Source organism: Sinohyriopsis cumingii, chromosome 16, assembly GCF_028554795.1.
Source record: "Sinohyriopsis cumingii isolate HCF-2022 chromosome 16, ASM2855479v2, whole genome shotgun sequence".
Taxonomy (NCBI): Eukaryota; Metazoa; Mollusca; class Bivalvia; order Unionida; family Unionidae; genus Sinohyriopsis; species Sinohyriopsis cumingii.
In genome coordinates this window covers 35,407,618-35,535,505 of record NC_142976.1, presented here as the reverse complement: position 1 = coordinate 35,535,505, position 127,888 = coordinate 35,407,618, and the positions used below count along the sequence as shown (strand labels likewise).

The 127,888-nt window shown below is 38.5% G+C and overlaps 1 protein-coding gene across 4 annotated transcripts; it reads right to left on the bottom strand.

Annotated features, from left to right (window-relative positions):
- Window positions 1-38,622: 38,622 nt before the first annotated feature.
- Window positions 38,623-125,383, bottom strand: LOC149780200 (ammonium transporter Rh type A-like). Of its 4 annotated transcripts, none has more exons than XM_089936349.1 (11): window positions 125,227-125,383; window positions 97,488-97,828; window positions 87,089-87,278; window positions 82,936-83,086; window positions 80,552-80,696; window positions 78,457-78,620; window positions 75,139-75,276; window positions 74,302-74,435; window positions 67,127-67,311; window positions 65,446-65,584; window positions 38,623-38,821 (listed from the first exon to the last, which is right to left on the bottom strand). In XM_089936349.1, exons 2-11 carry the CDS (start codon window positions 97,633-97,635, stop codon window positions 38,788-38,790), a joined length of 1,428 nt encoding a protein of 475 aa, XP_089792475.1. In that variant the 5' UTR covers window positions 97,636-97,828; window positions 125,227-125,383; the 3' UTR covers window positions 38,623-38,787. The 4 variants fall into 4 exon arrangements, with proteins under 4 accessions (XP_089792475.1, XP_089792474.1, XP_089792476.1 ...); XM_089936348.1 differs by having other exon boundaries at window positions 125,168-125,377; XM_089936350.1 differs by lacking the exon at window positions 125,227-125,383 and adding an exon at window positions 125,072-125,094.
- Between the last annotated feature and the right edge of the window lie 2,505 nt (window positions 125,384-127,888).

The following is a 127,888-nucleotide window of genomic DNA, read 5'->3' as shown; positions in this document are numbered from 1 at the left end:
CACAAATAATTCAAACAGCGAAATGCAGATTGCACCAAAGCATGATGGACAGAAGGAACAAAAATAAAAGAAAATTATCGCAAATGGCAGCGTGTATCAGAGGTACAATGCAATGCCAGTGTTAACCAATAGGCACAGAGGTACAATGCAGTGTCAGTGTTAACCAATAAGCACAGAGGTATAATGCAATGCCAGTGTTAACCAATAGGTACAGAGGTACAATGCAATGCCAGTGTTAACCAATAAGCACAGAGGTACAATACAATGTCAGTGTTAACCAATAGGCACAGAGGTACAATGCAATGTCAGTGTTAACCAATAAGCACAGAGGTACAATGCAGTGTTAACCAATAAGCACAGAGGTACAATGCAATGCCACAGAGGTACAATGCAATGCCAGTGTTAACCAATAGGCACAGAGGTACAATGCAATGTCATTGTTAACCAATAAGCACAGAGGTAGACACTTAAACCTACTTTAGGCATGTATGCAGAGAATATTAAAATGTTCCATAGTCTGCGATCAGATTCATTTAAACGAATGATTTTGATTCAAGTAACGTACGACGCAGATTCAGTTGCGCCAGTTGGCATAGCCATTTCTTGTGTTTTGTACGCTCTGCATGTTAGTGCACAGCAAACATCGTCTGCTAATATAAGGGTAAATTTATAGAGTTAGCAATAAAGTCCGCGGTGAAGGCGTATGGAGTCAGGTTTTAAAGCAAAGTCTTTAGTTCGACTTCTTCCTAAGGGGATCTTTTTCTATTTAAACATGGAACATCAGTTGTCTCTAGTCAATTAGTTTTCAAGTATAACAGTTGGTTCAGATGAATAGCTTAAGTCGAATGGTTATGACAGAAAATCAGTGTCATTTGTATGGGTTGCCATCATTTCATATTACAGGGAATGTGAACTGCGGTGCACATTTTAATCTCAGGAGGATGGTTTCACTTTCGGCGCTTCAAGTCTTTAATTAGAGATAGGTGGTCCAATAAGTATTCAATTCATGTATGTAATAGGAACGATTCAGTGACATAAAAAAGAGAAGTGAAAACCCGCCCAATTGGGCGGGTTTTCACTTTGCTTTTTTCGTCACTGAATCATTTCAATACAAAACGTATTATGTTGTGTTATGTTTAGGACATTTATCATTATCTAATGTGGTTGCTTTGAAAAGTTACATGATTATCGGATGTATATATATATATATATATATATATATATATATATATATATATATATATATATATATATACATACATACATACATCGCGTGTGAACCTTAAATCAAGCCAGATACAATGACTGTCAATGTACAATGTCTTGACCAATATTGACGTTATTAATTTATGTGTGCTTTTGTCGTTCATGAAAATATTAATTGCATCCATAAACTGTAGCCTGATTTGAAAATCGTAAGTATAAATCCGATTGGACAGGCCTTCTGCAGTAACTAAGGCTATTTATATTGCTTGGCAGGTCTTCTGCAGTCATCAAGACTATTTATATTGCTTGGCAGGCCTTTTGCAGTAACCAAGGCTATTTATATTGCTTGGCAGGCCTTCTGCAATCACCAAGGCTATTTATATTGATTGGCAGGTCTTCTACAGTCACCAAGACTATTTCTATTGCTTGGCAGGCTTTCTGCATTCACCAAGGCTATTTATATTGCTTGGCAAGCCTTCTGCAGTAACCAAGGCTATTTCTGTTGCTTGGCAGGCCTTCTGCAGTCAAAAAGACTATTTATATTGCTTGGCAGGCATTCTGCAGTCACCAAGACTATTTATATTGCTTGGCAGGCCTTCTGCATTCACCGAGGTTATTTATATTGCTTAGCAGGCCTTCTGCAGTCACCAAGACTATTTATATTGCTTGGCAGGCCTTCTGCATTCACCAAGGCTATTTATATTGCTTGGCAAGCCGTCTGCAGTAACCAAGGCTATTTATGTTGCTTGGCAGGCCTTCTGCAGTCACCAAGACCATTTCTGTTGCTGGGCAGGCCTTCTGCATTCACCAAGTACATTTCTATTGATTGGCAGGCCTTCTGCAGTCATCAAGGCTGTTTCCATTGCCGAGTTGAAAAGCTCTATTGAATCAATTTGTGTATACATTGTTTCAGATCTTCCTTCAGGCGCTCATCCTTGGAACATAAATCGTAAAGTTCATGGCAAGATGTATTAGCTACTGTGTCAAGGACAATCACCCAGCTGATATAGTCATACTAGAGATGTATTAGCTACTGTGTCAAGGACAATCACCCAGCTGATATAGTCGTACTAGAGATGTATTAGCTACTGTGTCAAGGACTATCACCCAGCTGATACAGTCATACTAGAGATGTATTAGCTACTGTGTCAAGGACAATCACCCAACTGATATAGTCATACTAGAGAGCAATTCCATTTTACTTTTCTTGTCATTTACCGATTGTACAAATGATTCCAAATCATATATCAAAAAATATTTTGGACTTTATAACATTGGCTGCCATCTTCTATCAGATAAGAGGTCTTTTCACGTGTATTCTTAAACCGGAAATACTGTGGAAAAGAAACAATGGAAAATGATCTATTAGTATCTGTAAGTCTCGTTGTATCCTGAACTTCTGTCCATACATAAACAACTGTATGATTTTAATACCAATATTTTGTCCATTAATATTATTATTATTATTATTATTATTATTATTATTATTATTTTTATTATTATTGTTGTTGTTGTTTTTGTTTTTGTTTTTTTTATTATTATTATTATTATTGTTGTTGTTGTTGTTGTTGTTGCTAGTAGTAGTAGTAGTAATATTAGTAGTAGTATTTAACGAGGATAACACATCTGGTCATGAAAGACCCATCTGTCATGTGGTTCTCGAAGTGTGAAACAATTTATGTTATAAGCAAATGCATTTAGACACACTCAGGTATGCTCGCACACACACTCACAGATTTAAAATAGTTTAATGTATGTCACTACAGTGGTCAACATGTACATATATAAGCAATTAATATACTATACACATCTATACACATTTCAGCATGTCAGAAACCATAGATAGAATAAAACATACACTGATTATCTCTAAATTCTGTGAAGAGAGGCTTTAGCTTATCATTCCAGATGGTCAAGACAGAATTTCTTTAATCCAATTTTTAGGCGTAGCATGGGCATCTCAATTACGCATCCTCAAGGGTAAGAGGTTCCAGAAGATATGTGCTGATTCAGCAAAGCAGTTCTTAGAAAGGTTGGTTTTCGACATCAGAAATTTGGAGTTTCTTGTTAGTTGTTGATCGGATATTGCTCACAATATTGCATGATCTTAGTTCAGTTAAATTAGATACGTAATCTGGATAGAGATCGGATAGACACTTGCAGAGCATCATTTCTTTCAAATAAAGAATTCGTTTTTGTATGGGTGGAAACTGTAAACGTGAAAGCAGAACATTCGAGGGAGTTGTAATAAGAACGTTCATAATTATTCGCGCGGCTGTTTTCTGGGGTTTGTCAATCATGGATAAATTAGGAATAAGATATGTTTCCCAATATGGTACTGCCAAAGTCTATCAGTGGTAGCTTATTTCGAAAAATAAAGTTGACGTGACTGTGGAGGTAAAAATACCGATAGTAATTTTGAGCGAGTTATTCTTTCGTCGACCATTGCACATATGTGTATTCCAACTGAGATGTTGAACAATATAGAAAACAGTAATATTTTTAAGGTCTAAGCCATTTTCAGTTAAAAATTCATACATGCTAGTGGAAAGCTCTTCCCTTGTTCCGATTGTCATACATTTTGATATACACGCATAATTATGCATTATTATTTGAAGTCACTAAAATAATATATTGTTGAGGTCTATTTGAAGTTGTTTATTTTCCCAACGGAGTCATGAGATCTACCAGATGTATGCATTGTAGAATCGTCAGCAAAAAGATCAGTGTTAAAGTGCACTGGATTCAAAGCCAAGTCACTGATAAACAGTAAAACGGAAGGGGTCATACTATTATGCCTACAGATACACCATTTAAAACATGAGTTCAAATTAGAGGTACACCATTTAAAACACGAGTTCAAATTAGAGGTACACCATTTAAAACATGAGTTCAAATTAGAGGTATACCATTTAAAACATGAGTTCAAATTAGAGATACACCATTTAAAACATGAGTTCAAATTAGAGGTACACCATTTAAAACATGAGTTCAAATTAGAGGTACACCATTTAAAACATGAGTTCAAAGTAGAGGTACACCATTTAAAACATGAGTTGAAATGGGAGCACCAATACAAAAAATATGGAGTTTGTAAGTGAAATACGATGTGTACCAACTAACTGAGTTTGAGAAAAACTTGTAGCTGATTTCGTCAGTAAGTTTGCCCTATTCGATCACTAGTGTACACTCTCCTGTAAGTTTGCCCTATTCGATCACTAGTGTACACTCTTCTGTAAGTTTCATCAATGCAGTTTGACATGAATGTTTTTGTCGGAAACACGATTATATCTTTTAAGACATCTAAATAGATACTTGCTGACAAGTTCTGAATAATGTTTGAAAGTACAGATCTGGGTATATGATTATATGTTCATTATTTTCATTTCCCTTATGAATTGCGAATACTTTTGCTACTTGAATGGCTCCGCCATTAATTGAATTTGATACTACACTTAATTGCACCTTTGAATGACTCAGACTTTGTTAGAGCCAACATGTTCAGAATTTTGGGGGTGAGACCCATCTAGATTCCGCCGAGTTGTCAGTGTCTATTGTGCTAATAATGTCAATAGTACTAGTCGATTTAATTAGGGAGATAGTAAAACTAACATGATCCGGTTTCTTTCCTGGAGTCATTACGTTTGTCTATAATAGGCGGTGTCAAATTAGACCTATAAAGACTTTGTGCAAAATTAGTAAAAACTGGGGTTAAATTGGTTTGCACTAATGAGATCATCAGTGTAACTAATGCCTTTAACTATAATTTCAGATGGACTTAAAAGTACTCATGTTGTAAACTTCTTTCTCGCATGTGATTCCATCTGGATCTGTTATCAGAGTTTGAGGCAATGGCTGCTTTGGAAAAATATCGTTTATGTTTTACATTGAGGGATTTAACTTTGTTCCTGGGCCAGATCACTTCAAGTGTTCGGATGAGGATGGGGGTGTTTTCCAAACTTTCAAAAAGTCCCTGACGTCCTTCAAAACGACACCTAAGCAAAAATCTGTAATCATAATCCCAATCTGTTTTAAAGAACGCAAATGAGCTAGTATGCTAAGACAGTTCAGGGAGGAATTCATTTTCAACAGATTTGTTTTAAAAACAAAGCTTGGGTATTGCATCTAGGAGTGCAAATTGTATTTTATTTGCACCCTGTTGCTTACGATTTGCACATGTGGGATAGTGATCACTAATAGGGAAAAAGGTACTTTCATCTCGAGAGGTTGTCAGGTTGGGTAGTGTAAATGTGGTCTATCAGGGATAAGTATAGGCTGTTGCTCTTGATGGAACATTGATTATCTGTGTGAGGTTTTGCATCTGCACCATATGAAACCATTTTGTGCCTTTGGAGATGAATCAATATTGAAGTCTCCATGATATTTGTATAGTTAAAAGCTGTAGCGGCTGCCTCTAGCTCGCGTTCAAAATGATGAATCCCTGGTGTGGGTGGGTGTGTGTGTGTGTGTGTGTGTGTGTGTGTGAGAGAGAGAGAGAGAGAGAGAGAGAGAGAGAGAGAGGGTAAGCAGAGTATATGTAAATATATTTGCTATTGAGGATCTATATTCATTTGGAATTCAGTTCTTCTGTTGTATGCTACATCGTTTGAAACGTACCTGACTATCCCTTTTCCCGTGTTTTGGCGTGTATCTCGTATTTCTAAATAACAGTTGCTAATGGTGATAACACAGTCAGGTTCATTACAACCAAGAGACGTTTTCCAATTCCTACAAGGTTGGATTCATTTTGTACTGTAAATCTTATTTCATCTATTTTTGGTAACATGTGTCTTACTCTGAGGATGAATAGTTGCAAACCTTTCTTTTCAAGCCAAAGGATGTACATTATACACACACCCCCCCCCCCCCCCAGGTGGTGTTACTTTCATTTGCGAGCCAGAAATCTTGGCATGTACAGTAAGAATCAATTCTTTCGACGGAAACACACTCAGAATAAATATCACCGAGAATATGATACCTATATTTGACTGAAGTACATGTATTGTCATTGTTTTCAGATAGATGTACTTAATGTTTATAATTCCATATAAGTACATCACGTCCGTCATGTAAGTACTGTGGTTTTATCGAAGCGTCACTCTGAGCCGTATATTCCGATCGAGTCTAGCTAGATAACCATGATATGTTTCGTGCATTAGGAGGTTGCATTGCATTCCTGTGACTTTTCCGTTGCCTAGGTTGGTATTGCGTAGTTAGGTAATAATTGCCCACATTGGTAAATTTTGGTTTGAATTAGGAGTTAAATTGTGGATGCTTTTCAACAGGTCTGCTGTGCTTGGGTCTCTCAGGTGAATCATGCCAGAAGGAAATAAAGTGGATGGTAGCTGACTACGCTGGCAAATTGTGACTTGGTTTGATATGTTGGTTGATCGATCTGCCAACATTTGTCAATATGTCATCATTCCGTGTCATGTCCGCGTCCCGTCATGGAAAAAAGCCAGATACAACGAACGTATCTACCTGTATGAGTAACGGGTTTATTAAGGATTTTTATTTCATCTACACCTGAATTTAGTCTAATACTCAATCAATATAATTTTATCTTTCTTCGAAATAACTGCGTGGTATTTATTCATATAAAATGTGTTCAATTCTGTGTTGAGACTGTCCATGGTGGTACCAAGATATGTTTTCATATGTACATCACGTGAAAGTCCCCTGGTAAATAGGTGATCCCGTAATCAAGATCTTTCTTGGAGGGAGAGGAGTATGACTAAATTTTATTTTACCTGTCTGAGGCTGCTCGTAATTTTCTTTAGTGTGTTTCGATTTGTAAGTTTCTGCTTTACCCCTGTCTGTTTACATAATGGCCGTTTCGTGTTTCGACTTTTGGTGCTTCATATTAGCTTTAATCAATTCAATTACGTTTTGTGTTTTGTAATAAAGGCCGACCTACCTACCAACTTCACACCTTGAGCTTGAAAAAGAGCCAACCTTCCTTCAGACCTCACTTTCATAATAATCAGGTTGCCACCTATCAAAATTCCCTATTCCATGTACATTATCTGACAAGTCTGGTATACTTGTACACAATTGTACCATCTTGCTTTTAGGTAAAAAGAGTTTTTGTTACATATTCCTTAACCGTATATCTTTATCTGACCTTCAATGTGCATTCTAAATCATGAATTAGTATCGAACATTAAGGCTGAAACTTGAAGCTTATTCACTGATAACCGCGCTTGGAGATAGCTGCACCGAAATGAACTTGCATAAGCTCAGACGTGACTTAAATTATATTCAAAGGGATTGATAAAATATCCGTAAAGCGAGATATAGGTACGCAATTTGAAACATAGTTTAATCCCAGCCATGCGAAATATCTCTTTTGATATTGCAGAGTACTACGTGTCATCCGGACAGCATCATATCAAATTCCTTCTCTCTGTCTTAGAACCGGTTCGATCCAAAACACATATATATATTTTTGTGTATTGATGGTAATTTTCTGAGTAGAAAAGGTTCTTTACGTTAGCATCTGTGCTCCTGATAAACGTTTTTCTTTTCTTTTTGTGTGTGCTGGTGGGGTGGTGTAAGGAAGGGATCAATATTAATATTTTGGGCATTAAAATACTAGATTGATATAATCATATATCCACATTTTCTGGAAGTCTGGCCATTTACTCGCATTGGCATAAATGTAATATCTTGAGCGTTTTCAAATATCTTGCAAACAATGAAACGTGGATACATAGTGTGCAGCCGTTTTTACTTGCGTGATTTTAAGATGTGTCAACATGGCGGTCAAAACTACAAGTGCTTCCGTTGGCAGATAACCCTAAATAAGTACACAACAATGACTTATTCAGTTGTTGTTGTTAATCGGTAAGAAAATCATGAATATTTTTCTTTGATTTTTCCAGATGATTTACTAACGCGTGAAAAATTTACTTAAATTCACTAGAAAGTAGCAATAAAGTCTAAATATAAAATTAAATGTTTTACTGAGTTCAGGCTCTTGGTTTTGACGTGGAATAACAATAGAAAAATGTATGACTCGGCCGGTTCTGATGCGCTCACTTGCACTGAAATCTCCAGTTAGTGATCGGACCAATAATCCATTTCCCACCGAAATATCAGATAAAAAAATAATTAATGAATTAGATTGGCATAATACGGTACATGGTTCCGTTCACTAGAGTTAGATAACACTGGTCGAGCTGCGAAACATGGGGACTCCTTAGTCTGTACCTAATAATATAACCTCCTACTAGGAGTTCATATGTTGTATTGTCAATAAGAAATCAAATATCGGATATCAAAATAAAAGTAAAAATTTTGTTGTCAATTATAGAACATAGGTTGAAGTTGGTGAAATGTTTCATGGAACAAAAAGTTAAATAAATTTGCTAGTCAATGCTTGCATATCAAAATATTTAGTACTTTATTTTTGTGTCACTCCACCCCAATTCTGCTAGTAGATTGGTTCTCTGGCTGTAAAATAGAGGTCACATTCATTTAGTGTATTCATATGCAACTCTCTTTTATTTTTAAGCAGTGTCCAGATTACTGTCTAAAACAAATATTAGTGGAGCACTTTAACTTATGTGTCATGCAGTTGGTATCAAGACAAGTTTGGAATGACGAATGAAATACAATAAAAAGGCTGCTTTTCCCTACGACGTTTTGCCCAGGACACATTATAATACCAACACTGATGACCTTGGAATATTCTTTAACAATTTCTGAGTGAGTATACATGTGAAATAATCACAAAGGATAAAAACTGACGGGGTAAAATACAGTTGATCAAAAGCGTGTATGAAGTTTTTGAGAGAGAGGGAGATGCAAAGAGAAAAGTGACATGTATATTGTTTATATTATTTTTATATTTTAAAATTTTTGCTTTTATGGATTTATCGCCAAATGTCCTTCCACTAAACTTCATGAATTTATGCCTGTATTTATCAATAAATTACTGTACATGCATTCAAAATAATCCTGAAAACATTATATTAAAGTCCAAAAGAATGAAAAGTTCCTTATAAATTTCATAACCGGAAATATACTGGTCTGCCAAGAATCGTGACGTTGTTAAATTGGCATTGTCTAGAAATCCTTTGAATAATTCACAATAGTTCCAGAATAATGTTATAGTCCAAAAAGCACTTTCTGTTTCCACTGAATAATCCAAACTAATGTTTTTCCTCTCAAATAATATATAAATACAACGCAAAACACGTCAGCAGACCTGATGTTACAACAAGAATACATAAGAATATGAAAACTATTCAGTCCAAGTTACTTTATATAGAGATGAAAAGTTAAAACACACATATTGTCAGTACTACCTACGTAAGAAATCGCAAATTTCCAACTCACATGATTTACCCCATCCAATGGGAACTAACTAAATTCTTCTAAGATACCACATGACCGACCTGTCCAGTGGGAAAAGGCCTAATCTGGTCAACATATTTACTAATAATTGTATTATTAGTAACTGTTAACACATATGTAAGCGTCTATTCATAGATAGTATGCAATTTTACGCTCTTTAATATCATGAAATATACTCTATGCACTAACACTAGAAATAATTGCTGAAATTATTAGTCATGAATATAAATTACAAAAATTAGACAAAATCATGTACCAGAAGTTACAGAAAATATAGATATACATATAATAATAATAATAATAATAATAATAATAATAATAATTTTTAAAGAGAGTAACATAATTAGCAAAGAACTAATCGACCTTGAGGCCCTCATACAAAGGAATTTATTTATTTCTGCATCTCTGAAGCCACTGTATATATTGGGTTTGGAAGAAGGAAATATATTGGGTATTTCTAATCTCAACTGGAATACTATTTCAGAGCAAAGTTCCAGAGTACTGGAAACGTTTTAAATAATTCTTTATTTGGTTTGGGAATTTTATACTGTTTTGGTAGACATGGATCGCAGGTGGGGAGTATTGCTAGGTAGCCTATACTAGAATAGTGATTGTAAATATTCAGGGGCACTATTATTGATATTATGTACATTCATTTGGATTTTCTCAGACGGATTTGGTCTTTAATAGGTAATATTTTTAGTTCACCAGCTAAATTTTCCTTGCTTTCTTTCTGGATTGATATTAACCCGAATGCTCCTTTTTGAAGTTGTGCTATCTTTGCTATGTTTTTATCATTTGAATTACACCCTACTGTATTACAGTAGTATAAATCGGATTGTATGCAACCGTTATAAAAATGTTTTCTGTGCCTTTCAGGGAGAAAATGTCTTATCCTACTGAGAAGCCATAAACTTGAATTGACTTTTTTACTGATATGTTTGATATGTTCAATCCATGATAGGTTATTATCTACCAGAACACCAAGTAGTCTATCATGACAGACCATTTGCAAATTTTGATCCTTCCATGTCAGATAACACTATCAACTTTTGTCTTTTTTGTGGTAATGAGATAAGCAATATTTTAGTTTTACCAGTATTTAACACCATGCCATTGCATGTATACGAGTTGCCCATTTCTTATGGTATTCTGTAAAGAAATTTCGAGTTCATTCCTTGTGTTTCGGGTGTCTGACAATGTTGTGACATCTGCACAGAGATCTGTAGATGATACTGAGTCCCTTAGTAAAAGTGGTAGGTCATTAATAAATAAAACAAATAGCAATGGACCTAGAATTGAGCCTTGTGGTACTCCATATCTAATTGTTCCAGGTTCGGACAGAACATTATGTATGTAAACATGTTGTGTTCTCTCACTTAGGTATGAAGTAAACAATGTAACTGTGCTTTCATCACATTACTAGATTTTCAGTTTCTTCAAAAGGATTTCATGATCCACCATGTCAAAAGCTTTTCTGAAATCTATAAATACAGATCCTTTTATTCTACCTTGGTCAAGTTCTTGAAGCGATTTTTCAGTTAGGGAGATCAAGAGGAGGCTCACATGAATGTTTCTGTCTATATTTTGGGGACAGATGAGGTTACAATACTTAAATTGATTATGAATTTTATGCTATCTACAATAGCAGAGGCAGAAGATATAATGAGTCGTGGACCAATCTGATAAATTCCTGTAGCTTTCTTGGTATCAAGTTCACTGAGACATTTTTAACAACTCTTTTATACTGTGGGAGAGAAAAACATACCGCCTTAGAGATTTTGCTGCTGCAGAACATTTTCAGTTCATTAAATTTGTTTTCTGTCACTGATTCTTTTAATTTTGTGGTAATGTTGGTGAAAACAATCATTGAAAACATTTGTAACGTCACTGTCATCAGTGACTACCGTGTCATTTACCAGATGTGAGTGAATTTTATTTGTCTGATCTTTGTGTGTTCCTCCAGTGAGTTCATTGAAGACTTTCCAATGGAGTTTGTGTTGCTCTTTTTGTCTTTAAGCAATGATTGATAACAAGTTTTTTTATAGGTTTTTTAATCATACTTTTTATTTTATTTATGCATACTTTATATTGTACATGGTTTCCTATAGCATTGAATTGGTCTCGTGTTTGCATATCGTCTAGAATTTCAGTAGTAAGCCAATTAGGTTGGATTTCATTCGTTGCTCGATGTACTTTCAGTGGTGCATGCTTAGAGATGTACTTTCAGTGGTGCATGCTTAGAGATGTACTTTCAGTGGTGCATGCTTAGAGATGTACTTTCAGTGGTGCATGCTTAGAGATGTACTTTCAGTGGTGCATGCTTGGAGACTACATCCATTTATAAGTCAGTCCACCATCTTAGAGCTTTATCTGTGTCATCCAAATTTTGGATCATATTCCATGGAACTTTATATTGGTCACTGAGAAATTGTTCTTCATTACAATTTTTGAACGATATGTAAGTGATTGTTTTGTGTGTATTTTTCTCTTTTTTTCCTCTTGCATTTAATCTGTCTTGTCAAAAGAGTAGGATAGGGGTCACTACAACCAACATTTGGTACATTAACACAAGCGACAATGCCTGGTAGGTTGGTATAAATGTGATCAATAAGAGTGCTTGATTTGTTTGTTATCCTTGTGGACTCATTTACCAGCTGGACTAGGCCTAATCATTCAATAAATTCCATCCAGTTGTTCCTTATTTGAGTATTGAGAAAGTCCTTTTTTATATTGCCAATTATACATGCTTCTTTCTCCTGTGCGAGAACATTTTTTTTTCATTTGTTTTAAAAAGTTATCATCCCAAATTGCTTTGGAGGAAGGTGACCTATAAATGAAACCATCAAGGAATGATTTTGCATTATTTTGAGAAATGTCCCCCCAGATACTCTCAATTGCATGTGACTCCAAGTCAAGTCGCCTTTCTGCATTTACATTTTCCTTAATGAATACAACAATACTTCCCCTCCCCCCGCTGTCTCTCTGTCCGTGCGTAATGGTTTATTGTAGCCTTGACGGCGAAATATATCATCATTGTGGTTAGCATTTAATTTGGTTTCAGTGAGTCCTAAGACATGTATATTGTTTACCTTGGAAGACAACATAAACTTAATCTGGTCCATTTTTCCCACTATACCATATGCATTTAAGTGACATTTGTTAAAATCTTTTGTATTTAATTTCATATCAATTATATGTATGTCATCATGCAATTGGGTACTCACTGAGATTATCTCTATAATATTTTTATCATTCTGATATTCTATTTTCATATATATATATATATATATATATATATATATATATATATATATATTAGCGTCTTCAAAGTTACATCCATACCCTGAAAATCCGTTAACTTTTGCATTTGCAATAGTGTCCATTGAATAGTTAGAGTCAAGAGTCTAACTAGGCACATTTAGATTTATTATAAATGAAGCACTGGCATTCTCCTCTTTGCCAGCTTTCCAGTATGTACAATACATTGATTGACAGAGTCTTTGTTTGCGTCCAAATTTATGGCACCTGAAGCACTCAGTCTGTTTGCCATGATGGCATACCTGTGTCACATGCCCAGTTTCTCCACAGTAGAGACAGTACTTTTCATTATAGTGCCTGAAAATGAGGGCATACATGTTAATATTTCTCAGTTGTTGAGAGGTTTCTTTTCTACTTAAATGGATCTTGTCTCTGCGGTAGAGGGTTAGGTTGACATCCTGGTTCTGAAGAAAGAAGGATGTGTATTGTGGAATGTACTGTAGGTTGAAGTCTTCACATAAGTCACTTATCAGATTATTGATTTTTTTTCACCTGGTGTCCACACGAGGAGGTAGTCCTGATATCATTATATTACATGTATCTGGGCTGCTTTACTAAACAGCATAAATTAAAATTCAGAAACAATTCTGATTTGATTTAGTGACCTTCTATCACTGGCATCATTTCCACCTACTAAAATAATAATTTCGTTGTATTTGGTTAGGTCACTATTCATTATTCTGTCAGTGATGTTGTCAATTTTTGCACCTCTTAGAGTCTGTACATCTGTTTCAAGAAGTCTCCTAGGTATTATAGTTTTGAATACTGGGGTGCCAATTATTAGAGTCCTATCTTTTCTGGCTTGTGATTTCATGTGTTGGACTCTGGTTTGTGTTTCAGGCACATCTCTTGGAGGAAGGGGTCCTGAAATTGGTGTCTTGGTTGTGTAATCGAGCTGATGCTGACACATTTGTCTTAGTACTGAGAAATGCAGATGTTGGTGCAGGCAACAGACTTGTCTGAGCTGAGGACCCTGGGTGTACACTTATTGCTGTTGCAGGTGTGACACACGACTGAGAGGGGCTAATGTTGTTTGCAATGCAGAATTACTTTGGGTATCAGTTGTTACTTGCATGGACATTTTATATTTTCTTTTGGCTGGTATTGCTATTATCTGTGTCTGAGCATCTAACAGTGTTGCTATTTGGGAGCCTGTCTGAATTTCTATTTACATGAGGTTACTTGCTCATTAATCCTTCCCTGTGCTGACTTAATAGTATGTAACTGTAGTTTTAATTCTTCAGTTTGGGCCTCCATGTTCCTAGTTGTTTTTTGATGTACACACATGGAGGAATAATTATGGTTTAAGCCATTATTTTAATGGTCAGGATTTATGGAGCGTGTAATTGCCTGACACTCTGGAGGGGTGTTAATTTTATTGCCTGAGTCATCTAGGTTAAAGAATGTAGGAGCTGTTTCACGTTTGGTACTACATCTTGTTACTGGTGTAGATGTCAGCATATAACTGCCTTTAGCATGCGTATTCTCATCCTGTCTACATTTACAGATAATATTATCTAACCATGTGAAAGAGCCCCTTTATCTGTAGGACACATATTGTTTTATACAATGTAGCTGTCACAGTGTTTTTCTCTTGTGTTCTGTAGATAATACCATTTTGTACACTTGAACTGTATGATGTCATCCAAGGTTCTGAATCCAATATCTGTTTTACAAACTCAGACTTTTGTGGATCTGTATGCACAGTGATACTGTATTTATTATGTTTGACCTTCAGGAATTCCTGATAAATGTCAGCCATACTGGATAACTCCAAATCATCATCTGCACCATTGTTTTCATTTTCACTCTGAACATGACTTTCCTGCATGGGATTATCTGTGTGGCTCTGATCTTCAGGTATATCAGACATACTAAAGCCAGAGAACGATGCAGAAAAGGTTGAGCTAAGTGTGCTGAGTAAGGAACCTACAAGGCTGGTATTTAAATATTTTTCCATGATTCTGATATTTTCAGCTTGCTCATAACAGTGATAGAAAGTATGATGCAAAATCATTATATATGACTAGCACAAATCCATAACATTTTGAAAAGAAAACTTGCATGATGTGTTTGAGTTGGTATCATCTGAAGTTCAGATATGGTAGAGGTCGTTCAATTTCATATTAATCCACTTCGGTAGCCATCTTGGATAACCTAATATTCTTTCTTTTGAACAGGTTTCCGAATTCCCTTGAATAAATGAAAACGCGCACATTAAATTTCACTTACACTAACTTGATATTGTCATAAATCCACAGTATAAATTATGACAATAGGTATTAACATATTTAACACCAGTTTATACACCAAGTTCACTGAATATTGTGTGGAGTTGTGTTAGAACCATCCATACATGGCAGCCATCTTGTTCTCCCAACAACAGTATGAATCAGTTGATTCAAGGTCACAATTCTCTGTTCACACCTTCATATCTATTTAAGTCCATCTAATCTGTTATTTAAAGTCATCGTAAATCCCACTCGTTTACTGTCATTTTTCTGAAGACTTCATTTACCATCGTCAGTAAAATGAACCATTTACATCTGCTTTGGAGAATCAAACATTCTGACTTGAACAAAACTAAGTTTTCTAGTTGTGCAAGCATAGTCTCTTTTGATATGTGTCCTTCTGATTGATGAGAAATGTTTACATCACAGACAACTCAGAACTTACTGTTGCTGGTATCTTTCAACCAGACACAATCTGGTATAGAATGAGGAATGTGCGATTAAAAGTGTAACCCATATTGTATGCAATGAGGCATGTGAGATCAACAGTGTAACCCATGTTGTATGCAATGAGGCATGTGAGATTAACAGTGTAACCCATGTTGTATGCAATGAGGCATGTGAGATAACATTGTAACCCATGTTGTATGCAATGAGGCATGTGAAATTAACATTGTAACCCATGTTGTATGCAATGAGGCATGTGAGATTAACAGTGTAACCCATATTGTATGCAGTATTTTTATATGAATGACTATGGTGATCTTAGTATTTTTATATAAACGACTTTGGTTGATTGCAGTATTTTTTATATAAGTAACTTTGGGGGATCTCAGTATTTTTATCTAAATTACTGTTGGGGATTGTAATACTTTTTATATAAGTAACCGTGGGGGATCTCAATATTTTTATATAAACGACTTCGGGTATCTCGGTATTTTTATATAAGTGACAATGGGGGATCTCATTCTTTTTATGTAAATGACTATGGGGAATTGCAGTACTTTTATATAAATTACTATGGGAGATTGCAGTTCGGGGAATCTCTTTTTTTTATAAACCACTAAGGGGGATTGCAGTATTTTTATATATAAGTGACTATGGGGGACCACCATATTTTTATATAAGTCACTATGGAGAATTGAAGTATATTTATATAAATAACTATGGGGATCTCAGTATTTTTTTATATAAATGACTAGGGGGATCTCAATATTTCTATACAAATGACTATGGGGATCTCACTATGTTTATCTAAGTGACTCTGGGGAATAGTAGTATTTTTGTTTAATAGACTATGAAGTTCTCAGTAATTTTACATTAATGACTATGGGGTTCTCGGTATTTTTATATAAATGACTATGGTGGATCTCGGTATTTTTATATAAATGACAATGAGGGATCTCGGTATTTTTATATAAATGACAATGAGGGATCTCGGTATTTTTACATAAATGACAATGAGGGATCTCGGTATTTTTATATAAATGACTATGGCGGATCTCGGTATTTTTATATAAATGACTATGGTGGATCTCGGTATTTTTATATAAATGACAATGAGGGATCTCGGTATTTTTATATAAATGACAATGAGGGATCTCGGTATTTTTATATAAATGACTATGGCGGATCTCGGTATTTTTATATAAATGACTATGTGGATCTCGGTATTTTTATATAAATGACTATGGGGATCTCGGTATTTTTATATAAATGACTAGGGGATCTCAATATTTCTATACAAATGACTATAGGGGATCTCACTATTTTTATATAAGTGACTATGGGGAAGAGTAGAATTTTTGTTTAATAGACTATGAAGTTCTCAGTATTTTTATATAAATGAATATGGTGGATCTCGGTATTTTTTTATGAATGACTATGGAGATCTCAGTATTTTTATAAAAATAACTATGTGGGATCTCGGTATTTTTTTATAAATTGCTATGTGGATCTCAGTATTTTTATATAAATAACTATGGGGGATCTCGGTATTTTTATATAAATGACAATGAGGGATCTCGGTATTTTTATATAAATGACTTTGGGGATCTCAGTATTTTTATATAAATGAATATGGGGATCTGAATATTTTTATATAACTGACTATGGGGGATTTCAGTATTTTCATATAAATGACTATGGGGGATCTCAATATTTTTATATAACTGACTATGGGGAAATCTCATTATTTTTGTATATGTGATTATGGGGATCTCATCATCTGTATATAACTGACTATGGGGAACTCTGTATTTTTATATTAGTGACTATGGGGAATCTCATTATTTGTATATTCATTTTGCAATGAAAATTATAGATAGGTAAGTTATAAGGTAATATAATACCTATAAAATTAATATGAAGTTTCGATTTGAGATCATAACTAAAAGAAGTATTTGTACGTTTAGAGGACATAAATAGGTGACTCTTATGCTACCTAAAGAGTTGTATATTGCATAAAATTACCATTGTAGTGTTGAATACTATCTTGAATCACCTTTTGCATTGCATTTATCTTCTCCCTCTGTCATTGTTCGAAAATTGTCATTGGCAAGATTTTGTCAAGAGATAATAAGCGAATTATTATTTTTTTTTTTAAATTTCACTTGAAGGGTAAAGATATGGAACATGTCTATTTGGGTAAAGATATGGAACATGTCTATTTGTGAGAAACTTTCCGTCTGCATGAGTTTTACGCTTCTCTTATTTCTGAATTATACAGCGCCTAGGCTCTATATTCAATGTCCTTAATACGGCTAAAATAAGAATCTCGGTCTTTGTCACTCGATAGATGATAGATAGATAGATAGATTAAGTAGGTGTCATCGATACTAAAGTCATCCGTTCTTACCGTCAGTAGTATTACATTATCATTATTTCTTCCCAAGCATTATACATATTTCTAGAGAGTGTTGAAGACATTTTGTTCATGACGTGGATAACAGTTAAATATGTACCTTATTAATATTTTTAGCGGCTCCATCGACGATCGTAGCACACTTTCTGGTCAACTGTGGCTCTTTTCGTGTACGTTAACCTTGCATTTTACTTAACTTTACGGTAGTCACATGCATGCATACGTCTAAATTTTTTTGTAAGTTTGTGTTGTGGAGAGAGAGAGAGAGAGAGAGAGAGAGAGAGAGAGAGAGAGAGTGTGTTTAAAGACGGCCTAAAGAAATGAATCTACATTATGTAGAAACTAAAATTCATTTCAAACTTTATTCTTAGTATTGCAGTGAACGTCAAAAAAAATTCGGACGGTTGTAGATGACGCAAAAGATCCTTACAAATAGCATGCAAGTGACAAGGCATAAACTGTCTTCTTCAGCTGGTAATAAAATGTGCTTTCTTAGATCTGCAAATCCGAATTACATGAGACACGTCATAGGTTCTCAAACTTGATTTAATTTTATCTTTTTTTCTTAACTTTGCATCCAAGATAGTTTGCTGTCATCAATGATAATACTCACACTTGTTCGAGACAGCCAGAACAGAAATCCATCGTCTATGCTATTCATAATTAAATATGTAATTCTGAATCATTTTAGATCCTTTGATGAGGGCAAGAAAGAAAATGGAAGATGTGAGACATGTAAGCTAATTTGTAACAAGAAACGGTTAGTACTGAGATGTGAAAACTAAGTTAAGCATATTTATTCAAATTTGTTTATAAAGGCGAGATGACATTTAATTGTGAAGTACACAAAGTCTAATACAAAGATTATCCTGTATGATCTAGAAGCACTTACAAACGAATATGAAAGGACGTATGATTTAGTTTTAGCTTTGATTTTCGATATTATGTTATTGTTTTTCTAAGTCTGAAAGTTAAGATATTACAATGAGCAGCCAATCAAAGAAGACAACACAAATTCCCCCTTATATCTTATATCACGTATGTCTTATATCACTGAAATTACAATCGTCTGAGTGGGCGCATATTCTTGGATTTCATTTCGTATATTGATTTGATTAAACGTGATCTTTTTATGTGCTGCGAACAATGTGCTGAATATATATTTCGTTCTTCATCCTCTTTAAAATTTAGACACGGAATTGATCCGGAATGATACATTTCCTTGATTACAACCAGAATGGTTTTATATTTTCTGCCAAAGACTGGAGTTGCTCCTAAATTTCAAAGTAGTATGAGTCAGCTTCAAAACAAGTATTTGGTAACGGCTGATACTGACTTACAGTCGATATGATCATCGGAAAAGACACACACATTTGTGCAATTTATTTCTTTCAGCTGCAAAAGAACGTGTTGCCTACGGCTCTACAGAAACCCAGAGTCGATGTTGCCATGCACTCACTTTTATTACTGCAACATGAGTGCCCCTATCTTGCATGTCAATGTGGTGGCAAGAATATCTGATAAAGGGTTGATATGACAATGCCGTTTAAGATGGTCCCTGCATTGAATCCACAAAGCTTTACTAATTAATGTTCCATTCGAGATATTGTTTTAAATTTTTCCAATGGATTTTTCTGGTATTATGATCAATACACAAAAGCGACAAGCTCTCTTAAAGACTTTTCTATCCACACCTTGTTCCATATCATTGTACATGTACATGTTTGCACTACTTACATACACATTTACATCAGCGTTTGATATCTGATTCAATCGACAAGAACAAAGTTTAATGAATTAAGTATCGGTGATATTTTAATAACTTTTGATAGGGTATAGCGTTTAGATTTCTTAGCGAAATTAAGAAGTTATGGAATTCAAAGATACTTTGTGACGTAGTTAATAATTATGGAATTCAGACAGGTTTGTTGACTTGATTCAAAGTTATGGAATTCAGATAGGTTTGTTGACTTGATTCAAAGTTATGGAATTCAGACAGGTTTGTTGATTTGATTCAAAGTTATGGAATTCAGAGAGACTCTTTGACTTAGCTAAAAGACACATACCCAAAACAAATTCAGATTGTGGTCGTTGGCAACTAATATTTTGGTGTTGGACGTTATCTGTGCCTCAGGGCAGGGATCGGTTCTTAGTTCGTTCCTAATTCTTGTCTACGATATAGCTGATAATTAACAATCTGTAATATGTGCATTTTGAAGATGACCCTTGTCTTTGAAATAATTGTACTGACTTATTATTTATCCTGAGTGTTTTAAATTATGATCTTCAAACCTTTCCAAGATCTCAGAATATATCAATGGTAGGCGAGTACATTTTTAGGATCTGAGAAAAGCCTAATCAATGACTAGTAAAATTTAATCCATTTTAAACAACATGAATTATGCGTACAAACGTGGAGATGAACTATTCCCCTGACCTTGAATTCTGTGTTTGTGTGTGTATATGGGGGGGGGGGAGCGGCGAATTCAGTTTTGATTCGTCACACTGTCATCTGTCACTTACTTTAACTTCCAATATATATTGGTCTAATCTTATTGATATTATTGTCGAATCTGGAATCGCGTCAGGCACCTAAAAGCCTTCAATTGTATTTTCATAAAAACAAATTAACAAAATATTCTTAAATTACATTTGTTCCATACTAGAATATGGACGTGAAGTGAGATCAGTATGTACCTTTGCTGAAAAACTAGAATAATTACAACTTACATCTTTGCAAGCTGCATGTTACAATCCGCTACTCTCCTCAATCGCCTGTTGCTGCCTGTAGCTCGTTTTTCAAATTTACGCATAAACAAAATTATATAGAGTCAACAAAGACGAAGAATCTCCAACACACCAATAAAAATAGACCATTGGATCTATTGATAACTGACTAACCTTGAGATGACCTTTGATTGACGCATCCAAACAGCATAAAAGGTCATACTGAATACAATGGCGAGAAAATTGGTTAAGCAGGTTTTATGCATATTTATGAGAAGCAATGAAATTTCTCTACAGGTGGCAATGGTTGATACAGGAGGGTAGTGAATTAACACCTGCGGCGTGTGAGGATGGACAATTTGAGACAGATATACTTATGTAAAGGGTATACTAGTAGGGAAGTAATTTATTTTAAAACAGGTTTGCCTACTCTAATGAAACGAAGCGATAGCAATAATCCTTGTAACTTTAATCGACAAGGAACGCCCTGATTATTTAATTGGTTTAGTCCAACCTTTTACGCAATATACTACTAAATTCTGACAAACTCGTTCAGCTTCCTTTTTTCATTCTTTAAATTATTTTAACCCATCTATGATAAGCACAAGGAATGAGTTACCTTTACCGACAAGTAAGTGTCCGACTGTCACAACGTTCAAAGGAGTCATAACTAAACCTACTGTCTCAGCTCCATCCCACTTTAACTGCAGCAATAAGATAAATTCCGTCTCGTTAGCGCGTTTGAATCGTAAATGCAGTTTTCTCAAGTACCATCTCTTTCAAGCGAGCTTAATTCTTGATGCATCTTGCTCCGTCAACAAAGAGGATCATTCCTTTTGAGTGCAGACTGTATGATGAGCACACACACACACACACACACACACACACACACACACACATATATATATATATATATATATATATATATATATATATATATATATATATATATATATTATTTCAACAACTCTCTTCCGCATCAATCTTGTCAAAACCTTTTTTAATGACAGTCAGTACAATCCGGGTTTATACAAATAATTATTATATAACATTTTAGTACTGTTAACCAAAGTATTTCTTTTACATTCCTATTTACCTTGAAATTACAGAATATTTAATTTTGTTGTATAAAATTGACTATTTTAGTTGCTTTCTGAAATGTTTGCAAAGTTCGATTTAAAACTTGTATTTTTAAGAATGTTTTATCGTAATTCCTAGCACGGGAGAGAACTCATTAAGTTAAACTTTTTATTCCCCACAATACCTCCAGTGGTTTACTTCCAATGCTGTGGCCGAGTGGTCTAAAGCGCTCTCCGTTACGGATCACTGCCATCTCACCTCTGCCTGCGTGGGTTCGAGTCACGGATTCAGCCAATGTGGGTATGTGAGAAAGCTTGCCAGTAGCTTCTCGTGGAGCAGCAAAGAGACTGAGCCCACCAACTATTTCGTTCCAACAGAACCATCTATCGAAAACACTCTTGATAGAGGGTCTTATTTCACAAAACAAACCCTCTATTCAGAAAACTATGATAAATAACTCTTCTCTGCTGACCAAAGAAGTTATTTCAACAAAAATAACTAACTATAAAAAATACTTTCTTGACGATGCGACGGTCGACGAAACAATTGAGGGCTCAGTCTCTCTGCTGCTTCATGTAAATATTTTAGGATTTCTAGTTAAAAATTGTATCCAACCCAACTCGATACCGTGTCCGAGGATCATGTAAATTTATTGTTACAAATCCGTGTGGTTTTGCCTGAGCACGACTAAAGAAATTTCTGAATTTATTGATGTCCATGTCACCGCTACACCAAGTCCGATGAATATTTTGTAACGTATGTGCGTCAACGCCGTTAAATACCGCGAGAATGTTACAGTTATCTCTGATCACTTTCGGAATTTGTGTATACCGTTGAGTTACATAAATCACATCAACGTTTTTGTGCCTGCCACGTGAAAATATCCTGGCAGGGTTTGATTGTTTGTCCAACATGATATCATCGTACACGACTAAATTATTAATACTCCCATCAATATCATCGATACTCGGTGCTTCATTGATATCAGTTATAAAATCAATACCATCTTCGTGAAAATCACTTTGATTTTCCATTATCGATTTTGCACTTTCGTTAAAATCTTTTAGCACTTGATAACATCGCTGATCGTCCACAGACGGGGCTATCAAATATAATTTATCCCACTTCATCCACTTCATTATTAAATTAAGTAACAACTGTGTTTTACCCGACCCAGATGGACCTATAATAATCATTCGAATTGAATTTGATAGCACTGAGTTATGTTTGATTGGCTCTCGTCGCTTTGACGCAGAAAAGTCAGTGATCTCCATTAGATATATCATAAAATAAATATGAATTTATATTGTGTGAAATGTCGAGCACATACCCCAACTACGGATACAACAACAATTACAACAAAAAATAATCGACAAGCGCTTACAGGCAAGTGTGAACGATGTGGCACAAAAAATTTTAGATTTATTAAAAAAAAAAGGAGGTGATATCGCATCCAAGTTAACAGCGCTGCCAGGGGCTCCGTGGGCTAAATATCCAGGAGAAAAACATCTTCCAGGATATAATTACTGTGGTCCAGGAACCCGACTTGATATCAGACTTGATGCTCAGGATCAGCCAAAACCACGTGAGTATCCGATAAAAGCTATTGATAAGGCGTGTCATGCTCATGATGTAGCTTACCGAAGCAAGGATTTACAACAGCGCCATCTCGCGGACGTGAAATTAATTCATGCGTTAAATGCCATCCCTGATAAATCTTTCAAGGAGAGGCTAGCATCCTGGTTGATAAAAGCTGCAATGAAATCTAAACTTGTATTAGGCGCTAGTAATTAATTATAATGGAGTCAATTTATTATTCCCCAAGCGGATATTGGAGAGGTAACGCGGCAATCAGTAAACTCGCTGAAGCAGCAAAAGTTACAGCAGTTACTGCTAAAAATTGGTTATCCCGACAGGCAATATGGCAAATTTATTTACCGCGTCCTAAACAAATTCACTTCGCGCATTTCGATGTTAGTGTACCAAATGAGGTTCATCAAGCTGATATATTATTTCTGCCACATGATACTATCCGAAGACGTACATACAAGTACGCGTTAACCATAGTTGATGTTGCCAGTAGATACAAAGATGCTGAATCGTTAACAACTAAAACAGCATCTGAGGTTGCTTCTGCGTTTGAAAGAATTTATCGGCGAGGACCTCTACGATGGCCAAATTTATTACAAGTTGATCCTGGCAAAGAATTTCAGGGTGCAGTATCATCGTTGATGAAACAACATAACGTCACCATACGACGAGGACACACTGAAATTCACCGTGATCAGGCAATTGTTCAGCGATTCAATCGAACACTTGCTGAGCGGTTATTTGGATATCAATACGTGAAGGAATTTATTCAGGATACGAGATCGCGCGAATGGGTTGCAAGATTACCAGGTGTGATAACTGCGCTAAATAATGAAATAACTCGAACAACCAACATGAAACCTGCCATCGCGATCACGAAAAAAAATATACCACTACAACGAAAGAAAGAAAAACAGCAAATACTGGGTAATGTCACAGTTAGATATTTATATGAACCAGGTGAACTTGAAGGTGGTAAACGAAGAGCGACTGATCCCATTTGGAGTGTTACCACACATAAGATATCCACCGTGACAAGATCCACTGGCAGACCAGCAATCTACAGGTTGGATTCAACTGCTCCTCAACGTGGATTCACCCGTGAGCAACTTCAGGTAATTCCCGAGGACACACAATTGCCGCCAAAATCACTGAAGTGATTTCAATGACTTAACTAGCGCTGGCACCCCGACGTCGATTACACTCAAGACAGGTCAACATGACATTATCACGTGTATGACCGCGATTGTTATCTTTTCTGTCTACGGTAAATTGTCTTGAATTTTTATTCGAATACTGCCACAGCATTATACAATTACAGCTCGCACAGTGATTATTCTGTTGTTGTTTCAACGCGTTAATAAATTCAACATCAAGATCAAAATTGCGATTATTTTTTTTGTCACTCTTTTTGTAACCGGTGAGTTTTTTTTCTTATTACATCACCATCGCTGTTGTTTTCATTATTAATTTTATCAGCGTTTGAATCTTCCAAGACAATTCTTCGCAGTTGAGATATTCTTCTGACTCTGGACACAGCCAAGTAGACTAGTTCGACCATTCGATTCGATCATCAATGATCCAGACAGTTGTATCAGAGATAGTCAGTCCTTGAGAACAATGAATGGTCATAGCGTATCCTAGCGTCCACGGGGATTTATTCATCGCTAGTGCATCCTCGACAGCATCGATGTCAACTAACACAATATCATTCAATACTAAATTCTGTTTCTCTGTCTTTCCTGGAATATGAACATCTATATTTTGTAACCGTGTATCAGTTGGTCTATAACATAAAGGCGTTAGCAGCATTGGAAACTTTTCTTGTTGTAACTGAAATAGCTGTTGTTGAAGTGTGTCTCTGACTATCTTTCTACTTGCCACTATCAAATCGTCTGGTTTCCACACGCGTAAAAAGTCACTCATCGAAGTTTCAGGAATCATCTTGCGCATAATTTCACATTGAATTTTATTCGGTTGTAGCCTGATTAATGTTTTAAATTCTTTCAGCGTTGCATCAAGTGCTCGGTAATCATCAGACACTTCTTCGTAATAATCAACAAAATTCCTCAGCCAATCATGCGGAGATGCGCCGACAAACGGAGGTGGTTGACCGTGATCGCCGCACATAATCACTGCAGTATTTTTCGTTAACAGCCAATCAAGAAATGTTTTTAACGTTTCCAGCGGCACAGTACATATCTCATCCCAAATTATTATATCATTGATATATTTTGTTCCCATTCGATCTGACGTCCACACACCGCCGCTATATTTGAAAAAGCTGTGATAAGTACAAGAATTGACTCCTCGCTGTTTCATCTCTCTGGCAAGTCTGTGTGTAGGTGTTAGCACAATCATATCTGATTTTTCAAATAATTCAATCGCTCGAGTTGTTTTACCAGACCCTCCCGGCCCGTTCAAATAAACAGTTTTGTGTCTGGGGATTGGATCATGTACACATGGTGCGGAAGATATTTCTGGCATCTCGGATTTATAATAATCATCCTTAATTGCAACATCAGCGGATTCACAATACTCGTGTAACATCTCCTCTTTTATTCTCCACGAACTCCATTCATCTCCGCCGCAGAATTTCATTATATCGGTCAGTGATTCTGAATATTTTTTATCGGTATAAAATGAATCCGTGGCAACTCTAACTGCGGTGTCAGGAAATCGATTTACCATCGACAACAAATTTATAGAAACATAAGCCAGCATTGAAGATCTCAAATGTGTGTATTGAGGCGATTCTCCGTCGATATAACTTACAATTGTGCCCAACTTTTTCCCGTCGGACAAGAACACATCCTCCCTGTTACAAAATATATTTTTTGCAACCGCGTCGGCGATTATAAAATCCAATTCAGCTTCATCGATAATCAACCGCGAGTGATGCATTTTATGATCAAATGCTGCACCCTGAGTAAATTTACCGATTATTCTTCGTCCAAGATCTTTCGCTGTACTTTCACTGTTTTTGAGTTTAATCTTGAGAATTTCAGGAGCTCCTTCGCGGATAGCATCAAGAGGAGTTTCTGGACGTGCTTGTGTCCATTCTTCGATAACTTCTTCGAGGGTAACACGCTCCGGTGTTGGCAACCAAACTGAGGTCTGCGGTCGATATGATATGATTGCTTCACTGACAGTCAACGATACCAGTATGCCGCTGTCAAGCATATATCGCAATAACACTATTGGTACCCAGCGCTTTTCGACGAAGTGTCTGCCAAACCAAACAAAACAAATCTGATGAAGCCCCGCAGCAAATTCAAACGAAGTCACACGAGCAAATCCTGTCAAATCAGCGTCGGGTAAAACGCCGTTTACGGCGACTCGTGTCATCGAGTTCGTGGGGTGTCCAAACCGCGCAAAGTATTCGCGGCACTCGCCGTTCCCGAGAAAGCTTCCTGGGTAGCAAGCAATCATATCCAAGGAAATCATATCCCGGTAGTCATATCGGGTATTCCACAACCCGCCATGACCATACTCGACACAACTTAATTGTATATCCGAAAGAAACTGACTTCGGGTTGGTCTCCACGAATTTCTTTCTCTGGCGGCGTGAGCGGCAACACTTGGAACTGTAAAACAATTAATCAATAACTGCTCATCGCTAGCATTTCTCATATACGTTTTTGCGAGTTTTTTCATTTCCTGGTGGAACGATTCTGTTCTGTATAATTCTCCGTTGGGTCTCACAAATTGATCATAATCGCCATCTTCAGAGCTCCTAAATAACCACACTGACACAGGGTCGGTTTTACTCAGTGCGTAAATAACCTCGTATATGTTTCCAGAATAAAACTTGACAACACGGTCTCGTGGAAATATTGTAACTTCATCAGTCCACGCGTGCGAATTATGATCAATAATTTCAATCGATTTTCCTGACTTTTTATAATGCTTCGAACTGTATAATATTTCCCCGGTTAGTGTTTTTACTGTTATTGAGCATTTTAATTTACTTGATAACACAGCAATATCATTTATTGTTGCCCCGGTATCTTTAACCGACTCAGTCCACGCTGTTATTTTTTACGTCGCAGGTCGGTTAAACCATTTCCTCGTTTTGCGTTTTTAAAATGTTCCATTACTCGCTCGGCTACACAATTCAACACCGTCGAAGTTTTCATCGGGGTGAGTTTATCAATTTTTGTTTTTTTTACCGGATATATTCCATAAATGACTGCGGTTACAGGATACGATCGAGCGTAATATGGTATATCAATCCCGGTCAGCATTCCTGGTTTGGAATTGCTACTTAACAGAATTGTCTTTCCGTTAGCAAGAACAGGGTCAAGTTTGTCACGGATAATCCACTCATCGGAATCTATTTGCACAATAAATTTTATTCTGAAAAAATATTTCTTTTTACCCTGATGAAAATCAATATAATCAATAATTGTTTTTGCTCGGGCATCAGTCATTGTAGCATCGATGATGACCTCATCACCGAAGAAGAGTTCGTCAATGATATTGACTGAGTCAACGTCGCGGATAATTTTAAATGACGACCATACATGAGAGGCTCCGTCGTCGCGAAATTCTTTTTTACCCTCGTTGATAATATTAAACAGATCAGTTAGATGCCGTCGTCGTGGATCCGGGTTTAGCCTGTCAAGATCGAATCTCCCGGCGCCAACTGCGGATAATTTCGAAAACACTGTCATATTATATTTAAGACAAATATTTAAATAAGAAAATATTATATATACAATGAACAACTGTAAGTGGTTAAAAGTTGGATCCGTAACAGTCTGTGGTAAGTCCTGCAGAAAGGAATTCTGCGGTGAACACATACAGCGCATCAAACGAGGAAGCACAGGACCTATTCCCTGCCTGCGATGTGGCATTGGTGTCAGGGGTAAAACACAATTATGTGCGGGATGCGGGGGGAAACGATACCGGGAACTCAAGCGATATTACAATAAAAAAAAATAACGGAGACGCGCTAAAATCCGAAAGTGATTATATAACTAAGTTTTCAGACAAATTATAAATTAGACAAATATATTATTATATAAATGAATCAAGAATTTGTCCCACATCCCACAATCAAGAATTGCGAAGCATCACGTGAGGGAATAGTTAGAAATAGCAGGTTGAAAAAACCAGTTGGTGTTGTTAATAATACTGGTTATCTCCAATCTGTTGCTGGAAAGAAACATTATTATAACCACAAGTTCGTGTTCGAGTGTTTCTTTGGGATAATCAAAGACGGTCTTGTAATTGATCACATTGATGGAAATAAACTTAATAATAATTTATCTAATTTAAGAGCTGTGACGCAGAGTGAAAATTGTAGGGCTGGTAATACTGGTTGTTATAGTAAATACGCCAAGAAGGTTGTTTCCATAAACTTAAATACAAATGAAGAAATAATATTTCGCTCAATGACCTCAGCTGGCAAGTATTTTGGTATTTGTGTGGCTTCAGTACGAAAAGTCGCAGAAAAAATAAACAAATCCGCGTTGTCAAAAACATATAATAAGCAGAAAATTGTTTTTCATTATTGTTAGGCAATTTACTGTAATCCGAGAATTTTCCAAACGGAGATAACTCTGCAGTGACTGCGTGAAAAGTCAATGATATAATTATTTCCCCGTTGTTACCTTGACTTTGTCAAGGATGACAGCGCGCTATAACACTTTACAGATAACAGCAGACGGTTTTCTGCACAAGGAAGTAAATAACTTCCCTTTATTTCCCCTTGACGCTATCAAGGTGACAGCGTCAAGAATGACAAAGTCCTTGATGAAATCAAGGTAAACGTGTATTTATCTTTTTTTTTCACAGACAATATCACTATTTTATTACACTTGTTCGGGCTTATGGTTCATCTGTATTTTTCACACGATTATTATTTAAGAAAATACGTTTTAAACAAATCACGCTGAGCTATTTCTGAACTTTCAGGTAACAGTCAGTTTATATACAATATCGTCCTGATACCATATTGGGGTTTCGAAACCCAACGAAGTTGCACAACTTTCTCCGTTATCGCCCCGTTCCAGGGTGACCTTTTACCCCAAAACAGGGTTGATTTCAGGGGTGGGTGTGCAACTTGTTGGACGTAGAATATAACCCCGCATTGTGTTTGTACCGTCCTTAGGATAAGTTAGAATTAAGTTATATGTTTGTACCGTCCTAGTGATTGTAAATACAATCGCTGTAAAAATAAACAGTGAGCTCTACTGTCAAAATACGGCTAAAAGAACCGATCACGAGGATGCCGAGAAGCTATGGAAAAGCTCTGCAAGACTGAGATAAAAAAAATCTGAAAAATAAAAAAATTACCTAAACACAATCTCAAGTCTGAAAGGACCTCGTGGAGACCCATAAGCCAATCAGTGGCTACTGTTTATTTTTTTATTTTAAATATATAAAAATATATATAAATATGAATCGAGAAAATATCAATAATGTGATTGATGCTATTAAAAAATTAGAAAAACAAGGATTTAATATATTACTAAATGTTGAAACTATTCTGTCTGATTTTGAATCATTATATGAAGCTAAATGTGCAGGGCGTTATATTCTTCCTGCTCAATATCGATTCATAAAGATGATTCAAAATAATTTGTATAAATCACTGGCCAGCGTAGCGGAGACACAAATAAATGAATTTGTTCCACTGTCTCGTGCAATCGAAAAGATCAGGCTGGCACTGGCAGCTGAGTATGAAACAAAGAAGATAATTAATAATCGGGTCAGAAAATTGAAACATTGTATGTCTGCTGAAAATCCAGAGAATTTTGAAGTCAATGATAGCTTTGTCACGGATGACGAAGTCATTCACGAGGAAGTAAATACCTCACCTTGACTGCATTTTACTTGGAAGTGAAATCGAAAGTAAAAAAAAAAGTAATATTTTTTTTACCGTCCAAATTATGCAATTGTCCGATTTCGTTGATTTTTACTAGCAAATACCCCACAAAATTCACGACGCTGGTCAGTTTTGTTAAATTTTTCGTGGAAATACCCCACAAAATTCACGACGCTGGTGTTTTGTTAAATTTTTCGTGGAAATACCCCACAAAATTCACGACGCTGGTCTGTTGCAGAAGAAACAGTATAATAAATTTATTGCAACTGTCCTATTTCGTCTGATTTTCACAGCGAAATGGTCAGTAAGAAAATTAATATTATAGTAAAATTCTGCAACTGTCCGATTTCGTTGATTTTTATAGCAATTACCGTAAAAATATCAGCAAAATTGTCAGTGAAAAATCTTCGATTTTCAAAAAAATATATATAAAGTAAAATATTTTCAAAGGATGGAAATGTCAAAGACATTTTTAAAAATCCTAAAGGATTTTCACTGCAGTATTTTATCAAGATGATCCCGTGAAATGCACGAGTGAACAACATTGAAGATTTGGTCTGCGTCACAAGTAATCATAGTGATATTGTTTTCGCGGAATTGCTTCAGCTGAAAATCTGTCAGTAAAAAATCATCATTGCCGTACTTATCGATGTATATTTTAACATAACCCGGGAAATGATTTCCGTTAAATATTTTTCGGATGAATTCTTCAAGCGCGCTTTTGTTGTGTATTAAACATTTCACGTGCTGATACATTTGCTATGTTATTCGCGTTCATTTAATATAATTTATTACTACAGTGCTGTCGCTGATGGTGATGTCGCTAACAGTGCTATCATCGTCGTCGTTGTCACTGTCAATAAAATCACTGTCAGTGGAAATGTCGGAGACATTTTCATCTTCGTCATCACTGACAACAAAATCACTGTCGTCGGAAACATATTGTGTTTCCGTGGAAATGTCAGAGAGATTTTCGTCATCGTCATACTTCTGGTAATTCGAAGATTTTTTGGACATTATTATGATATGATATTATTAATTGAAAGTCCTTGAAAAAATCGAAGTATTTTCAGGATTTCACCAGCAAGTTTATGCTAACAGTCTCGCCACGATGGTCCAAAAGTCTACCCTGCTGGTCAGTGACTTTAAAATTTATCCTTGTCAGCGTCGGGTTATGACACCGCAGAAATACTGGATTGATTGGCTCTTGTACAATCAAAAATCCAGGTGGTTCTTTAGGGGTAAATGAATACAATATAAACCCTTGCTGGGCTTGATTTGATATTGTTGTGTCTATGTTGTAATTACCGTCGATTACGTCACATACAAGATTGACCGCGACGACATCAGTGATATTTACTACGCCTGGAGAAATATGTCTGCCATCACCGCTGGTGGAATTGTCAACGCTGAAGATAACGGGTTCTGGTAATATTCGCTTGTTGTACGCGGCAAGAATATCCGGGAAGTATTCATCGATGACATCAGTAACGTGTTTTCGTAAGATGACCGGGGAAACGTATCCTGGAAATTTATAATTTGCAAGTTCAGCTTCGTTGATTTTAAGTTTAACTAATGCTTCTCGGAGAGCACGTAGATTTTTTTCTTTTCTTATTTTTTCTGTAAGATATGTTAAATCAGGATGTATGGTTCCATGCCGATCAAAGAGCGACTTCAGTCTTGCTACCTCTTTTTCATCTTTTTCTATTTCCGGCTTTTTCGTACTTGATCGCATCGACCATGCTTTCAACTGCTCTGCTGTTCAAAGTGTTCATGTAATTTGCGATTTTATTTAATTTTTTTGATTTCGCTGATGATATCATCACGGGGGCCTGTTATATCGCTGATATGTGATTGAAAGCGCGAACGTAAAATCTTTAGTCGTTGATTGTGCAATTCACGATAATAATTAAATAGTTCAATAAGCTCCTCCCGGGAATAAAAAGTATATACACCGATCACACTGTATGTCACCTCCCAGCCGATTCTCCCACGGGTATAAGTAAATTCAAATGCTGGATTATAACCAGTTATATAAGTTATTGCCAGGATGATACGTTTATCTTCTTTTTCAACCTCCTCCGGGGAATAATGTTCTTTCCCTTCGTCAGTGATATAGTCGGACTTTTCGGGTGCAGGTGCAGGTGGTGGTATCGCTGTTGGTTTTTCTTCTGGCCATCCTAATACTGTTCTGATTGAACTGTTATAAATGTCTACGTGGTAACCCGGTGTTGAGATTTCGATGATCGTGGACAACGTTGGCTCGTGTGCGATTATATTGATCTTTGCTTCTTTGGCGGTGATACGCTTCATTTGACGCTGTATTTCTTTGTTGATTTCTTCTATCTGATAAGACCCTGTTGGTAAATGAATGACGTTCCAATCTGGTGTGCCGTCAGCACCAGGTTTATTCTGATACGAAAATACAAATGAATTATTTGGCGATTGTCCGTGAAATGATCTCGACCTGATATTGGGCCAACTGTGATATACTCGTAATTGTGCCAACGCTATTTCGGTAACTGGAATTGCAGTTGGAAAATTAATATCGAATTCTGGTTGCGTCGAAGATATTGTTATCATTGATGTTTTTACCGGAGTTGTATTTGCGGCTATCTCTTGAAGTATCTCCGTCTTTATTTATCTTCATCGTTTTCAAATTAAAATTCTTTGTGCGCTCGTAATCGTTGTATGCTGCTGAGATCAGTGTGAATTCGGAATCGGATATAACTGTATCGTCAAGGCTGGATGATATCAACGAGGACAATTTCGAGTAGGTGCTTGTGGCCGCGTTGTTTAACTTTTCATATTCGTGTAATTTTGTTAGCGCGCACGAGGATATTGTTTTTGCAATTATATTAGCAACTCCTGCAATCGTCGTTGATGCTGAAATTGTGATTGTAATCGCGATTACAGTTGTCACTGGTGTCAGCGCTGATAATAACACACCCGTGGATGCAACTACCGCGGGTACCGAATACACTATTGTGTCTAATACAGTTACACGCCGTTTGTAATTTTTTATCTTTGTTGCGCATTTGTCAATAGTGTTCTTTAACTCTGACTGCCATTCGCATACCTGATCGTATCTATATTGCTGAGCATCTAATGTTGTCGTTGATGCTGATTTCATTTTATTATTTTACGCGGTAACCAATTGAGGTGTTTCTGCGACGAATTCCAAACACCACCAATAGGATGTTGCGGTTAATTTCTTGTCTGCGGCTTCAAGTATAAACATTTCTTCGGTTTCCTTGTTTAGTATTACAGTTACAACACCGGAATAATTATCGGTGGAATGTCTCCAGGGATATGTTGTGAATATTTCAAATTTAGAGGCGGAAAACACTGACAGTCTATATACGCCAGTGGCTGTTGCTGTATATTTGAGTGAATTATTTTTTCGGGACCATGTTGCGAATCCCGATGATACCGTGAATACGATGTTGGTGATATGCCCGGGAGTAACTCCAGTGGGGACTTTAATCAAACTGGTTTTATTAACAATCTCAGGAATTCCCGCTACGATGTTTTGCTGTGTTTCTTTGATCGTGTTAATGTTATTTTCTATCAACGCGATTTGATCTGAAAAACTTCTTTCTGTTCTGACTACACCTAACCGGGTATTAATCTTATTGATATCGTTGGCGTTATTGGTAAGATTTGGTATGATTTCAGAAAGTTTCAGGTCGATGACCGCAGGAACCCCAAAGAACTTATCAATGGATTCATCAGCTTTTGCGAAGTTTCTTCGAAGTCTTGTATACGCGCCCACGTGAACATTATACTCTGCCCGCAACGTGGTTAGTTTACCGTCAATGACGTCTACATATTGTTTGTTTGCTGCGTCTTCGGGACCTTCCGGATCCGCTAAAACGGTTATTTTGTTACCGTTCATGCTAAGTTCACCTGTCATTGTATCACCGGTCTTCGCTACACGTCTTTCTGCAGCTTTCTGTGCATCATCTCGAAGCGCCGCGATTGATATCAGTGAATCTCTGATTCGGCCGCTGTCAGTGAATACAACAATGTTGTCCGTGGTAGCTCCAATAACCCTGCGAATTATGTCATTCCACTTAATATTACTGGTTTTTAGTTTGCCGTGCCTGTCCTGAAAAATAACAACCTCATCTGGGTCTATCCCGGTTAACGTTAAAAGATTATCAATTTCATCTTTGGTCGCATACTTTGATAAATCGATATCTTTTTTTTCTTCCTTGGTTCTGCTTGATCTTCCGTAAATATCTACCATTATTAGTTATGGGGTTGTTTAAATTTGGAAATCACATCTGTGGTGTATTCATGCACGACTTTGTGCGGAGGAGTTTTAGAGTGTTTTGTTATCGCGGAAAGAACGTTTAAAACCTCCTGACCACAAATGGGAGGATCAATCAGTGTTTGTGTTGGTAACGTTGACTGCCAAACTGGAATGTTGGAAAATCTTTGGACGTACCTGAAAAACTCAACTGGCGGTGCTAAACCGTACGAATCAAAATAGATAATTCCACGTGTATCTATCGCGTAAGCAACCCAGTGAGTTCCAGGACCTTCTTTGTTGTCGAGATTAATAATTCCGGTTTCTGTGCTATTCGGTCGTGCTGGTAATTCATCTCGCATAAATACACCTCTGAAATTCTTTATACGTAATTGCTTAACAGCATCAAGTAAATCAAAATTGCTCGCTGGAAGCGTTTTTAAAACCGTTTTGGATACCATGACGCCGGAGTTCCTGGGAGTCTGAGACCGCGGCCTGTTTTTTTATATCCTGATCCTGATTTTTTCAACATTGCTGCTGCCATGATCGGAGTTATTCGAGCATGGAGACTACTAAGAGCTTGCTTTGCTATTGCTGGTGCCGCTTCATACAACAGTCTCATTTGAGGAGGCATTTCTGCTGCCGAAGAATACTGTTTCATACCCGGGATAAGAAAACCTCCACGTTTAGTATATGCTTTTCCGACCGCTTTCTTAAGTGTCATTCCTGCTGCGGTTCCAACTGCGCCTAACGCTGCTGCTTTTGCTACTGCTGGTGCTGCTGCGGCGATTATTCCTGGTATTACTGCGAGAAGTGGAAATATTCCACCGGATTTAATCATCTCACGGACAGCTGTGGCAGTAAAATCAAGTCTGATTCCTTTTCCTGATGCTCTGGCTTTGTTAATTTGATTAAGCTGTGTTTGAGTAACCGATAACTTATTTTGACCACCACTAAGTTGTCCGTGTTTAAGTGTTATTGACGTTCCTGACGCTGATGCTTGCTTTGATTTTAATTTGTTGATCTGACCAGGGGACAGAGCGACATTAGCGTGATGACATGACATTTTATTTATCAGTGATTGATCTAATTGACATGTTTTGAAAACCTACAGGTTTTGTACTGGAGCATCAACGAGTATCATTCGGCCGCCAGCACCTTCAAGTAACATTGCTTTATCGGAAAGTATAACCGCGACGGCTCTGTAATTAGGTATATCTATTATATTTCTGTTTACGATAGCCCTGAAGTGAATATCAACGACAGACTGTCTGGTTAAATCAAAATGCTCCAGCGAGAAGTAATAGATTGGATAATGAGATATAAAATCCAATTGTGATATTTGCAAACCAGTGTCGATATTTAAATCACTCGCTAGATATTTCGTCAATCGTTGATATGCACGTGCAACATGGTTGTTATCAAAATTTAGCATTATGTTCTCGGATGGTTCTTGATGTCCGTTTATTTTCAGAGAAACGTCAGTGACACCAAGTTGATCAAATATCATATGTGAATGTGTTTGATCGTTTAATCGTGCAACACTCTGAAAAACAATGAAAATATGTCGCGGCGCGGCAACCCCTTGCTGTGTTGCTATATTCTACGTGAATAAACCATTGATGGTACTTTGAATGCTATCTGTGGTTGTTGTAAGCCACGATAGCAGCGTTTTACCACCTTGATCCATAAAAGAAAGCAGTCGCTGTTCTTCGGCAATTGCAGGAGTCATTACCGGCATCCACAGTGATAGTTTTGTTATGTTTACCTTACCAGCGTCACCAGCACCAGCACCAGCTTCTCGCCATAGCGCATCATTGTCGTCGGCTTTTCTAACAAGCACGACTGTATGTTTTGCTCCGAAAATTACCTTTCTGACATCTCTGCAAAATCCAAAGATATGTGACAGCGGAATGGAACATGAAAATCTTCTACGATTACCTTTTAACATTTGTTTACGCATTGCAAAACCTAAATTGTAATTTGCATTTAAACCTATTACTGCAGGTGTTTCCGCAGCACCAGCTGCGTTTCTCACATTACCTATAGTTACAGAATTTGGTTCAGGATGATCAGAATTATCCTTGGCAAACATCATTGATGGACCTGCTGATCTTGTATAATCATCAGAATATCTTGCCAGACTAATTATTGTTGCAGCAACATCGACATCCTTCTGAACTGATTCAATATTTTTTCCATCAATCATGTAGGTAGCACTATCAAACAAGGCCATAATTCCGTTATTGACAAAACCGACTTTAAATGCTTCCGCGTAGTTTGTGTTATCGGTTTTTATAATTTCCCCTTCTACTTCAATAAACGCTTCAGCGGGCAGGAAATATCTACTGGTATCCTGAACCTGAAGTTCAATTCGTCCTCGTCTGTTTGGTTCTCGTGCGTCATAAGAATAATACTGATAATCACGCACTGATTCATTTTTGAGAACCGGTTCGTCTATGTCGAATGCTGTGTCGGATTCCCGTTTAAACATTTTATTATAGAAGTTATCGTCTAAAACGAAGACCACTTCCCGCAATCAAACTTGTATTTATTTGTTCAGGTTCTTTTATCAACTCCGCTAGTTTTTGATTTGCGGCTTCATTTATTACTTTGCCGACATTTGCTGGCATGTCTGCGGTGGCTGGTAATTTTACCGGTGGAGGTTTTCTACGTATCAATCGTGATAGTCTGTTCTTGACTGCCGTGAATGCTTTACCGGCAACGCTACCAACAGCGTCAATAGCTTTATCTTTAATAACGTCAATGGCTTTTATACCTAATTGTTTTGCGATCGGTATTGCTTTAGGTGCCATCCTTGCGAACAAACCCTTGACAACATCGCCTATTCCGTTTCCATAAGTCATCCTGTATACTGGTAGTCGTGAATTTACCACCCTGATCATGACTGGTCTACGATGAGAATTGTGTACTATCATTTATTTAATTGTTATTTCTCTAATCGTTATCAACGAGTTCATCAATAAGTTCCCGATAGATGTGAGTATCCATGATGCCGCCTTGAAATAATCGCTGACAGATATCAGCCGCTTCATTAATTATTTCCGGTGAGTTATTTCCGGCACGTTTTCCTCCGATGAGAACTTCTAGCCGTGATACATCATTGAGAACATTATCAGGACAAGTAATGTGACCACCAAGACCACTACCGGATGTTTCTTTAGGTTCATAAAGCATCCCAAGATCTTCAATAATATCTTCTTTTGGAGTCGAAGGTCTTGGCGGTGAATAGGGAGGTGGTAGAGGTCCTTGTTGTCTACTTTTGTCAAGTTCCTTTATTGCATTTATGAGTTTTGGGTACCCCGAATCGACCTTTTTTTGGTTGTAGTATACACGATACGCCCATTTAGCAAAATTGTCATTAGACGTGGACTTATAGTTCTCGTTTAAAAATTTTTTTTTTGTTATATAAACCAGTTAATATCACTTCAGGTAATTTTTCTTCTGGTGTGTTTTTAAGGATTTTAATAAAACCCGGATCAAATTTTGCAGTTAGTTCAACAATTTCCTTTGCTGCTTTGGGTGCAGCAGCTTCAGCGGTGGGTGGAGGTTGAACTACATGAAGCAGCAGAGAGACTGAGCCCTCAATTGTTTCGTCGACCGTCCCATCGTCAAGAAGTATTTTTTATAGTTAGTTATTTTTGTTGAAATAACTTCTTTGGTCAGCAGAGAAGAGTTATTTATCATAGTTTTCTGAATAGAGGGTTTATTTTGTGAAATAAGACCCTCTATCAAGAGTGTTTTCGATAGCTGGTTCTGTTGCAACGAAATAGTTGGTGGGCTCAGTCTCTCTGCTGCTCGTGGGTCGGTGGTTCTTTCCGGGTTTTTTCCCGGGTTCTTCCTCCACCATTAATACTGGCCGCCATGTATCGTGTGCTGAAAAATGGCGTTAAACTCTACAACAACAACAACTTCCAATTCTTTCTTTAATAGACAGTCAGGTGGAGTAATTTCGCATTCTTACTATAGATTCAATAGAAAATGGGAAGGAACGAGTCTCACAACATGCAAAACGTGTAATGACAAAGGAGAGAGAGAGAGAGAGAGAGAGAGAGAGAGAGAGAGAGAGAGAGAGAAGGGGGGAGGGAGGGAGGGGGCCCGAGTAAGGAAAAACCAATGCAACTAAATTGACTATTTAGCAAACATATTAATAACTATTTTTATCTACACAAAAAGTTCAGGTAAGGAATGCTTACGTCATCACGTAGGGAAATTTGTTAGAAGTGAAGTGTGTTTGTCTTATCTTTCTACTATCTGAGACAGAAGTTCAAGTTATATCTTTTAGATTTACAGATTATCACTGCTCCACCGTATTAGTTTCCATAAGTACCCTGAAACGTAAAATATAAAGATGTAAAATTATTCACTGACAAAGTTGCTATGTGTACGGGAAATGTTAAATACATATCATCACGTATAATGCAAAGAACGCTAACATATATATTTTGTCATAACTATCAATTAAATTAAATTTGGCAAAATGCAAACTTATTTTATACTTCATTCAGTGAAATAGATACATGTTCCAGTTTTTAAGGTTCTGTTAAACCTTCCCAATACAGATGTTTTTGTATATATGTAGCATGAACATATATTTTATAATTTTATATATACATGTTTTAATTAGGCAGAAGTAGGTCTTTTATTATTTTATGTAGTTAGTGTTTGTTGATGAGTGAAATAAAGTCACCAGTTGCAAGTATTGTGTTATTCTCATTTTAGACATATTTAGCCATTTTAGGCAACCTTTGAACCAGGATTACCTGTTCGAGTTTTGTTCACTGAGCAATGAAGCTACCCTGATCACTGTTCATTCTGGGTTGTTCTACTGTATGACAAATGGTAAGTAACTTTCTGATTGGTTAGTTTGCTACTTGTCTGTATAAACAATATAGTATGAACAGCATATTAGTGGTGGTCATTCCATTGGAGCTTCTGAAGGGTGCTGGTCATGGCATTGCAGTAAGAAAAGTGCTTGATAATTCTATTGCTTCAAGGAAAATGTGATTTGACCTTTGTCCCATTTGATAAGGTAAAGAGATTTATAATATGGATAATGTAACAGTTTATTTTATATGTACTCTGTATAGTTCTCTAGAATGTATGTTGATGTAAGTAGTGAAGTGTGGCGGTTTAGCGTCAAGGGGACTCATCATTAAAAACAGGGTCCCGGCACTTTGGCGTCTATGTAAATTTAACATGGGGGAAAACTGTTCCGGCAGTTTGGCGTCAAGGGGAATTAGCATTACAGAAGAACCCTGGGGTTTGTTTAGCGTCAAGGGGAATTTAACATGGGAAGCACAGGTTGGGACTGTCTGGCGACAAGGGGGGAATGGAACAGGGTCGGGACCCTATTTTAATACGGTCCCGACCTTATGGGTCTATGGAAATGGAACAGGGGAGAGGGATAGAACACACACACACACACACTATAGACAACTGACATTTTTTTTAAAAAAGGGGATAGGCAATGAAAGTCAACGTCTTTTCGAGACCTATGAATTGCCGTGAAAATGGCCTTTGGTTTTCTTCTAATTTCTTCTATTCTTCCACCAGCTTCTTATTTTCTCTCTTACACTTTTTCTCTTCTTTTCTTTTTTTTTCTTCCTCCTTTTTCTTCTCTTTCTGCTTCTCCTCCTCTTCTTTCTTCCTCTTCTCATTTTCTTCTTCCTTTTCAATTTTTTCATTCCAAGCTCTCATACTTATCCTTTCCTCTTCATCCTCCTTCTCCTCCTTTATTTCTTTCAACAGATCACTGATGATTTCCTTTAGTTTTCTTAAATTGTTGATCTCCATCTTTATTCTATGTGGACTGTAAGAATAGCGATCCTCCTCCAGTCTTATTAACATCTGTTCCATTATCCCCAAATTGTCCAGAACATCTTGCAATTTTTTCATTTTATCAAGGTGGTTCGAAGCCATCTTCTTTTTTATTCTTTGTAGAATGGTGCGAACGACGAACACTGTGGGTTCTTATACGAAAAGCGCGGACGTGAAGGAAAACATCCCCCTAATGCCCAAATCTTATATTACCTAGATCATCACTTAAAACGCGCGGACGTGAAGGAAAACATCCCCTACTTTTCACTTCTCATATTATCTACTATTCACACAGTAATGAATAGACAAATAACATAACCATAATCTACTATCCACACACACACGCGCAAAGCAGCCAGATCAAACCCAAACTATACTATCCACACACACATGCCAAGCAGCAAAAACATAACCATAATCTATTATCCACACAAACTTACTTTAACACTTACAAAATCCAATAATCTACTATCCCCAACATACGTACGTGAGCTGATACAATCACACATAAACACATACAACCACACCAGGAAAGGAGTGAGTGTTTATTTTCCCACTACTCACATTCACACATTGGCAAATTGATTGCTATTTCTTTTCTAGAGTATTGGATAGCCCTGAAAAGGGCTGTTTGTTTGAACTCCAGATGCACCTATCTCATGACGGTACCTTCCTGGTCTGGCACCGCACACACATCTCCGACTCCAGTCTCCTTGCCAATTCACCCTTGTCACTGGAAGCGCAGAGGCGGGTTGAGTGGCTTCACTATTCCAATCTTCTGTCTCTGGAATAGTGAAGACTTCCTTTTCTCTTCTTCTATTTCTAATTCTAGGATGAATTGGCATCCTTACCTCCTGTTGTGGTTGTGGCTGTGGTGCAGCTACAGGCTGGGGAGATGTCCTTGCCTCAGGTGTCACCTTGCACACAGGGTTCATCATAGGGTGACACCTGATCTCTCTCTTTTTTTTCTTCCTCTTCTTTCTTTCTTCTCTCTTCCTCCTCCTCTTTCATCCTTCCCTCTTCGACGATGGCCTCCGCGGCCAGTTCATTAAGTAAGAGCCTGGAATATTCCAGGTGCATCTGGAGTTCTAACAGTTTAGCTAGTCTGGTGTTCATTCTCTAGTGTTGATCAATCAACAAAGGTAGCCCGACTGCCGACTAGTTTTGTATTTATACGAAAAGCGCGGACGTGAAGGAAAACATCCCCCTAAGGCCCAAATCTTATATTACCTAGATCATCACCTAAAACGCGCGGACGTGAAGGAAAACATCCCCTAAGACAAAACTTAGTTAGTTAGTTAGTTGGATTATAGTGGTTTTCGTTCTTTTGAACATGTACCACTTTTTTATTCACGCACTGCGTGATTTTTAATTACTCCTGGGGGAAGGAAAAGGAGCCTCATCCCCCAGGCTTTTATGTACTCAAAGAGTACTTTTTAATTTAGCCACTCAGGTGTAGGACTAACTAGTCCTTAACAACCTGACTGAAAGGCTAATAGACATGAGTGGGAATAGTCACACCACACACTCGTGTTTCTTAGTTGGATTGAAATGCCCCAGGTGTCAAACCAAGCAGTATGTGACTCCCGCCACGATTGGTCGGCAGCGATGAGGTCACATTAGGACACCCGGTCTTGTGGCATTGACGAAGTGGCCCGCTTTTTTGATATCATCAATTGCCTTTCCCAGTCCGATATTCCGGTAGACAGAGCCTTCCTTTTTTCCACTCTGTTTAGGTGGTGCAGGTTCATCAGCTTCATCGCCGCTGGATGATGATACTTCCAGGGCCGCTGCCAGCGTGGAAGTTTCAAATTCTTCAGTGTCGTCTGCCAACATTGCCTGGATTTGGCTGAGTATGTTAGTAGAAATAGCTGTGGAAGCTTGATTTAAAAGTTCAGCCAGATGTTGTTTAAGAGACAAGGAGACGGTTAGGAGTATTTTTTTTTTTTTTTTTTTTGTTTTCTTTTTTTTTTTTTTTATTCATCAATTCCTTATTTATTTTGATTCCCTATCTTATTGGTTTGGAATGAAAACTTGTTTTTATGGTTGTTTGTATGTTATTATGGAGTCCTGTTTTAATTAATTCCTATTTTCCTATTTTAATTTTTTGTGGCCTTAATTGGTTTTTATTATTCGGGGTATGAACGGCTGTGTCAGTTTGTAAACCTACGAGACCTAGCAGGCCGTCATAATTCCCAAACAGTGATTTTGTAATATTCGTCCTTAACTGGTTTTTATTATTCGGGCGATGAACGGCTGTGTCAGTCTGTGAACCCACGAGACCGAGCCGGCCGTCATAATTCCCAAACAGTGACTTGTTATATTTTTAACTGGTCTTTGATTTACTTTCTTAGATTTTTTTGAGTAGATTGGATTCGTGTATAAAACTTATGATATTTTTGAATGTTAGATTAATATTGGGGTTTGTGTTCATCAAGAATTCTGGGTATGTTGTAGGGGATCCAATTTTATGCTGTTTAACTTTAAACTTAGCCCTTTCTTTTTCAAGTGTATGGCAGTTGTTAAAAATATGCTCTATGTCTTCTGGGACCCTGCAGTGGTAGCAGTTAGGGTTATGTGGTTGTGGTCCTATGTACTGTCCGAAGCTGTTAGCCAGCTTGGTTTTGCCCGTGAGTATTCTATTTATGAATTTTTGTTCACTGCCTTTTGTTTTGGGTGGTTTCCTATTTCTACATACTTCTTTAATGATGGTTTTTAGTTTCCTGCCTTGAGTGCTTGTGTTCCATAATTCCTGCCATTTATTATCAATGAGGGTTTTAGATATGCTATTGAGTTCGCATATGCTATAATCTAGGTTGATGTGAGTGGTTTCGTTTAGTTTTTGTTTAGCTGTTATATCTGCCATATCGTTACCTGGTATGTTAATATGGGATGGTATCCACATAAATTCTACTTGTAAGTTATTATTGTTCAGTATTTTTAACAATAAATTGGTTTGCCTAAGATAGTTTTCTCTTGATTTGGTGTTGTTATTAAGTATTGAGTTTATGACGCTTAGCGAGTCACTTATTATTACCGCTTGGGGTATTTTGTTCTCTTTGATCCATTTGAGTGCTTCAAGTATGGCCCAGAATTCAGCTGTGTATATAGAGCAGAGGTTAGGTAGTCTTCTTCCTACTTTAATGTTAAGTTCGGGGATTACGTAAGCTGCTGCTGTTCTGGGTGGTTCTGTAATTTTGGATCCATCAGTGTAAATCTTAATGTAGTTGCAATATTTTGAGTTGATTTCTTCTGTACAGATTGTGTTTAGTTTGAGTTCCTGTTCGTTTTTATTGCCATATTTCGTAATGAGGGTGTTAACTGTGGGGTTGATATTTATCCATGGTTCTTTGTCATAGTGATTTGCAATCAAGACAAAACTTATATTACCTAGATCATGACCAAACAGCGCGCGGACCTAAAAGAAACACTCCCTTTTTTATACTACCCATCACTATTCTAAAACATGTTCACAAGCCACTTAAAGAAAATACTTATACACACACACATACTTTCTAAGCAAGATAAAGAATTCATGTGCTTTTACACGCACTTCTATTTTTTAACTTATTATAGGCAATCGATTGTTATTTCTTTTCTATAGGTTGGGGTAGTCCTGAAAAGGGCTGTTTTTTTGCGTGTGAACTTGAAGCTATGGCCATCTTTTAGGTTCTAAGAATGCGGCCTCCTCTCACGATAAGGTCTGCTTCTTCAGAAAGAGAAGAACTCTTTGGTATCGATACGACAGTCGACAAAGCCTCTGTCAGGTTCACGTTGCTGCTGCTGCTGCTCTTGTTGCTGTTGCTGTTCTCTCTGCTGTTTCTGAAGTCTGTACTTCTCTGTCCATTCTTCTTTCTCCCTGTTAATTTCTTTTCTGAAGAGTTCTTCTATCAGGACTTCAGTGACTTTTAAGATTCTCACATTCTCTATCTCTTCTGGCTTCGGTATCAGACTGTGTCTGACCCTATGCAAATTCATGTAGGCTTCGTTTAGCTTAGCTAGTTTGGAGCACATCTTCGTAGGAGGATGAGTCGATAATGGATGGTTAGACTGGAGACTCCCCCGGTTTAAAGTTAAGGCGCGGACGTGAAGGAAAACATCTCTACACGGTTTTCGAGTCGGAACGTCCAATGAGTGTTATGGGAGAGATAGAGAGAAGTTACAGAGCATGAATCAGGATTCCTATAGCAAAACAAACGACAAAGGCATTATTTCTTCAAAACAACATTTTTTATTCAAAATCACTTAACACTAACAAGTAACTATAACATTTTAACAATAACCAAAAAATATAACATCAAACCTTTTTTTTCAAATCACAAACATTTTTTCAACTAACACATTATTTTGGACAAGGCTGACAACGTTGTGAATGAAATTGTGATTTCCACTGTTGGAAGTCATTAGGCCATTGATGCACACTACGTTTCCTAACTTGAGACAAAAGATAAGCATAATGGTCACAAAACCATCGATCTACTTTCAGATCGTTTCTAGAAGAAGAACGAGGATCAAAATGAGTCACTAAATGTTCTAAGGAATTGCCCAGGCTGCGATGATGCAGAAAGTACACACAATATTGTCCACACACCAAGGAATCTGTGCCTTGTAATTTCACATTATTGAATCGGGTGGTCTGAGCATTTCTTCTCATAAAGTCAATGATATCGTCTTCCAAGGGGGGCAATCCATACGAATCGAAATATTCTACACATCCTTCTTGAGGAAAGTAGACGGCTACCCAGTGGGTTCCTGGGAGATGACTGTCGTCCGTGTTGATCACATAAGCTTGATGGTCTTGAGGTTTGCGATGAGGGAATTCATCTTTAGCACAGACGACAGGATTCCAAGAAGCCGTGTACGAACTGTGGTTCAAAAGGTAATAAAGTTCCCAGGTATCCATTTATTTGTGTGTTTTTTTTCTTCACAGGTAATGATAAGTGATCAATTCGATCCTGATTTTCTCTTGGAAAATGTCTGACAAGTAAAGGCGTTTAGCTCTGACTTCGGACCCTGGTTCACGAGAGTTTCGATGCGACGGATCTCCAGCGGCGTTAATGGAGGACAAGAATGTTCACGCAAGCCTTTATACCACTGATGCAACACGACTTCTTTCGAGATGAGACCCCAAGCTTTGTCCAGATATTCGTCCAATTTTTCTTCTTGACTCAGCATCAGACATTTATCGTGTTGAATTTGACTGGGATGATCGTTTTGACATCCATAACACTCTTCCTTGATTACTTCCTTCATTTTTTCTGCCAGGACTGTAGCAAAACAGGAGACTAAATGCGCTTCTTGTTCTGGCAATCTCGACTTCATCATAACTTCGTCGTCTTTGTCTTGGGATTCTCCTTCCACGGTCTCCTCACATTCCATGTCCAAAGTTTCTCCACTTTGTAAAGAGGGATAACAGTCTTCCATGGTTTCTAATAGTCTAGAATGCCTTCTCTCAAACTGTTGATTTCTATCGTATTGTCGAATTCTGCATACAGGATGACGTTCACCGTTTCATCAGGGACTCGGTTTGCAAACTGAATTTCCACACGAATCTGGCCGGATTTTATAGGGTGGAAATGTCCCTCGTCGCTGCCTTGGTCTGGAGTGAAATCAAAAGCCCACAAAGCATAGCCTCCTGCATAATCTTCGTATGTAATGCCATGACTGGTGTTGGTTCCTAACTGACCGGTAGCTTCGTACAGGGACAAGTACGATCTCAAGTAATTCTTCTCGTCACCAAACTTAGGTTCGAAAGGTCGGGTACACAAGCTCTTGCCATCGCGACTGACTTCGATTTTGGACACGCCAAAGTGTTGAAAGTTGAAAGGGTTTTCACCGACATCTCCGTTGAAGGCTGAATTCTCGACCATACCAAGGATCAAACGTTTGGGTAACTGTCCTTGGAACAGATGATCTTAGATCATGGATCGCTGTCCCCTGGGAATGGTGAAGGTTTTCACTTCCACGTGTCGTGTCGGATACATGGCGGTAGTTCTGCTCAACGTGTGACTAATGTCGTTTCTCACTTTAGGTAACACTTCCACGCGTCGTAGGTAGAGTCTGGCATCCTCGATGGTAGTTTTGCAATTGGCAGCAGCAGCATTAGCCATCAAATGGAGAGCGGTACTGCTACGATTCAGTCTCAGGCGAACATCCACACCATTCAGCAAATACTTCTCTTGCAACCACATGTCCAAATTCAAGCGATCCAAAAGTTCTACACTTCGGCTTCCAGTAATTTTCTCTTTACGCTCTTTAAACCCTACATTGTTTTCATCTAAGATATTAAACTTGTTTCGTGTGTCAGGCTTCCATACCACACAAGCATCCAGATGGGTGTTCTTGGCTTCTTTTCCGTACGTCAAGAGATTTTCCAGGTAGGCACGATAAGGGTAAGTATCCGAGCTGCTACTGACTAGTTTGTTATTCAAGTACAAGTCCACTGCACTGAACAAGGAATGCATAAAATTGTTGACGGGAGCTAGTACCTCATCGCCATCTAGCTCCGAATTGTCCTGATCTACAACTTTAACTTCAAGTACAAGTGACTACTATTCAGATCGATGTAATCTTCGGGCTGTCCTTTGATTTCAAACTCGATGGGAGCTGAGACTGTCAAAGAGGAGACAGGATGAAATTCGACCCACTGGGATTCTTGCATCGTCATCATGGTGGGGGGCATGGCAAACAGATCCAGTTCCGACTTGGAACAAGCGCAAGACTCTCGGTGCATCATTTTTTCTATTTCTCAGTAATCGAAAACGTCTAGGTCTCCAACAGTTCTTCTTTTCTTTGTCTTTCTAGCTTTAGAAGTGTGAAGTCTGGTGAAAGGGTGTTTTCTTCGTCGTCTCTTTCTGCCTTGTCCTTGCTGAATGCCTAACTCAGTAGCGTACAGGACATTTATAGGTGTTTCTCGTCGGCCCAAAAGGTCTTTGCCCGTTTGCAGCAAGACATTTTTGCCTGCCCTCAAGAAGGCTTCTTTTGGGTTTTGTTTGTCGATGATGACATTTTGGAGAAATTCTTTGCCGTGTGTCAATGCCGCATCTTTCAAGGCGTGCAATCCGCGTGTCACCATCGGTTTCAACACCGGAGCCACCGAACGAAAGGCTGATTTCAGCATATCTCCTAAACCGTGTCCTCGCTGTCAAGCAACGCCTCGGTACACTGGATACATGACTTACGACTCGTGAGAGAACCGTTTTCGAAAATGGAGTTTCACCGTGACTTTTCCGTTGGTGAATCGAATATTTTGTCCCAGATCTCCTTTTATAGCAATGTTGACCGTGTCCAAATACGACTTACTGACAGGCAGATAGTGAGGATGTACAAATTCGCGGTGAACGTGATAGGTGTTTCCACCTTCCTGGTCATTGGTTGTGGTACTACCCACTTTGAAAGGAATGACACGCAGTAACGGTACGGAGGTGTGTCCCACCACGTTATACTCCACCACATCGGAGTACACAAAGATCAAATTCAGTTCTTGGTTCAGTTCTACAGGGAATCGAAAAAACTTGTAAACTTCCGTATTGCTGTTGATCTTCGGTTTAAAATTTGGAGCCATTTTTGTGTCTCCACCTAAAATATCAAACAAGTCACGATTAAAACTGATGGACAACGTTTGGGTATCCTGAAATTTCATCAGTAAGCGACGAGCCACTTTATGGTACTCCAGGGTGACACTTTTTTGATTTTGTTCAGGGCTTTGCCAAAGGCTAACTCGAACCTGTAAGCAATGGTATCCACCAAATGTTGGCCACTAAAATAAAACCCTGACGGAATTTTCAAGGTGTAGATACTGAAGAGTGGATTGTTGGCTGGTTTCACGTCACCTGAAAACCCGATTTCATTCATGGTTTGTTGCAATTGTTCGTTCAGGATTTCGACCTCAAAAGTGTTTTGCTTTTCAGTGATGTTTTGGATTTGTGTAGGGTGAATCATTTCCACTAAAACCACTTCCCAATGAGCTTCGTGATCTAATTGGATGGCATGAGGTAATTTGGCCGTGTAACAGCACAAGGTGTTGTTGGGAAACACCTCCAAGGAACTGTTACTGGGTAAGGTTAAATAAAATTGGTTAGGGTGACTCATAATTCCAGAGTTCTGTGGCTGTCCGAGGGGTTACTGGACGTCAGAGGAGTGTCTCCGCTCAAAATGGGGTTGTTGTTGTTGTTGGAGTGATGACTGACACTGGCACTGAACACAAGGTTCCCGTTGTTCCCGTTGGAAGAGAACTTCAGGGAGGGATTGGGAAGCAGGTAACCGATGCAACTGCTTAATAAAATGGTCCACAATTGTTTGTCTCCTTGTTGCAAACTCAAATTGGCAAAGGCTGCCCCGATGACACAATACACCACGAAGATTTGGCAGAAAAAGACTATTTGCGTTTTAGGCACACGTTCTCCACACCACATCCACAAGGGTTGTGTTTGTCTGTGTGAAAGGGCATGATGGTCACTTTTTTTTTATAGTCGATGACTTGCGAAGCGTCGATCCAAGAATCAAAACTGGGTGGATATCCTTTCCAACGTACTTTGACTTCTTTGACACGTCGTTTGCCCACTTTACGGGTTCTGCGTTCGAGAATGCTTCGATGTCGTACACGTCGTCTTCTTTTTTGGTGACACGTTGTAACTCGGGCAAATAAAACGTTCCTTTGAGCACTTCTCCATTCATGTCTCCCAATTTATAGACGGCAGGATGACGGCCATGCACTCGTCCAGTGACATGAAACAATTCGGTAGTCCAGTTAGGTAAGTAACCTTTGTCGAAAGTGCGTTTGGTTTTGCCAATGCGTACACAATCTCCTACGGTCAACACTCCACTTTTCTTGGGGACAGCCCTCGTCGGGGACGTACGAAACAGGCGATCAGACACCAGCACTTCGTTCTCGGGAGACACCTCTTGCGGGGCACGTCCAATGCTTCGATGGTAAGATTGGTTGCACGCTTCCACCAGGTGCGGTAAGATGTCGATGTACTTCAGAGTGTGGTGATGCGTAAAATATTTCCACATGCGTTCTTTCAAAGTGCGTTGAAAACGTTCCACAATGCTGTCTTTGTTTTCAGTATTCTCGGTGGTAAAAATATGAATGTCACGTCTTTAATTCTTTTTGGAGAGCTTGGTTCAGAAATTCGGTGCCTTTGTCCGTTTGCCATCGAAGAGGGTGACGACCGCTTTGTTTCAACACTTGTTGCAGGGCTCGCACTAACTCGTGGCTCAATTTGGAAGTCAAGGGCACAACCCAGGCAAATTTGAAAAACACGTCGATGACACAAAACAAATATTTGTAGCCGCGATTTTAGCTGGACAAGTGAGAGACATCGGCTAAATCGGCTTGCCATTGATGATCGATGCCTTCCACTAGGGTGCGACTTCTGGAAAACTTGCGTCGAATGGTTTGTGTAAAGTGTAGGTAGCTTGTTCTTGTAACCATCGTTGCACTTGAGGTAAACGGAGACTTTTCAGTCGAGTTTTGGCAGCAAGATACAATTTTTGAACTCCTGCGTAACCTGCAGGATAGAATGGATCGTAGTAAATGCTGGCTAACACCTTCTCCATTTTTTGTTTCTTAATAAGGCACCCACTCTTCGGTGATGCTACTTTGGGCGGGACGAAAGGGTGGTTTGGAAACGGATTTACGTGTCCGATGGGCTACGGGAGTAGAAGTCGAAGGAAGTGGTGGATGTGGTAATGGAATGGCTTTGTTCTTCTTTTCTTTTTTCACTTCTGGTTTCCCTTCTTTCTTTTTCACTTCTGTCGAAGGAGGAGTGGACATCATCTTTTTATCCTAAGCTTTCATTTCTTCTCGTTGGGGTGTGGGGGACGGGGTCAACAAGGACGCTGTAATCTTACTAGAAATGGGAGCTGCTGACGGTGTTTGAAAGATTTCTCGTATCTCTTCTTCCTCAGGTCTTCGTGGGGTAGCGTCTCTGGTGACCCCTGGGGATGGTAGTAGTGGTGGTGGCAGTGGTGATGGTGATTGACTTTTCATCAAGGTCTTAAAATCTTTCAGAGTGTGTAGAGCTGTTTCGTCTAAAGCTTCTTGGTGAATGAGTTGCAGTTGTTGCAAGATTTGCCCATACTTTTGCGATTTTTCTGTTTCGGACAAATCTTGGCGATCCATCAAGGACTGCAATTCGTATTGTAACTGGGACATCTGTCTCAACTTGGAATTGGGAGGTAAATGCGGGGTGCGTTGTTCTTGCCAACGATGGTATTCCATCCATCGTTTGTAAGGCACTAAAGCTAGTTTTCGTCCTTCCATGGGATGTCAGGGGTCAATTCCGAGATCTTGCAACTTCAGACGGCCCTTTTGTCTTGCTCCCACCAGTCCTCCCAACATGGTTCCCAAGACTCCTTTCAGCAATGGGCCTAACAAGAGGGGTAAAATTCCTCCACGTTGGACCAACATCTTCTTCTTTTGACGAATAGGGATTTTCTTTTGAACCATTTGGCAAAGAACGTAACGATGTTTGCCTAAGCATTGTTTCTGGTGTTTGGACAAAGGGATCGTGCCTTTCAACACGTTCAAACAACATTCGCACACGGTATCGATGACCTCTTTGGAGGCTGTTTGAATGAGTTTTTTTCGTAGAGGTGGAGAAGCTTTGGACAGGACAGATAACATGTCCCCATGTTTGACTAAACGAGGAGGCAGTCCTTTCCTTTTCTTTCCTTGGGTTTTAGAAGAGGGATGTTTTCTGGAGGGTGACATCTTTGAGTCTTCAGGAGCACCAAAAACACTGATACCCCTACTTGGTCACATACCTTTGTTATACTGGAACGCGTCGCCACTGATTGTCTTTACGTCGTATCAACTTCAGGACAGGCATGACACGTCGTGCAGGGGTACGCAAGGACTAAATCGAGGCAGTTCTTGCTTGGACAAATCCAGTAAACTCTGTAACATGCCCGATCTTTCTTGGACTTTTATTTTGGGAACAGGTACTTTGTCAGCAGCGGCCACTGCCACTAAATTGGAGGGTCCTGCCACTGAGGAAGTTCTTGGGGTCATCAACGGAGAAGTTCTTGGTGTGATCAACGTCTCCAAGTACTTTTCAGTTCTTGGTGTCATCAACGGAGAAGTGGATGAACCTGAGGCTACCGGAGACGCGGTCACAGCCGTTGCAGGTCGTGGTTTGCGAGTGTAAGGTTGCGTCCTGGCCGAAGTGCCTCTCTTGCAACTAGTTTTCTGTGAGCTTTTCTTTTTCTGGGGGCATTTCTTTTTCCGGGGTGGTGCCTGGTAAGAGGAGGGTCCCGCCACTGGAGAAGTTCTTGGAGACACGGGTCTCCTTGGAGACCTGGTCTTGACACCGTGGCTCTTTTTCTTCTTCTTGGAGCTTCGTTTGACTTTTTTCTTGGGGGGAGGTTTGAGAGCATTAGGATCCCATCTTAAGAGAGAGCGAATGATGACCCCTCCTAGAGTACCGCTCCCTCCAGGTTTCAAAATGATTTGTTTTTTGGTTTGAGTGTCGATGCGGGGATCGGCCAGTTGGGTTAAAGTGACTTTGTTTCGATCAAAAAAGCGTTTGGTTTGATGAGGAATTTGAATGATCCCTTGCAGTAATTGACGTGCTATCACCGTGAACCATCGTAAGACTTCTTTGAGACTAGCTTCTAAGACACGAGCCCGTATTTGTGGATTTTTTTCTCGACTGATGCCATTAAGTCGAGGACGGAGACGTGTACAGGACAGGCCCTCCGTCTTGGCACCAGTGGTGAAACAATTGGGTATGAAATCGTAAATCATCGAGGGTCGTAGGTTTCAAATCGACGAGTAAATAAGCGTGTGGAGTTTGAGTGGCATCGTCGTACGCTTGAGTCAGCCAAGGCGTTCCTAACTGTTTGGCTAAGACTTGCACTTGCGATTTATCTCGAGGGCTTTTAAACAAGACCACGTAATGCGCAATGAGACGGTGCGATGGGCTTTACTTTGTTGAAACAAATTATGAGTGATGTAAACGACACTCACATTACGATGATGCCCTTTGCGCGTAAACCACAGTTTAATTTCTTCTTCGTCTTCTCCTAACATGTCGTCGAAAATGACCAAATGGGTTTGACGGGAGTCAGAGACGATGCCGTCGTCTTCTTTAGGAATGCCTTCCACAAACACGATGGAATCGCCTTGACTTTCTCGCAAGAGGCTGTACGCCGATTGCCACTCTTTGTAACACCACACGATCCGTTGAGGTGGTCGATAGATCAAATGCTGTTTATGTTCGATCAAACGTTTGACGAATTCGGTTTTGCCTAAACCACTAGGTCCAGCAATGAGCATGTTAAAGGGATGGCGAAGATACAAAGCCTCCCAACTGGCACGATCTAAGTGTTCGTCGATGACTTTGACAGTGGAGGAAGAGGGAGCAGAGACAGCAGAGGTAGCCATAGTGTTAGGAATGTCACTTGTGACACGAAAACAAACAAGACAAGAGTTTATATACTTTTTTCATGACACGTTTATTGAATGTTTCAAACATGAACACGAAAGACAAAAATACATAAAAGCCAAAGGCTTAAGTACAACGATAAAAGGCACATGAAAACCATCAACGTGGAATAGAAACAAGTGTCTGTACAGCATGTTTTGGGTAATGTTCTGACCAGTTCTATAGGGGGTAAGGTCATACAAGTGTCCTCCCGAAAGGGTCTTTCAGACATGTCCACGACAGTCCTGTCCTGGGTGATCGGTTATTCTTCTGGCACTGTCACTAACACAGGTTGAAAAGTGACTTTTTTCTTTGGACGTTGAAAGGAAGGATCACAACTCTCGTGCATACTGGGCCACTTCTTGGGTCCATGCCTCAAAATGCCATTTTTTCCAGGCACGGACATCTGTCCAGTGGGGGTGTAAGTCACAAGCTACACACACATCGTCATACACGTCTTGGGTAGCTATAAGTTGACGAATCTTTTTTTCCCGTAGAGGTCGAGAAGTATCCAGATGAAAACGTAAGGCTTTGAGCAAAAGGAGTCTCTCGTGAACATTTAAAGGCACCACTTTCATGTTGAATGGGGTGGTAAATACTGTTCGAAAAGAGTCCACAAGGAATCGGCTGGTAAACGAAATCCCAGAAAACAAGTCACTAAGACACACACTATGCGTCGTCCCAAATTGAATGGATACAGTTCTTGTAATAATTGATGGTAATGATCCACGGTTTGAATATGGTCATTGAGTTCCTTCCACGGAATCTGTTCAATCACATGTGATAAAACCTCGGCATGACAGCTTGTTTTTATATTCTCTTTTTTTGGATGCAATAAACGTACTTTCTACCCAGAGATCTTCGTTCTCCAGTTGGAAATTTAAATGCTCCAAACTGTAATCTAAACTTGAAACTTCGTTTAGGAGTTTCCTCTTCCGCTAAGCAGATTCCACATAAAATATGTTGGTAATCCTTTAACTCGTCTTCCTCAGTGCGTTGCTCTAGGTGAATCTCGAAGTAACCAAAATTATGAACATTTCGTTCGTTCACTAACTGAAAGTGTTGAACAAGGTCTGACCACTGAAACAATTTCTGACGAATCAGTCCTCTTATACCATTCAGGTACCAGTGGTTAAACATCTGGTGACGTAACGGATGCAATTGTTCTTTACGTTTGACTTGTATTTTGACCAGCTCTCGGTAAATGCGTTCTCTCAACTCCACAGGCAAAGCACAAATATTCTCTTGTAACGTATCCATGAATAGGTCATACTAAATCCTCTTTCTGACACAAGAAATGTACCGTTTGCACAGACATGGTTTTAATTCATTGTCGAATCTAAATCGTTTAACCACTAATTTACACATTACAATTCGTTCAGAAGCTTCCTCTTTCACTAAGATGACATTGTGTAAAAGATGTTGGTAATTCGTTAACTCTTCCTCTGGAATTCGATGCAGTAAGTTTACAATGTAGTAGATAGAATCATCGATAGCAAACCAATCCTTTTTAAAACCAGGGGGTCGTTGATCAATGTCTGTCCAATGGAACACTTTCAACTGAATCAGTCCTTGTATAGCATTCAGGTACCAGTGGTTCAAACACCGGTGACGTAACGGATGCAACTGTTCTTTACCTTTCACTTGTATTTTGACCAGTTCTCGGTAAATGCGTTCTCTCAACTCCGCAGGCAAAGCACGAATGTTCTCTTGTAAAGCATCCATGAATAGGTCAGTCCGTACAATTCACAATCTTCTCCTAGAGCAAAAGTAATTCACATAGTGAGTAATTTCTGACCACTGCCATTCAGGGTAACTTCCAAGAATCTAATTAAACTCTTTTGATGTAAACGGTATAAAATAAATAATAGGATGAATGCACCCTTGACCCAGAGAAATCTAACACATTGGTTGACTTTTTCACTTTCCTCTTGTGAATTTCTCGACACAAAAGTTCTACAGTTACCCATCGAGATTTCACTCTGGCAAGTCCCTGCCAAACTTCCTTGTAAATCTTCTCTTGCAGTTCTTTAGGTAATGATTCAATATCGTTTTTGAAATGGAGTTTAAATACTGGTCCCGGTGATGTCCAACATTTGACTCCTAACCAATCTGGTTTCTTCTTCAACGACATGGTAAGTTACTTCAATGTCTCGGTCCCACTAAGGGTAAGTAATGACTATTCGGTGACCAACGAGCATGTTCTAGGTAGGCCGAATCTTGTGGTTCCCAGTGGTGAAGTGACACACCGCAACTGAAGCACTTGACTTTATCTCCTTCGCCCAAATAGAAAAATCCGGCTCTGGCTAATTCTTCGGGGGTCGGTCCTCCCAGATACTTAGGCCATTTTCCTTTGAACGATTGAAGACGATTTTCAAAGTCGCAGTATTCCGACAAACGCACAGGAAACGAATATTCGTCTTTCACAGGTTTGTTTCGATGAGGGTTGGGTGACATGGACAGGAGTTTGCTCAGGGCTGGATGACACCCGTAGGGAGGTAGACGTGAAGGTGGACATCCACATTTAAAACGAAACCCAGTAAATTGTCCAAGAGAACGAGCGGCATCGCTTTCGCATCCCTCAGGTTTGACACGCACAGCATCACTTTCCATGATAGGGGTTGTGAGAACAAAGTTCCCATGATGCTTTACGGCATCGCTAAGGTCACAGCGTACAGTATCGTTCCCATCGCAAGGCTCACAATCGCATTCTACTTCAGAGTCCCCAAACTTGAATTGTGCCTGTCTGAACATGTTTTGTGTTTCTCTGAAAGTATTCATCTTGTTCGCTTGGTCTTGGTAGTCACAATGAACTATCGATCTTGACCATAGCCCTTTTTATACTAGTCGCAATGCAGTCTCAAGCTTGTACATCGTTCCTTTTTTATGTCTAGTTTTGGAAGGTACCGTCTCTAAGGTACCGTCATAATTGTACCGTAGTGTAATGGGTGGAAAGGCCATAGAAAGGTAAGGGCAGTACGGAGACCATCGAGTATGTTCCAGAATAGCTGAATCTTTATAGATACATAGATCCATTCGTAACTTCAGTCCGCAAGCGAAACACTGTACTTCGTATCCCAATCCAGACTCAGGTCCCAAGTAGACAAATCCTGTTCTAGCTAAAACATTGGAAAAAGGTAATCCTTACCTATCCGTAGGCCATGCTTGAAATGTTTCCAATCGACGGGCACAATCACAATAGTCTGGTAAGAAGACCGGAAAATGGTAGAGTTTGAACTTGGAGTTCCCAATGGATTTCTCACTCGATTCTTGCTGTGGCGAAGTCATACTTCTGGTGGGTGGCTATCCTCTTACAACCAATGTTTTATACCGACATGTCCATACGGTAAAGTAAAGTGGTTGGGAAGCCGCACTCGCTTCTGGTACACGATTTGATAGACTTTTTCCAAGGGTCGACTGACGATGTGGTGAGTGGGTAAACGTACAATCTTGTTGGGCTGATAGATGGTCACTTTAAAGTGTTCATCTTCTCTAGACTGCAAGGCTTCTTTCAATACGCCAAACTTCACCACTCGACTGGTACGATAATTCAGAGTCAATCTTTTCACTTTACACTTCGTGTGCACTCCTCCTTGTTTGTCCCGGTATTCGTAGCCGTAATTTTTAGGACCGCCACTCGCGAAACTTAGAATCTTGTCGTCGGGGTGATCGTCTGTCCAGGCTCCTAAACGGTCTCCTTCGATGTCAGGGTGCTGTTGACTCGGGTGATGGATGTAAATGCAACTGTCCGTGTCAAAGTACAGGACGCGTTCCCCTAACAGTTCTAAAGCTTCGTACAATTTTAAGCGAGCATGAGCTGTCACGTAAGCCGCAATGATGACATTTCCAAAGGGATCGGCTTCTACAAAGTCCAGATCTTCTTCGTAATTAACTAAGATCAAATACTTGCGAACGACGTCCACGTGTTTCGTGAATTTAGTTTTGTCGTGAATCATCTGAAAGTAGCGGGAAGGTTCTGTCAAATATTCCGTCTTGGGTAAACACGGCCGTTGTGCCATTTTACCCCACAAGCAATTTAACATCACTTTGGCAAACGATCGCCTGCCTTCGTTTTTCTCGATGTGATCTAAAATGATGCCTTCTTGTTCCCAGTATTTTTCTTTGAATTGTAATTGGTCTTCGGGAGTGTGACACCAGGAAGGATAGCCGCTGCCTTCTTGCTTTAGTTTCAAAAAGGCATCCACGTAGTCTGCGAAAATGCCTTTCTGAGTGGGGTCATCCTTGTGGTATTGTTGTGTCTTGGGAAAGTGACAAATTTCGTACACTTCTAACAGATGATATCCCATGTCCAGAGCTTTGAACAATTCTACGCTGACCCAGGTTCCCGTCAAGGCCCTTTCTTCCTGGGTGTGCTGACAAGGTTGGTCTTGGTTGCACGTTTCAGCATAAGTACGGCACAAAGGAAACATCAGTTTGTCTCGGCAATGGTGAGGTAAGACGGGAGGGTACAAGTCGGCGGGAGGCAAAACTTTGCACTTGATCAAGCCTTCGTATTGTCGAATGTTTTTTTGGTCGATATGTTCCGTTAACAATTGTGGGTGCCCTGCAGGAAAGCGACAATATTTGCACACGTAGGGATACAGCGAACACACGTCCAAGTATTTCATTTCTTCTCCTTTCTCTTCGTCGGCTTGGTACAGCAAACAGGTGGCATTGGTCCTTCCTCCGTACAAACTATCCCTCGGGTTCAGGGGGTCCATGAACTGGTAACTTTCCACGATGCGTTTAAACTCGGGATCGGTTTTCAAACGGTGATCGCACTCGTGTTCCCACATTTCCACCACTTGGTATCCTTTCTGTTCTAACTTTAGGCGTCGCTGACAAGTGGCCTGGTACAAGTCTTCCATGGTTCGTTGTAAAAACTGATTTTTAGTGCCACGATCAGGGTAACAGACGGGGCATCCGTGAAATAAGCAACCGTTAAACTCGTACACGATCTTGGGGTTTTCTAAGTCCCAGCCATCGACCGAATGCGTTCCGATGGTCTTTTCGCCCCCTCCGTTGGGGGCATGCTGAATCCATTTGTCTTCCTTGTCGCACAAGTAATGTAACCAGCGTAGGGCTTTGACCGAGTATTGACGTTTGACATAGTTGGTCGTTTGAGGACTGATGACAGCCACGGTCTTTTGAGGCATGAATCGTTGCTGGTATACTAAGGAACACGCTTTGGCAATGGTTCTTTCAAAGGATCGACCCCTCCGTGTTCCATGAACAGTTCTCAAAATTTTCCACAGCAACGCCGTAAAATGTCCACGTCGGAACGACAATACTTTAGCAGTTCTTCCTGAAAGTCAAAAGGGTCTGAGGCGTGAGCCTGGTACCAAGCGTACAAAACTTATCGTTGTTCGGTACGCATGTTGTCAGGGTCGTAATAGTGAGCCTCAGGCAAATGGAGTAGAAAGGCGTGTTGATTGGCTTCCGTATTGAAAAAGTGTGGAAAGTACCCTTTAGCCATTTCTGTCATTCCAAACGTTTTAGGCATTCGATTCAAAGGCATGGCCAAATATCTCATCGAATCTTTAAACTGAACTTGTCCCACTTGCATGAAAATGATTTTGGCTCCGTTCAAAGTGACTTTAGGACCCTCGGTACCATGTTCCGTATAGTATCTGAGAAGAAACTGTCCATCGTATCCGGAGAAATTGTGAGCCATCACTGTGGCATGACGATGACAATCTCCGTAACGTTCGATGTCCTCTTCGCTCCACGTCTTGTCGATGGGGTCTAAGACCCATTGAGCGAAATTGGCTAGCGTGTTCGGTCCTCGAAAGATTTTTTCACGCCCTCCAGGAATCTTACTGCAGCGAGGGCAATGACTGAAGATAGGTTCTTGAATGCACTTCTCGCACGCTCGATGAGCCACGCAGAAATTAGGAATGTGAATGCCGGTCTCTTGCATGCATTCAAAATCGAAAAAGATGAAATTGCCTTTCTTCTTGTGACCGTCCTCTTTCTCTGGTTGGGGTTGGTATTTTTGCACGTAGCATTGATGTTCCAAGTCCACGATGTGGTGACAAATGTGACATTTTTTCTTTCCTCGACATACGTGTGCCTTGGTATTACTGGTACATAGGCCTTGTCCACACGTGGGGCACAATCCCAGCAGTTGACAAGCGCATTTCTTCTGTGAACCTTGTGTCTTGAGATGTTGTTGGTAACAGGCAGGACTGAGAAACGTGTCCAGACAAGCAGGACAATGCACTCGTTCTTGTCCTTGGTTTAGACAGAGTGGAGAGGCCAAACAACCTGAGCATTTCGATCCGCAATGTGTGTGTTGCTCTCGATTTTTATAGCCATAGTCACATTTCTCACAGTAATAACTGTATCCCAGGAATGCAGTGATACTGGTAATGGTATCGAAATGTTCATCGTGATGATAAAGGTGAATGTATTTTCCATCCTTAAGATCTTGACCTCGAAACAACAGAGGCCCGCGCACTCCCGTGTAGCGTGGAGCTAGGACATCTTGCAATTTTTGCATTTCAGGAATGCCACAGGGTTTGTCTTCGGGCAAGCCGGCTTGTTGTAACAGGAGTTCTGCTTCGTTTCGTTGTTTGGCTCGGTCCGATTGTTGAATAGTTTTCCAGGCTCTTTTCCATTCTGCCGTGTCGTTTTTGTTGGTATAGGTTCGTCCCACCACGATAGCCCTGGCTAAACACATCTGGTCTTGCGAAATTGTAAATTTGGACGAGGCTCTTTTTGGTGCTGCGAAGACCATTCACCAATAACACCTTATTGCGTTGTCCGGTCCCATGAGGAGGAGAGACGTGGGTCATGTCCAGTGTGCCTTTTCCATCGGTGATGTCAAACTGGTCATTAGATTGTTGCACGTGTTGAATCTTGTCCATGACTTTGGAAGCGGTCAATTCTGCAGGGCTGCTAAATTCGATCCAAACAGGGGATTTCAAACCGTCGTGTTGTATGGAAATTCTCAAGCGATCTTCTTCTTTGGGTTGACATTGTCGCTTGAGTGAGGTGAGCAAAGAATCCCACATCTCGGTGATGAACCCTTCTGCTTTCTCTAACGGTACTTCGGAATTGAAATCTTTAAACTTTATCGTGCATTTGTAAGCCATGGTTCTAAATTTTCTAGAGGGACGCTTTTCCGTCTCTCGAATGGAATAGTATTTTTCAGGGTTGACTAAGGGTGGTGAACTTTGTTTAGAGAAACCTCTCTGGGTTTGAATTCTGGTTCACTCATGTCCTCTTCAAAATCACTGGCATGAATTTGTGCCAAGACTTCAGCTCTGGTACGAGGCGATAGATCACGTTTCTGCCTCTTACATTCTTCTTCTTTCTTCTCAAATGAATTGGATCGTTTCATCTTGACTGCAGAAAGTCAAATGACTAAAGTTTAAACACCATGGGTTACTTTATAGTCATGGCAGACCAGCGTATATAAAGGGTATGTGTCTTGTCCTTTCACTATTCATTTCACTCTCAAACCGAGCACAACGATGGAAGAGACTACACAGATCGAACTTTTCATCAGAGCTTTGCGAGGGGTCATCCGAAAATTCTCTTCAGACCAGCCGAGGGACTACTCACCCTCCTATCGAGATAAAAGTCAAGATACTTGCTATATCTGTCAGAAGAAAGGGCATTGGTCTTCAGAGTGTCCAGACCGTCAAAAAAGCAAAACAGGGGTTAAAAGAGACAAAAGTCAAGATACCTGTTATTATTGTCAAGAAAAAGGACACTGGTCTCCAGATTGCCATAAGAAACAAGAGGAGCAAGAAGAAGAACAGGAGAGTGATGGAGAGGAACAAAGCAGACAGGTGAAGAAAAAGAAACAGGAGAAAAAAGGGAAGAAAGTGAGGAGGAAGAGGAGAAAAAGACTGTGAAGGTGAAGAAATTAAAAAAACAGAGAGAGTGAACAATGAGACAGAAGAAGTCTATGAACTTTTTAAAGTGCTATGTTGTGAATTGTGAATTGGATTGTAAATATTTATAAACGAATAAATTAGATATAAAGGTAAGTGTCTTTGGGTTTTGATTTCAAAATAAGAAGCTATACTCATGCACTCATACACAGACACGTACTATAGGGGTAAAATGTTTGTTTTTTTTAGTTTAAATGGATGTTGGCAATTGAAAGTCTATCTCTTTTCGAGAGACATGGGTGGCCCTGAAAAGGGCCTTTGGGGGTACAGGTGAGTTTAAACAATCAACTTTAACTGCCTTAAGCCTTTTCCACGGCCAAGGCCTACTTCTGGACTGCGTAATGTTGATGATGATGATGATGATGATTTGGTTGAAATCACTAATGGTGGTACGGTAGGCTTAGTCACAGGGTTGCAGTGTTTAGCTCGGGAAGGTCGTATTCTCTTCGGTCGTAATAAAGAAGTCTGATACATTTGTTTCAGACTTCTTAACTCCACTAAATTGTCCAACAGTACCGTGACCGTTTGACTTTCACACCCTTGTTTCTTTGCTGCTGCTTCTTCTTCTTGTTATTTTTTTCTTACCTCTTCTTCTTGCTGCTGTTGCTGTAGGAGAAAAGCTTGTTCCGCTTCCTTTTGCTGTTGTATAAATTTCTCCATTCTTCTTTCTGTCTCTGTCTAAAATTCTCCACGTGCGGTAATGAAGGAGAAGGTGACGAAGGTTCCGGAACAAATTCTTGCGAGGTAAGAAAATCCACAAAATCCCAGTTCACCTCTTCTGAAAGTAAGTCCGGGTTCCCTTGGGTAGTCTCCACGGCTGGTGCACCCCAGTTTATCGTTTTCTGAGTTTCCGTCATGTTGAAAAACTGTCGCATGGATTGACTGCGCACAGGCGCTAGCGAATCTATATAGGACATGTGACGTCACAGACTGCTCTCTTCGGATTGGACGTGGGCTGACTGAATTTTGTAACGCGTGTTTGGATTGGTCAATGAATTCAATCCATTTGAATCCTTCCTCTCCATATAAATAAGCGCAGTTCACTGCATTCCTTCACCTGTTCTCGGTACCCCCAACATGTGGACCGACGTGCAATCTTCAACTCTTGTGTCTTCCATGATGTTCCGGACGGACATACCGATGTATGTCCGATCCAAGTGGACAGTTGTCCACAGGACAGACACCAGCCTGTGGATAAGAAGAATATATGTGGAGAGGCGAGGATGCCTAAAGAGAGTACTAGTATATGGCCTGCAGTCAGGCGCAGCTTAAGAAGAAGAAGATCTCACAGATGCCCTTTATGTTAATATTAAGGGTATGTTAACATAAAACCAAAGGCCCTTTTCAGGGCCATTCATAGGTCTCGAAAAGACCTTGACTTTCATTGCCTACCCCCTTTTTAAAAAAAATGTCTGTTGTCTATAGTGTGTGTGTGTGTGTTCTATCCCTCTCCCCTGTTCCAGTTCCATAGACCTATAAGGTCGGGACCGTATTAAAATAGGGTCCCGACCCTGTTCCATTCCCTCCTTGTCGCCAGACAGTCCCAACCTGTGCTTCCCATGTTAAATTCCCCTTGACGCTAAACAAACCCCAGGGGTCTTCTGTAATGCTAATTTCCCTTGACGCCAAACTGCCGGGACAGTTTTCCCCATGTTAAATTTACATAGACGCCAAAGTGCCGGGACCCTGTTTTTAATGATAAGTCCCCTTGACGCTAAACCGCCCCACTTCACTACTGATGTATTTTTGTACATATAATAGGTTATCAACCTGCATATTCATTCAAAGTCTGTTACTACCATGGTATGGTCACTAATCACATGGATACTAGCAGGTATGGTCATTAATTAACTGGATGCTACCATGGTATGGTCACTAATCACATGGATACTATCAGGTATGGTCATTAATTAACCGGATACTACCATGGTATGGTCACTAATCACATGGATGCTACCATGGTATGGTCACTAATCACATGAAAACTATCAGGTATGGTCATTAATTAACTGGATACTACCATGGTATGGTCACTAATCCCAGGGATACTATCAGGTATGGTCACTAATCCCAGGGATACTATCAGGTATGGTCACTAATCACATGGATGCTACCATGGTATGGTCACTAATCACATGGATACTATCAGGCATGGTCACTAATCACAAGGATGCTACCATGGTAATGTCACTAATCACATGGATACTATCAGGTATGGTCATTAATTAACTGGATGCTACCATGGTATGGTCACTAATCACATGGATGCTACCATGGTATGGTCACTAATCCCAGGGATACTATCAGGTATGGTCATTAATAAACTGGATGCTACCATGGTATGGTCACTAATCCCAGGGATACTATCAGGTATGGTCATTAATTAACTGGATGCTACCATGGTATGGTCACTAATCACATGGATACTATCAGGTATAATCATTAATTAACCGGATACTACCATGGTATGGTCACTAATCACATGGATACTACCATGGCATGGTCACTAATCACATGGATACTATCAGGTATGGTCATTAATTAACCGGATACTACCATGGTATGGTCACTAATCACATGGATGCTACCATGGTATGGTCACTAATCCCAGGGATACTATCAGGTATGGTCATTAATTAACTGGATGCTACCATGGTATGGTCACTAATCCCAGGGATACTATCAGGTATGGTCATTAATTAACTGGATACTACCATGGTATGGTCACTAATCACATGGATACTACCATGGTATGGTCACTAATCACATGGATACTATCAGGTATGGTCATTAATTAACTGGATACTACCATGGTATGGTCACTAATCACATGGATACTATCAGGTATGGTCATTAATTAACTGGATGCTACCATGGTATGGTCACTAATCCCAGGGATACTATCAGATATGGTCATTAATTAACTGGATACTACCATGGTATGGTCACTAATCCCAGGGATACTATCAGGTATGGTCATTAATTAACCGGATACTATCATGGTATGGTCACTAATCACATGGATGCTACCATGGTATGGTCACTAATCCCAGGGATACTATCAGGTATGGTCATTAATTAACTGGATACTACCATGGTATGGTCACTAATCACATGGATACTATCAGGTATGGTCATTAATTAACTGGATGATACCATGGTATGGTCACTAATCCCATGGATACTATCAGGTATGGTCATTAATTAACTGGATACTACCATGGTATGGTCACTAATCCCAGGGATACTATCAGGTATGGTCACTAAACCCAAAGATACTAGTGAATATTTAAGCCATGGATGTTATAAAAACTTGTTGGTTGGTTGCCGACCTGCGTAAGACCATGTTCAGTGGAAATATTTAGTAGTGTTTGTTGAACTACTATAGCAGGGGAGCCAGGCTCAACAGTTTTCAGCATTCCAGTTAATTTCATGGAGCTTAAAAATAACCAGTCAAGACACTACGTTTACCCTCTTTGTGTTGTTCGACTTTATTAATAGATTCGTGTAGGTTTTTTACCGGGCAAATATTGAAATTTGGCATGTAGACATTTGGAAGATAGCGATTTTTTAACTAGTTATTTGAATTTTGCCCACAAAAGTTTGCAGTTAATGACAAACGTGTGTTTTTCCTCTGATAAAATTTGTTGTTTGACTACGATAAAGACCACTCAAGGCTGGGCGGTTTTACAACCATTTTTGAAGATTATTTAGCAGTGTGGGACTATTTAGAATTTTTTTAAATTGCAGTTTCTGCTGGATTGGTATCGGCTGGACTTCTTTCAGCCACAATTATAAAAGTAGTATATATTAGCAGCTTGAAATTCTTATTCAGTTACCCGTTGCTTCCATAGTTCACTGTTAAAAATTGCATGTTGCCTTTTCAACTCATCACTAAAGTAATTGAACCACCTCGTATATGCCCAAGTCTCTGGAGCTTGTAGAAAAGTTTGGTAAAATTGTTTTTCTTTTAATTTTTATATGAATTACGTTTCGAGTGATCCTTCTGATATGACCGAGTTAGTTAATACATCTGTACATAAGACAGGGAATGTGAATTTTAATGTGAATAAACTAGAAACGTTTATATGTGAAACTAACCATATTTAAACAGTGACATTTACAAGTGTCAAACGACAGCTGATTTTTCAGAATAAGAGATATGCTAGACTAATGCCACTGCAGGTTTTGTGGTATCAAGCACTAAAATTATTCCAACTCTGCAAGCTGTTAACATATCATTCGTTTAGTTCACGCACACCACAAGCGAATTTAGATTTTTATCATTTGGTCCAGCATTTGAATGAGTACCTCCTGGTAGCAGAATTAGGATCGTACGTGCAGATGTCATTTTTCTAGTGTTATGATGAGGGAATGGTTGTATTTAGATGGCGTTTTCTTGTGGTACCTTGGAAAATAAATGTAGATATGTTCTTGGCTACAGTGATCCTCCAAATAGCACATATTCTGGTTTTACGTGAGGTTGAAGACAACTGTCATGTACCAAACAAAAAGTAATAGAGGAAGATATCCATAACAAGCACTTTGTCGTCATTGCCATTTTTAGTTACTAAAAGATTGGTGGCTGAGGGTGATGAGAGTTATTAAAGAATAATTCTAATGTTTTTAAAATTAAAAAGTAGTATATAAATAGTGCTATTTCATCTGTAATTTATCATATAATTGTTCTTGGAAAAACAGCCCCAAATAAAGCTAGACCCAAGTATGACTTTATGAGAGACCACGTCTGGGGGTGATTAAATCAAAATAATAAATCAACCTTTCAAAACGTTTACTTACAATCTGGCTTCGTTGTGCTCATCGTCCCTGGCGTCCACTCCAGTGTTGGGAAAACCATCCTGCTGTACTATCCAGAAGTCCTCGTCGTCGAAAAGACGGACCTTCTTTGATTCAAACACAGGAAGTCTCAGAAAGAACCCTGAAATATGAAGACTATGAAGTAGAATGTTTGTTTTGTAGATGAATTGCAAACCACGTGGCGTTTCTATACAACATGACTGCCTCCTCGTGCCGTATGACCCCTGGGTCAGCCTCGTTCTGAGTTATCCTCGATGTTAGAGTTATTTTTACAAAAATAGTGGGTCAATAAACAATGACATATCTTGATAAAAACGGTAAAATCCCTATTTTGTATACATTATGAGCACACCCACCCACCCATCAACCCCACGCATACAACCAAGAAGAAACATTGCAAAAATGTTCTAAATGTTTCTTGGCAGAAGACAGCTCATGTTGGCGGTCGTATTATAATAGAAGTAATGGAACCACATGACGTTAAGTCTGGTTTTATTATCTGAGATGTATAATAAAGTAATTTGATTTAGTCGTCTTGAAATATATATGTTATTATATGTATTAAAACAAAGAATAATAGATTTGCAGTCGATTTCGGAAGCAGACTATGTATCCAATTTCCGATCGTCACTTAGTTTCGGTTTGCAATCGACACTAATCAACGCGTGATTTATCTAACGTTTTCAAACAATATTGTGATACGAGTTGAAATTTCTACTAAAGTTATATTACTATATTTAAATACGAATTGTTTTTTCTTCTAAAACCGTTTGTTGTTGCGTATTACATGTATACAAGACTTTATGGATGCAACATATCTACAAATCATGTAAGTTCATTTTCCATGATTCATCTAGAAAACTATGTATAACAATGTTAATACCTGAAGTCTACTTTATCTGTTTTGAGTTCGACTTGATGGCACCTCAGTGATTGCCTAAATGCACACTAGAGGGCCTACAGTTGTCCCATTTTAAGATCTGCACAATCTGATATGGAGGGGGAGGGGTCAGAGAATGGGAAAACGAAATTGGGCCAAATATGGAAATACGGGTCAGAATGACACATAGAAAGACAAATATACTTCCAAACTGGAAAAAGATATCGCCGCTGTGGTGATATCATTCCTCTCCCATTGATGTATTTAAATAGTTCACCGTGAAATATATAACAAATGACGTTATATTTTTTATGTTGCACATTAATACAAAATCGTGACCTTAACACTTTCTATATTAGATAAATGCGTAATATAAAATATTAACGTAATAATTTATACATTACATATCTGTGTATATTATAAAGTCAATAAGTTATAATTTTCGATATTGCATATGAATGAATGATACAAAGACAAGGCGTTATAAATTTCGATATCACATATTAATGTGCAATAGAAACTCAATATGTTATCATTTTCGATATCACACATTAATGTGTAATATAATGATATTAAATAAGGTAATGTAAGTGATGTACATTACTCCACATTTACTGTAGGTCATCAATTGTCTGGAAATATTTAAGGTTTTATGTTTTTGCACAGATTATTTTATTTCAAAAAAAAGTACAACAAAGAAATCCTTCAATACTATTACTGCATTTTTTCTCTGGCTAATGCCTGCAAAAATTATTTTCAGCTCGTATACAAAAAACTGATTACCAGTTAGAATTCCACCCACAATAGCAATGCCAAGAGTGACCAACAGCGCCAGCATTTGGAATCCGCCCTGCTGCATTGCTGATCTTCCAGCACCACCCTCCTTAATAAAAGAGTAGTTGGACATCACGATCGCAAGCTCAGTTGTGTTGTCCACTGGAATAACTTTGCGGAAAATCTCGTAATAGCTGCAAATGTGAACAAAGGGATAATGATGATAATGCCTAAGATAATAGTGATATCCAAGAAGTTGATTACACCATTTGTTGTCTCATCAATTTGTTCTTGTTATCGCAATTTCTGTCACATTCTATCGCATTAATCTTCACAGCAACAATCCTATCCGCCTTTTTCTTCTGCTTTATTGTCGTAGTCGTCGGCAATACTGCCACAACGAACGTCGCTGCCATCTTTACCATTGTATTCTGTTCGTTGGTTGTCGTTGTGTTAATCATATTTAGTGTTAAAGTGTAGTATCAACTTAAGGGTTGCTGATCTGGTTTGGAGACTTCTAGCTCCTGTGAGCACTCTGGTCTTAAGCAATGTAACAGAAATAACCAAAACCATCCAATTTCGTAAAATCAACATATAATTTATTTCCCTGGAATAAAAAGTGAACATTTAAACGTTTCAGTATTGAGAATTTAATCCTAAACTATTTTTTGTTACAAATCCCAAAGTATGGAATATTCCGAATGAATATAAATAGCCTTGAATGTCTTGCCGTATTGCAATGATATAATTCGGAATGTCTTTTAATGGATCCTCAATAATCCCAAAGTAGTGTTTTAGTCCAAAACGTCAATAAGCGTTTTATAATTCCAATGATAATTAGATTAATTAATTTATCTCCAATTATATTAGAACACAATATAAGTGATAACAACAGACTAATCATAAAATAAGAATGAATTGTTTGCAAAGTCTCCTATATTTAAAGGCTATCACCCGACCTTATGACGCAAAAGTAATGTCTGGAAAATTAATGATTTCTAATGGAAGTTGAGGCTTGGAACTTAAATTTTAATAAACATCTCGTTTACTATTTTTGATCATGATGAAACTTGACAAAGGTCAGGTAGACAAAACCTCTACCATCAATTACGGACAACAGTCAAGAACACAATATAAACTAATTATGAATAACAGTCCCATAAATTCATCCCAGTGGCAAACGTGAGTGTAGCATGAATAATTGCCCAGTACACACAAACACGCTCGAGAACGGTTTTCAAAAATCTAAACCCGCACGCGACATTGCAAGTGTGCACGTGATACCGTTTTTTGCGTCATCAGAGCGACGAAAAGTTTCAATACACTTTCACAAACACGGCCCACCGTAATCTTGGCGAGCCAGTTTGCGGGCCCTCCGATCGAGAGATCCAGTACTGTTGTTTTTGTGTGAGAAGAATTGTCTGTAGACTTCAATTTAAAACAGCATTTGTGTTTGGTCGCATATTTCACGTATGTGATAGCATTTCAACGAAATACCAACCCGAAAGGCGAGTGGTGGATTTGGTTTGAGAATAGCATATTAAACATGCACGGCGAGAATATATACAATGTCAAAAACCCTGCTGTCTTCCGCATATAGTATTGGGAAAGAACTTGCGTCTGAAGCTGACGCGGAAATTAAATTGCCTGAGAAATGATATAATTGTGGTAATAGTAAGAGCCAAAGCACCGTTAAGCCTTAATAGATCATATTTGTTTATCAAAGAGGCTCAAAAGATGGTGTACAATTTTTCGAGTTATTCGGAACCACTGAAAAAGCAACCAAATGAAAAGGCATTGTATGTTATTGTGCAAGAAGTTGTGGACGTTGACTGAATATCCCAGTGAAACTAAACTGACATGACTAGCGACAGTGAGATGACCATCGAAGATACTGAACATAGTCAGGACAGTAGGATCTCAAAATGACTAATGAAGATATTAAATACCACTGCAATTTGAGAAATGGTTTCAGGGTCTTATAAAGAAATACCAATATCACTTAGACGTATGCACAACGATGAATTCATTTGAGGTAGGAAAGAAAATGAAAACATGATACGCAACCGGTGAAATGGCAGGATTTCTGTGAAGAATTATTACAGTGCCAAGGTATCAAACCCATCGACACAGTACTCGAGAACGGTAAGGTAAGTGAGGTAACGCATGCAAAGGTGCATGCCTTGGAAAATATGAACATTTTAGCAGAAGAGGCCAATATAAATATATTGTAAATCACAGGTGCTCGACAAAGTCTTAAATGTGGCAGATGTGGAAAACGTGTTCAATGCCGTGGAGGAAATCGTTGACGATGTTAATCAATTCATGAAATAATATCCAGAATGGAGGCGACTGTGGTCACCAATAAGGCTAAAGTAAAAATATTACAAGGTATATTGACATAAACAATTAGATAATGATTTTATTACAAATGCAAGCCCACAGTGAATGAATGTTTAGAAAAATGCGCGAGACAATGAAATAAGCTTATCAAGTGCAGCAAAAGATTCTTTGTAACGTTAGCACTACCCTAGGATGATTCGCCTTCCACCGTGAAACAGCTTCTTAAATTGGCGGCACAGTTACGTATCATAATACCATCACGGGTGGAAATTCCTTGAAATGCTGCCGAGGCTACCCCGTATGTTCCTCAACGAGATGAAGACTCGGAGTTCAAGATGCATAAGCACATTGGTGATTTCGAAAAATATCGTGAAATCATCCCGCACGCATACAAACCATGCAATTACGCTGAAAAGCTTTTCTCGAAGAAGCGTAGTTGAATATGAGTATTACCACACTTCCTTGTAAGTTACTATTTCGGTGGAGGCGCTAATGCTTTCTCCATGTTTTGGAGAATTTGGCAAAAATACTGTTCTGAGGGTGTTCCTTGGAGTTATTTATCAACATTTCTTCCACGTTTTTAACGCCACTATCAGTCTTTCCTATGTTAAAGTTTGCGACAGAAGCTTCAAATGTTTTCCACTTCATTCTTGAGATTTTTTTCTTCCCCGTAAACGCTATAAATATAATTTTTTAGCCAGTGAGTGTAGATCTTGTCTTTGTATTTTCGGGAATTTTCCGCATTATATTGTTTTGTAGCTTAAGGGTTTTGGAACGGCGGTACATATGGGATTATTAAAACTCATCTCTCGAGCTGTTTGGGTTAAGAATTGAGGAGGCTGTCGCTTGTACTCGGGATCAGGGCCGGTTACTTCAGGTACTGTTTCAAGTCCTTTTTCTGGTCCTGTTTTAAGACATTCCTCTTGATCATCTGATTCATATTCTGAAATGCTAGTTGACTCATTTGTGTGTCTGGTTAAGGTGGTCTGCTGGATGATTGGGGGTGGGTCTTTATCACAGTTATTTTGTCTTAGTTTGATAGTAGAATCTTGTTTGACAATTCGAATATGTTGGGCAGCCCATTTCTCATTTTTGGAATGTCGTCCACTGGGGCCATAACAGCCTTCTGGGAAGCATGACTTTATTGACAATTTCTTTTGGTGGTTTGATCAACGACGCAAACGTTTGTTCAAAGCTTGGTGTAAGGTCTTCCCGTGCCGGTTGATGCAACTGAATCATTTTTGAGACATTTGCGATAATCTATATAAGGAGAAGTCCCAATCGAACATGGAAAGCTTTGCGGCGCTGTTCAGTATACTCCGCTAATGCAATCAATGCCGGAAAGCGAAGCTTTCTTCGGTTTCGTCTTTGTATATATTTATCGTCGTTAAACTGTGCAAGTCAAGGCTGTGTAAATTCAAGCGATGTTTTTTCAGGAGGAACAGTCTTCTTTGTTAATAAGCAAACATATTTCGAAACAAATTCCAAGAGTGATCAACGGCATACGAGGTCCAATGAATGTTTGCGACGCCATATGCATCAACCCAATACTAGAATTGTACGAGATCTCGTTGGGCACTTGTGCGTATCGTTGCGTTACATAAATCACTCCTGCGTTCTTGTACATGCCCCGAGAAAATATTCTCGTGGTGTTGTGTTGGTCAAGCATCAGATCAGCAAGACTTTTCAAGTCCTGGTCATGGTTTTCAACGTTGTAGGTTTCATCAATCGTGGACAAAACTAGATAGTCTACTACCTTGAAATCCCTGAGCGTCTCACAACACCGCTGATCATCCGCAGATGATGAATTCAGGTGCAGCACACCCTACGTTAACTGTCGCATGATTAGATTAAGCAAAAGTTGAGTTTTCCAGAATTCGGCAGGGTCAATGATCAGTGCGTGGAACTAGTATGGAAACATGTAGCCGTGCTTGGGTGGTTGAGTTTTCGCCTATGCAGAAAAGTCAATCACGGTAAAAATCATTTCTTTTCGGGAGGATGACAATATTAAATTCAATTAGTGTATACTTATAATGCCTTCATATTGTGTACAATGCCTCATTAAAATACGTACCACAAACACAACTCGGGTTCGAACGTGTAACAACAAAATCGCTATGGATAGAAATTGCGCCCGATATGGAGCAATGGTTTACACTTCTGAAAATAAGTTACTAACGGCGGTAATATCTTACCGCACTGACGAGACAACTCTCCGATGTACCATTGAGGAAATATACTAAACAAAATTACTTGATACAGTTATTGCGGGCCAGTTACGATTAGACATATTATTACACGATAATAGATAAAGGCCTGGAGAAGAACCCAAAAATCGTGTTGATGCTGCATGTTACCAACACGATCGCGCGTATAAGGCATCAAACGATAGCATTGCCCGACAAAGCGCCGACGTGGATCTCATCCATTACTTGAATGCGATCTCCGTGCCAGGTGTCGGAGAAACAATCGCCAGGTGAAATGTAATGGGAGGCCAAGACTGCATTTAGACGAAAATACTCGATATAACAAACATTACCTTCGAGCGGATCATGTCTGCGATATACACGAATCCCGAACCGCAGATACAACTGAAGGTTTCGTACGTAAAACAGCGTCGTTGAGGTTTCAGCGCAGATTTGGTACATTCGGTGAAATTACGCTCGAAATCGTCCACGACCCTCTCTGGTACAGTAACAACTCGTGGGGCATCGACAGCGATTCCGCGCCAGTGGATAATCATTGTGTGCGCGGTGAAGCTCTTCCGTATATTTCAAGTCGAATTCGAAGAAGTATCCGACGTCATGATGCATACTTAAAAGAGTATGTGCTTTTACACGTCCACGTGAGCGGAATCACTCCATGGGAACTCACCTATGGTCGTCATTTATATCATCACCCATCCTTACAGATTCTTTCTCTCTAGGTGCATGATGCAACTGCTGGGTCATACCCGTCCACGCGAGGTTTTCGCACCAGCGCAGGGGTGACTCGACATGACATAGAAATCCTGTCGCGGATATCATGTTCTACAAACAACTGTTGACTGATTTTTCAGTGAACACTTCCAATTTGACGAAGGCTTTTGGTAGCAATACACCCCAGACCATTTCCGGTCATAACTTAAAATAAAAACATTAATTGTTAATTAAGTCAGTACGTATTTGTAATATTAGTTTTACTTTATCATGATTGGAAACCGAAATCGACTCCCTCTTCGATATTATTTCATCAACTTCTGTGTATCTTTCGACTGTGTTGAAGTCGACGACATCATTGACGCTTTCCTCAGCGGCATGAACGACGTCTTCCACTTTCGCGTCGACGAACATTGGCCGGCACGTGCAATAATACTCACGAATAGATACGCATGGTCCACATAGTTGATTACGCCACAAGACTCAAATGCAGGACTTAAGACGCGATCAAGTGCTTGTAATTTATAGTATTTGTATTGACATGTTCTGCTACAAAGATCTTATTTTCCAAGTCATACACCTTTGCATTTAGTACGTCCATGTGCCAATTAAATTTCAATATACATGAGGATTCTTTAATATGAAATATTATTCATCTATCCTCAATTTTTGGTGTGTTCAACCGAAAACGGCTTTTTATAAGATTATGTTGCACTGAATGGTATCTGATAATATGACGATAATAATCCGTGATAGAGGCACTTGGAGCCCTGATGGTAATGTTAAAAGACAGGACACTAACAGATTGTTATTAAATATGTCCTTCCTCATCGAATAAAAATTTTCTTCATGCGGTTATTAGGCGAAATCATTGAACGCTTGCCGTTGCAAAAATGCATCACGCCAACTCGAAGCTATCTATTCTAAATTTACATCCAAGATTTTCAAAAGTATTGCAGTATTTGTTCTTGAACTTGAAATTCTCTTCCATTACGGTGCCGTCCCCGAGCATTAAGTCTGAGTTTGGTATCTTTGCATTGTAATAATTCTTCACAGGAATCCCGCCATTATGCCGGGTTGAGTATCATTTCTTCATATTTTTTATTACCGCAAATGAATTCATCGTTTAGCCTTGATCTAAGTGACATTGGTCTTTCTATATAGTACCCTGAAACCATTTCCCTAGTTTCAGTGGTATTTACTCTCTTCATTGGTCATTATGATGTCATCACTGTCCTGACTATATTCAGTATCTTCGTTTTTCATCTCACTGGACATGTCGGTCTCACTGGTAATTTCACTGTCGCTAGTCATATCATTTCATTGTCGCTGGGCAATTCATACAATGATCTTTCACGCTTTCTTAAACTTCCTCATCGAGTTTTCGACGTGCGCTTCCAACGTAATTCTTAAATATAATTCATTTTTCAATTGCCCCAGATACGTATTTGAAAAATCATACACCATCTTTGCACCTCTTTGATAAACAGATGTGATACATAAAGGTAAACAACGTTTTAGCTTTATTCTATTGCTGCACAGACATAGCATTCTTCAGGCAATTTAATTCCCGCATCAGCTTAAGACACAAATTATTTCACAATAAAATAATCGGGAATGATTTCGACACTGTATATATATGTTCCAATTTCATGATAGTGTTATTGACATTTATTAGCTCTTATTTTCACATTCTAAACTGGAAATAATGTTTTTGTTTGCATAAAATACATTGCCTAGTGTTCGACTCCAACATCGCAGTTATCAGTTACTAGCCCTAATTCACCTTGAACATTAACTAAGCAATAGTCATCTAATGAAAACAATAGGCCAAAATTTAGCCATATAATCCATTATCCGAGAAAGCAAAAACTGTGTCCCGTTTTAAAGATTAGCTACCAATGGCATAATTGATCGTCATACCTCTGCCCCCAAGATGCTTCTGATGCCATGGCGGCCGCTACAGAACTCACAATTCCAGCTAGTAACCCAGGCATTCCGTGCAAATTGTGAACCCCACACGTGTCATGGATCTTAAGCTTTCTGGTCATAATGGGCTGTGTTAATGGAAAGGAAGATATAATTACGCCAATTTTAAAGCATCCTGGTATAATCTGAAAATACTTTTCACATAATATGGCCCCTTTTTAGCTGATGTGAAGTATATGACTTTGTGACACCAGAAGTAATCAAACATCCGAGTAGTACGTTCTCCCTGAGTACAGGGCACTATATCACAAAACAGGTCACGCCCAAGATTTTCTTTAGTGTTTACGTACGACTTACCAGATTACGGGTGTTACATTAACGAGAATTACGTTCGTGTGTACACAAGTTTCCTTAACATTTTTAGATAGCATTACGGCAAAAGTTTCTTTTTTAAAGATCTCGTTTTGGAGAGACAGAGGGAGAGAGAAGAGGAGTTTTTCCCCCCGTGTAGATAGTTATCCTTTACAAACAGATTTTTCGAAGCAGATTTCATTGTTATCGGTCTGGATTCTATTTGACGTACGCAATAACATAAAACCTACAAAGGTCAGATACGTGAATTTCTATAAAATAAGTAATTTTGATCCAATGTGCATTTTGGTAATACTTATTCGAAGGAGCAATTTAGTTAAGCTTTCCTCTTTAAAATAAATGCAATATGTATAACTGGAGAAATATTAAGATTCAGTCAAATTGGGTATAACTTTCAGTGTAGTTCTGCAACAAATGTCATGTACTTATCTGTCCTATACAAATCCAGGAAAAACTCACCGCGAGGAACTTGTATCCCAAGACAGAGATAACGCCAGCTACGGAGCCTACGAATAAAGCTCCCCAGGGCTGGAGAGGCATGTTGGCGGAAGTCCCCACAGCAACGCCACCTGCCAACGTGGCGTTCTGAACATGGGCCTGAAACAGTCGTATACCAGTTCTACCATTGACGTACTTGGCAATAATACATCATAACGACATGCGGTGAATTGATGGGACCTAAAGAGTTCATACAAGGTTTCAACAATACCTTGTCGAAGATAGTATAATATACCTCTACCCTTCCCACAAACAGTATTTTTAGTATCACGACTTGTGTTTAGTATCTGCAATATCTACAGAAATGACTTAAGAATCATCATGCTTCCCGTCATAACTGGGCAGCAAGATGTGGCCATGATTTATACATTTAGTCAATCTTATTCAACGTGTCGCTATCAAATGGCATTTACTTAATTTAAGGGAAATACTAAATTTTGGATTTGAAAACTAACCCAACTCTCTCGATACAAAAGATAAATGCTTTAAACATGTGGATTTACGTGTTTCAGGTAATTCAAATGGTCTTTTATATAATAAAAAAAAAATATCAAATTTTTAAAAAGTAAGGAAATCAGAAGTTAGAAAGTCAACATCAGTTTAGCACTGTCTCTTCTCCGATAACGTGTTTGTGAATCAAATATCCAGGATTTTTAGCGAACCGCGCTTTAGCAGAGTGGGTTACGTAATCGTGTGTGTGTGTGTGTGTGTGAACAAAATAACCCCAAAACAATCATCAGCAAGGATCATCGAGAGACAAAAATATTATAACAGTATTTAATGAGTTTTGTAGATTTAATATGAAATTTAAAATAAAATCCATTCTCCATAAAAGAATAAACACTTAAATAGTTGCAGATAAAGCAGGGCCTCGTGTCAACGTTTTAGTAACTTACGTTATACTTATTTCCCTGTGTTTAACGGCATGACTCGGATCACTTTATATTACACATTAATGTCTACTATGGAAATTTATTACGACATGAATTTTATTCTATTCTAGTCTTGACTGGTTGTTCATCATCATCTTGTAATGTGACTGGGTGTGACGTCGTGCTACATGTCTGCGACATGATGCCCCAGTGCTAGACATCACTATAAACTGCCACACTGCAGACATCGTAGCGATATGACTGAAATTTTTTTAAAAGCTACGTTAAAAATCCAAATCACACACACACACACACACACACACACACATCATCATCATCATCATCATCATCATTTTGTGGTGTATCTCTCTGAACAATAGTACAATATACTAGCATGATGTGTTATTAACTTCTATTGCATAACTTGGGTCACATGATCCCTTCAAGAAGTTACATAGTATGCACCAAATGGGAATATTTAGACATTGTCGGAGTTTTATATTAAAAATGAAAACTTATTTTCTAATTTGTAAAATTATGTTAATCCAGTTATGCATAACAACAATGCAGACATCTTTCTATCGATGTCACGTGGACAGCTGTCTCCATATCCAATTATTTATGAAAGAATGCGGATATCTTTATATCAATGTTAGCTGGACAATCGTCTCCATATTTATGAGATGACCTATGTAAATGGCCTCATGGTTTACATGAACGGCGTTTGGGGGTGGCAAGTGGGGCGACCACCCCAGGCCCCGCTCTTGAGGGGCCCCGCGCTTCAGGCCTAAGGTCGTCCTTATGAGTTTGTCAAGCTATATTCTCCGGTAAATTGGAAACGCTGATACAGGACCCGCGCGGTCATGGTCGGCCCTAGGCCCCGCGTACTCCTAACGCCGCCTCTGATGGTTTATATAATAGGGCCATAAAATCATTCTTTATATATCAGGACTATATAATAATGTCTTATATAACAGGACTATATAATAACACCTTGTATAACAGGACCATAAAATCATGCTTTATATGACATGGCCATAAAATCATGCTTTATATAACAGGACTATATAATCACGCTCATATAACAGGATCATAAAATCACGCTTATACAACAGGACTATATAATAACACCTTATATAACAGGACTATATAATAACACCTTATATAACAGGGCCATAAAATCATGCTTTATATAACAGGACCATATAATCACGCTCATATAACAGGATCATAAAATCACGCTTATATAACAGGACTATATAATAACACCTTATATAGCAGGACTATATAAGAATGCCTTATATAATAGAACTATATAATAATGCTTTATGTAACGGGACTATATAATAATGCCTTATAGAACAGGACTATATAATAAAGTTATATATAACAGGACTATATAATAAAACTCTATATAACAGGACTGTATAATAATGCCTTATATAACAGGACCATAAAATCAGTTTTAAAAAACAGGACAATACAATCATGTTTTATATAACAGGACCATCAAATCATGATTTGTATGACAAGACCATAAAATCACGCTTATAAAACATTGACCATAAAATCATGTTTTATATAACAGGACCAGAAAATCATGTTTTGTATGACAAGACCATAAAATCACGCCTATAAAACATTGACCATAAAATCATGTTTTATATAACAGGACCATCAAATCATGATTTGTATGACAAGACCATAAAATCACGCGTATATAACAAGACAATAAATCACGCTTATAAGCATGACAATATAATAATGATTTATATAACAGGACTATAAAATCATGCTTTGTGTAACATGACCGTAACATTGGTGTCACGCTTCACATGTCTGACTCATGATATGCAGGGTATTTATCACATCTGGTATATAACTGTGTCAACATAAAATGGGTGTAAACGTATGCAGTGTAGATTTAGAATGCTAGGTAGTTCTCGTGATCCAAGTCCCGGATGTCCCACTGACTAAATAACTCTAGCTAGATGAAGCCTTGTGAAACCCTAAAATATCCTAGCCAGCGATTATGCAACGATAAAACCGGTGGCGACATAGCTGAAAATAATTGATATGATGCTATATCTTTAATGCCAACGCATTTTTGTATTACTTCTGCCATCTTGGATTTCTCTACTTCTATTGTCCATTCAACGGTGAGTTCCTGGCCTCGTGTGAGTTATATCATGGGAGGGGACGCCTGGGTATTAGGCTAGTCAGCGATAAGTATGACAGTGGTGTTGCCTCCGTATAGAACAAAAAATGACTGCTTAATATATATATTTATTTATTTATATGTCCCTATATTTGTTATATGGCTGTCTGAATCAGTCGTTGCTATTTGATAGCAAAGTTCTTTGTGCCGCGTTTATGCATATAATTATTTGTGACATCATTGACCTACCATCTCAACCCTTCCTTTTTTGTCCAACATTGCTGACAAGGCAAAGGTGATAACAGTACTGGCACAAAGGGCCAGGTAAGTGTTGATAACTGCCCTGCCTTGCTCGTCGCCGTCCGCGGTCCCTCCGTTGAAGCTCGGCCAGAACAGCCATAGAAAAACGGTACCTATTGAAACAAGAGAAAAGTCTCTGCTTCTTATGATCATGACGATGATAATGAATATGACTATGATGATAATGATAATGACAACAATGAAGATGACGACAACGATAGTAGTACTACTAATAATATGACATTCCGCCTCCCTGGTCAAGGAACTTTACTTTCCTCAACACGACATAACTTCACTTGTCGATGTGTTGTAACACACACACGCGCATTATCACATTATGAAATTGACGATTCGCTGAGCTCAGCTCGTATATATATTCAGTTATCACTCAGTCGTTGCGAATTCCATCAAACCACTATCCCAGATTAGTTGTAAATTTTGTGACAGTTAGCTAGTCAAACCCTTTTCTAAACCTGTTAGACACATGAACAATTTTCGCCAGATGATTTTTAAAAATTAATAACTCCACAGACCAATCAAACTTACTTGATACCTCCTTACTTATGATCAATATCCGGGCTATCACTGTTGTATGGCAACTGAGCAACATGACGTAATACCGACAACGTGGTAGCAAAAAGTGGAAGAGTCCCACAAAGTAGACTAAAATGCAATAGTCACTTTAATAACTCCAAAGGTTTTGAATAGATTTAGCTCAAATTTCAGTGTATAAAAATAAACACGTCTGTAAAACTTTACCATCTTTGCACTAGTAGTAAAAAATTTCCTATGCAAATGAGGCGACCGGAAGTTAAAATTAAAATTGTCTGGTGTCAACTAAATTTTGTACGATGGTCGTGACTTTTTTCAATGTGATCCTCAAATTTATCTTTAATATTGTGATACTTGCTTTTAATGAATAACAATAATGATTTATGGAATAAATATAGCAATGAGACGGCGTGGTTATTTGAGTCAATTAAATGCTTTATAACAGTAACCTCCCCAAATACATGTATGTCTGTTGTTTTACCCTTTGAATAAGCCTATACCTAGCTAGACAAATTAACTTTTTTACAAGATATGTCTCGATAGGTTAAACTTGGAATAAATTGTCCATTCTGCGGACATGTATCACTGTGTACTCTAACTTGAAAATACACGCCGTCGTACAACATTTTCAAATCTACAATAAGTGGCGTCATTTAATAATGAAAAAGTAATGAAGCTAAAAATATGCTTTATTCAGCAATAGGACAGACTATAACGACGATTAATTAATCAGTAAATCTTTCACAACGGCTTTAGGACTGTAACATAACTTTTGAACAGAGGAATCACGCGTATTGTTATAACATGAGTAATCTTGAGGCCACCACCCATCCACCCCAAAATAAAGCAACATCAATAGCTCTTCTCAATCCATATGCATTTTATTCCATATCAATTCTAGATACCTTTGAGGCACAAGTCAGTAGTTTTACCCTTTTAATACATGGCTACCATATGGATATGTCACAGCGATACTTGTGATTGGATAGATATGAACACGTGATTGGGTTAACCGAGGAGTAAAGTGCCCATGGATGTGCACCACTCCTTTTCCTGCCAACAGCTTTGTCTGGGTTCATCCAGCATATTTAATATCAACAATCTTACAGACTATCTTTTGTATTCATTTAACTAACTAACTCACAGCCATTAAACTATATAAGTAAGGAAGGGTTAACTCCGATTTTGCATGTAATTTAACTATTCGGAGTCAACCCTTCTTGGCCAGTCTATTTGTAGAATCAATATTATTCACGTATCATTTTAACACTCTACGGTGGAACCCGAAAAAATTTGAATCCGGCTAATGGGTACGCCTTAATATCATGACTCAAGCTGGTCTACATATATGAACAGTGGGAGTGAACTCTTCTTCGCTTCTTCAGTTTCCAAACGTTAGAGCTAAGTTTACTAAATTTCATATCAGCGGTTGAGGAGGAAATATAATTAAGGACAAAATGTATATACAGACAGAGGGATAATAATGGCTCACCGATCATGGAGAAGAGATCCGAATGGTAAACCGTTCCCTGGCCTTTGGAGTCTTCGACGTCCCCTCTGTACAGAACTCTAGCCACAGCCAGGCCAAAGTAAGCTCCGAATGCATGAATGTACATTGACCCTCCGATATCCACTCCCTATGTATGTAGATTAGACAACAAGAACAAGAATAACAACAATAGCAACAATATAATACCACTACTGTTACTACTAATGATAATAAGAATAATAATAATAACAATAATAACTTGTTTTCAAGAGTATAGCATGGTTAGTTAAAGGAAAAAACTCTCATAGGCAATCAGCGAACAAGAAACATACAACTGAGTTAGCCTAACAAAAGAAAAACTGTCAAAAAGGAAAAGGTGAACTTACAACGAGGATCTGAACATTACACATACAAAAACAGATATGTCAATAATTCAATGGCAATAAATAATTACAATTAGTAAAGTGTATGAAGCAAACGCGGTCAACAACATTGGTCATTTACATGCATACTGTACAATTTACATGCATACTGGCATACTGTACAATTTACATGCATATTGTACGAATAAATTAAATAATGAGCTTAAATAACATGAAACGGACAGTCTAGTCGGTATTAATTGCATTTCAGTCTAGTCAGCATTCATTGCATGTCAGTCTAGTAAGTATTCATTGCATTTCAGTCTAGTTAGTATTCATTGCATTTCAGTTTAGTCAGTATTCATTGCATTTCAGTCTAGTCAGTATTCATTGCATTTCAGTCTAGTCAGTATTCATTGCATTTTAGTCTAGTCAGTATTCATTGCATTTCAGTCTAGTCAGTATTCTTTGCATTTCAGTCTAGTCAGTATTCATTGAATTTCAGTCTAGTCAGTATTCATTGCATTTTAGTCTAGTCAGTATTCATTACATTTCAGTTTATTAAGTATTCATTGCATTTTAGTTTCTTAAGTATTAATTGCGTTTGAATTAAGTCATTATTCATTGCATTTTATTTTAGTCAGTATTCATTGCAATTCAATTTAGTCTGTATTCATTGCATTTCATTTTAGTCAGTATTCATTGCATTTCATTTTAGTCAGTATTCATTGCATTTCATTTTAGTCAGTATTCATTGCATTTCAGTTTAGTTAGTATTCATTGCATTTTAGTTTAGTTAGTATTCATTGCATTTCAGTTAGTCAGTATTCATTGCATTTCAGTTTAGTAAGCATTCATTGCATTTCAGTCTAGTCAGTTATTCATTGAATTTCAGTCTAGTCAGTATTCATTGAATTTCAGTCTAGTCAGTATTCATTACATTTCAGTTTAGTCAGTATTCATTACATTTCAGTTTAGTCAGTATTTAACATATCTAAGATTCCAGTTGTCTTCAATACAGCTGACAATACATTCCATATATATTATCTCTAGTAAAAACTAAGTGTATTTTATGATGTTATTATGATACACAACTGCATATAATACACAAAAGACATGTTTTAGTTTGTGAAAAATCTTTTTCTCGGGCTCCCCCATTGTTTCCACAGTGCATTGCTATAGAACATATTCCTCGTGTCATTAGAAAATTAGTTATTTTCATATTTTGAACAACGTTTGCAGTGAGATTATTTGCTCGACGGGCTTCTATGGACTTTTATAACAATATTTTAAGTCGTGTTTTCAATCCATGTGTTTGTTTCTAGGATTTTGCTTGACCTGCCTTTGTTTCACAGTTTTCGTGTATTGAATTTTATATGGGGACCGAGAGATTATAAAAACCGTGTAACATCACAAGTTAATGGCCATTTTCCTGTTTTCTCTCAATTCTTTCTTCTCATCGCTATCTATTTCAGTATTCATCTACCTCGGAATTCCATGTTCATTGATATATTTAATTAGGTCATTTCTCGAAAGAATGCGCAAAGAAATTGTATACTGATGGCGCTTGTACAAGATGTTAAGTAGGAGAAACAAATATTTTGCGAATTTTATTTTTGCAAACGCCATCAATGTGACGTTTAAAAATTACCTTTGTATCGTCAATATTTCACATGTGTGAAAGCCATCACATTAAATAGGATGCTAAGCATAACGTCCAAATGATATCATTAATGGCGTAAATTGAACCAAACACCAGCGTACTTTGTCATCTGATTAAAAGTATATAAGGAAATTAAAATCGATTTAATAAGAATCGTATTCGTCATTCCATTACTGATAACAGTGTAATATTTTGCTAAATTAAGAAAGTGATATGAATAAGAAACACGAATCAAGTGTTCTAATGAATCGTACATGTACAACTCATGACTCATTCACCCCAATCTAATGAAGGGCACATCTCAAATTCATGACTCACCCCAAACTAATGAAGGGTACATGTAAAATTAGTGACTCACTCACCCCAATCTTTTCTAGACCAATGTATTCGTTGATCTGAGCCAATACGACCTCTATGAGGGACATTACCAACAGCTGGAAGGCAGATGTTTTCCCGAGAACAGCGCCAAACGAAATCAGGATTGTAGCTGACGCAAAATCTGCTGATAACATCCTGAAATATTGTAATGACAGCAACGTAGACATAGCCCATCTAACTGTTTCAACGTACAGTCCATCTGTTTCAACGCGAAGTCCATCTAACTGTTTCAACGTACGGTCAGTCTAACTGTTTCAACGTACGGTCCGTCTACCTGTTTCAACGTACCGTCCGTCTAGCTGTTTCAACGTACGGTCCGTCTAACTGTTTCAGCGTACGGTCCGTCTAACTGTTTCAGCGTACGGTCCGTCTAACTGTTTCAGCATACGGTCCGTCTAACTGTCTGAGCGTACGGTCCGTCTAACTGTCTGAGCGTACGATCGGTCTCACTGTCTGAGCGTAGGGTCCGTCTCACTGTTTGAGCGTAGGGTCCGTCTCACTGTTTGAACGTACGGTGCGTCTAACTGTTTGAGCGTACGGTCCGCCTCACTGTTTGAGCGTACGGCCCGCCTCACTGTTTGAGCGTACGGTCCGCCTCACTGTTTGAGCGTACGGTCCGCCTCACGGTCCGCCTCACTATTTGAGGGTACGGTCCGCCTCACTGTTTGAGCGTACGGTCCGTCTCACTGTTTGAGCGTACGGTCCGTTTCACTGTTTGAGCGTACGGTCAGTCTCACTGTCTGAACGTACGGTCCGTCTCACTGTTTGAACGTACGGTCCGTCTCACTGTTTGAACGTTATGATATAGACATGTTTTATACATACTGAAGGTTATGAACAATGACATGATTAATAATCCGATTGCTATATCTATCACAGCGATATATCGTGGGGAATTTTTAAAAAAATTACTTCTTATTTTACTTAATTCATGTAGTCAAGCAACTTGAAAAATCGATTACACATCATAAACGTTCATAGAAAAGCGAAGGCTGTTCATACATGGTTTTCAATTCTTATGATCATTAATAGTTATAAAGATAATAACGAATCTAAAAATAAGCTATATTTTAAATCTTTTTTTGTACAAATATTGTCAAAGCGCATGATTACATAAGTAGTTCCTTTATGATATGCTGAACGTATTACTTTAAGTTTTCTGCATACTAGTATGCGATTTTGACCGATTAAAATTGTTTCTTGTTATAAAGGCTTGGTACAAAACTGTAATTATTGTACGATGAAAAGTTGAAACTTGCAACTAAAAAATGCAACTAAAAAACGCTAGACATAAGATTTAAGTGCTTTACATATTAAAATATGTGTATTGACTTGTTTAATAACTTCACGCCTTTATGTAAATATACACTCATGTAAGATCCTTGGTTTTATCATGAGCAAGAAATACTATTAAAGATGACCAAAAAGATACGTATGATTTTTTTAAAGTTTTTTGTGACTGCTTTTGGTATCTTCATCGGATTTTTCATTCCATGGTGCCAGCATCCAAGCTCATTTTTCTATCATGATTAGATGGCGGCTCACATACAATGTGCAAGTGTTTAATATATATATATATATATATATATATATATATATATATATATATATATATATATATATATATATATATATATATATATTCAAATTTTTAAACAGTTTACATCATTGCACACCATATTGACAGTGACGAAATCTCGAATGAACTCAGCAAGTCAAATAGTTTTGTCAATCCGAATATCATCTTCATTTTGATAAACAAGTCAAACAGTTTTGCCAATCCGAATGTCCTCTTCATTTTAAATAACAAGCTTTTTAAACAACTCGACGCCGCCGAGAACCAGATTCAGAACTAATCTCAAACGCATGGCACAATATGGCGGTGAAAGAGACAGCGTGACAATTTGAATGTCGTCGTCCTTTATCGTCACCGATTTGGTTATGTTCTTCGACGGAGGTGAATCACCAAGGCCCATAAAAGTTATGTGTATTCCTGCAATTATTTCCAGGGGTTTTAAGATTTGTTGATTGAAAAGCCGTGTTCCATTTGGAAGTTTTTCAAGCATCTACTCAAGTAAGATAATCTACACAGATCTTCCAACTCAAATTAACTTGATTATTATATTTAAATTTATTACTTAACTTTTAGGCAAACCTCTGTGTATTGCGGTCACAAAGTAGTACTGGCTACACACGGTGTCATGGTGGCTTGATAACAAGGTTGACTTTTCCCAGGTTGTAAGTCTGCATGCTCTGCACACGGACACTCTCTATATTTAGCCCACCACCACCCACCCCGCACCTTTTATTTTTTGACTCTGATGTGAATATTTGCATAATATTTTCGTAATTATTCATTAAGAGAGATACGGAGTTGTACCATCTCAGTTACATGGTTTTTTTTAAATTGTTTGTCTTTTTTGCAGGGAAATGCAGTTTTAGCTTTCGACATCACAATCATATCGTGGTTGGGTAATAAGTTAAAAGCATGGCTTGACATATGATGACGAAATCAAAGTTGACATTAACTATTAAAATACTGGTGCATATTGATTTTATCGATCGAAGACTAATTAAATATTGATTTTATTTATGCACTAATTGAATATTGGCTTTAATTATTCACTAATTTATTATTGGTTTTATTTATAATCTAACTGAATATTGGTTTTATTTATAAACTAACTGAATATTGGTTTTATTTATATATTAACTGAATATTGGCTGTAGGCAAACACTAATTGAATATTCGTTTCTTTTATATACTGATTGAATATATGTTTTATTTACACTTTACCTGAATATTGGTTTCATTTATTTATTAATTAAATATTTCACACTACCTGAATACACTAAGTGAATATTGTTTTTATGTATACACCAACTGAATATTGGTTTCATGTATAAACTAATTTATTACTGGTTTTATGTATAGACTAATTGAATACTTTTGGTTTTATTTATAAACAAACTGAAAATTGATTTAATGCATACACTAATTGATTATTAGTTTCATTTATACACTGAAAATTGGTTTTCTTTATACATTAATTGAATATTGGTCTGATGCATACATTAATTGTTGTTGTTGTTGTGGTGGTGTTTAACGCCGTTTTCAGTACACGATAGGCTATACATGGCGGCCAGTATTAATAGTGGAGGAAGAACCCGGGAAAGCCCGGAAAGAACCACCGACCCACGAGAAGCTACTAGCAAGCTTTCTCACATACCCACATACCCAAGACTCGAACCCACGCAGACAGAGGTGAGACGGCAGTGATCCGTAACGGAGAGCGCTTTATACCACTCGGCCAATCGGGGGCCCCCCATACATTAATTGAACATTGGTCTTAAATATTGTTTTCAGATATACGCCATCTGGATATTGGTTTTATGTATACGCTAATTGAATATTGGTACCATATATATTTTGTTCAAGATTTGTGTCCTGAAACGGAAGGTAAAGAAGAAAAAATTCCAAGAAATAAGGTTTGAGTTTGAGTCAGTTCAAAACCAAAGCTAGTTTTTGAATTGGACGTTCAAAGTGAACCTCAAAATTTACCGTCCTGCTTACACCTAGACTCGCATACTGTACGTGTGACACATGGCAAAGGAGAAACACTTTTTTCAAGTGTTACGTGGTATTTTACTAATGACTACACTATGGCTCTACGTCGGTTGCGTAAAACCAACAGGAACTGCATAGATTATATAGGAATAATAATATGTATCAAGTTTGCCTCAAAATACCACAACTGCAATTAAACCAGTGTTAACATATGGTACGGCCTGGATAATGCAGGGGTCACTCTGTAACGCTGCGGTTGCTGGTTATATCGCTGGGACCTGCACCTGAGTTGTCGTTCTTTCACTATCAGCGGTTGTCTTCAGGTACTCCAAATTCCTGCGCCTCAGAAACCATCAAATGACCGATTCTGTTCAGTTGGAAATACTGTGAATATGCTCATGTCTTTATGTGTGTATGCTTTGTTTGGTGTATTGGGTTGATGTACAAATACAAATATTCAAACAAGGATATAAAAGAAAGGAAGAACACGGGTTGAATACGGGATAAATCTAAAGCTTGAGTGAGATTTGTATACAGTTGTCTTTCGTCTTTATTTAAAAACAACTCACTCTGTCTGAGTTACTTGTATCCTTTCGCCATGCGGGACCTTACGAATCACTCCTCGGACTAGCAACGCCCACTGAATTGTGAATGATGCAATTAGAAGGTTGACGCCGACGGCAGTGTAACCGTAACGCTTCAGGAACATCATCAGGAAACCGAAACCAACGAAAATCATGACATGCACATCCTGGAACACTGAAATAGAAAATTACATTTGGTTATGCATGTGAATGGCTTACGAAAGGAAAGAAAAATAACTTTATGTTTATGGTCCACGTGTTTTTCTCAATTTGGTCGTGTTTAAGACCCACATGAAAGTCTTGAGAGAAAAAACAACAGAGGTGATATTAACCTGTGGAAGACACAAATGCGATACAGGACATGTCATGGTGATGTTTTCCCTCTACAAAGGGAAAATAAAATTAAAAATTGATATAAATAGAAATATATTGAAACAGAAAGCAATTTTGATAATCCAAGTGTACATCTCTTTTTCACACAAACTTAAAAGTTAGAATTTAGCGAAGTCGACTGGAAAGAAAGAAACTACTAGTTTAACATATATTTGATTCCAAGAAAAATAAATACTGAAAGTGTAAAAGCATATAAATTTGAAAATTACCCGAAACACGTGTTTCTGTTGTTCGGACACGGCAGTGAAAATATCTAAGACAATTAAAATTTCTGATTCTGTCGAATGTTATCGATGTCATTTAGCTTTCAAACGAAACGTGAATCGAGTAGCTAGATCAAGATGATGTGTTTATTATATACTTTAAACAATTATTTCAGAAATAAAAGGTACGTTTCTGCGTTGTTGTTGTTCCTCTTCTTTCACCTTGATTCCATCCAGCTATTGATAGTATCTATTGCGTTCGATACAAGGTAACTGTCGCACGACCCGTTTTAGGTCATGATATCCTTGACAGTGAGGAATCTAAATCTGTACCAGGTGCGCACGAGATACATAATTCCATATCCTCTTGGGAAAAGTAACCTGTATGATGTGTTATATAAGGATGGGTATAGGTTTCATTACAGTATCTTAACAGGTACATCGAACTTCCATTGTTTTGCAAGGATGAAACGTGGAATATCCGTTATGATGCAACACGGACACAATAAAAGTCACCTACTTATTGTGTCAGGTCTTTCATACCTGGGGCCAAGTCATGTTTTTATACCTCGACCGAGGGTGGTATCGACTGAGATAGTGGATTCACATGGATAAGTGACTTTTCGTAGGAATGTAGTCGCATATGTTGAACATATCTAGTTGTGGAAATCACTTTTGGGTCGTCCAACATGTTTGCAAAATTGTTCAAATGCTTGACCCTTGAGGCTGTAACTGTCTAAATATCCAATAGTTGTCTTTAGTATGGTTTCTTTTCTTTTGGTTGTGAACTTAGGATATTTTGATTTTATTCTCAGGATCTTGACGCACCATCTTTTTGATGAGGCGGTGGCTGTTACATACTGTCCAATTATGGCCATGATTGCGAAATGTATAACCTTCAATCTCTTTCTCGCAAATTTGACGTATTTATTTGTTGGGTTAAAATATTTCGTGTCTTCCTCTGTAAAGATTATCTATTTTTTCTTTGTAGTTTTTTGATCTTCATACACAAGTTTAGCTGTTTTCGCGCTCTCTAAATCGCAATAAAAGTCAAGCAGACACTTTAAATGATTTGATAGTTCCTCACATTCACAACATACCCTTTTTCAAACAAAATGTCCTTCGTGTTGCCTACTTTATGGTACATTATTTTTTTCTTATTCTTCCAGTGAATCGAAATGGTTGAAGCACTTGTTGCATATTTAACTTTAAATCATTTGTTTAATTATTTGACATTTTTTTATCACAAAGTAATTATATTTCTCCTTTTTATAGTCTGCAGCACCGTCGAAAATGAATATCATGTCAGCACGTTATTGTGGTGTGTTAGTTAGGCCTACTTAGAATTCTGTACTATATTAAGCCAACAATTATTATCTTTTTTAATTTACATTTTGTTGATTTATTATCTACACAGTCTGTAAGAGTGTAGAATTGATCAAGTTGCATAAAAAATTTACTTTATTTATTTTTAAGTTAATATAGACCGTTGTTCTTTTTCACCAAATCAGTAAATCGATACTTGCGCTCCCATTTACTAGACCGTATTCGTCAACATTAACGTAAAGAGCTAAACTCTATCAAACACCCATTTCCTGCTATCTGTAATCTACTTTTCAAATACAGCTACCAGGGTTTTTTATGATTGACTTAACATTTGATCTGTAGTAAAATAAAACGATTTCTTCTATCGCTATCCCTGTTTTATCTACCTTAAATTATTTCCGTCCAACTCTAAGTTTAAGTTGAATTAGTACCGAGTTTAAACAATTCCAGATTACTCATGGCGATTTCTTTAGAGTGAGTTCTATCTGATTGAAATATATACATATACATATACATACATATATATATATATATATATATATATATATATATATATATATATATATATATATATATATATATATATATATATATATATATATATATATATATATATATATATATATATATTGTTTTCGTTGCTTTCGGTGAATTTGTATGTTCTGGTCGCTTGTTTATTCGTATCTTTTGCTTGATCCATAATTGCCCCATAGTTCCCACCGACGTACTATGATTTCGATATCTTTGTATCCTCTTTGTCCCCGGTCCTCTGTCCTCGGTCTGTTGCTTCAATACATTCTGGCTCCAATACATTCTGGGTAAATTTATGGATTTTAGTCTTCAGGTTTTTCATATCTTGAGCATGTCTCCTTCATTTAAATTCCTTGTCTTTTCGACATCTTTTGCACTTTGTTTTGCCATCATATCACTTTCACCAGATTCGTTTGAGAGATGACTCAAATTCACTTTGATTTCTGAGTTTCCAACATGGATATGTTTCCATGACTCTTTTACTGGAATTTTCCGATTGGTCAATTCTAACCTCCATAGTCTTCAAACGTCTCATTTCTCATTTCGCTAAAACTACGGTTGTCTTTTCTACTTTTGTTATTCCTAATGATCAGCTTTCTTTTGAAGACTGAAGATCTCTTCTTGACGTTCAATCGCATTCACCAGATTTTGTGCAACAATGATTCATATTTGCCTTCATCCTTTTTTAACATTGACATATAATTCAATGTTGTTTTTCCTTATTTCTTGGTGAATCATATCCACTATAATTTAGAATTTATACAGTAAAAAAAGACATTATGCATTCAATGGACGTTTTCGGTTGTTGAGTGATACTACGAAAGCTCTTCTTGATTTACCTTATCGGTCATGTAATTTATTTGGAGCAACCAGGACTAGCCACTGCAAAAGGAGTGAAAAATTGAGAACGTTACGACGAGGAGCAGCAGTTCAAAAAATACTGGTAATGAAGCTTTTCAGTCAGCAGTCTATGATAAAACTTAACAATGCCAAGACTTTCAGATAGATACGTATTAGCGGCGTCCACCGTATCCTTGTTTTCTTCCTCGGGATTCCAGATTTTACACAACATTTGTAATAGCTTGGAAGTTGTGGAAAGTGGTAACCATAACTATGAACGCCACAATATATGTTCAGAGAACAAAATGGTTTATTCAGCATTAACTGTACAAATAATTAAGGCCAAATATAGAAATGAAACTATCGACATAGCACCAAATATAACTGTAACATATCTCACCATTTTTCAAAAGGAGTTTAATGGGAATTGTGATACTTTGCAACAAGGGGGACAAAGTAAACTAGAACTGTTGGATAACCCAATAGAAAAACGCCCAGTAATTTACTTCAGTTGTTTCCATGTGAGGCAAAATATTCTGTAAGCCACATAGTATTTACTCGATGACCGATGAAAGCACACGATGTAGTGACGGAAGTGTAACCATTATTAACACTGCCAATCATTTATCTGACTTGATATAGTGCGTTCACGATCACTAATTAATGATATTGGTCTTACATTAGCTGATGTTCAACAACGTATCCACCTAACAGATCTACAAAAAATAAAAACATGCTGATGTTCATAAAATATACATTTATTTCATGTCTGATGCACAGGAAAACATTACTAACAATCAAACTAAAATCAATCGTATTTTGAGTATTACTCGTGCCATGGACAAAGCGTGCTCTCAGCACACTAGATGTACATACAAGACTCTTGTAGCACGATGCTACTTTGTGGTGTCATTTTTTTATGGAAAGTATGTTTGCACTAATTCTGATAGGGACTAAACACGTAGCACTTTGACGTAATTATGATAGGACTGAACACGTAGGACTTTGATTGAACTAATTCTGATAGGGACTGAATGCGTAGGACTTTGTTTGCACTAATTCTGATAGGGACTGAACACGTAGCACTTTGATTGAACTAATCCTGATAGAAACTGAACATGTAGGACTTTGATTGAACTAATTCTGATAGGGACTGAACACGTAGGACTTTGTTTGCACTAGTTCTGATATAGATTGAACACGCAGGACTTTGATTGAACTAATTCTGATAGGGACTGAACACGTAGGACTTTGATTGAACTAATTCTGATAGGGACTGAACACGTAGGACTTTGAACTAATTCTGATAGAAACTGAACACATAGGACTTTGTTCGCACTAATTCTGATAGGTACTGAACACGTAAGACTTTGACTGAACTAAGTCTGATAGGGACTGAACACGTAGGACTTTGTTTGCACTAATTCTGATAGGGACTGAACACGTAGGACTTTGTTACAATCTGTATTATCTGGCTGTTCTGTTTAATAAGATTTACAAGAGAACGTAGTACAAGGAAACCAATTAACCTAATTAAACTATTCTTGTGGCAGACTATTTGAAATGTTAGTATGGGTAAACGTTCAAAATTATAACTCTTATAATTTAAATTTCAGAGAGAATGTATGTTTGTTGGTTGTCTTGTACAGCGTGGACATAAAAGTCATGAAACTTTCTTTGAAGAATACTTTGATATTCCATGAAAATGATTCCAGAATATATTAAAATTGAATTTGTTGATGCCCTCGAATAGAACAAAACAGACTTTTAATGAGACTTGAGAATCTATTTGATTACAGACTGCTTACTTGTTGCAATGGCTGTGTTCTCAAGCTAAGTAATAGAAAGAAGCAAAACCAAGCTTTGTAAAATTCAACAAAATAATTTTTTTCTCTATAATACAAAATAAAAACAAAAGGACGCTTACGATATTGTGAATTAAAAATCAATTACTCCTAAATATTCTATCACAAGTCCTAAATAAAGGATGTTCTGAATGAATTACAATGATCTTGAATGTGTGTATGTACCAATAGTCATGATGTTTCACAGTGATATAATCAAGAATGTCTTTGAATGAGCCCTCAATAATCCCAAAGTAGTGTTCGAGTCCAAAACGTCAAAGAGCCCTTCATAATTCCAATGACTACTTTAAATGAATCATTGCTCTCACATTATAACTAAACACAACTGAAAATCATTTCACAGGCTGATCGTATGAAGTGAATTAATAATTGTTTACTAGTCTTTTATACAGACTGTCACCTAACTTATAACACAACAAAATGGGTGTCGGTTATTCCTAAAGTAAATTTATTTAATATTGTCAGCAGGTTAGCTTTGTAGAACGTACCAAACCCTTAAACAAAGTTACACCATGAACTCAATTTTTAGCAAATATGTTTTAAAACAATGACAACAGTCAGGTAGGCCAAACCTTTACCCTCAATTACGAACAAAAGTCAAACACACAATATAAAAGTTATAAAAGTAAATATACAAAATACTTGTCCGTTAGGTCATGTGTCTACGTGTCAAGCAAAAAACGTCCATACGGAGACAAGTCTACCTTTTCATTGTAAAATTTAACAATTCATGTTTGTGTGATGTGAGTTACTTCATTTCTTGGTAAATATCGATGTGATAAGGTAAGCAAAGTTTATGATCTCACATTTTAGATGCTTTATGATTGAAAGCTTTTGTTGTTATTCTTTTACAAATTTAGATGAGTATTTTCGTTATATTACATACTTGTTTCTAAATTTGCAGTAACAGAATTAGAATATCAACCATTTGAGGAACTCAACACTGTAAATCCACCGATAATATATTTTGTTAAATTTATTTTCTCGTTTTCATACAGATTAACACTAAATCATCGTCAATAATGTTATCCTGGAAAAAGATACACCTTTCTGGCATTTTAAAAATGTATTCTTATATATATATATATATATATATATATATATATATATATATATATATATATATATATATATATATATATATACTTATTGCTATTGTTTTGGGGGTTTTCTCTGAGACTTTCCTTCTGTCTACCAAGTACACTGTTATATATCAACTTAAAATGTTGTTTCTCAAAACCTTTTCTTGAATTTATCTCAGATTTTGTTTTGAGTTATATATTAGATTTTTAGATTTTCTTGAAACAAGATACTGATTAATCTTAAAAGCGGATTTCCTTTACACTTCTATGACTCCTTATCGGCGTCAATTATAAGATAGAATGTGTGTGAAACTTGCTATTTCAGTTCTGACTTAAGTATTTCTCTTGTAGTTTTCAATGTGCACAATAATTCTGGTACAGCTGGCTCTGTGCCTTTGTAATCATCAACCAAGTTCAATTGCAAAAGAGACAATTTTTATTTGTAATTATTTTCACTGGAACTAACTAGCCACCCCTGGTATACGCAAGGAAATGCAATGGAATCCTCCGAATCCCCAAATCTAAAATGCGCCTAGTATCACAGTCGTTTGTTATTTTAAGATTCTTTTCGTCCAGCCTTTGTTTGTCCATCAGTTGTACATTTAAAGCTCTAAATAGACTTATGCGTACGCAGAGGTTGTTTTTATCTTGGTCTATAATGAATGACCTTATCCTTGACCTTTCGTATTACCATAATTGTCTGAGTTGTATTCGCAATTTGCTTTTGCGTTTCAAAGTGGTATCCTGCTGATACCACCTCTCAATTCACTCTCAGTCATAACAATACGTCATAATCTATGAACAGTTCTAATTAAGCATCCATTACTTTCAATAGCGAATCATGGGGTACTTCATGGGCACTATACCAATTTGCTAGGTCACGTTTGTATTTTACTACAGACAGTCCTGAATTCCTCATATGTGTCACATATTGTCAAGGCCGTAAAGGTCATGCAGACCTCTCGGTGTTTGGAAGCTGAAGTGCTCCAGTGCATCCTGGACAAACCGATAATAGCCATTTGATAGGCCTGAATCATTAAGCGGTGAAGTAAATTTTTGGTTATATAACTGTTTCGTTAAATCTTTCTAAACTATCTACGTATTCGATTGGGTAACTGTCTTTTCTCCAATACGTAGAGTCATGTCTATTACATGTGGTTGTTTTCCTTAAGATGTTTCATCAGTTAAATTCTAGCCAACTGTTTTAAAGGCTATGTGATGAATTCAAACAACCCTACAAACCCAATGGTCATTTTATCTTTTATTATTTCCTTTTTACGTGATCCTATCATTAGTGAAATCCTTAATGAATGAAATATATTTCTTGTGGTTGTTTTGTAATTCAAATTGCATCTTATATGTGCTTGACCTCTGTGTTTGCCCACTAAATGACCATGACACGTACCTTTTATGTGTGCCTTTTGCCGTCTCGAACTTTACATAATATATATATTTGTTGAAATAAAAATGGGTTTCATCTTCCACTTGGAACTAAATAGTTTTTGCAATTTGCTGTCTTACTTGTTCAAACGCTTTGTTATTTTATCAAATGCTTATTAAAATACATACATGCATTATGTTCCTCTTTAAAATTAGTGTTTTACATTTCTGTTGTGTTGGTTTTATGCAATCACAAACTCGTAAGGAATGTGTTTGTCTGTTTGTCTGTTTTTATTGTACCAGATATAACAGACTGTATCTTAGTCACCATCTTCCGTTTAGACGCCTACTCCAGGGATATCTGTACAATTTATCTCACCTCCAGTAGCACGATACTCTCAGATTTACAGTTAATAACACAGAGTTTCCATCGGGTGTTGATAGCCTTTTAGTTTTCTTCATGCATTGTATGTATCGAGTATCTGCGACATATCATAGACTTTCGTCTTCTGATCAACTTTCATTGCATTGACAAAATGTAATTACTGTTAACGAGAATATTATTACTACTGATGTTTCTATTTATATGCAATGTAAATAATGTTTTACAACGTATTTTCAACCTAGTTATTAGGTTCACAATATTAAAATATCGTTAACGTATTGTTAATATATATCCTCCCTTGCCAGTATGTCATACAGATTCACGGATATATCAAATTGATTTTCACATTTTTGACTGCCTCTGTTTTACCGGATATGATTTAAACCAGTCTAAATTATATTCTGATAGAATATAAGAATTATCTTGGGGAATATTTCAAAACCATTCCACAACAGATAGCAATTAAAAGAGCCCAATATTTATCACATTTACATAAATACAAGCTTTTGTTCTTAACCCGCTCTGGTAAATCTAAATTTAACTTCCTTTGAGTGATTCGAATTAACCTAAACGAATTGTTACATATTAAAGCCTATCAAACATCAATGATATACTATCGCTTATTTTGCTGTCCGAATTCGGTTTGTCAGATAAATGTTGAGTTGCTCTATTTGCTTATAGTCGGTATGTTTCGATCATTTGTTCTGTGGTAATAATGTATATCTTCACCGTATTCATCTTCTTGAGAAGGATGTTTCCTTAGTCTGATCTTAAATATAATCAAGCTTGACAGAAACAAACTCACAAGTTTATTTTCTACAGATAATCTTCTTGAGGTATGACTCAGTATCATTGAAAATATTAAATATTTCCTAAGAACAGGTCTTTTAGTGATAATTCTGATATTGTTAGGCATATTAGTTTCGATGCTTCTCTAGTTTGATTTGACACTGGCATCTCAAGAATGGAAGTGCTAGTTTTATTGCTTTAATTACCAATATTGAAATGTTGCTATGTAATTAACTATATTTGTTTATTCAATTACACATATTGCAGTATATATAAATTTAGCTTTAGGTCAAAATATTCGAAAATACATGATCAACACACCATTGGTCTCCATTTTCGCCTCAGTATCTACTATAGAAACGTTAAAAAGTTCAAAACGTGGCTGTACGGATCACCCTTAGAGAACTGAGCGCACCACCCCAACCCCGCTCTGTAACCTTCACTTGCTGCCCGATCGATCCTGAATCAAACACAATCTCTGTTGAATGTGCTGCATTTCGTTGACTGGCTCCAGTCCAATATACCTGTCGGACTTCACCCATGCGTATACCACATCTAGACACTTACGCTCCTCTTCCAACAATGGCATTCTCATTATTCACACTGTTAAAACGATGTCATACGGACAACGTTCTTTTGAGTACCAGGACCCGGCTACGTTCATCTTGTTGCGTACTAATCTTAGACACAAGGATACTCATCTAATTTCGGAGTGCATCTTACAACTCACATAATTCGACAAGAAGAAGATACTTAATATTTTTTACTTCCCTAATTATTGTTAGAATGTTTTTGTTTTTTAATTTCATGGTATCTGATTTAGTAATCTTGTCATTGCATATACTTTTTATGTATTATCTATTACTGTAAAGTTCTTAGAGCTTCTAAAGAATAGGCGCCGTACTAAGTCCACACGATTATTATTATTATTATTATTATTATTATTATTATTATTATTATTATTATTATTATTATTATTATTATTTATTCTGTTAGGTTTTATTTTCAATGATCATAATTATTGTATTCAGCTTCTCTTTATCATTCCTTTTCTTTGGAACATATTCGTATTTACTGTTGGGGAATGTACTTACTGTTTAGGATTGAAATTACTTTACTGGTAGTGGAATGCAGACATTAGGTCCAAAGCTTTTTGTGTTTGTCAACATTTCCAGTTTTGATCTTTTGTAACCTGTTTTATTAAAGTTATTGTGTTACAATGTTCGTTTTGTGCATAGTTTTTAGCATGCTCACGTGACGTGCCAAGTGTGCTTATTTTTAATCAATGCACGATTTGTATAAAATGTCTTGAATTTTTTTGACTTATTAGCAAAAGAAAGTACTGTTTAAAAGACTAAAATTATCAGAAAATAATACTACTGTTTTTTTATTAAATCAAAGTATGACGTCAACCCAATGTATATAAGAAGGGATTACAATGCGTATTATTAGATGAAAACATGTATGAAAATATACACCTTAAAATATTCATATTGAGCGCCTTATGAATTTAACGTATATATCAATAGTTTTTTAACCTCATTTATCCTTTGCACGTCCGTTTTATATTAAAGCAAAAAATTTACTTACTTGGATACATATTCGGTACAGGCGATGTCAGTTGCTTGTTTGTCGGTTTTGCTGGCCAGTCATATTCCACCAAAACACCAAATAAAATAATGAAAATCAGTTCAAGAGTAAATGCAAAGAAGGTAAGTTTGCATCGCTTCCAGTTCATTTTTAATCTGAAATGTGAATTATGTGGAGTATTTCTTCAGACTCTGCCACTCTGCTATCGCCACGGCAATTTCGCCCAGTCTGTTACCACCAATAAACTTTTCAGGCACAGGTTTTAGTTTCTACAACAGCGTGTTGCCAGATAGTGATGGGTCTGCAGCTGACATCCACCAGCAGGTCAGGCATCAGTAGATCTGAAATGGTCGTTTATTGAGCATATTGTTACTAGTTGTCTCTTTATTAAACATTGAACAACTTGTTGACAGAATCGAAGCAGAATACATCCCGATGAATGAAATCAGCAATTATGTTTCCTTTCTATAATTAAAGAAATCAAATCAGGAATGTCACACAATAATTTTAAATGTGTTGTATATATTGAATGGTGAACAACAACAACAACAACAACAACAACAACAATAATAATAATAATAATAACAATTAATTAATTAAGTTTATTATATCTTCCCTTCAGTTCCTTAGTTATAAGTTCAAATGTACCAATATCATCTTTACTGTGTTAGGTACTAATGTGCATGTAAAAAGATCAGCACAGGTTTAAACTACAGTGTCTAAAAATACTGCATTTCAATGAAATTTTTAGTGCACATGATCTTTCGAAACAAAACGAAATCACACAAGTTTTCTTTGTAATTATATCCAAAGCCAAAAACTGAACTGAATAAACATTTTATTTTCTGTTTAGACTTTAATGCTGCTTTCTGTTTAATGCAAGTGACATTCTTCAATGGCTAGAAATTCTCCAGGATAAATCAGAATTAAAATACTGATTATTTTCTTACAGACTACTCCAGGGTATCATAACACGATTAGTGTAGTGATACATAATATTTATTACTGCTACAAGTCTACAAATACAAAACCAGCAAGAACTATTTCTAAAGCAGATATGTCAGAAATAATTACATGTCAGACGTTAAATAATAATTTAAACATGAGTAAACGCCATTAGTACTGATTAAACTGATCCAGAAAGATTAGATTACGATGCTGGAAACAATTTGTCAATACACGCATTCCTAAAATAGTTAACACTCTGGATTAATATAATTTCAAATATGTTAGGTCACGGAGAGAACAACTAGAGAACAAAATATATATTATTAAACAGCGTTTTAATGAAAGGCCAACTAAGACAAATGATTTACAAAACAGACTGACGACAACAGAAAAAGCTGCTAGATGTACAGCTTTTGTTTAAATAGAAAATTCATGCTTATTTAATGATATAAGAGAGGATTTAATGATTTAAATTATTCATTGGAATTACAAAGTACTCTTTGGCTTTAGGACTAAACCTCTATTTTGGGATTATTATGAATTCAATTAGAGATATTTTGTTTTATATCAGTGTGATATATCAACACTGTTAGGACATCAGCCCTATCCCAGACTACTGGTATATTAATTAGTATATTCAAGATTGGCACTCACTCGGAAAACCTCTGGAATTCATTTGGAATACTCTATACTTCTGGGTTTGTGATATAACTATTTAGGATTTAATAGAGAATGCTGTAAGTTCTTTTTAAATTTTCGTTTCTTTGTTATCTGTTGAATTTTATTAAACGTGTTGGTTTTCGACCTTATCTGTTAAAGTCCATAGAGTCGTAACAATAAAATCAATGCATACCGTAAGAGAAAAACCAAGAGAAATTCCAAAAATTCAACAATATTTGCATCCAGCTGAACAAAGGATAAACTCAGAGATCAATTTTATAGGGAGTGACAAGGAACAAATAAATAAATGTCATAAAACCTGTATCACTCCACAATCCAACATTAGCAGCTGCTTTATGAAATAAAGGAAAACGACCATGAGATTAAAAAGCGAATTAATAAATTTATGACGAGTATTTGCAACTTGAGCAACAGATTGCCCTTTTCGCAATTATTGAGCAAGATGGTAGAATTAACGTGCTTTATATTTTCTTTTGTAAAAAGTATTTCAGGAGTGGTATGTTTATTGTAATTTCTTTATTAACCAACTCTGATACTTATCGTAGACACTCATGAAACATTTTAATGTTATCTTTTTCTCTATCAACTATAGTTTCGCAGTTATTGTGTACTACCTTAATATATGTGGAACATCCTAATGGACTATGTGTTGTTCTTTAATCATCCATGAATGATAACTATTTTCTTTGGACCATTTAACTAATTTTATCACACTTTTGAAATCGCAATAAATACAAAAGGAACTTTTAACGTTTGCTTTTAGTTTCTAAAGTTTACAACATAATCTTTATATATGTCAAATCAATAATAACCTGATTACAACATCTCCTATATTCAAAATAATTTTAAAACATTTTAGAAACATACATATTTCCAATACATTTTTTGTGTGAATACGTTCAGACAGTATATCAATTATGCTCTGCATTTCATTTCCATTTCTAGTTATGATCTTCAACGTTTTTTTTCTTCTTCGAAACAAGTTTTAGTGACCAAACCTTGCATTCCTTGTATCTGATAATATTAATTCTTTAAATGTTAACTACAAAATCTCATGATTCCAGCGATTACCTCTTTAAGATTTATTAAATCAGTATTGGAATATCTTTTCTAGTTTGAACCAGTATGCGGGAGGTCGTGGGTTCGATCCCCGGCCGAGTCATACCAAAAACTTACAAAAATGGTACTAACAGCTCCCTCGCTTGGCGCTCAGCATTAAGAGGTTAGTGTTAGGACTGGTCGGCCTGGTGGCAGGATAATGTGACTGGGTGGGACATCATGCTACATGTCTGCGGCATGATGCCCTAGTGCTAGACATCACTATAAACTGCCACACTGCAGACATCGTAGCGATGTGATTGAAAAATTGTTTAAGCTACGTTAAAAAGTCCAAATCACACACACTGAACCAGTATTAAAGGACGTATTACTTTTCCTCTTTTCGATTTTTATATGGGACTTTCTAATAATGTTTTCATACATTCAGGGCCAAATTAGACATGGTGAGTCCCTAAGCTATGGGAAGCTTAGGCCTTCTTGGGTAAGTGTTAACAGACAATAAGGCTGTATAATAACTGAACCTGACAATTTGTTTCTAATTAATATAATGTAAATTACATAATTCATATAAAATATATTGCATATATAATATATAATAATAGTGAACATAATATGCAAAGAATCACGGGATAAATTATTACTTAAACATAAATTATAATTAAAGTGTAACAAATTAAAAAAGAATCTGAAATTTTGAGAGGCCCCTTCAGAATGTGAGGCCTTAATCTGTAGCTTGCGTAGCTTATGCCTAAATACGGCCTCGAATGCATTATAATATTATTTTCTGTTCATTCATTAGTATGCAACTTACGTCTTCTGTGAACATAAAACAAAACTTAATTTATTTAATTTCATTTTTACATGAAATATTTGATTTTTTTTTCTCTTATAATAATTTTTGATCCACTATAATATCATTTTCGTTTCATCACGTTTACACACAACTAGTATTAGAATATATGCATAAAATAAACCAGTAGACCCATTGTAGAATAAAATCAACCAGTAGACCCATTGTAGAATAAAATCAACCAGTAGACCCATTGTAGAATAAAATCAACCAGTAGACCCATTGTAGAATAAAATCAACCAGTAGACCCATTGTATGAAAAAACCAACCAGTAGACCCGTAGCGAATGTATTTACATATCAAATATAGTACTGTATCAATTCTGACTTCCAGATATTGGTGTCGCTTCAGTTTTAGTTTAGTGACTGACAGATGTTGATACTAAGCAGGGATTTTAGCTTGTAAAGTACTCTTTGCTATCTGAGAAACTTTGCCTGCGTATCTAATTATAACACACCCATTTCTAATGATGAACAGAATTTTGTTTCGAAATTTATTGAAAAACAGTTATATTCTTCAAAAAGAAATGTGACGAGTCTTTTCGCTCCTACACATAGTTCGAGCACTGAGAGATAAAGTTTGTTATTTAAATTCATTCTTATACTTGTACACAATAAATCTATACTAAAATTTTCAGCCCTTCAATATCACATCATGAAATTTAATGTGATTTCTTCTCTCATTTCATTCCTTTTCAGGTACCTAATGCATGGTGCAAGTCTACGATTGGTAATCCCAACGATTATTTAATGTAGAAATGTAAATCAGTGACACTGACTCTTGATCTGGAACCAGAACTAAAAATCATTCCTGAGCATTAAATTTCACTTTTCAAAGAAATTAAGCAACGGTGGATCATACTGTTTTTAAATAGGTTAAATTTAACATGTTTTAGTGTTTTATTTAATTTTGTTGAACCACTTCTCTCTTCAAGTCCATTTGTCCATCAATAACTACCCTCACCCCATACATCATTATACCTTTCAGATTTATCATTTGTTACAAAGTATACATGTAGTGTCAGCCTGGAATGTTTTGTGTGTTGTGTCATCATGAAATGTGTTGTCAGTATGAAATGAGTTGTTTGTGTCAGCCTGGAATGTGTTGTGTCAGCGTGATATGTGTTGTGTCATGCAAAATACCGAGTTGACAAAATATGCTACTAATAACTCAATTTTCAATTTGAAATATTAATAGCCAGACATCTCATTTTCTGACACCGTTATCGTACAATTCAACTCAATCTTTCATAATCCTATCTAATGACTGTTTACCAAACGTACAGTCAGCTACAGCAATGAAATGGATCCCTGGTTATGCACACTTGTCTTGTTGTTATTGTTGTGGGGTTTAACGCCATTGTTCAGCACATGATAGGGTATGCATGGTGGCTAATATTAATGGATGGTAGAGGAAGAACCCGGAAGACCCCGGGAAGAACCAACGACCCACGAGAAGCTACTGGCAAGCTTTCTCATATACCCACATTGGCCGAATCCTAGACTCGAACCGACACAGGCAGAAGTGAGATGGCAGTGATCCGTAACGGAGAGCGCTTTAGACCACTCGGCCACTCGAGGACCCCACTTGTCTTGTGCAGATGACAATAATTGTGGGGGGAAAAAGCGAAGAATTTCAGCAACGAGTTTAATGTAAATATAAATCATCCCCCTTAAAACTAGACCAACAAGTAGGTCTCCGCTTTTCTGTCCAAAAAAAAAAAGCGGAGACCTACTTGTTGGTCACCCTTAAAAGAATACAGTATTGGGCTTAGAGATGTGATACATTTAAAGACGTACATACAACGTTTGATGAACGTCTAGCTTCTGTGACGAATGAAACTGCTCCTCAGATGATGTTGCTAAACAACGTCTTTTCTCGCGCCTGTGACCATAATTATAATTAGGCCTAAATAACCACATGTGGTATTGACTTACGTCCATTCGAATTTCCAAAAACAATTCGTTTCGTTTAATAATAGCCAGGGTCAGTTGCATACCCTTGCTTTAGAGACTTAGCTTAGTAAGCGAGTTGGAGTTGGTGGCAGTCACTCCAGGTAAGTGGCCGTTGACTCTAACGTACCGTAGGACACAGACAGTGAAAGCATATTAGATGTAGGCTATATAAAATGATCTCCTTTGTTCGGTTAAATCAAATATCCGTGGTTTCGCATATTATTTTCTGTTGCATGGAATAAGTGTAGCTCAAACCGACCATCAAGTATGTAACCTTTCTTGAAAAGAAGTCGGAAATATTACACACAACCCGAACGAGCACACCCTCACCCCCACCCGCACACACTTGCCATAAATCGGACTAATTTGTATTTGCATGGTAAATACTAGAGTATGGATATATTGTTTTGGATTGATAATGTGTTTGCGGTCTAGACAGATTAGGAAAGTTAGGTGTATCAGTTGTGAGTATAGCCATGTGGGGTTGGTAGCTGGGACGTTGGTAGCATGTAGCTGATTATAGAATGGGCTGTGTAACTAGACTGTAAAGAATCACGATATATAGGAGCAATATACACAAGAAAATGGTGCGTGCGGTACTAGTGGAGGACTTAAAAAATAAATCTCATCTCGAACGAATATCGTTTTCCCCACTCACCCATTCCACCCTCCCACCACTTCACTGTGTCAAAGCCCCACACCCTCTTCCGTAATTAGACAGAAACAGAAATACGAGCATCAGAACAACTAAGCTGAATCGATTTTATTGTCACCTCGCCAAAACACAACAAAGACCATTTGACACCGAAATTTGTCGCTTATTTGTTTAGCAAAGAAAGAAGTTCTACCTCAAGTTGTTGAGGAAAAGGGTTAACTATAAGAATCAGCAAAATTACTCTCTAAATGAAAACTGCATAAATCTTAAATAGAAAGACAAAAATACACCCCTACTTATACCAAACAGCACACTCACTTAAAACCAGTGAATGGCCAAACGGCACACTCACTTGAATCAAATGAATAACGAAAGAGCACACTCACTTGAACCAAGTGTATAACTAAACGGCACACTCACTTGAACCAAGTGAATAACTAAACGGCACACTCACTTGAAACAAGCGAATAACTAAACGGCACACTCACTTGAATCAAATGAATAACGAAAGAGCACATTCACTTGAACCAAGTGTATAACCAAGTGGCACAATTTGGTTGTATCAAAGCGAACACTTGCATCGTGTAGCAAGTATTGCAAAATGAGTAAAAATGAAAAATAATCTGCATTGTCACGAAATACATAGGAAATTGTATAAGACTGAGTAAATTGAATACAAATTAATTACATTTGAAAAAATGACTGGAACTATACAATGTAAGTAGTGAATAGGGATACCCTAAGGACTAGGGCACTTCCATGTTAAATTAGAGAGTTGTACCCTGGGGACTATGTAAAATTTAACATTAGAGAAAAAAGTTTGTACCCTAGGGACAATGGGAATTAACATAGGGGAATAGTTCGTGGGACTGTCTAGGGACAATGGGAATTTAACATGGGGAATAGATCGTGGGACTGTCTAGGGACAAGGGGAAATTTAACATGGGGAATAAATCGTGGGACTGTCTAGGGACAATGGGAATTTAACATGGGAATAGATCATGGGCCTGTTGAAAATTGAAACAGGGAGGGGTCTCTATTTGTCTTTTTAAAAAATAAAAAAAAATAAAAAATGGGGGTAGGCAATGAAAGTCAAGGTCTTTTCGAGAGATAGGAGTGGCCCCGAAAAGGGCCTTTGGTTTTATGTTAATATTAAGGTATATTAACATAAAGGGCATCTGTGACTTCTTCTTGTCCTTAGGCTTCGCCTAACTGTAGGACCATATGCTAAAACTCTTTTGAGGCATCCTTGCCTCTCCACATAGATCCTACGTATCCATAGGCTGGTGTCTGTCCTATGGCCAACTGCCCACTTGGATCAGACATACATTGGTATGTCCGTCCGGAACATCATCGAAGACACAAGCGTGGAAGATTGTACGTCGGTCCACATGTTGAGGCGCCGAGAACAGGTGAAGGAATGCAGTGACCTGCACTTCTTTATCGGGAGGGGAAGGATTGAAACGGATTGAGTTCGTTGACCAATCCAAACACGCGTTACAAAATTCAGTCAGCCCACATCCAATCCGAAGAGAGCAGTCTGTGACGTCACGTGGTCTATATAGATTCGCTAGCGCCTGTGCGCAGTCAATTCATGCGACAGTTTTTTCAACATGACGGAAACTCAGAAAACGATCAATTGGGGTGCACCAGCTATGGAGACTACCCAAGGGAACCCGGACTTACTTTCAGAAGAGGTGAATTGGGATTTTGTGGATTTTCTTACCTCGCAAGAATTTGTTCCGGAACCTTCGTCACCTTCTCCTTCATTACCGCACGTGGAGAATTTTAGACAGAGACATAAAGAAGAATTAGAGAAATTTATACAACAGCAAAAGGAAGCGGAACAAGCTTTTCTCCTACAGCAACAACAGCAAAAAGAAGAGGTAAGAGAAAAACAACAACAAGAAGAAGCAGCAGCAAAGAAACAAGGGTGTGAAAATCAAACGGTCACGGTACTGTTAGACATTTTAGCGGAGTTAAGAAGTCTGAAACAAATGTGTCAGACTTCTTTATTACGACCGAAGAGAATACGACCTTCCCGAGCTAAACACTCCAACCCTGTGACTAAGCCTACCGTGCCACCCTTAGTGATTTCAACCAAATCATCATCATCATCAACAGTACGCAGTCCAGAAGTAGGCCTTGGCCGTGGCAAAGGCTTAAGACAGTTAAAGTTGATTGCTTAAACTCACCCCTACACCAAGAAAAGGCCCTTTTCAGGGCCACCCACGTCTATCGAAAAGAGATAGACTTTCAATTGCCAACATCCATTCAAACTAAAAAAAAAACTATTTTACCCCTATAGTACGTGTGTATGAGTGTGTGAGTGTAGGTTCTTATTTTAAAATCAAAACCCAAAGACACTTACCTTTTTATACCTAATTTATTCTTTTATAAATATTTACAATCCAATTCACAATTCACAACAGAGCACTTTAAAAAGTTCATAAACTTCTTCTGTCTCATTGTTCACTCTCTCTGTTTTTTCAATTTCTTCACCTTTATAGACTTTTCCTCCTCTTCCTCCTCACTTTCTTCCCTTCTTCTTTTTTTTCTGCTGTTTCTTTTTCTTCACCTGTCTGCTTTTTTCCTCTTCAGAATCCCTCTCTTCTTCTGACTCCTCTTCAGAATCCCTCTCTTCTTCTGACTCCTCTTGTTTCTTTTTTGGGCAATCTGGAGACCAATGTCCTTTTTCTTGACAATAATAACAGGTATCTTTACTTTCGTCTTTTCTAGCCCCTTTTTTTCTTTTTTGACGGTCTGGACACTCTGAAGACCAATGCCCTTTCTTCTGACACATATAGCAAGTATCTTGACTTTTATCTCGAAAGGAAGGTGAGTAGTCCAACGACTGGTCTGAAGAGAATTTTCGGATGACCCCTCGCAAAGCTCTGATGAAACGTTCGATTTGTGAAGTCACTTCCATCGTTGTGGTCGGTTTGAGAGTGAAATGAATAGTGGCAGGACAAAACACACACCCTTTATATACGCTGGTCTGCTATGACTATAAATTAGTCCATGGTGTTTAAACTTTAGTCATTTGACTTTTTGCTATCAAGATGAAACGATCCAATTCATTTGAGAAGAAAGAAGAAAGTAAGAGGCAGAAACGTGATCTATCGCCTCGTACCAGGGCTGAAGTCTTGGCACAAATTCATGCCAGTGATTTTGAAGAGGACATGAGTGAACCAGAATCTAAACCCTCTAAACAAAGTTCACCACCCTTAGTCAACCCTGAAAAGTACTATGACATTCGAGAGACGGAAAAGCACTCCTCTAGAAAATTTAGAACCACGGCTTACAAATACACGGTGAAGTTTAAAGATTTCAAGTCCGAAGTATCGTTAGAGAAAGCAGAAGGGTTCATCACCGGGGTGTGGGATTCTTTGCTCACCACACTCAAGTGACAATGTCAACCCAAAGAAGACGATCGCTTGAGACTTTCCATACAACACGATGGTTTGAAATCCCCTGTTTGGATCGAGTTTAGCACCCCTGCAGAATTGACCGCTTCCAAAGTCATAGACAAAATTCAACACGTACAACAATCCAATGACCAGTTTGACATCACCGATGGAAAAGCCACACTGGACATGACCCACGTCTCTCCTCCTCAAGGGACTGGACGCAAAAAGATGTTATTGGTGGACGAGCTTCGCAGCACCAAAACAAGTCTCGTCCGAATTCACAACCCTCAAGACCAGAAGTGTTTAGCCCGTGCCATCGTGGTGGGACGAACCTATGTCAACAAGAACGACACGGTAGAATGGAAAAGAGCCTGGCAAACTATTCGACAATCGAACCGAGCCAAACAACGAAACGAAGCAGAACTCCTGTTGCAACAAGCCGGCCTGTCCAAAGACACACTCTGCGGCATTCCTGAAATGCAAAAATTGCAAGATGTCCTAGCTCCACGATACACCTTGAAAGTGCATCCTCAAGAAATGCGTGGGCCTCTATTGTTTCGAGGTCAAGATTTTAAGGATGGAAAATACATTCACCTTTATCATCACGATGACCATTTCGATACCATTACCACTATCACTGAATTCCTGGGATACGTTTATTACTGTGAGAAATGTGACCATGGTTATAACAATCGAGAGCAACACAAACATTGTGGATCGAAATGCTCAGGATGTTTGGCCCCTCCACCCTGTCTGAGCGAAGGGCAAAAAGCAGTGCATTGTTTCACTTGTCTGCGCACGTTTGTCAGTCCTGCCTGTTACCAACAATATCTGAAAGACGCAAGGTTCACAGAAGAAATGCGCTTGTCAACTGCTGAGATTGTGCCCCACGTGTGGACAAGGCCTACGTACCAATAATGCCAAGGCACACGTATGTTCAGGAAAGAAAAAATGTCACATTTTTCACCACATCGTGGACTTGGAACACGAATGCTACGTGCAAAAATACCAACCCCCAGCAGAGAAAGAGGATGGACACAAGAAGAAAGGCAATTTCATCTTTTTCGATTTCGAATGCATGCAAGAGACTGGCATTCACATTCCTAATTTCTGCGTGGCTCATCGAGCGTGCGAGAAGTGCATTCAAGAACCTATCTTCAGTCATTGCCCTCACTGCAGCAAGATTCCTGGAGGGCGTGAAAAAATCTTTCGGGGACCGAACACGTTAGCTGATTTTGCCCAATGGGTCTTAGACCCCATCGACAAGACGTGGAGCCAAGAGGACATCGAATGTTGCGGAGATTGTCATCGTCATGCCACAGTGATGGCTCACAATTTCTCCGGATACGATGGATAGTTTCTTTTGAGATACTATGCGGAACAAGGCACCGAGCGTCCTAAAGTCACTTTGAACGCAGCCAAAATCATTTTCATGCAAGTGGGACAAGTACAGTTTAAAGATTCGATGAGTTACTTGGCCATGCCTTTGAGCCGAATGCCTAAAACGTTTGGAATGAAAGAAATGGCTAAAGGGTACTTTCTACACTTTTTCAATACGGAAGCCAATTAACACGCCGTTCTACCCCATTTACCTGAGGCTCACTATTACGACCCCGACAACATGCGTACCGAACAACGAGAAGATTTCTACGCTTGGTACCAGGCTCATGCCTCCGACCCCTTCGACTTTCAGGAAGAAATGTTAAAGTATTGTCGTTCCGACGTGGTCATTTTACGACGTTGCTGTGGAAAATTTCCAGAACTGTTCATGGAACACGGAGGGGTCGATCCTTTGAAAGAAGCTTGCACCATTGCCAAAGCGTGTTCCTTAGTGTACCGGCAACGATTCATGCCTGAAAACACCGTGGCTGTCATCAGTCCTCAAACGACCAACTATGTCAAACGACAATACTCGGTCAAAGCCCTACGCTGGTTACATTACTTGTGCGACAAGGAAGACAAATGGATTCAGCATGCCCGCAACGGAGGAGGCGAAAAGACCATCGGAACGCATTCGGTCGACGGCTGGGACTTAGAAAATCCCAAGATCGTGTACGTGTTTAACGGTTGCTTATTTCACGGATGTCCCGTCTGTTACCCTGACCGTGGCACTAAAAATCAGTTTTTACAACGAACCATGGAAGACTTGTACCAGGCCACTTGTCAGCGACGCCTAAAGTTAGAACAGGAAGGATACCAAGTGGTGGAAATGTGGGAACACGAGTATGATCACCGTTTGAAAACCGATCCCGAGTTTAAACGCCTCGTGGAAAGTTACCAGTTCATGGACCTCCTGAACCCGAGGGATAGTTTGTACGGAGGAAGGACCAATGCCACCTGTTTGCTGTACCAAGCCGACGAAGAGAAAGGAGAAGAAATGAAATACTTGGACGTGTGTTCGCTGTATCCCTACGTGTGCAAATATTGTCGCTTTCCTGCAGGGCACCCACAATTGTTCACGGAACACATCGACCTGAAAAACATTCGACAATACGAAGGCTTGATCAAGTGCAAAGTTTTGCCTCCCACCGACTTGTACCATCCCGTGTTACCTCACCATTGCCAAGGCAAACTGATGTTTCCTTTGTGTCGTACTTGTGCCGAAACGTGCAACCAAGATCAGCCTTGTCAGCACACCCAGGAAGAACGGGCCTTGACGGGAACCTGGGTCAGCGTAGAATTGTTCAAAGCTCTGGACATGGGATATCAACTGTTAGAAGTGTACGAAATTTGTCACTTTCCCAAGACACAGCAATACCACAAGGGTGACCCCACGCAGAAAGGCATTTTCGCCGACTACGTGGATGCCTTTTAGAAACTGAAACAAGAAGCCAGTGGCTATCCTTCCTGGTGTCACACTCCCGAAGACCAAAAGACATTCAAAGAGAAATACTGGGCACAAGAAGGCATTACTTTAGATCACATCGAGAAAAACGAAGGCAGGCGATCGTTTGCCAAAGTGATGTTAAATTGCTTGTAAGGTAAAATGGCACAACGTCCGTGTTTACCCAAGACGGAGTATTTGACAGAACCTTCGCGCTACTTTCAGATGATTCACGACAAAACCAACTTCATGAAACACGTGGACGTCGTTCGCGAGGATTTGATCTTGGTCAATTACGAAGAAGATCTGGACTTTGTACAAGACGACCCTTTTGGAAATGTCATCATTGCGGCTTACGTGACAGCTCATGCTCGCTTAAAATTGTACGAAGCTTTAGAACTGTTAGGGGAACGCGTCCTGTACTTTGATACGGACAGTTGCATTTACATCCATCACCCGAGTCAACAGCACCCTGACATCGAAGGAGAACGTTTAGGAGTCTGGACAGACGAGTATCCCGACGACAAGATTCTAAGGTTCGTCAGTGGCGGTCCAAAAAATTACGGCTACGACTACCGGGACCCACAAGGAGAAGTGCACACGAAGTGTGAAGTGAAAGGATTGACTCTGAATTATCGTACCAGTCGTGTGGTCAACTTTGGGGTATTGAAAGAAGCTTTGCCATCTGGAGAGGATGAACACTTTAAGGTGACCACCTATCAACCCAACAAGATTGTACGTTTACCCACTCACCACATCGTCAGTCGACCCTTGGAAAAAGTCTATCAAATCGTGTACCAGAAGCGAGTGCGACTTCCCAATCATTTCACCTTACCGTATGGACACGTCGGTATTGGTCTGTATATAAAAAGAACCCTAGGCAAGATCGATAGTTCATTGTGACTACCAAGACCAAGTGAACAAGATGAATACTTTCAGAGAAACACAAAACAAGTTTAGAAAGGCACAATTCAAGTGTGGGGCTTCTGAAGTGGAATGCGATTGTGAGCCTTGCGATGGGAACGATGCTGTACGCTGTGACCTTAGCGATACCGTAAAGCATCATGGGAACTTTAGTGTCACTACCCCCTATCATGGAAAGTGATGCTGTGCGTGTCAAACCTGAGGGATGCGAAAGCGATGCCGCTTGTCCTCTTGGACACTTTACTGGGTTTCGTTTTAAATGTGGATGTCCACCTTCACGTCTACCCCCCTACGCATGTCCTCCAGCCCTGAGCAAACTCCTGTCCATGTCACCCAACCCTCATCGAAACGAACCTGTGAAAGACGAATATTCGTTTCCTGTGCGTTTGTCGGAATACTGCAACTTTGAAAATCGTTTTCAATCGTTCAAAGGAAAATGGCCTAAGTATCTGGGAGGTCCGACCCCCGAAGAATTAGCCAGAGCCGGATTGTTCTACTTGGGCGAAGGAGATAAAGTCAAGTGCTTCAGTTGCGGTGTGTCACTTCATCACTGGGAACCGCAAGATTCGGCCTACGTAGAACATGCTTGATGGTCACCGAATTGTCATTACTTACCCTTAGTGGGACCGAGACATTGAAGTAACTTACCATAATCTGTTTATTGATACTTTACAAGAGAACATTCGTGCTTTGCCTGTGGTGTTGAGAGAACGCATTTACCGAGAGCTGGTCAAAATACAAGTGAAACGTAAAGAACAATTGCATCCGTTACGTCACCGGTGTTTGAACCACTGGTACCTGAATGCTATACAAGGACTGATTGAGTTGAAAGTGTTCCATTGGACAGACATTGATCAACGATCCCCTAGTTTTAAAAAGGATTGGTTTGCTATTGATGATTCTATCTACTACATTGTAAGCTTACTGCATCGAATTCCAGAGGAAGAGTTAACGAATTACCGACATCTTTTACAGAATGTCAGCTTAGTGAAAGAGGAAACTTCTCAACGAATTTCAATGTGTAGATTAGTGATGAAACGATTTAGATTCGACAATGAAGTAAAACCATGTCTGTGCAAACGGTACATTTCTTGTGTCGGAAAGAGGATTTAGTATGACCTATTCATGGATACTTTACAAGAGAGCATTCGTGCTTTGCCTGTGGAGTTGAGAGAACGCATTTACCGAGAGCTGGTCAAAATACAAGTCAAACGTAAAGAACAGTTGCATCCGTTACGTCACCAGATCTTTAACCACTGGTACCTGAATGGTATAAAAGAAATGATTCGTCAGAAATTGTTTCAGTGGTCAGACATTGTTCAAAATTTTGAGGTCGCCAATGATCGACATGTTCATAATTTTGGTTACTTCGAGATTCACCTAGTGCAACGCATTGAGGAAGACAAGTTAAAGGATTACAAACATATTTTACGTGGAATCTTCTTAGAGGAAGAGGAAACTCCTAAACGAAGTTTGAAGTTTAGATTACAGTTTGGAGCATTTAAATATCCTACTGGAGAAAGAAGATGTCTGGCTAGAAAGTACGTGTATTGCATCCGAAGAAAAGAGAATATAAAAGCAGGCTGTCATGCCAAGGTTTTTATCACATGTGATTGAACAGATTCCGTGGAAGGAACTCAATGACCATATTCAAACCGTGGATCATTACCATCAATTATTACGAGAACTGTATCCGTTCAATTTGGGACGACGCATAGTGTCTTAGTGACTTGTTTTCTGGGATTTCGTTTACCAGCCGATTCCTTGTGGACTCTTTACGAACAGTATTTACCACCCCATTCAACATGAAAGTGGTGCCTTTAAATGTTCACGAGAGACTCCTTTTGCTCAAAGCCTTACGTTTTCATCTGGATACTTCTCGACCTCTACGTGAAAAAAAGATTCGTCAACTTTTAGCTACCCAAGACGTGTATGACGATGTGTGTGTAGCTTGTGACTTACACCCCCACTGGACAGATGTTCGTGCCTGGAAAAAATGGGATTTTGAGGTTTGGACCCAAGAAGTGGCCCAGTATGCTCGAGAGATGTGATCCTTCCTTTCAACGTCCAAAGAAAGAAGTTACTTTTCAACCTGTGTTAGTGACAGTACCAGAAGAACCCGTCACCCAGGACAGGACTGTCGTGGACATGCCTGGAAGACCCTTTCGGAAGGACACTTGTGTGACCTTACCCCCTATAGAACTGGTCAGAACATTACCCAAAACATGTTGTACAGACACTTGTGTTTATTCCACGTTGATGGTTATCATGTGCCTTTTATCGTTATACTTAAGCCTTTGGCTTTTATGTATTTTTGTCTTTCGTGTTCATGTTTAAAACATTCAATAAACTTGTCCTGAAAAAAGTATATAAACTCTTGTCTTGTCTGTTTTCGTGTCACAAGTGACATTCCTAACACTATGGCTACCTCTGCTGTCTCTGCTCCCTCTTCCTCTACTGTCAAAGTCATCGACGAATACTTAGATCGTGTCAGTTGGGAGGCTTTATATCTTCGCCATCCCTTTAACATGCTCATTGCTGGACCTAGCGGTTCAGGCAAAACCGAATTCGTCAAACGCTTGATCTAACATAAACATCATTTGATTGATCGACCACCTCAACGCATCGTGTGGTGTTACAAAGAGTGGCAATCGGCGTACAGCCTCTTGCGAGAAAGTCAAGGCGATTCCATCGTGTTTGTGGAAGGCATTCCTAAAGAAGACGACGGCATCGTCTCTGACTCCCGTCAAACCCATTTGGTCATTTTCGACGACATGTTAGGAGAAGACGAAGAAGAAATTAAACTGTGGTTCACGCGCAAAGGGCATCATCGTAATGCCAGTGTCGTTTACATTACTCAAAATTTGTTTTAACAAAGTAAAGCCCATCGCACCATCAGTCTCAATGCGCATTACGTGGTCTTGTTTAAAAGCCCTCGAGATAAATTGCAAGTGCAAGTCTTAGCCAAACAGTTAGGAACGCCTTGGCTGACTCAGGCGTACGACGATGCCACTCAAACTCCACACACCTATTTACTTGTCGATTTGAAACCTACGACCCCCGATGATTTGCGATTTCGTACCCACTTGTTTCACCACTGGTGCCAAGACGGAGGGCCTGTCCTGTACACGTCTCCGTCCTCGAGTTAACTTCACTCCACAAAAAATCTATAAAAACCTCAGACCCTTTGCGTCTGTCTCACACAGTTTGAACATGACGTCCCTTCAGTCGCATCTTCCCGTCAAATTGATTCGTATCTTGTATGGCATCAGTCGAGAAAAAAATCCACAAACACGAGCTCGTGTCTTAGAAGCTAGTCTCAAAAAAGTCTTACGATGGTTCACGGTGACAGCACGTCAATTACTCCAAGGGATCATTCAGATTCCTCATCAAACTAAACGCTTTTTTGATCGAAACAAAGTCGCTTTGACCCAACTGGCCGATCCCCGCATCGACACTCAAACCAAAAAACAAATCATTTTGAAACCTGGAGGGAGCGGTACTCTAGGATGGGTCATCATTCGGTCTCTCTTAAGATGGGATCCTAATGCCCCCAAAGTTCTCCCCAAGAAAAAAGTCAAACGAAGCTCCAAGACGAAAAAGAGCCACGGTGTCAAGACCAGGTCCCCAAGGAGACCCGTGTCTCCAAGAACTTCTCCAGTGGCGGGACCCTCCTGTTACCAGACACCACCCCGGAAAAAGAAAAGAAGCCCCCAGAAAAAGAAACAGAGAAAAAGTCCCCAGAAAAAGAAAAGTCCACAGAAGAAAACTAGTCGCAAGAGAGGCACTTCGGCCAGGACGCAACCTTACACTCGCAAAGCACGACCTGCAAAGGCAGTTACCGCGTCTCCGGTAGCCTCAGGTTCATTCACTTCCCCGTTGATGTCACCAGGAACTGAAGAGTACTTGGAGACGTTAATCACACCAAGAACTTCTTCGTTGATAACCCCAAGAACTTCCCCAGTGGCAGTACCCTCCAATTTAGCGGTAGTGGCCGCTGCTCACAAAGTACCTTCTCCCAAAATCAAAGTCCAAGAAAGATCGGGCATGTTAGAAAGTTTACTGGATTTGTCCAACAAGAACTGGCTCGATTTAGTCCGTTGCGTACCCCTGCACGATGTGTCATGCCTGTCCTGAAGTTGATACGACGTAAAGACAATCAGTGGCGACGCGTTCCAGTATAAAAAAGGCCTGTGACTAAGTAGGTGTATCGGTGATATTGGTGCTGAAGACTCGAAGATGTCACCCTCCAGAAAACAACTTCTAAACAACCCCAAGGAAAGAAAAGGAAAGGACTGCCTCCTCGTTTAGTCAAACATGGGGACATGTTATCTGTCCTGTCCAAAGCTTCTCCACCCCTGCGAAAAAAACTCATTCAATCAGCCTCCAAAGAGGTCATCGATACCGTGTGCGAATGTTGCTTGAACGTGTTGAAAGGCACGATCCCTTTGTCCAAACACCAGAAACAATGCTTAGGTAAACATCGTCACGTTCTTCGCCAAATGTTCAAAAGAAAATTCCCATTCGTCGAAAGAAGAAGATGTTGGTCCAACATGGAGGCATTTTACTCCTCTTGTTAGGTCCATTGCTGAAAGGAGTCTTGGGAACCATGTTGGGAGGACTGGTGGGAGCAAGATAAAAAGGCCCTCGGAAGTCCCAAGATCTCAGAATCGACCGCTGACAACCCCATGGAAGGACGAAAACTAGCTTTAGTGCCTTACAAACGATGGATGGAATACCATCGTTGGCAAGAACAACGCACCCCGCATTTACCTCCCAATCCCAATTTGAGCGAGATGTCCCAGTTACAACACGAATTGCAGTCCTTGATGAATCGCCAAGATTTGTCCGAAACAGAAAAATCGCAAAAGTACGGTCAACTCTTGCAACGACTGCAACTCTTTCACCAGAAAGCTTTAGACGAAACAGCTCTACCCACTCTGAAAGATTTTAAGACCTTGATGAAAAGTCCAGCACCATCATCACTACCACCACCACCACTACTACCATCCCCAGGGGTCACCAGAGATGCTACCCCACGAAGACCTGAGGAAGAAGAGATGCGAGAAGTGTTTCAAACACCGTCAGCAGCTCCCATTTCAAGTAAGATTGCAGCATCCTTGTTGACCCCGTCCCCCACACCCCAACGAGAAGAAATGAAAGCTTGGGTTAAAAAGATGATGTCCACTCCTCCTTCGACAGAAGTGAAAAAGAAAGAAGGGAAACCAGAAGTGAAAAAAGAAAAGAAGACCAAAGCCATTCCATTGCCACCTCCACCACCACTACCTTCGACTTCTACTCCCGTAGCCCATCGGACACGTAAATCCGTTTCCAAACCACCCTTTCGTCCCACCCAAAGTAGCATCACCGAAGAGTGGGTGCCTTATTAAGAAACCAAAAAAATGGAGAAGGTGTTAGCCAGCATTTACTACGATCCATCCCATCCTGCAGGTTACGCAGGAGTTCAAAAATTGTATCGTGTTGCCAAAACGCGACTGAAAAGTCTCCGTTTACCTCAAGTGCAACGATGGTTACAAGAACAAGCTACCTACACTTTACACAAACCCATTTGACGCAAGTTTTCCAGAAGTCGCACCCGAGTGGAAGGCATCGATCATCAATGGCAAGCCGATTTAGCCGATGTCTCTCATTTGGCCAGCTACAATCGTGGCTAGAAATATTTGCTTTGTGTCATCGACGTCTTTTCCAAACTTGTCTGGGCCGTACCCTTGACTTCCAAATCGAGCAGCGAGTTAGTGCGAGCCCTGCAACGGGTGTTGAAACAAAGCGGTCGTCACCCTCTTCGATGGCAAACGGACAAAGGTACCGAATTTCTGAACCAAGCTTTCCAAAAAGAATTAAAGAAACGTGATATTCATTTTCTTACCATCGAGAATCCCGAAACCAAAGCCAGCAACGTGGAACGTTTTCAACGCACTTTGAAAGAACGCATGTGGAAATATTTTACGCGTCACCACACTCTGAAGTACATCGACATCTTACCGCACCTGGTGCAAGCGTACAACCAATCTTACCATCGAAGCATCGGACGTGCCCCGCAAGAAGTGACTCCCGACAACGAAGTGTTGGTGTTTCAGCGCCTGTTTGATACGTCCACGACGAGGGCTGTCCCCAAGAAAAGTGAACTGTTGGACGTAGGAGATTGGGTACGCATTGGCAAAACCAAACGCACTTTCGACAAAGGTTACTTACCTAACTGGACTACCGAATTGTTTCGTGTCACTGGACGAGTGCATGGTCGTCATCCTACCGTCTATAAATTGGAAGACATGAACGGAGAAGTGCTCAAAGGAACGTTTTATTTGCCCGAGTTACAACGTGTCACCAAAAAAGAAGACGACGTGTACGACATCGAAAGCTGTCTCGAACGCAGAACCCGTAAAGTGGGCAAACGACGTGACAAAGAAGTCAAAGTACGTTGGAAAGGATATCCACCCAGTTTTGATTCTTGGATCGACGCTTCGCAAGTCATCGACTATAAAAAAGAAGTGACCATCATGCCCTTTCACACAAACGCAGCTACGTCGACCACTCCTTCACCCAGTTCTTCTCTGCAAGATTTACAAAAACAACCCTTGTGGGTGTGGTGTGGAGAACGTGTGCCTAAAACGCAAATCGTCTTTTTCTGCCAAATCTTCGTGGCGTATTGTGTCATCGGGGCAGCCTTTGCCAATTTGAGTTTGCAACAAGGAGACAAACAATTGTGGACCATTTTATTGAGCAGTTGCATCGGTTACCTGCTTCCCAATCCCTCCCTGAAATTCTCCTCGAACGGGAACCACGGGAACCTTGTGTCCAGTGCCAGTGTCAGTCACCACTCCAATAACAACCACAATCAGAACCCCATTTTGGGCGGAGACCCGCCTCTGACGTCCAGTAACCCCTCGGACAGCCACAGAACTCTGGAATTATGAGTCACCAAAACCAATTTTACTTAACCTTACCCAGTGACAGTTCCATGGAGGTGTTTCCCAACAACACGTTGTGCTATTACACGGCCAAATTACCTCAGGCCATCCCATTAGATCACGAAGCCCATTGGGAAGTGGCTTTAGTGGAAATGATTCACCCTGCACAAATCCAAAAGATCACTGAAAAGCAAAACACTTTTGAGGTCGAAATCCTGAACGAACATCTTCAACAATCCATGAATGAAATCGGGTTTTCAGGGGACACAAAACCATCCAACAATTCACCCTTCAGTATCTACACCATGAAAATTCCGTCAGGGTTTTATTTTAGTGGCCAACATTTGGTGGATACCATTGCTTCCAGGTTCGAGTTAGCCTTTGGCAAAGCTCCGAACAGAATCAAAAAAGTGTCACCCTGGAGTACCATATAGTGGCTCGTCGCTTACTGATGAAATTTCAGGATACCCAAACTTTGTCCATCAGTTTTAATCGTGACTTGTTTGATATTTTAGGTGGAGACACAAAAATGGCTCCAAATTTTAAACCGAAGATCAACAGCAATACGGAATTTTACAAGTTTTTTCGATTCCCGGTAGAACTGAACCAAGGACTGAATTTGATCTTTGTGTATTCCGATGTGGTGGAGTATAATGTGGTGGGACACACCTCCGTGCCGTTACTGCGTGTCATTCCTTTCAAAGTGGATAGTACCTCAACCAATGACCTGGAAGGTGGAAACAGCTATCACGTACACTGGGAATTTGTACATCCTCATTATTTGCCTGTCAGTAAGTCATATTTGGACACGGTCAACATTGCTATAAAAGGAGATCTGGGACAAAATATTCCATTCACCAAAGGAAAAGTCACGGTGAAACTCCATTTTAGAAAACGGTTCTCTAGCGACTCGTAAGTCATGTATCCAGTGTACCGAGGGGTTGCTCGACAGCGAGGACACGGTTTAGGAGATATGCTAAAATCGGCCTTTCGTTCGATGGCCCCAGTATTGAAACCGATGGTGACACGCGGATTGCACGCCTTGAAAGATGCCGCACGGACGCAAGGCAAAGAATTTCTCCAAAATGTCATCATCGACAAACAAAACCCCAAAGAAGCTGTCATGAGGGCAGGCAAAAATGTCTTGCTGCAAACGGGTAAAGACCTTTTGGGCCGACGAGAAACACCTATAAATGCCCTGCACGCTACCGAGTCAGGCATACCTACTTCCCTGACGCCACAGCAAGGACAAGGTAGAAAGAGACGACGAAGAAAACACCCTTTTACCAGACTTCACACGTCTAAAGCTAGAAAGACTAAGAAAAGAAGAACCGTTCGAGACTTAGACGTTTTTGATTATTAAAGTATTGAGAAAGAGAAAAAATGATGCACCGAGAATCTTGCGCCTGTTCCAAGTCGGAACTGGATCTGTTTGCCATGCCCCCCACCATGATGACCATGCAAGAGTCCCAGTGGGTGGAATTTCACCCCGTCTCCTCTTTGACAGCCTCAGCTCCCATCGAGTTTGAAATCAAAGGACAGCCCGAAGATTACATCGATCTGAATAGCAGTTACTTGTACTTGAAAGTCAAAGTTGTCGAAGAGGACAATTCGCCCCTAGAAGGTGATGCTATAATAGGTCCCGTCAACAATTTCATGCATTCCTTGTTCAGTGGAGTGGACTTGTACTTGAATAACAAACTAGTCAGTAGCAGCATGGATACTTACCCTTATGGAGCGTACCTGGAAAATCTCTTGACGTACTGAATAGACGCCAAGAACACTCATCTCAATGCCATGTGGTATGGGAAGCTGACGATGCAGGCCAGTTTGAAGAATTCGAAATCAATACAAAGATTCCACACAATGCAGGATTTGTAGAACGAAGAGACAAAATCAAAGACGGACACAGTTTAGAACTGATGGATCGTTTGCATTTGGACATGTGGTTGCAAGAGTAATATTTGCTGAACGGGGTGAATGTTCGCCTGAGACTGAATCGTAGTAGTGCCGCTTTCCATTTGATAGGTACTTCTGCTTGCAAAACTGTCATGTCGACGCGTGGAAGTGTTACCTAAAGTGGGAAACGACATCAGTCAGACGTTGAGCAGAACGACCGCCAAGTGTCCGATACGATGCGTGGAAGTGAAAACCTTCACTATTCCCAAGGGACAGCGATCCATGATCGAAGATCATCTGTTCCAAGGACAGTTACCCAAACGTTTAATCCTTCGTATCGTCGAGAATGAAGCCTTCAACGGAGCTATCGCTAAAAATCCTTTCTACTTTCAACACTTTGGCGTGTCCAAGATCGAGGTCAGTCGCGATGGCAAGACCTTGTGTACCCGACCTTTCGAACCTGACTTTGAGAAGAAGAATTACTTGAGGTCGTACTTGTCCTTGTACGAAGCTACCGGACAGTTAGGAACCAACACCAGTCATGGCATATCGTACGAAGATTATGCAGGAGGCTATGCTTTGTGGGCTTTCGATTTCACTCCTGACCAAGGCATCGACGAGGGACATTTCCACCCTATAAAATCCGGCCAGATTCGTGTGGAAATTCAGTTTGCAAAACGAGACCCTGATGAAACGGTGAACGTCATCCTATATGCAGAATTCGATAATACGATAGAAATCAACAGTTTGAGAGATGTCATTCTAGATTATTAGAAGCCATGGAAGACTGTTATCCCTCTTTACAAAGTGGAGAAACTTTGGAGATGGAATGTGAGGAGATCGTGGAAGAGGACTCCAAAGACAAAGACGAAGTTGTCATGATGAAGTCAAGATGGCCAGAACAACAAGCCCATTTAGTCTCCTGTTTTGCCAAACACTTGGTCGAAAACATGACGGAATTGATCAAGAAAGATTGCTATGGATGTCAAAACGATCATCCCAGTCAAATTCAACACGATAAATGCCTAATGCTGAGTCAAGAAGAAAAATTGGACGAGTATCTGGACGAAGCTTGGAGTCTCATCTCGGACGAAGTCGTGTTGCACCAGTGGTATAAAGACTTGCGTGAACATTGTTGTCCACCATTAACCACTCAAGAGATCGATCGTATCGAAGCTCTCCTGAATCAGAGTGAGGAGACGAAACGAAGAAACGGTTACTTGTCAGACATTTTCAAGCAAAAAGTCAGGATCGAATTGATCACTTATTATTACCTGTGAAGAAGAAAAAAAACAAAACATGGATACGTGGGAACTTTATTACCTTTTGAACCACAGTTCGTATACGGCTTCTTGGAATCCTGTCGTCTGTGCTAAAGATGAACTCCCTCATCGCAAACCTCAAGACCATCAAGCTTATGTGATCAACACGGACGACAGTCATCTCCCAGGAACCAACTGGGTAGCCGTCTACTTTCCTCAAGAAGGATGTGTGGAATATTTCGATTCGTACGGATTGCCTCCTTTGGAAGACGATATCATTGACTTTATGAAAAGAAATGCTCAGACCACCCGATTCAATAATGTGAAATTACAAGGCACAGATTCCTTGGTGTGTGGACAATATTGTATGTATTTTCTGCATCATCGCAGCCTGGGCTATTCCTTAGAACATTTAGTGACTCATTTTGATCCTCGTTCTTCTTCTAGAAACGATGTGAAAGTAGATCGATGGTTTTGTGACCATTATGCTTATCTTATATCTCAAGCTAGGAAACGCAGTGTCCATCAATGGCCTAATGACTTCCAACAGTGGAAATCACAATTTCATTCACAAAGTTGCCAACCCTGTCCAAAATAATGTGTAAATTGAAAAAAATATTTGTGATTTGAAAAAAATGTTTGTGATTTGAAAAAAACATGTTTGATGTTATATTGTTGGATTATTGTTGGATTATTGTTAAAAATGTTAGAGTTGTTGGTTAGTGTTAAGTGATTTTTGAATGAAAAAATGTGTTTTGAAACAAAATGCCTTTGTCTTTTGTTTGGCTATAAGAATGTTGATTCATGCTCTTTGACTTCTCTCTATCTCTCTCATGACACTCATTGAATGTTGCGGCTCGAAAACCGTAGAGGGATGTTTTCCTTCACGTCCGCGCTTTGACTTTAAAGCCGGGGTAGTTTACAGTCTAACCATCCATTGTCGACTCATCCTCCTACGAAGATGTGCTCCAAACTAGCTAAGCTAAACGAAGCCTACGTGAATTTGCATAGGGTCAGACACAGTCTGATACCGAAGCCAGAAGAGATAGAGAATGTGAGAATGCTAAAAGTCACTGAAGACCTGATAGAAGAGCTCTTCAGAGAAGAAGTGAACAGGGAGAAAGAAGAATGGACAGAGAAGTACAGACTTCAGAGACAGCAGCAACAGCAACAATAACAACAGCAGCAGCAACCTGAACCTGACAGGCTTTGTCGATTGTCGTATCGACACCAAAGAGTTCTTCTCTTTCCGAAGAAGCAGACCTATCGTCAGAAAGTCTATCATCAGAGGATGTCGCATTCTTAGAAACTAAAAGATCGCCCTAGCTTCAACTTCACACAAGCAAAAAAAACCCAGCCCTTTTCAGGGCTACCCAATACTCTAGAAAAGAAATAACAATCGATTTGCCAATGTGTGTATGTAGAGTAGTGTGAATATAAACACTGACTCTTTTCTGGTGTAATTGTATGTGTTTGTGTGGATAGTAGATAATGATCATATTTTTTGCTATTTGACGTGCGTGGAGAGTAGATTTATGGTTTGATTTGATTGATTTGCGTATGTGAATAGTATATTGAAGTGATTAATGAAAAGTTTTAAATTAGTAATGGGTAGTAAAAAAGTGAGTATTTCTTTTAGGTCCGCGCGTTGTTTGGTCATGAACTAGGTAATATAACTTTTGTCTTAGGGGGATGTTTTCCATCACGTCCGCGCTTTTAGTATAAATTGAAACTCGCTTGGCAATCTAGCTACCTTTGTTGATTGATCAAGAGAATGAACACGAGACTAGCAAAACTGCTTGAACTTCATGTACACCTGGAATATGCCAGGCGTATACTAAATGAACTGGCCGCGGAGGCCATAGTAGAAGAGGGAAGAATGAAAGAGGCGGAGAGAAGAAACAAAGAAGAGGAGGAGAGAAGAAACAAAGAAGAGGAAGAAAAGGAGAGAGGAAATTTCAGAATCCCAGAGACAGAAGATTGGGATTCTGAAGCCACTTATCCCGCCTTTGCACTCCCCCCAAAACGAGTGAAAGGAGACTGGGGAAGAAGATGTGTGTGTGGTGCCAGGCCTGGAACGTGCCATCATTAACCAGGTGTCATGGAGTTAAAAAAAAAAACAAACAGCCCTTTTCAGGGCTACCCAATACTCTAGAAAAGAAATAGTAATCAATTTGCCAATGTGTGTATGTAGAGTAGTGTGAATATAAACACTGACTCTTTTTTCTTGTGTGTGTGTGTGTGTGTGTGTGTGTTTGTAAGCGCTCAAGTACGTTTGTGTGGATAGTAGATTATTGGGTTTGACTTTAATGCTTTGTGTGTGTGGATAGTAGATTTGGGGTTTGTTTATTGCTGTTTCACGTGTGTGGATAGTATATTATATGAAATGAGAAAAGTAGGGGATGTTTTCCTTCACGTCCGCGCGTTTTAAGTGATAATCTAGGTAATATAACTTTTGGGCTTTAGGGGGATGTTTTCCATCACGTCCGCGCTTTTCGTATAAGAACCACAGTATTCGTCGTTCAAACCATTCTACAGAGAATAAAAAAGAAGATGGCTTCAAACCAACTTGATAAAATGAAAACATTGCAAGACGTCCTGGACAATTTGGGTATGATGGAGCAGATGTTAGTGAGGGTAAACGAGGATCACTATTCTTATAGTCCCCATCGAGTGAAGATGGAGATCAACAATTTAAGAAAAGTAAAGGACATGATCAGTGCTCTGATGAAAGAAATAAAGGAGGAGAAGGAGGATGAAGAGGAAAGGATAAGGATGACAGAATGGAACGAAAACATTGAAAAAGAAGAAAATGAGAAGAGGAAGAAAGAAGAGGAGGAGAAGCAGAAAGAAGAGAAAAAGAAGAAAAAGGAGGAAGAAAAGAACGAAAAGAAGAGAAAAAGTGTAGGACAGAAAATAAGAAGCTGGTGGAGAAATAGAAGAAATTAGAAGAAGAAGAAAACCAAAGGCCCTTTTCAGGGCCACTCTCATCTCTCGAAAAGAGATAGACTTTCAATTGCCTACCCCTTTTTTTATTTTTTTTATTTTTTTAAAAAAAATAGAGACCCCTCCCTGTTTCAATTTTCGCCTGTTCCCTTTTCATAGACCCATCAGGTCGGGACCTTATTAAAATAGGGTCCCGACCCTGTTCCATTTTCAATTCTCCTTGAGGCTAGAGTGACCCAAGACTTTTTTCCCATGTTCAATTCCCCTTGAGGCTAGAGTGACCCAAGACTTTTTTCCCATGTTAAATTCCCCTTGAGGCTAGAGTGACCCATGATTTTTCCCCATGTTAAATTTCCATTGAGGCTAGAGTGCCCCGGGGGGGGGGGGTCTGTCATGCTAATTCCCCTTGAGGCTAGGGTGACCCCCTTCACTACTGCTGAAGAATTAATGAGAAAAGTGATGGTGGAAGAAGTAAAGAAGATAAAGGAGACATGGAGTAAAGAAAGAAAGGATGAGGAAAACAAAAAGAAACAGACAGAGTTTGAGAGGCTGAATCAGAATTGGATGAAAGTTCAGGAAAAGTTCAGAGCTCTAGGCCATCCTGACTGGATGCCAGAAAAGGAGAAAAAGAAGACAGGAATAGTGGCAAAAGTGAGAAGATGGTTGAAGAAGTGGAGGAATTAGAAGAAGAAGAAACCCAAAGGCCCTTTTCTGGGCCACTCCTATCTCTCGAAAAGAGATAGACTTTCAATTGCCTACCCGTTTTTGATTTTTTTATTTTTTTTAAAAAATCCCATGTTAAATTCCCATTGTCCCTAGACAGTCCCACGATTTATTCCCCATGTTAAATTTCCCCTTGTCCCTAGACAGTCCCACGATCTATTCCCCATGTTAAATTCCCATTGTCCCTAGACAGTCCCACGAACTATTCCCCAATGTTAATTCCCATTGTCCCTAGGGTACAAACTTTTTTCTCTAATGTTAAATTTTACATAGTCCCCAGGGTACAACTCTCTAATTTAACATGGAAGTGCCCTAGTCCCTAGGGTATCCCTATTCACAACTAATGTATCTCTGAATTCCCAAACTCGGTATTTTAAAAGTGCAAAACCACTTCACAATGTTCTGGCAAATATTCTTTTTACAAAAATATTGTAAAAATGAGAGGATAATCATTCAATAAGCATTTAGTTTTAACAGATCGCAAGAAAAGTATTTTACGATGTATAATTGATTGCTTACCTTCAACATCTAACAGGTAACGTACTAAAAAGGAAGCGAAACGAGATATAAGGAGTCAGAGTAGGTACAGTTAAGTGATACACATGGGTACTAGACCTGAATTAAGACGTAGGGACAACATATATCCGTAGTCCCTTACTGTGTGGTGGACATACCCAATCAATACACATAGCTACCAGGTCAACACTGAAATTGTGGACAGCATCCACCAGTAGGACCGTACTTGACAATACTTCTGCTTCAAAGATACAAACGGGAACCAGCTCAGAGTACAATTATATGGTCAGTGTCTGCCAGTAGATAATCTATTTTTCAAAATCCGTACTGGAAGATATGTTCGAGTGGGATGCATAGATATCATAGAATGGGGCGTTTTAAAGGGTATTGCAAGAGAAACCAAATGTTCTTTAGCGCCCGGGTGTCTCTTTTAATACTCTATCTGTCTCGCATCTCACGCCATAGAGAATATTGTTTGATTTATTGTATGACTGTGACTTTTTCCATTAAATATGTCTTTTTTCCCTGATTAGCCTCTTTCTCACCTGGTTTTTCTCATTTTTTCTAGGTTGCATTATCTATGAAGATAACGTTGACATCCCCAGTCATGTTCGTGTGCTCACGTAATCGTGTACCCTTGACTTTTCGTAGAAAATCGTCTTCATCGTTAAGTTATAAATGTACTGTGTACACTTCTGTTATGCTTTATAATACATACGTCATTTGTTACATGTTTGGACTGTTTTAAGAGGGCCAGAGGTGAAGACATCATATATAGTTATCTATATTTTTCTTTAAAGAAAATCCATTATGACATAGCGAAACTGCACGCAGTATCTAACACAGATTTTTTAAGAGTTTCATGTGTGAGTTTTACTACTTCTTGATAACTTTTCACTGCTAGATGAAAAATGCCATTGGTTCATCTACTGAAATAAAATGCCATTAGTTGATCTACTGAAATAAAACTGCATTGGAATTGCGAAACTGTATGGCAGTCCAACCTAAATTCACGTTAATATTATTTTGGTTTATTTTCTGGTACATATTCAGATTGTATTACGTTAGTTCTGGAGACTTTATACCTGCAAAATATTTCCAATATATGCAGTAGTAAATATGGACGATTAGACTAGTAATTTCTGGATTTCATCCGTGGAGCTATGACTAAGAATGTTAGAAGGAGATAGGTGGTGGTGTTATTGATGTTTCTTCTGCTGCTCGCATTGATTCATTTTAGACTGATAGCAATGTGAGTAGTTGGTATAATGAGTCAAGGTCAATGATATTCTTCCAGTTTTAAAACTTTGAACCACTCATAATTTTAACCCACCCACCCCCACCCCACCCCCATGGTCCGTAGTACACATTGATGCTAACATACACATTACTGTGCAGGTCAAGTCAACCAGATCAGACAAGTATTGTTTCAATTTTGAATCTAGTATCCACATATTAGAATATGTATGAACCACTCATAACAAAACTAATATACCCTCCTGTATATAGACCCTCCTGTATATGGACCCTCCTGTATATGAACCCTCATGTATATGGACCCTCCTGTATATGGACCCTCATGTATATGGATCCTCGTGTATATGGACCCTCGTGTATATGGACTGTAGCCTACATTAGAGCTGTATTACACATTGAGATGCAGATCGACCATATGTGTTTAGAACGAAAATACCCTCAGGTCTCCTGACTGAAAAATTAACTAGTACTGTCGTATACATTACTTTCCCACTCATATGTTTATAAATCACCATCACATGAAAAGGGGTACGAATACGTTTCTGAACCATTTCTTGGTCACACTCTGTGAAGATAATCGACAAAGAAAAACACACAAATGAAAATATTATACACAAAAAAATAATGGCACAGATCAACATTGTGATAAATTTAACAGTTGTCAGAGAGGTGATGGAAATATTACAATAGTTTGATATAATAGTAATAATATTTTTATCAAGATATAATGTGTATTTACAAAATGAAAATGTAAGATGAATCTGAATGATACATACGTTTGACTTGGGACATTATGGAATTCAAACGGAAGGTAGTGTCCTCGTTTTAATACAGACTGGAAGTAAAAACCCTTTATAATACTGGGTGTGCATTTCAAGTCTAGTATACAATATTTGAGAGATAAATAATGAAAACTTTAGCGCCGTGTGAAAAAAAAAAACAGTACCTTTTAATGAGATAACATTGTGTTATAACGAGATAATATTGCTTCTTTACGAGATATCCAGTAGCATAGTAACAGGGGAGGGGGCTGATGGGGCGGTTTCCCGGGAGCCAGAAGGCTTGGGGCGCCGAAGCCCTTTTGGGCCACCATTGTTGCTCCGGGCGCCTATACCCTAAGTACGCTTCTGGAAATAACATTACGTTATTGAGAGATAAGATCGACACTTGTTTTTGATTGATACGATTGATTTGAGAACAATGTAGATACATTAGACATAGACAAAATGATAATATTCATTTTTTCTTATTGAAAGCTTCATAATAAAATATATTAGAAGTTTAGATGTAATTAACTTTTTTCAGATTGGTTTGATCTGGTATGTTGATTCTCAAATTCAGTTCTGTTTATTGCATCCCACTTACTTGACATAGACGAATAAATCAAGCGTGTATTTCTCATAATACGGTTTTTAAATTTTGGATAAATGCAAACATATGGCAACTCTTAGGCGAGTATTCAGTTGATAATTAAATTGATGAGTAAATTTCAATCATTCTTACGTTTGCCAAACCTATGATAGTAAAGGTTACAACCATCATTGAACAAAGTTTATTAAAATT

Coding starts and splice junctions, on each gene's coding strand:
- LOC149780200 (XM_089936349.1), bottom strand. CDS start 97,635: ATGAACTGGAAGCGATGCAAACTTACCTTCTTTGCATTTACTCTTGAA. Junction 75,277..78,456: donor AAAAAGGAAGGGTTGAGATG/GTAGGTCAATGA, acceptor CGACTGTTTCAG/GCCCATGTTCAGAACGCCAC. Junction 74,436..75,138: donor TGGGATACAAGTTCCTCGCG/GTGAGTTTTTCC, acceptor CCATTAACACAG/CCCATTATGACCAGAAAGCT.